Consider the following 144,179-nt stretch of genomic DNA (forward strand, 5'->3'; position numbering starts at 1 on the left):
TACAATATAGTGCTCCTATATAACGTCTATCACCAGTATTTGTCTATACCTACCGTCGGTAGTTAACATACAATATAGTCCTCCTATATAAAGTCTATCAACAGAATTTGTCTATATCTACCGTCGGTGGTTAACATACAATATAGTGCTCCTTTATATCGTCTATCAACAGTATTTGTCTATCATACCTACTGTCGGTAGTTAACATACAATATAGTGCTCCTATATACCGTCTATCAACAGTATTTGTCTAATACGTACTGTCGGTAGTTAACATACAATATAGTGCTCCTATATATCGTCTATCAACAGTATGTGTCTATACCTACCGTCGGTAGTTAACATACAGTATAGTGCTCCTATACACCGTATATTAACAGTTTTTGTCTGTACCTACCGTCGGTGGTTAACATACAGTACAGTGCTCCATTACACAGTCTATTGACAGTTGTCTATACCTACCGTCGGTGATTAATATGCAATATAGTGCTCCTATATACCGTCTATCAACAGAATTTATCTATACCTACCGTCGGTGATTAACATGCAATAAAATGCTCCTATATACCGTCTATTATTTTTTTTTTCTAAACCTACCGTCGGTAGTTAACATGCGATATATTGCTCCTATATACCGTCTACCAACAGTATTTATCTATACCTACCGTCGGTGGTTAACATGCAATACAGTACTCCTATTCACCGTATATCAATAGTATTTGTCTATACCTACCGTCGGTGGTTAACATACAATATAGTGCTCCTATATAACGTCTATCAACAGTATTTGTCTATACCTACTGTAGGTAGTTAACATACAATATAGTGCTCCTATATACCGTCTATCAACAGTATTTGTCTATACCTACTGTCGGTAGTTAACATACAATATAGTGCTCCTATATAACGTCTATCACCAGTATTTGTCTATACCTACCGTCGGTAGTTAACATACAATATAGTGCTCCTATATACAGTCTATCAACAGAATTTGTCTATATCTACCGTCGGTGGTTAACATACAATATAGTGCTCCTTTATATCGTCTATCAACAGTATTTGTCTATACCTACTGTCGGTAGTTAACATACAATATAGTGCTCCTATATACCGTCTATCAACAGTATTTGTCTAATACGTACTGTCGGTAGTTAACATACAATATAGTGCTCCTATATACCATCTATCAACAGTATGTGTCTATACCTACCGTCGGTAGTTAACATACAATATAGAGCTCATATATACCATCTATCAACAGTATTTGTCTATACCTACTGTCGGTAGTTAACATACAGTATAGTGCTCCTATACACCGTATATCAACAGTATTGGTCTGTACCTACCGTCGGTGGTTAACATACACTACAGTGCTCCATTACACAGTCTATTGACAGTTGTTTATACCTACCGTCGGTGATTAACATGCAATATAGTGCTCCTATATACTGTCTATCAACAGTATTTGTCTATACCTACCGTTGGTGGTTAACATGCCATACAGTACTCCTATATATCGTCTATCAACAGTATTTGTCTGTACCTACTGTCGGTAGTTAACATACAATGCATTGCTCCATTACACCGTCTATTGACAGTTGTCTATATCTACCGTCGGTAGTTAACATACAATATAGTGCTCCTATATACCGTCTATCACCAGTATATGTCTATACCTACTGTCGGTAGTTAACATACAATATAGTGCTCCTATATACTGTCCATCACCAGTATTTGTCTATACCTACCGTCGGTGATTAACATACGATATAGTGCTATTACATATACCGTCTATCAAGAGTTTTAGTCTTTACCTACTGTTGGTAGTTAACATACAATATAGTGCTCCTATATACCGTCTATCAACAGTATTTGTCTATACCTACTGTCGGTAGTTAACATACAATATAGTGCTCCTACATGTGTATATACCGTCTATCAACAGTATTTGTCTATACCTACCGTCGGTGATTAACATACAATATAGTACTCCTATATACCGTATATCAAGAGTTTTAGTCTATACCTACTGTTGGTAGTTAACATACAATATAGTGCTCCTATATACCGTCTATCAACAGTATTTGTCTTTACCTACCGTCGGTGGTTAACATGCAATATAGTCCTCCTATATACTGTCTATCAACAGTATTTGTCTGTACCTACCGTTGGTGGTTAACATGCCATACAGTACTCCTATATATCGTCTATCAACAGTATTTGTCTGTACCTACCGTCGGTGGTTAACATGCCATACAGTACTCCTATATACCGTATATCAACAGTACCTGTCTATACCTACCATCGGTGGTTAACAAGCATTACTGTACTCCTATATACCGTCTATCAATACTATTTTTCTCTACCTACCGTCGGTGTTTAACATATAATACAGTGCACCTATATACCGTCTATTATCAGTATTTTTCTAAACCTACCATCGTTGGTTAACATGCAATATAGTGCACCTATATACCGTCTATCAACACTATGTTTCTAACCTGTTTCTATACCCACCGTCGGTGGTTAACATGCAATACAGTGTACCTATATACCGTATATCAACAGTATTTGTCTATACCTATCGTCGGTGGTTAACATGCAATATAGTCCTCCTATATACTGTCTATCAACAGTATTTAGTCTATACCTACCGTCGGTGGTTAACATGACATATAGTACTCCTATATACCGTATATCAACAGTACCTGTTTATACCTACCATCGGTGGTTAACAAGCAATACAGTACTCATATATACCGTATATCAAAAGTATTTGTCTATACCTACCGTCGGTGGTTAACGTAAAATATAGTGCTGTCTATTAAAATTATGTGTCTATACATACTGTCGGTGGTTAACATACAATAAAGTGCTCCTATAAACCGTCTATCAACAGTTTTCATTGATACCTACCGTCGATGGTCAATATAACGTATTATATGGTCCGTATTATATAGTGCTCATATATACCGTCTGTCAAAAGTATCTGAATTTACCTACCGTCGGTGGTTAACATACAATATAGTGCTCCTATATACCGTCTATTAACAGTATTTCTTTATACCTACCGTCGGTGGTTAACGTAAAATATAGTGCTCCTTTATATACCGTCTTTCGATAGTATTTCTTTATACCTACTGTCGGTGTTAACATAGAATTTAGTGCTCCTATATACCGTCTATCAACCGTATTTGTCTATACGTACCGGCGGTTGTTATCAAAACAAACTATTTTCAATCGACAGTCCAAAGTTTCGTATCTATACTTCACTCCGAATGACCGATGACATTTATTTGACCAGTAACATTCCCTATTGTATTCATTATTTAGTTTTCTCCCTGAACTTGTCTGAAATATTTGCGGCTGTACTGATGGCAAACAACAATCAATCAATTTCTTAAAGTACTTCTTAATCTAAATAATATATTATTTTTTAATCTAACCAGTAATATGTGATCGCTGAATGTACGTATGACAATTACGCCAATTTTGAAAAAGCATATTTTTTTTCATTTGCGCACATTGACATTTTTTAATTTGCGCCAAATTGATTCGAAAGGTTAGGTCTGATAAATTTAGATGATAAAATTAAACTTGTTTAACCAAACGCAGCAATTCAATGAACACAAGCTACAATATACAATATAGATAAATGTGTATATAGACACATGTTGAGCTCATGGGTATCATCATTTAATCACACTTCTGGTACCCGAACATTTACTTTCATATATGGAACCGATGCCATAAAAAAATACGCTTTAACTTATAAAAATTTTAATAAAAAAGCTTTATTGTAGGGAAGATATCACAAGGTTGCAGTTCAACTCAGTTAAAAAAGATTTGTGCATATGCAAATGTGCTTTTTATGTCAAACTGTTACAATCTTATTTTATAAAGTGCTACTTCAAGTGTGATGTACACTTGCAATAAACTTATCCTGCTTTCAATCCCCCTCCTCCTCCCCGTCACGTGTGAGCAAGTGGCAGGTGGCGAAAGGCCAGAAGGAATATTTTTGTTATTATCTAAATAAATTATATACATCTTATATGCCTCATGACTTGTGTTTACCTGTTAATTTGTGCAAATGAAGACAATAAATTTGGCGCAAAGAAATAAAAAAAAATAGGCGCTAATTAAGTGCAGATTGGCGCAAATGGAAAAAGCCGAAGCAAATATAATCTTTTCTCGTATCAAGATTTCAAGATGTTATTCATAACCTCAGACACATACTTGTGTACAAGAGGACAATAATATATACAACCATATTAAGATAATACATAGCGAGACAGGAAAAACGAAACACAAATACATAGTATATTTTAAAAGACAATTGGTATAATTAGATTAAGTATTTTATGATTTTCTTCACGAAAATTGATAATTTCCTTTGAACTTATACGTTACATATAGACAACAAGCCAGTGAATTTCTTCTTGCTTGGATTCATTACATAGTAATTTGGTACAAACTTTGATCTAAGAGCAGAAACATCAGCATTTTTACAGGTAAACAATATATGAAACTCATCCCCTATTCCCTCATTACATAATGTACATATTCTATTTTCCCTCGCGATCCCCGCCCATCTACCCGTCTCAATAGGTAACTTCAAATTCGAGCTTCGAAGTATAGATATGTAATATCTGTCCTTGGGTAATAATCGCAATAGATACGGTTCCAAACCAAACTCGAGTTTGAATAAAGAATAGAATTCACCCCTAGCAGATCAAATTGGTGTTTTCTTTCTTTTTTTCGTTCAGTTTCATCTAGTCCATTTGTTCATTTGACTCTGTCTCCATCACGACTAGGATGCATTTTAATTTATAATGTAAAGTCGTTCAGGTTTTTGTTTTATTATATAAAAAAAGAAGATATGGCATGATTGCCAATGAGACAACTCTCTAAAAGAGACAAAGTGACACCGGAATTAACTATAAAAAAAAACTTTAACAGATCACGGTACGCTGACGGTACAGATGTCTGTAAATTCAGAAATTAATGCGAGGTTTTTATTATTGCGACAATAATTAAGACTCGCATTTTGAAGTATTGCGTTTGAATTAATCGGCATTTTTTCTTAATCGTTGTAATCAAAATCTCATTTCAGGCTATAATGACACTCATCGCATTAAATATCTAATAATTGCACGCAACAAATTTACATTCAAAGTCTATGAATTTGATGTATATTTGACAAGACCAGTTCGTTCAAATTGCCAAAGATTCTATAATTAGTGTATTATTCTCCCAAGTTTATTTGAAAAGGTATAATTCCTCTATACAAATGGCAAAATCTTTCATAAAATATCCAGTAAGTTGGATAAACGTTTACAAAATCATCCCAATACAGTTTGATTTATATATTCACTTTGCTATTCCGTTCTTGCACAGTGATATAGTTCATTTTGCGTCATCCCATATTTTAGCAAAGGGAGATTATCTCAGGATCACCGTTACATTAGTAATAGCTCTCGTACATAAAATAGTTAGCTCGAACTGTATGAGCCTGTGTGAATCTGATCTTTATATTAAAAGTGCATAAATGGTTCACATATAGGTCTTATTTAAACATTAAACAGTATCAAAACAATTAGTGCATTATAATATAACCAAATAGGCATGCAAAAAAGAATCAATAGGCAAAATATGCTTGTCTACCGTCTAATTCTAATTGCTAATATTTACTGTATTGTACATAGCTCAATTCCATTCCATTCCATTCAATTTTATTTATTTTTTAATTTTCAGCAGAAAACAGTATTTCTAACAATTAAATTGAATTAATTTGATACACGGTAATCACTCTCATGTTTTTATTTACATCGCTGTCAATCATCCGGTAAAGATGAATATTCATTACTACCCTCGGTAGTTAACGTCCCTCGATGGTTAACTTTAAGTGCCTACCATATATCAACCCGACGTCATATAATTTTTTCATCAGACATATCTGTTGTTTTTCTGGTACCGTTATTCTGTTATTAACGTAAAACAGTCGTCAGTCAGATAACCGAGGACATGTCAGTTAGCAAGCTTGACGTGTGAGTTGTAAAAACGTATAAAACAACAGGCATTCAAGCCCTGAATCGCCCACCTAAGGAATCGCCCACCTGGCAAACGATGTCCACTAAGATTGTCAATCAGTGCCAAATTTCTCCATGGGTAGATGTAAGGAGATTACCATTTGATATTCTTTTTTTTAGCGACATTATATATGTATTCATCAAATATGCTTGTTACATTGTTACTTCAAGAGTCCAAGCTTTTCTTAACGTATCTTGTAATATCCCACTGATTACCGAGATTAGTATATATATAATTAGCTGTTGATAAAATTTAAATGTATGTACAAATTGTACAAAACGTTTTTTGTTACTCGTCATTCATTTTTGCTATGTGCTTTGTCTATATGCCTTTTTATGTTTCTTCGTTATATATATGACAAAACTATGTACTTTTACATCCCGTCATTGTATTATTGTATTGTGGTAGATTTTTATATTATTGTTTTTAATTTAAAAAAAAGTACTTGGTCTGTATGCCATTTTTTGCTTCTTTGTTACATGTTTGTATGTTTTTAAGTGATAAGAATTATACCATAATGTTGACTGCCGTATTATTGACTTTTTACCTATTAAGTCTGTTTGCTTTGTTCATGCATCGTTGTCAATATAAATGAATTTGATGCGACTGTCGTACACGTTAGAGGTTTAGCTAGCTATAAAAGCAGGTCCAACCAACTATTTTCTACATAAGAAAATGCCTGTACCAAGTCAGTAATATATGACAGTTGTTATCCATTCGTTTGATGTGTTTGAGCTTTTGATTTTACCATTTGATTAGGGACTTCCAGTTTTGAATTTTCCTCGGAGTTCAGTATTTTTATGATTTTACTTTTTTCTTGAAATACAATAGCAAGAATGTTTTATGCATTTTCTTTTTATCTATTCAATATAGTGTATAAATCTTTAAAGTAACTTCGGTAATGGATTTAAATTCATTGTTCGGTTTCCGAAATTTCTTTTTATGTATCCTTGAACACAAATTTGAACTAAAGTTAAATTGTTTGTACTTGAAATGGTCCCAGTTTATTTTCATTTTTTTTTTTTTATCTATTTTAATAATCTCCCCTTCTCCTCTCTCGAATATCAATTGTTTCTATCCTAAACATGCATGCTGCCAACTTTTACCGTCTGAAAGATGATGGCTTAACCTAACAATTTTTAAGATTTCCATAAAAAAAACACAAGACTGAACGCTCTGTTTCATTTCAGTGAAAACGGCCAGGTTTGTATTCAGATCAAAATTCAACACAACAGTTTTCTGCAAGGAACAATAACACAAAGTTTGGTTTCAATCTGTCGTGTAGTTTCAGACGAGAAGATTTTTTTAAAAGTATTTGAATGAAATCTTCCATTGCAATAAAACACGATTAAAGGACAATAACTCCAACATCCATTTATGAATCGTCATGAAAATTTGACCATGCTTTTATCTCATCATGATTAACATTTTTTTATCAGGTCTTGACTATAACTGTTCCTCAAGACATTAAGTGGTAGATATCTTGGCAGTCGCATAAAGTGTCTGGTTTCAGTTTCTAGACTTATTGAAGACTGTTTTTTTATTTCTGTTCGTAGCATTCATGTACTATAATGATTTAACGACATAACGCTTGTTATGTATGCTACCAGTGTCAGAGTGAATATAAACTGATACCTAATATATATGGAAGTTTTTAACGACCTTGACTGGCTATACAGCCCTTGCACGGTCGGTTGATACCTAAAGGATGTTTGACTAGACTAAGTAGTTATAAAACCAGTATCTACGCACAATTTCTTTTCAAGTCTAAATGCCTTAACTAAGTGTGGAACGGGATGATTGTCCCTCAACTGTTTCATATTAATGAGTTAATGTATATAACGTTATATACTCTTACAGATTTATCTTTTTTTGTGAAGCTTCCCTCTTTGGTCGTGTTCTAAGCGTTGGTAGGACACTTATTATTCAATTTAGGCCGCTTCCTATAAAAGTTGTGCTCTAAATCGAATATATGTAAGTTTTTTCTATATTTCCAATATATTTCGACTTCAAGCACTACTGAAGAGAGCCTATAACTCGAAACGTTTATATGCATGTTAATTTATACATCAAAATGGGCATACATATATATACCGTCTGAATTGTTTCTTATATATAACTACCACTAGGTCAATTTTACTGGCACATTGTTAGATTTTTATTCCCCGAAGGAACCATCAGTACAGCAGCTTGTACAAAATAGTACATGATAAACATGATTCAAATCTATTTACGCAATTCGACAAATTACTCAAGTTGAAACTGATCTCAATTCAAGTTGAGAACTTGAGTACAATGACAGCATGATGTTTGTCTTCTTTTTTTAAAACAGGTGTTACAAATGCGTTATTCCAATTATCTTACATTGACAAACAATAAAGTGTGAACATATTTATATTGGTCTATAATGTCTAAAATCATGATAATAGAACAACATGGTAATTTTGAATTTTGGCGCTAACAACTTTTGAAGAGTTATCTTTCCCATTTGTTTACAGATGGCGTCGTGGTCGTTTCGGTACGTCAATGGCTGTTTATCATAGGAGCGATATCTTCGAAGATTCATGTTGTCGAAAAAACTATGCAAGCACGAAACATGTATATTCTGATTTGAAAAATGGTAAGCACATGATGTAAATATAAGGTTTTTCCTTTTATTTATAGGTATTTGAACGTTGCAAATTTGCTCAAATGACATTTATTTAATATTGATTGGCGATGTCAAGATATCGATCGCTAGAAAATTTATGTTTTACTGAACATTTATTTGCATCAGTATCTGTGGGTGAAAATGGAAAGTTGGACTACTTTTTCTGAATATGGGAGATTTTTAATTGTTCATTCAAGGTTAGTTTGTTTCATTCTTATATAATTACATGCAATGTGTATAAGGTAAGCCGGTTTTAGACAAATTATTTTTACATTGACATTGTGCATAATTTTGTATACATAATTTCATCGGCTTTACACTCTCCCACTTCATTTGCATTCAAGTCAAAAGGAAGCATACTAAAAACAAAAGTTGTGATTTATACAGGTTCAAAATCAGAACAGTGCAAGTTAAAACTGATTAAATCTGGAAGTCTTATTTTATTTACAATGACATACATGTACCTAGTGTAAGGTTTGTACATGTATGCAATGTGCAGTAGAGTCCCAGGGGTCTGAGCGACAGGTGATATACAACTAGAAATGTACAATACACCTTGACCTTATCACTATTTGTTTGCCATTACCATGATTACTGGACATCACTCAGGTTCCCGTAAAATTTTGACGTTAGAATTAATAACATTTGACACCACAATCAATCATGACAATTTTTTATTGTGAAACTGTATATACAGAAGATTTTATGAAATAAATTGTTTCACACCATATTACCTCATTACTGGTTTGATCATTTTATTAAGTGGGTACATATACATAAGTCTTGGTGAATTGTCTTGACAATATGTTTCAGAAATTCAAGATCATAAGTATAATTTATAGACGAATAGCAGTGTACAGAAAATATCAGCTCTATATGATTGCAGGGTCACAGTTAAGAATCAATTGATGTCCGAAAGAATGCATAATTTCCAAGTTTAGTATGACATCCGTTATCACTGATGAACTAGTATACATATTTGTGTAAAGGCCAGCTGAAGGACTCCTCTGGGTACGGGAGTTTCTCTTCATTGAAGACCAATTGGTGGCCTTGGGCTGATGTCTGCTCTATGGTCATGATGGTCAGGTTGTTGTCTCTTTGACACATTCCTTATTTTCATTCTTAATTTTATATATATTATATAAATATTAATATATACAAAATATTGTACATGTATACCTAATTCTAGGTGCAATGATGTGATCGTAGAAAGGTAAAAAAAAGTAAGAAGTCTTGAAAGGCAATTTTAATTTTTTGATGTGACATTTGTTTGTTTGTCTTTTGTCTGTCTTTCATTTGTCTGTCTATCACGCTTTAGCAGATTTGGTGAAGGTAGTTTTTGATGAAGTTGAAGTCATTTTAACTTGGAACTTAGTACACATGCATGGTTCCCTATGATATGATCTTTCAAACTTGAATGCTTAAACATGTTAAAGTTATTGTTTTGACTGCAATTTCACAGTCAACTGATCATGGAAAACGATAGTGCAAGTGGGGCAATAGTGTTCTATGGACACATACTTGTTTTTACACATTTATTAATCATGTTAATGGTCTGAGACCACCATTATTTCGTAGTGCATTTCTTTTGGAATATAAATTAAAATTAAAAAATCCCACCTGCGCTTTCTCAATGAAATTTTTACAGTGATAGTGTGTTGTACTACTTTTGGGACAAATTATATCAAAATTATAGAAAACTTCATAGACTCTAACTATAAAATTTTTACAGCCCCCCCCCCCCCCTACTTGCAATTTGAGACATTAAACATGGAGAAATAAATTTGGAAGGGGTATAAAAATTAATGGCAAGTAACTCACTGTGAACACTTTAGGGGCTACATGTTTATATGTGGAAAACGAAAATCAAAGGACGACAATTGTGGTCTCAGACCTAATGGCATACATTTTGTAACTTGAATTACTATAAAAAAAAAGATTTTGCCCAGTGGTTCCCAAGGCTTTGAGAAATCAACTGGACATTTGGTCCAGTAAAACATTCTTCTTATCTGGACTAGACTCTTCTTTTCAGGACCTTAACCATGTTAACACATATGATTTGGATAAAGTTAAAAAAATTACTGGTTATTTGGTCCAGTAATACATATCACTTAACTGGACCAAATCAATTTTTACCGGACTTTGCCCAATGTCTGACGACCTTCAGAATGACTAGTTGTGTGACATCATTCATGGTAAATAAGACATAATTTTTGTACATGTATGCATGCAGTAACAGTAAATAATCATGAATATTTGATATGAATTATTACTTGATATTCAGTTCTGATTGCAGAGCTCTGTACTGTAACTCTATTCCATATTTTCAGATGAACACTCTATACACTAAGACGGTAAAGTTGTCAGTTTTGAAGGAGAGGATATTAGGTAAAGGGTAATTACAAGTCTAGTTTGACCGTCACCATGTCAGATACAGCATCTACGCCACAAAGACTATTTTGTCCACGTCTAATAGATTACATTACAATCGTAAGCAGCCATCATCCAAATCAAAACAACAATGTGGCTCAAACACCAGAGTTACTAAGGAGATATCCTCTAGAAGATCACAAAGATTTTGCCTTACCATCCGATATTATTTTCTTTTGTCAGCCAGAAGGATGCATAAGTGTTGGTCCAAAACGAATGAGTCTTCGGGAGACCACGTCTTTTGTTTTTACATTAACAGAAAAAGATTCTGGAATAATCAGATATGGTATTTGTGTAAACTTTTTCCGACCTTTCGAAAAAAAGTGTCATGAAAAATGGAAAAGTGACAATAGGACTAGTACCGATGGTAATGGCAATTCATTAACTATTGACCATGAAAAAAGTAAACAAAAATCTCCGAAAAGTAGTCGTAAAATGAAAACTGCATCAATGGTGCGGAACAATGTTTTAACCTCACTATGCATAGTTAGTCATCATCCATTTTTTTCTACGTTTCGTGAATGTCTTTTCATATTACGTCGACTCATTGATGCATGCCATGAAAGAACATGTTCCAAAAGAATTGGTGTTTCATCTGCTAGAGATAAATCAAGGTAAGCCAGTTATAATGAAACAATCTTTGTCCTTTAACATCTTTTTATAAGAATTATCCTAGCAAAATAAACAATAAACTCAAGATTGAGATCATTTGACTTTTTGTTGAGGCAAAATTTACTCAATTCATGAAAGGACTTGTTTCATAAAAGTTTTTAGTACAATTGTTTATTATAAGCTTATAAAGCTTCCGTGCTGTTATAAGTACAATGTAATCAAGAACAACTTTATACATACCAATAAATTGATTGAATTTTGTTCATTCTAACAAGATTAAAATTGACATTTCATGTCATCTACTATTGATTAGAAATGTTGTCTTTGCAGCAAGTTCTAAATAAAAAAAATCCTTATTGAATTTCAAATACATACAGTATGATATAGTCTTTTAATTTTGTATAATTTACACTTTTTCATTGTACAATGTACTTAGAACAAAGTAATCCATTTATAAGGGAAGAAGTCCCCTATTTCATGTATTACGGTACAAAAAACAAAAAAAAACAATTGGGAAAAATTTTAGTTAGAACTGCTAACATGGCTAATGAACTCAAACTCGTTAACTTTTTTTTCACACTTTTTTATTTCCCACATTTGCACAGAAATCTACTTCCTTCTTCTGGTTGCGTTGTCATACATGTAAGACTTAATAAAATACATATTTATCAGTCTAGTTAAATATTTTTTCAGAAGGAACACAAAACCAATTTCATTTTTATGCCCCACCTACGATAGTAGAGGGGCATTATGTTTTCTGGTCTGTGCCTCCGTTCGTTCGTTTGTCCATTCGTTCGTTCGTCCAACTTCAGGTTAAAGTTTTTGGTCAAGGTAGTTTTTGATAAAGTTGAAGTCCAATCCACTTGAAACTTAGTACACATGTTCCCCATGATATGATCTTTCTAATTTCAATGCCAAATTAGAGTTTTGACCCCAATTTCATGGTCAACTGAACATAGAAAATGAAAGTGCGAAGTTCAGGTTAAAGTTTTTGATGAAGTTAAAGTCACAACTACTTGAAACTAAGTACACATGTTCCCTATGATATATGATCTTTCTAATTTTAATTCCAAATTAAAAAATTTGACCCCAATTTCACGGTCCACAAAACATGGAAAATTATAGTGCGAGTGGGGCATCCGTGTACTATGGACACATTCTTGTTAATAATTCTTTGATATGAAAAAATCATTACCTGAGGCCAAATAAAAAAAGTATGTGTGGTTCCAGTTACATCTGAAAAAAAGTTAGGGTAGGTACAACATGTAGGTAGGTAGGGATTTTTTTTTATGTTTTTTTTTTACATTGAGTCTATGGGAGCAACATTTTGACTTCAACAGTGCTTAATGAAAAAAGACAATAAAATCTTTAGGGTAGGCTATTTTTGAGGTGAAAAAGTAGGGAAGGTAGGGTTACTGGAACCACACATATTTTAATTTGGCCTGATGATTATGGATAGTGTTTCTATGTTTACATTAAAGTCATAAGAAACCTCAAATAAAAAAAAAATAATGCATATGTTTTTTATAACTCAATGGATAGTTTTCATTGTAAAACTTAGGTACATATACTTTTTTCTGAAGAAAATTCTTTAATTTATTCATATTTAGAAGAAGTTTACTTTATTTGAATTGCTTCCTTCCAGCAAGCAATTCCCCCGATATATTTTCCGTATGCAAGGTGACCTCAGTGTGACCCATCTCGTTAAAATCCGGTGACCACAATACGCATGGATGTCCTTAAAATAAACTTTTATCTGAATTTACATGTTAAACACGTGCTCAATTTCCATGCTTTTTTGTTTATTTTTCGTCAATTGTTGACAAACAGGTGACAATCGTTAAACTTCGGCTTCAAAACACGAACTTTAATTACCTGCCATATTTTCACAACAACAATGACCGATTGAAAAAATAATTGACGTTTATACGAAATTTACACGAAAAAAATGATAAATTTGAGCACAGAAGACTAAGTTTATGTTGTTTGTATGCATTGGTTTAAGAATTGGAAGAACATTATTTTTCACCGGTCACTCGTTTCTTATGACTTTAAATATGACGTCATAACATAAATAATGTCACAACTTAAATCCTTAAAAACAGAACCAAAATAAGAAACGTTACGGTATTTCCTTTTTAACACAATTTGAAGTTTAAATATGTTTGAAAAAAAAAAAAAATTCATACAGACTTTGCCCCCTTTCACAGGTAATGCCTGCTTCATATTACTCTTACATGTCTGCATGTACATTTTTGTATGCAGTATTATAATTACATGTATATAATTACATACATTTGTACATGCTCAACAAGTTCAACATGAACATTAACAAAATTATCCATCTTGGTGTTAAATACACCATTTTTTGTACCTGTTTTTCAGCATTGAAAATTATAAAATATTGTTGGAATTTTGACCAAATTTTTAAGCATGGCTTTTAGACTGAGGAATCCAAAACCCTTCATGTGTCCCTATATCATGTACAAATGTATAAGAATAAACTTTCCATGGCACATTTTTGCATAGAACTTTGAAATCTTTACTAATAGCATTTTATTTTTGTATAATACCATCCTCGGTGATCATGATCATATTAAATACATTACATTTAGTGTAGGTTGAACTTTTGACATTCTATGGTAATGACAGTTTCATTGTCTTTGAAACGCTCCAAAAGGAATTCTGATTACTTTTTTTTGACAAACTGACAATTTTGATTTAATTTCATTCTGGAATGTGTCTGAAGCATAAAAAGCTAAGGATGGTTTAGACTAGAAAAAACTGAACACTTGTTATTGGATTTGGTTAGACATTTGAAGCCTGTAGATAGTGTAAATTGCTATATAGAAGGAAAGTCTAATCTGCTTATTTACACTTCGCGTCTGAAATTGATTCAGTAAACAAACATGACAGTCAATATTCATATGATATTATTATATATGGCAACTCAAAAAATTAATTTGTGTGCATAACTGTCAGCAGGAGTTTGTAATACGCCCAGTGTAAATGATGTTTACACAGAAAATCATTAAACAGCATAAAATACATCTATGCATGTTTTTGTTTGTCCATTAGTTATGCTAGTTACTATTATAAACCAACTTATTTTCGTGAGCGATTAATTTTCGCGATCTTCGCGAGTAGAAAAATAACACGAATATAAGTCATTGCGAATATGTAAAACTTGGATCGTTCCTTATTAAACTTCATCAAGTAAATCACAAAATGGCGAAGTTAAATAGCCGCGAAGTGGTCAAGAAAGGGTAAAACGCGAAATAAAATATCCGCGAAAATAAGTTGGTTTACAGTATATGGATTTGGATATTGGCGTGACGATGTAGTGGACAGAGTTGTTGTCTTCCAATTGTCCAATTTAAATTTTTAAGACCACATCATTCATTCTGTGTCAGAAAATGAGAAACTTATGCTGCGTCAAATATTTAATCTCTGTTTAAAGTTGTGTCCATACTCCATATACATGTACAAATGTATACTTGCCCCAACTGCATTTAGAGTTCCACCTCTGCAGTTTTATCTTACTTGGTGCCCACTGTGGAGCATCTTTTTTTTATTGAAAATTTAAATGTATAACTCATTTTAAAGCATGCACATGTAAAATACTTGACTGCCATTTCAGGGACACAGTATGGGGAGTTTTAACAGGACAGGGAAGTGATAATCTGACAGGTTTGGTCATGCATGAAGTCAAGGAGATTGAGACATGGATCCTGAGACTGTTAAGTGCACCTGTACCAGTACCTGGCAAGACAAGAGTTGAGGTTATTATTACATGTATTGTGTTGCATTATTTGGATTTTATCAGTTGGACTAAAAATTAGATGGTTTAAAAAACCATAAAATAAATATATTTGAAGGTATAAATTAAAAACAAAGCCTATTTTGCTTGAAAATGTACTTTGTAAACTTTGTTTGCAATACATACATTGTACATTGGATTGTCTTAAGTTATTACCACATATATCTTTTATAACACTAGTACTGTAGCTGGAAAAATGAGTCTATGCACTGAACTTGATAATTTTGCTATCTAGAGCATAGTTAACTGGCAGACTTAAAAGCTAAATGCTTTCGAAATTGAAGGTGATTAAGAAATTTGTTCCATTAAAATGGTTTCTAAGATGTAACTTCTGCAAATGAAAATCGTCAAATTGACATCTAATGATCAGCTTCAAAGAAGTTAATAACATTGGAACGAGAGCAGACTCAAATTGTTTTTGATGAAATCTTTCACTTCAAGTTCTCTTATAAAGAAAGTGGGATGGACCTTTACTAAAAGTATTTTGCAGTAAATTGCCCTTGTTAAGTGTAATCTTCTCAGAAATGCTTCAGACTCGTTACAGTAATTGACATTTTGTAAAAGATTTTTCCTTGATTTGGAAATCAATCACTTGCTTGGGTAACTAGAATACTTTAGATCAGTAAAACATAGTATTGATATATGATTATGTCATGATAAGTTGAAATCAATGGTTATAAGGAAGAACTAAAGATTTTGTTAAGGTGCGTTTTTTCAAGTAATACTTGCAATTTTTTAGCATTTAATCATTGCTTAATACAGAATTAAATAAATTCATGTATCATAAAAGTCACATGTTTAAGTGATTTTGTGTCCAAATGATCCATTGTTATGTTGTTGTTCGTTATGTTTTTCTTACTTTCCATCTGACATTAGTCATGTAGTCATTTATGTAATGACTGTCCTCGATAAAATACAAAATATGCAATGCCGTAATTCTTTAGTAGATTGATTTTTTGTTTGTTTCATAAATTTAAGGTTGTTAAATTTATAGAGTAACTGTAGGACAAATGTAGGAAGGAAGGCAAGAAACTGATAAAAATATTTTTTTGGTCTATTTACATTTATTATATACTAACTGAAACTTTTAGATAACAGTCAATGTATTTTGAAGCTGCTCTATTGTTATTTGTTAACAGTAATACATTCATGGTTGATGTTGTGAACAAGCTCAGCATAACTTTCAAAAACTTAAAAAACTCAACAAAAAAATTGTTTTATATTAAACAGATAAATAAGCTTTTGCCATTGGGGAAACAAAACATCAATTGAAAGTGTGAATTCCTATATTATTTTTGCCGTACATGTGTTAAAATTTAACAAAGGAAACCCATAGGATGTTATAACTATTGCTTTCACAGCTGTTATAAAGGTAGTTTTATTCTAGTGCCCCTGGTACATACATAACTTACATGTTTAACACATTGTGCATTTTAAACAAAATCGTTATATCACAAAATCAAGTCACAAAATTTGTACTTGAAATGACTTTTCATGCTTTCAAAACATAATGATTAAAAAGATATTTTATACAATGTATTTGTAAATTAAAACTTTTATACCTTTATTTTTATTTTGAAAGATGTTACTTTTTTGTCACCATGAAACTTATGAATGAATCCAAATTTAAAGTGAAACGAAAGTTGTTATACATGCTTTGAGCTATAAATACAAATTTAGAACCATTTTCACATGATTTTAATTCCTTTCACTGGTATATAATTTTTCAGTTCCTTTTTCACCTTCCTGTTAAAAAAAGTAGTACTCCCACCTTCTCAAAATGTCATTTGATTTCTATTAAAACATAAAACTTTGATGAAATAAATAAAAAACTATAGGCTCCTTTAACCTTTTGTATAAATTGGCTATTTTAAAGATAAATCAAGTTGTGTAAAACACTTTTCTATGGAAAATATTTCAATTGAATATAGCAACGATGTGACTTTATTATCCTCCTACACAAATACCTATATAGCTACTAAATCTGAGAAGTTTGACATTTTCAATAGGGTATATATATATTGACCTATTTCAAGATGTGGATTTATAAATTTGTTTTTTAGTACATTGTACATGTACATTGATTCAACATAACTAAACTTAATAATTTATTTTACGAATTACTACTATTTAAGACTATAAGCATGATAAGATTGAAAGAGGGTAAATGAAGTGATGAACCTTGTATATTTATATGTACATAACAGTAACTTAAATTGCTCTGTACAAAAAAGTAAAGGTACAATTTTTTACATGAATATTATAATGGATAAAAAGCATTTTTTCTTTCTTTTATTAAAGCATTAATTTTTGTACTAATAATTTATAACGAGAAAAGTATTCAATAATCAAAATAAGGCATATGGTTCATAAAAATTCATTACACAAATTCTTTGCATGCACTTGACAAAGTGCCTTTATTTGCTATCCTCCATCTTGACATCATAGTGGGTCTTCAACAAGGAGCAAAAACTTGTACATCTGTCACTTGAAGGTCAAGACAGCCCCTAACACTGGTTTATGTGTAAATCTTTGCTCTATGGCACTCATTCCACAAATTAACATGTAATCTTATTTAAAATTTCACCTTTGCCATGTATTATAAATCGAATAGGTGTTTTACACTGAAATTTTTAAGTTGATATTGTCTTATTCATTATTTTTGATATCATATCATATTCATTGTTCATTTTACAGTGCAGTGCTGTCTCTATCTGTTTCTCTGGAAATTCATCTGACCTCTCTTTGTAAATCAAATAATAGTTTTGGATATAGTACTTGAATGAGTGAGATGCTTTATAAACTAACACATTTCACATACAACGAAAAAAAAATTAGAAAATGGGAAATCTGAAATTTGTGTTAGATAACAACAACTCTTCTTTTTCTTTTTACAGGTCCAGGTTTTACCAAAAGATTTACAGCCCCCATTGTTGTTTGCCTTGCCAGATCATACCCGGTTTTCACTTATAGACTTCCCCTTACATTTACCATTAGAGCTGTTAGGTGTTGATACATGTCTGAAAGTTCTCACCGCTATCATGTTAGAATATAAGGTAAGCACTAGTAAACAACATTTATATAGTAAAATAATCCTAAGTGTGTGAACAGGCCGTGAAGTCATAAAAATTTCAAGTCAGGTTTTTGTACTCATACATTATCACTGGACTAGTATATATTTGTTATGGGGCCAGCTGAAGGACGCCTCCGGGTGCGGGAATTTCTCGCTACATTGAAGACCTGTTGGTGACCCTCTGCTGTTGTTTTTTATTTGGTCGGGTTGTTGTCTCTTTGACACATTCCCCATTTCCATTCTCAATTTTATATACTCTGAAATCGAGATTTGATTTCATATTTCAAGCATGATTTTTGTGCTCCAATCACTAAGCAAAGTTTTTTGACTTCAACCCCAGATCTTTACTGGCAAATAGTATTTTGTTTCTTATTGGAAAAAATTGCTTATCCAGCTGTATGCCACAGAGGAGGAGTTGGTTATCTTGACCTTTGATAGTCATCATTGACCTTAGGAATAGCCAATAGCTAGATAAAAAAAAATAACATCAAAAGAAATATTGAATTTATTTTTATTTCTTTATTGTATTTTACTGGTAAACAGACTTCATTATTACACTTTTTCACTGAAAGCAGTAAAAACCTTAACTATTTTTAATATCTTTTAATTTATGTGCTTTCTCTACAAGGGTGTTTTATACTCTCTGTGATGTTGGTCTTGTTTACTTGTAGGTTGTGATGCAATCTCGTGATTACAATGCCCTGACAATGAGTGTGATGGCATTTGTCTACATGCTTTACCCATTAGAATATATGTTTCCTGTTATACCATTGTTGCCAACCTGCATGTCGTCAGGAGAACAGGTAAATGATACTGCCCATGTCTTTTTTATTTATATCTCTAATCAGCACACATGCTGACCATACATCATGATGTTTCTCTAAAAAGGAAAAGACCATGTATATTAGTTTTTAAACTTAAATAATTGTAAAACCTCCAGAAAGTCCGTTTCTCAAACAGGCCCTTTCTGTACAGTTTAGGAGAGGTACTTCAATTTATAACCAGTTTAATTTAAAAACAGTTCTGTATTTCACTCATCTTTGCTAAAAATGGATTGCAATGCAGTCCCACCTCTTTGTCCATGGCAGATTAAGACTGAATTTGTGTATACAGCTCTACAACCATCTAGCTTCTGAAAAGCAGTAGTGCCTACTCCAACTTCACCATTCTTGATCACCAATGAGAGCACAAGTTTGTACAATTTTTAGATGGTATGTGTAAAAAATGAGTGCATTCAATATTTACAAATTTCATGAAGCAGAAATTGCAAATGTAGTAATATACATTTTTGTACATTAATTACATTTACATTAAAACATTTGCATGAGAATAGTACTAAAGAACTTCAATTAGTTCTACAATTTTTCTGAAAACTGGATCTTCTATACCCGCAAATCCATAATAACATACCTTGTGAATAAAATTGAATCCACAATATATCGACATTTCATCTAGATTTTTTTTACATTTTTGTATCAATTAGCTGTTATGTTTTAACTCATCATTTGTATATGAATTACTTTTTTGCAGTGCACATTTGTTTACACCAACTTTATAATGGATTTCCCCTTTTCATACTAGATATTGATAAATTTGCAAAATAATTGATGACACTTTGTCACATTTGTTGCTGTATTGTCAGTATATCCAGATGTTCCACATACTTAACATACATAAAAAGTGAAAAGTAGAGGGTATTTACCTTCTGAACTGTACTTAAAAGTGAATTTATAAAAGGAACAAAGAACAGAAGAAATCGGTGATTGACCATGTAAAACAATTATTGTATAAAACTCATTACTTTAAATTCAAAATTTAAATGAATACACTTTGTGTACCCTGTAGTTCATCCTTGATAGTTTATTTGGGACAGTGACTACTAAAACTCTGCACAAGTACATATAATGAATGAGAGTATGCATGTCAATGCAAGATCAGAACTAAAAAAAAATAGAGCAGTCGAAATCCCATTTGTTTTCAAACCTAGATTGGCTCTTTTAACATGTAATCCTTACCTACAAAAGTAAGCCCACAAAAATTAAAAAAATGTTGATAATCTTTTATCTTGATTATCCTTTTCTAGAACAGTTCATGTTATGCAGACATGGATTCATTATTATTGGTTGGATACCAATTTTTTTCGTGGATTTCATGGTTACCCAGGAACCACGAATTCCAATATGCAACGAATTACAAATTTTCTATCAGAATGTAAGCAGACCTTGGCAAAACCACAAAATCAAATATCCACAAAAATGCAAGTTCTTCTCAAACCACGGAAATTGGTATCAACGAAAATAAATGAATCCACAGTACTTTCTATGTATCAATTTAGGTGCTTCTTTGCCACATGTGCCAGTTAAATAGTCTTACAAATGTTGGAAGTATGAATTAAGTAACAATGAAACACTTCAATAATTGCAAATTTCCTTTCTATTCAGCTACCAGTAGTTATATGAGATACACTGAAGTTTATATTCATAGACATTTGATTGCATATCTTATTGTATTTCATTTGTATTTACAGCTGCTGAGTGCCCCTACACCTTTTATAATTGGAGTTCCTGCCAGTTTTATACCATACAAGAAAGAATTTAAAATTCCAGATGATGTCTGGCTTGTAGATCTGGATTCTAACAAGGTATTGTATACATGTACTTGACTTCAATATTGTCTGCATGTGTAAATATTTGTTGTCTGGAGCTAGCGTCTACACCATGTATACAAGTAGCATTGAGTGAGGGTGTTTTGTGCTATTGGCTATGGGCCAAGATCATTGAAGATTGAAGGGGGAAATTTTTTTTTTTTAAATTGAATATCTATTATTTTTACGCTGAATTTAATGTAGGTATCACAAATGAAAAGAACAGTACATTGTTTAAGAATATAACTGAACAATAATGTATGTTCCAGTTTTCCAGCTCAGCAGCAACTTTGAAATTTCTAATATATTATTGCGACAAAACTACCGTATTTAGAGCTTTGATTTCCACTGTTTTCTGACAATCTTAATCAATAAAAGCATCACACTTGTGACATTTATTTCCCCCTTCATCCAATCCCTATCATTAGGAGAGATGATTACTTTATCAATCACAACATGGTGCTCTTGTTCCATTCAGTAATTTGTTACGTCAAAGTGTTTCATTAAGTCGTAATCCAGAAAATTCCATTCTTAGCTTTCCAACTAATGAGTGTTTTTTCCTGTTATTCTGGCATTGATGAAATAATTGAATTGTGTTGTTCTATATGTAGTCTGTATACTATGAATATTTAATGATGCACGACTGGTAAAATCATATGTATGAAGGTAAATCCTGAAAAAGTGCTTCTAATATCAGGATATTTATAACGTGTTGAATTCATCATTTTATAAAATTGAGAATGGCTAATATAGCTATTCTTAAGTATGATAACATTAAAAGTTCATATGTTTTGGCTGCTATCTCCAAGCAGAAGTATGTGTACATGCACATTTAATTTTGGGCATTACAAGAGTTCAAAATAGTTTGTTTAGGGGTCAGCTGAAGCCCTCCTTTGGGTACAGGTTACTCTCTGTGTTGAACACCCATTAGTGATTAGTGGCCTTGGGGCTGTTTTGTGCTCTTTGGTGCAGTTGTCTCTTTGACATATTCCCCTTTTACATTCTCAATTTTATGTTGAGGGTCTGTCAACATATAATTTTACACAAAATTAACAATAAAACAAATTCCTACCATTGTTATAGTACATTGTTTTGTCGATTTTTGTTGAAATTTATGTCATAAATGTAAGTCATAGCACTGCTTAATATGGTCAGGTACATTGTGTTACTGGTATATGTTAGCTCGAATGGTGTCAGTTCATGAAGGTGCTATATTTAAAGGTCATGTCGAACTTGTTAGTCCTGCTACATGTTAACTTTAGGATGGTCTTTTAATTATTTGTTTTTCTTGGTTTTTAACATGTCATTTTATTGGAATGTTTGAATGGAATGTGTACATGCTTTTCCCTGTGACATCACAACATTCATGCAATCACCACGCTATTGACGTCAGGCAAAAAAATCAGTAATCTAATCAATAATGCTAGAAAGTATAGAAATTGACAATATAACGTCAGCTGTGAAATTAAGAGAAAGTGTTCGGTATAAATTCTAATAGATATTTGTTATTTCTAGTCGAAATCAATACTTGGAATCAGAACTCAAAGCCATTGCTAGAGGGATAAATTATTTATTGTAAAAGATTCCCAGAGAGGATAAATGTGAAGTATATGTCTGAAGATGCTTTATCATCATGATTCTATTGATATTTTCTTGTTTGCTTTTGTTTGAAAGTATTTGCATTTACAGAATTGTCATAAATCATCAATAATTTTCCCACAACCTAAACTAGGCTAACATGATTAACATCAGGGTATGAATATAGGCATTGTCCTGTCTGTCTGTTTGTCTTCTTGTTCAGTTGTTGTGTCTAGTCTGGACAAGAACTTTTAAATGCCATGAAGGACATTTTAGGTTTATTGCACGACTAATAGTAAATGTTGTCCTAAAAAGATTTTTATAATAGATAAAGTTATGAGTGTTAACAGATTCTACAGGAGATTTCTTCATCATGCAATAACCATTTCTTTTACAATGTATAGCAAAGTAAGCAATCCTGCTCCAGTTGTTGTGTTCCTCAGTTATTAGAATAAAAGTGTATTTACATGGTATCAGAACCCAGACTCAGCTTTGCATAAAATTCATCAGAGGAAAAATGGTTAATACTAAGTCTAGGCTTTCAGAATAAAACAAAATTATTTCTTATCAGGTATTATTATATAACAGGCTGACCAATTCTTTATCATAGGGTATAAATGACACATTATCATGATTGTGATAAGAAATTTCCAATGCCCAATGTTATGGCGACAGTAAATTGAGATAAGTTTACAGATTAGATTTTTAATCTTGTCAAGTGGAACAAAGTCATACATGTATACTGTAAAATTCACAAATGTTTTTCATGCATTTATTGATGTGATTGTTGATTGTTGGACATTTGATAAAATACAAGATTTAGTATTATGATTTTAGGAAATGCTACAAATAATCATGTTATCAAAATTTGTCAATACAAGATTTTATTTTTTCAAAACATATAATGAAATGTTCGTAATAATAAAAACACTTTGTCATAGTTGTACATGGATTAGTTGATTTGAATTGACCATTTCTGGTAATGCCTATTCAGAGCGTATATTGATTACTATGTGCAAAAGACTTGAAAAGTGAGCAATCAATTCTGTCGGAATCATCCCAATTAGTATTCAGGCTCCACAAGTGTGGTAATTACTGGCAATATTGCAATGAATGATTTATCTCCCTGTATACTATGATTGATTTCTACCAAACCTTCTATCCTCCTAGGCCTTTACTTCTATCTATTGATTGAGGAGTTTTAATTAGGCCAAGACGTGCTGTAATCTATAAGCTTTCTTAATGTGGATTGTAGATGTCGATATTGAAGTCTAGTATTGTAAAAAACAGACATTTAATAGTTCTCAGTTTAAGAAAAATCTATTATATAATTATAGACTCCTTTTAGACAATTCATTCTAAGACATCTGAGCAGACATCAGAAGTTGCCAATGGATACCAATGTGGTGCAATTGCTGCAATAAGACTTTGATAAAGTAGACTTTATGAAAGAACAAATATATCTGTAACAGATTACTTATTAAAAAGACGTGCACAAGAACAAATACTTAAAGAATTTTCATCTCATAGAAAGTAAGAAATATTGGTCTGATCATGTATATGGTTAAAAAAAATCTTTTGTATAGGAATGGAAAGCAAGTTTGTGTGTTTAATTTCTTGTTAATTTGTACCGAATATATTATTTATTGATTATCAATTTATAAAAACACAATTTGGTCTTTCTGACAAAAAAATAAATTATTTCAAAGTTTAATTTGATCAGATTTTTTCAATTTTCCTAATATGTCATTTCAGCAACTTCTGATTGATGTAGGAATATAAACATTGTAATCCAAATTCAATACAAATTGTTCTAATGAAAAGATGACACTCTCAGCACAAAAATTAATTTACTTTTCTAATAGTGCATGTAGTGTTGGGACACAAAAGCATTGATACTGCCAACTGGGTATCAATTTATTCAGATAGAGAGATGAATTAAAAGTTTAAAGTAGTTTAATCCCTATAAATAAACCTGAGAATGAAATAATTGAATAAACAACTCTTTTATTGAAAAAGAGAATTGTATAGAATTAGTTTATTATTCTAACCTTGTAAATGTAATTATTTTGGTATTCCTCACATAATAAATAGAAAATTATGTCATATAAATACCACCATTATTCAAATTTAAATAACATTATGTCAGATAATATAATACTTCACTGTTTTAGTTTTTCTAAATAAAGACCTTGATTTTTTTCTCATTTAAACCTTGATAAAATAAGACTGACTTCTGTTGCACTAGAAGAATATGATTTTATCAAATAAACAATATTTTCTACACAAGAAGCACTTAAAGCGACATATTTTTTGATTAAATGGACTTTTTATATGACCGCAAAAATTGAAAAATTTTTGGTCGTATATTGGTATCACGCTGTCGTCGTCGCACTCTAACTTTAGTAAAAGTTAATAGAAATCTATGAAATTTTAACACAAGGTTTATGACCATATAAAGAAGGTCCAGCTTGATTTTGGGAGTTTCAGTCCCAACAGTTTAGTAATTAGGGGCCAAAAACAAGTCCCAAATAAGCATTTTTCTTGGTTTTTGCACAATAACTTTAGTATAAGTTAATAGAAATCTATGAAATTTTAACACAAGGTTTATGACCCGAAAGGAAGGTTTGGATTGATTTTTAGGAGCATCTGGTTAAAAAATATTTTTTATGAGGAAAGATGGCACATTTATTTATTTTATTTACCTCAAGTTTACCGAAACAGTTTAAGATTTATTATGCTTTATTACCAAGGATTCAGGCTGGCTACTTGTGTAAATGAAAGGATATGTATATACATCAATGAACTAGCAGCCCAATATAAAATGCAATAAATGTAGAAAAGCAATACTAGATATGTTAGATTTTCTTTATCACTAAAGGGGCCAAAGATGCTACATGCACAAATTGCAAGGACGGTCTGTAGCAAAAGATAGAAAAGACACCACAAGTTTCATAGAATACATTTTAATAGAGATTCATGTTTTTCTTCCATGTACCTCGAGCAACAAACTTTTTTATTCAAGGATTCATGCTTTCCTGATCTGTTGCAAATAGCAGTACACATGTACTCTTAAATATACTTGTTTCAAAATAGTACACATTATATTCTGAATTCAGCTATAATGAAAATAAACTTTTTAAAGGTATTATTTTACAATTTATACAGTATATACAATCAAACAAATCTTGTAAAATATTAAAGAAATGATACTTATCTTTAATTCAAATAAAGGGAAAAATTGTTATTAAAACTTTAATATTTAATGGAATAGATATCTAAACTACAGAACTTAATATTTTAAAACCCTATTGAAAAACCACCTACACTTTTTAAGTGTGTATTTGTTTAACTTGATGTACAATGCATTGTATTGTGTTCATATATAGATCATGTAGATTGAATTAATGAAACACATATGAACTTAATGTGTGCCTGTTTCCAAGTCAGGAGCCTGTAATTCAGTGGTTGTTGTTTGTTTATGTGTTACATATTTGTTTTTCATTCATTTTTGTCGAGCCTGCAACTTTTGTTGCAGAAAGCTCGACATAGGGATAGTGATCCGGCGGCGGCGGCTACGGCGGCGGCGGCGGTGTTAGCTCACTTCTTAAAAGCTTTATATTTTAGAAGGTGGAAGACCTGGATGCTTCATACTTTGTATATAGATGCTTCATGTTACGAAGTTTCCGTCAGTCACATGTCAAATAACCTTGACGTCATTTTCATGGTTCAGTGACTACTTGAAAAAAAAGTTCAAATTTTTTGTAATGTTGAATTCTCTCTAATTATAAGTAATAGGATAACTATATTTGATATGTGCGTACCTTGCAAGGTCCTCATGTCTGTCAGACAGTTTTCACTTGATCTCGACCTCATTTCATGGATCAGTGAACAAGGTTAAGTTTTGGTGGTCAAGTCCGTATCTCAGATACTATAAGCAATAGGGCTAGTATATTCAGTGTATGGAAGGACTGTAATGTGTACATGTCCAACTGGCAGGTGTCATCTGACCTTGACCTAATTTTCATGGTTCAGTGGTTATAGTTCAATTTTTGTGTTTTGGTGTGTTTTTCTCATACTATATGCAATAGGTCTACTATATTTGTTGTATGGAATGATTGTAAGGTGTACATGTCTAGCGGGCAGATGTCATGTGACCTTGACCTCATTTTCATGGTTCAGTGGTCAAAGTTAAGTTTGTGAGTTTTGGTCTTTTTACCTAATACTATATGCCATAGGTCAACTATATTTGGTGTATGGAAATATTTTATGATCTTTATGTCAGTCGCGAAGGTTTTATTTGACCGTGACCTCATTTTCACAGTTCATTGCACAGTGTTTAGTTTTTGTGTTTTGGTCTATTTTTCTTAAACTATAAGTAATGGGTCAACTATATATGTTGTATAGAAGCATTGTTAGCTGTACATGTCTGCCTGGCATGGTTCCTCTGACCTTGACCTTATTTTCAAGGTTCATTGGTCTTTGTTGAGTTATCTTGGTTAATGTTAAGTTTATGTGACAGTTGTAATAAAGCTTAGCTTTATACTCAGGACTATCAACATAATATCAATGATTAGTATAGAAGGCGAGACATTTCAGCGTGTGCACTCTTGTTTTACATAAATAAGGCTGTTAGTTTTCTCATTTGAATTGTTTTACATTGTCTAATCAGGGCCTTTTGTAGCTGACTATGCGGTATGGGCTTTGCTCATTGTTGAAGACCATACGGTGACCTATAGTTGTTAATGTCTGTGTCATTTTGGTCTTTTGTGGACAGTTGTCTCATTGGCAATCATACCACATCTTCTTTTTTATGTAAAAGAAAACAGATTTTTAAAAGATACAAAAAAACAGCAAATAATGTAAACATAGATATAAATCAGATCAGCAGAAGAAATGTTGCTTTTTAGTCTCCCATTGTGACAAAAATGGCAACCCATAACACATTAATAATTGGTCAAAGCAACTGATTATGTCTTTTGAGTGTTAATCTTTGTTTCGTTCTTATGTTGTACTGTTATACCACTGTCCCAGGTTAGGGGAGGGTTGGGATCCCGCTAACATGTTTAACCCCGCCACATAATTTATGTATGTACCTGTCCCTAGTCAGAAGCCTGTAATTCAGTGGTTGTCGTTTGTTTATGTGTTACATATTTGTTTTTTGTTCATTTTTTACATAAATAAGGCCGTTAGTTTTCTCGTTTAAATTGTTTTACATTGTCTTATCGGGGCCTTTTATAGCTGACTATGCGTAATGGGCTTTGCTCATTGTTGAAGGCCGTACGGTGACCTATAGTTGTTAATGTCTGTTTCATTTTGGTCTTTTGTGGATAGTTGTCTTATTGGCAATCTTACCACATCTTCTTTTTTATACCTTAAGAAAACCAATTCTGTTTTGAGACTAGTCCTTTGGTTGCTATTGGTTGTTTTCTACTCATTGGTCAGGTTGTTGCATGTCTCTCTGGCACTTTCCCATTATCAATTTTACTAAATAACTAAGATTTAAAAATTGAACTACTCCTGTGATTTCCAATGGTACTGTTAATAATTGATAAGTTGGTCGTCCAGGATTCTGTACCTATTTACGCAGTACTATCTTAAGTTACCTTATTGAGTTGATAACTGCATTATTATGACAGTTAATTTAGATCTAAAATGCTATCAAACAGTTGTCAATGATATGGAAATGAAACCTCATTGATCAAATCAATGATCATGTATCCAGTTATCTGTTATTTACATGGTAATTTAATCATAGTAATGATTTTTTTACTGTTAGTCAATTGAATTACAGATGCATATTTAGATTAATTCAAGGACAAAATAGATTTTATGATGAAATCCATTAGTCCTGTGAGATATGATTTACCATGTTAATACAGATCTCTAAATAATGTTGTGTTACTAATTGCATTATGGGAAATTCAATTACTGGATTGGTACTTTTTATGAACATTTAAGCTTTCATGAAAAATATGATCCTTTCATTCTCCATCACAACTTTTTCCAAAGGGTATGCATGGTATGTGCACTCCCAAAGGTATTTACAACCCACACATTCCCAATGTGTATTTACACTTAACACATTACATACATTATATTCTTATATGCCTCTAACTGTGCATGTAGTGATTATAATTCATGTCATTAGGAAATCAACAGTTGTTAGAACTTTTTCATGCCTACAGATATTCATATATTTAGTTTGCATTTGGTCATAATAAGTTTTCATTCAATGTTTGATATTAGCTTTAAATTGGCCTTTATCTTCCTGATATGGTTATTATTCTGATGTCTATATTGTAAGGGTTTTTGTCTTTTTCATAATGCAGTTAAGTACAGTATAGTTATTTACATTATACATCTCCATATGTTGATATTTTCAACAAGAACATAAGTCATATATAACATAACATCTTGAATATCTGTTTTACCTTATTTGGAAATGAAATAATGGGGATAGATAAAACATAATTGTTTTCCTCTGTTAAATACCTGTATCTGTTAATTGTACATTGTAATTGGGCCATTAAAACGATTTATTAACCAACTTACTACAATATGTATAGAAATGCCCATGCTTTATAAAAGGAAAATTTCGACATCTGGTCATTATGAACGGAGAAATTGCTACAGCCAGTCATTACGAGATCTCAGTCATGCATTACGAAATCTCAGTCATGCATTACGAAACCACACCCGTGCATTACGTAATCACAGTCATGCATTATGAACAGTTGAAACGGGACATCGATTAAAACAAAATGTCGTTTATTTCTGTAAATAAGTGTGACATTTTTTTATTCTTTTTTAAACTTAATATCATAAAAATAAGTTTAATAAATGATGTTCATTAACATTGTTTTGTAACGACTTGAAACGGAAATATTTCACAGCCTTTTTCGAGAACGATTTTCGATTATTATCACTGTTTCATTTCCGTTGTTCAATCCTCAGAATGCAGACTTTACTGTCTGATTAATTCTTCCCAGCTACTTTTTATTTGCTAGATGAAATGAATTTTAATAGCATAAAATTAAGTACTTGGATGAGAAATCAGAAATTACATCTGACAGTCACAATGTTGACTAAAATTCCATGCGAAATTGAATGCGAAAAGACAAGTTGAAGTTCAGCTATGAAATTCCTGTATCTTCTTCACGGTAAGTTTTTTACTCTTTGTTTAATCGAAGAATAATATAGTATTAATGTATGGACTTTTTCATATTGGCCCTGTAACATGCCCAAGGTGTTAATAATGGCCAAGGATGGTTGTAATGGCCCTGAGGCAACGCCGAGGGCCATTACAACTGTCCGAGGCCATTATTACTATCAAGGGCATGTTACAGGGCCAATATGAAAAAGTCCATATATTGATACTTTTATTAACCAACTATAAAGGCAACTTCATTCAAGAACAGTCTTCGAGTCTCGGATCCAAAATTATACAGCTATCCACAAACTACAACAGGACCAATACAGAAAAGCCCGTTTCATAAAAATTTTATTAAATGGTTTTATTCTTCGATTAAACAAAGAGTAAAAAACTTACCGTGAAGAAGATACAGGAATTTCATAGCTGAACTTCAACTTGTCTTTTCGCATTCAATTTCGCATGGAATTTTAGTCAACATTGTGACTGTCAGATGTAATTTCTGATTTCTCATCCAAGTACTTAATTTTATGCTATTAAAATTCATTTCATCTAGCAAATAAAAAGTAGCTGGGAAGAATTAATCAGACAGTAAAGTCTGCATTCTGAGGATTGAACAACGGAAATGAAACAGTGATAATAATCGAAAATCGTTCTCGAAAAAGGCTGTGAAATATTTCCGTTTCAAGTCGTTACAAAACAATGTTAATGAACATCATTTATTAAACTTATTTTTATGATATTAAGTTTAAAAAAGAATAAAAAAATGTCACACTTATTTACAGAAATAAACGACATTTTGTTTTAATCGATGTCCCGTTTCAACTGTTCATAATGCATGACTGTGATTACGTAATGCACGGGTGTGGTTTCGTAATGCATGACTGAGATTTCGTAATGCATGACTGAGATCTCGTAATGACTGGCTGTAGCAATTTCTCCGTTCATAATGACCAGATGTCGAAATTTTCCTTTTATAAAGCATGGGCATTTCTATACATATTGTAGTAAGTTGGTTAATAATATAGTATTAATGTATGGACTTTTTCATATTGGCCCTGTAACATGCCCAAGGTGTTAATAATGGCCAAGGATGGTTGTAATGGCCCTGAGGCAACGCCGAGGGCCATTACAACTGTCCGAGGCCATTATTACTATCAAGGGCATGTTACAGGGCCAATATGAAAAAGTCCATATATTGATACTTTTATTAACCAACTATAAAGGCAACTTCATTCAAGAACAGTCTTCGAGTCTCGGATCCAAAATTATACAGCTATCCACAAACTACAACAGGACCAATACAGAAAAGCCCGTTTCATAAAAATTTTATTAAATGGTTTTATTCTTCGATTAAACAAAGAGTAAAAAACTTACCGTGAAGAAGATACAGGAATTTCATAGCTGAACTTCAACTTGTCTTTTCGCATTCAATTTCGCATGGAATTTTAGTCAACATTGTGACTGTCAGATGTAATTTCTGATTTCTCATCCAAGTACTTAATTTTATGCTATTAAAATTCATTTCATCTAGCAAATAAAAAGTAGCTGGGAAGAATTAATCAGACAGTAAAGTCTGCATTCTGAGGATTGAACAACGGAAATGAAACAGTGATAATAATCGAAAATCGTTCTCGAAAAAGGCTGTGAAATATTTCCGTTTCAAGTCGTTACAAAACAATGTTAATGAACATCATTTATTAAACTTATTTTTATGATATTAAGTTTAAAAAAGAATAAAAAAATGTCACACTTATTTACAGAAATAAACGACATTTTGTTTTAATCGATGTCCCGTTTCAACTGTTCATAATGCATGACTGTGATTACGTAATGCACGGGTGTGGTTTCGTAATGCATGACTGAGATTTCGTAATGCATGACTGAGATCTCGTAATGACTGGCTGTAGCAATTTCTCCGTTCATAATGACCAGATGTCGAAATTTTCCTTTTATAAAGCATGGGCATTTCTATACATATTGTAGTAAGTTGGTTAATAAAACCATTTAATAAAATTTTTATGAAACGGGCTTTTCTGTATTGGTCCTGTTGTAGTTTGTGGATAGCTGTATAATTTTGGATCCGAGACTCGAAGACTGTTCTTGAATGAAGTTGCCTTTATAGTTGGTTAATAAAAGTATCAATATATGGACTTTTTCATATTGGCCCTGTAACATGCCCTTGATAGTAATAATGGCCTCGGACAGTTGTAATGGCCCTCGGCGTTGCCTCAGGGCCATTACAACCATCCTTGGCCATTATTAACACCTTGGGCATGTTACAGGGCCAATATGAAAAAGTCCATACATTAATACTATAGTAGTGCTGATTTTAAAGTCATTCTATTAATGATTGGTATTGATATGAGTGAACAAATAAATTGGTTATTGATACCAGGATGGAAATTTTGTATTCAGCATGTTTTGTCTACAATATTTATGTTTTGCCCTTTTAAAGACAGCAAATAATGATGTACAATAAAACAGATTTACTATATAGAGATCAATTTTAGGAAAAATAACGACAGAATTCATTTTACACATATTGACGTCATTTGCACCTCTTAAAGATTATTCAAATGCATGATTGGATCATTTAATTAACCTTTTTACTTTTCGAGACAACCAAACAAATCAGCACAAATGCTTTACACAACCGTAATAATTTAATTAAAATTCAAATGCTAACATTGACATGCCAAAATTCAAGTTTTAATCAAAATTGAAGTCTCGGGCTGAGAAAGGGGCATTTATTTCGTGTGGTCTGTGGGAATTTAATGGATTTCAGCATCGAAAAAGAGGCAAACATATAGCCATAACCCGATCTCATCAATAAAGTATGTTATGAATAATGCTCATATCTTTCTACTAACCATTAAAAGTAATAATAGTAGGATTTCGTGAGCTCAGAAACCTTAATCTGTTGAAAAATGGCGTCGATTTATGTGCTTCCTTTTCGCAGCCTCCGTTACAATTTGACAAGGAGTGATGGGTATTTATGCAAATATTTAGGGACTCCTATCATCATAGATACTATTTTTGGTCATTTTATATTTAAATAGCCAATAGGATGCGAATGTGTCAGTTATTTTCAGAAGCGGAAAACACCCGCCATATTTTTATCTTTCAAAATAACGTCTCTTGCCATTTTCAGATGTTTGTTTCATGTAAAATAAAATCTCCTAAGAAGAAAATATAGCATAGTCACCCGTAAAACTTACCTATATAACTAATTAATGATGAAATGACACAAGTTTAATTGTCTTTAATAGTAAATTTCTTGAAAAACCACACGTACACGATGTAAACAAATTACTGAGATGGCGCGATACTGTCGCCGTCTATGTAAAATTCGCGATTGTCACCCTTGATTTTTTGGACGTAACGTCATATGGAAGGAGGCGCAGAACTGATCCGTGGCTTTCCCACTGGATTACATACTTTACTTGCATCATGAAATCAGCTGATTTGAGGGATTAGTCTGATAATTGTCAACACCAATGAACATATACAACTTAAAGTACATTTATATTGTAAATTCAGAAATGTTTACGATGTATTTACTATCAGTATTGCAAAACTTCCGTGGAGTAGCATTTAAGATTCTAATAACTTGAATTGTATGCAATTGCGATGCTCAATCTGGATTTTTTGTCCATTTGTCAAATATCACAATAATGAATGGAAATAAAAAACATTCAGATTTTGCAGTACAAATGAAATGATAGAAATATGTGTGTTATTTATTTGATATTCCTTTATGTGGGACTTTCTATACATTAGTTGAGCATCTGTTGTTAAATCAATATTATCACTGTTAAAGTGTTACAATGCTCTTCACCAGATGTGGTTATTATTCATATTAATATTTTTATAAATTATAAATCTTAGGTTTTATGTGTTTGGAATAAAAGGATTAAACGCTTTATGTAAACATGATAAATACTAAATTATGCTACCCTATTGTTTGTTAATTTTATTCTGTTGCGATTGAGTAACTGCTTTGATGTTTGGTACATCACTAATTATTTGCTGTGTTTAAGCAGAAATGATGTTTCTATGAATAATATATACCAAATATGTCATTTAAATTATAAATTTCTTGCCTCTTGATTTGGTAATAATGTTTAATCATATAGTTCACAGCTTTGGAAGTATTGCATGATCAAATTTTAATGCTTGAAAGAATTCTTGTATAAGCTGCATGAGCAAATGCTAAATATAGTTTCAAATATAGTATTTTCAATTTCATATCAGTTATTTTCTATTCACTAGCTATATATATAGGTGTATTGAGTTATGTCACATATTTTTGATGACTTTATAAGTGGAATATGGTATAATTACTGATGTGTTTCTCAGTTTTGCTGCCAAATTCTTTCAGAATATTAGTTCTGTACTTCCCTTACAGAGTTACTTTTCTTGGTTTATGTAGGCAGTCTTATGGGCATTATGTTTTCTGGTCTGTGCATCCGTCCGTTTGTCTGTTTGTCTGTTTGTCCCGCTTCAGGTTAAAGTTTTTGGTCGAGGTAAATTTTTGATGAAGTTTAAGTCTAATCAACTTGAAACTTAGTGCACATGTTCCCTATGCTATGATCATCATGATCTTTCTAATTTGAATGCCAAATTAGAGATTTTCCCCCATTTTCAAGGTCCACTGAACATAGAAAATGATAGTGCGGATGGGGCATCCGTGTACTGGGGTCACACTCTTGTTAAACATATTTTACTGTATGGCAATTAATCTATAGTTTGATCTACAATGGCATTGCTTTTGTAATTTGTAGACACTAGGTTTCATGTTGTTGAAAAGTCAATAACAAGTTGTTAAATCTGAAATGTGTTGTTTCAACTTATCTTTAGAATAAATCTATTGTAAATTTGTAATTCATTGGCTATTAAATTCAAGTTTTAATCGAAAGGGAATTCATGAAATTGGTTTCTAGAAAATATGGACCATAGAATCAGTACAAATTGAGGGCGAAGATTTGAATGTATTAAAAACTGCATAACGAAAAAAATAGTAAAACAAATATAAAGCAAATGAAAAGAAAATGTTTTATAGTAATATCTGTGAAAAATGATGCAGAATGTGAGACATATGGATCCTAAAATACACGTAGAAAGTTTTATATTTTAGGAGGTAGCAGACTTGGGTTCTTCATTACCTAATTATAAGATGCCTCATGTTCTGAAGTTTCTGTTTGGCATATTTCTGTTGTCCTTAATTTGTATGATAAACTGTATTTAGAATTGAATGCTTCTTTTTGTAACTTTATTGGGGTTTAAAAGCCTTGACCAAAGTACATTTTGTATTCTAAAAATGTGTGCACGGTCAACGCTTTTACGACCAAATGAAGTTACAAAAAGAAGCTTTCAATACTTATAATTACATTTTTTTATCTATGATCATATGAAAACAATTTTATAATTTTTTTAGTTAATTCACCTTTGCACTTTTTTGTGGGACCGATCGTGTTATCATGAACGAAAAGTTTTATTGAGTAATGCAATTGCTTAAGGAATAACATGTGATGTGCAGTTAGCCAATCAGAATAAAGTATTATCATGAAACATACATCTAATGTAATTATTTAGAAATAAACTACATATAAAACTGTTTATATTTTAATCATTATGTGATATTCACTCTTATAATATATAATATAATAGTTGTTTTTATGCCCCACCTACGATAGTAGAGGGGCATTATGTTTTTTGGTAGTGCGTCCGTTCGTCCGTCTGTCTGTTTGTTCGTTCGTCCGTTTGTTCGTCTGTCCGTCTGTCCCGCTTCAGGTTAAAGTTTTTGGTCAGGGTAGTTTTTGATGAAGTTGAAGTCCAATCAACTTGAAAATTAGTATACATGTGCCCTATGATATGATCTTTCTAATTTAAATGCCAAATTATAGTTTTGACCCCAATTTTACGGTTCACTGAACATAGAAAATGAGATTGCAAATTTCAGGTTAAAGTTTTTGGTCAAGGTAGTTTTTGATAAAGTAGAAGTCCAATCAACTTGAAACTTAGTATACATGTTCCCTTTGATAAGATCATTCTAATTTTAATGCCAAATTAGAGAATTTATTCCAATTTCACGGTCCATTAAACATAGAAAATGATAGTGCGAGTGGGGCATCCGTGTACTGTGGACACATTCTTGTTAATTGATAGAATCATAAATATTGATGCATGTCCATCATACAGGGTTCACCTGACCTTGGCCAACCATACTCTGTGTATGGTTACATGTATGCCTTGTAGGACTTATATGTCCTTCAGCTGATTTTCATGGATCACAGATAATGTTTAGCCTATTTGATGTCTGTCATGCCTGTGTAGTAAAATCTGCATCTTAAAATCTTTCTCAAACATAAATCCCAATCATGATCAATAAAGCAGGGGATACATGCACTCTTATGTATTTTATAGTTCTGAATGTTTAATTTATTTTCTTTTTCAGATGACCATTGGAAAAAATGAAGAATTACCTCCCTTACCTGAACCAGAAGGAACACAACTAAAAAATCATCTTAAACAGGTAATGTTCAATCCCATAATGCATTTAAAATACTCTATTGATGTCATTATTCTGAATATGGAAAAGTAAACAAAATCATGGCATCATCATATAAGGTTCATGGACAGCATAACAATTACATTTTGATTTAATTTCAGATTGTCTTATAGCAATTCTTAAGATCAAAGCAAAATTTCATCGTTATAAATGTAATATGATTTATTTTAAACATTATGTCTCAAATTCAATCTCTCAGTTTGAGACAAGAGTCATTCCTCGGTCAAATTTCTGGGATACCGGAGAATCAATATTACTTGTTTCAGTCTGTCAAGTCATTTGTGTCCTTCTATAATTCAATGACTTGTCAAGTTCAAGGCCAAATTAAAAAAAAAAGGAATTCACCTTTGATTTAGACATTGTTTGAAATAATGATTTTTTTCGTAGTAAACTACAAAAATTTGGCCACAAAATTTAATTTCCTTAGGGCTCTTGTAGTAGTATAGGCTTTTTGCACTGATGTGAAGTCAATTTACGAATGATAAATCAATTATTTCCTCATGTGCACCATTTACTATCTTCCAAATCTTAATTTTTCACAAGATTTTGTTAATACTATTGTAAAGGCCATTAGTCGAAAAAAATCTCTATAGTCCTCTTAATCTAACTATACAATTGTGAAATGGTAACTTCTTAAAATAAATTTGCATGCATTTGTTTTAACAGTTAAAATACAGTGTAAGTATAATGGACATTTATAAACAGATTCATTCATCTGCATTAAATATATACTATCTAATCCTGCCATTGGCTTTCTTTAGGGTCAGCTATATACACTTAGAACATAACCTGTGCACATGCAGTACTATTATGGTTCTACTGATAATATTTAATATTTCTCATGAATACAAATGTACACGTAAAAGTCATTTACATAAACTATATATATGAATACGAACTTTTATTTATGTTTGACTCTTGAGCAGAACATTAACAGGATTAACAAGCTACTTAAAATAATCACTGTGTGTTTACATTTCTATAACAAATATTTCTTTCATATTTTTTTCCCTACTATAAAATAATGAGTTTAAGTATGGTTAATTTTTTATATAATTTGTATTGTTGTAAAAGGCATACAACCATTTTATCTTAACTTTGTGTTTACTTATTTTCATGCAACTTGAAAGACAAACTTTCACCAATGTTAACAAATTTACTAACAACTAACAGATCATCTATACACTTGTTCATATTCAAAAATGCAAACTTCAACTAATATTCCTGCCTCTAATCAACTTTATACAAATTTTATATAAATTTACAAAGATCCATTCAAACGTTTGTTTGGTATAGAAATCAACATTGCTCTAACAGTTGAAACTGCTTGCTTCAGGTGTCTTTTCCTAAGATAGATCCATGTTTCACCTAAGCAATTTTGGTTTCACACCTGACTAAATTTGAAACACCTTTTCATATAATTAAAATAGATTTGGCTCCTTGCAAGAAAATTGGTTGTAGGATTTTAGTTGTAAAATGAAAATTTTTCATTATCATATAAATTTGAACATGTTGAAAGTAATTCATGGCCTATTTAGTGCATGGGCAATAGGTAGTAGAATGGAGCAAAGTGGACATGGGGGAAATAACAGAATGGAAATGAGAAACATGAATACATGTAAAAGAAAAAAAACAACATGAATATTAGAAAAGAAGCATTATGGGCTATTTGTCAATTTTCCAGCATGTTAAAAGGAATTAGAAGAGCCAGAATATATAGTTTAGAGGACTGATATAGTTTATTATGTAGCTGTACTGCACATTTATCTGTTGGTCATTAAAAAATGTTCAATTCTTAATCATTCTATGCTAATTTCATGCTTTTGCTTTAGGCTTTGGCTAGTATGAGTATGACACCTCAACCAATCAAAAATCTTGATACAGTTGCACATAATCCTGAAACCTGGAAAAGACGTGAGAGTTTTTCGTCACAGACTGGCTTCAATCCACTTATCTATGGTAACGATGTTGATTCAGTTGATGTTGCCACAAGGGTAGCCATGGTAAGTTAGTTTGGAAGGCCTGTAAATTGAAACAAATTAATTACGGTCAAGGGTTGCCATCCTTTATACATATTTATGTTGAGAAATTATAATTTTGAAAATTAAAACATTTTTATAAAAGAAAAAAAGCATTGTGTACTGATAAAAGATGTCTCCCAGGATTTGTATCATTAAGACATATTATTATCTTCTTTAATGTATTGATATATTTTAAACAATTCTTCCTATAAACTCTTGCAGACCAAGTGTAGTAACCGTTTAATGTGTTTAATTGTTAAAATGATTGCAACCACATCTGAATCTTTTTTTTTTAAATGATCATTTACTTCTATAATTCATTTATATCAATTATATATTTCATCCATTTCAGATACGATTCTTCAACTCAGCAAATGTTTTGGGTAATTTCTCTGAACATACAAGAACACTAAGACTTTATCCTCGGCCAGTAGTAGCATTCCAAATGTACAGCTTTCTCAAATCTCGTCCAACAAGAAGCCATTTTATTGCCAGAATGGCAAGAACACAGGTATGACAATAGTTCTGATGATAGGATGTTTTATTGTCAGTGTTATATAAAGAATATGACAACAGAGAGGGACATAGAGAAATATTAAAAGGACACTTGTCATTATAACAATTTTCAGGAAAATTATTTTTTATTTGCAAGTTAAACAAACTTGCTTTTATATGTCTCATTTACCCAAGCATAATTTTCTTTTTATTGAAGGGTTGGATTTGATAAATATCAATACTGAAAAGATGAGAAAAATCTGTATGTTTCCATTCTTATCATGCTTATGTGATAGATATGGAATGTATGTCATGATCATGTTATTTAAGAAGTTCATCATTTATTTAAGAGCATCATCATTTATAAAGCTAAGGGAAAACCAAATGTCAAAATTCAATGTTTGCTTGAGGTCCATCCATCACTCCAATGATTGATTTGCAACTCTGCATATTAATTCGGTTTTAAAGTGCTTCAGAAATGGGAGGAGAAAATGAATGTATTCTTTACTTGTTCTTTATTTTTTTGTGACTTTGAAATGGCATGTGCAATATTCAATAGTTAAGATTTATTTGATCAATTACATAGAATCTATATTTGCTAACAATATTGACGATTCTATTGTTACCACATTCTAATATTAAATATCTAAAAGTGACCTCGGGTGTTTTATTTATTTATTAATTATTGAATATGGTTTCCAGTATAAGGTGTGATAAAATCTTACTTATGTAATGTTCATTTTAACCCCTTATTGATATCAAATTTATGGCCAGCAGTTGTTGATGATGGAATACCTTCTAGATTACATACAGATATCAGATATTGCGCTAAACAAAATATACCCATGAGTATTGGGATTGTAGGATTTTATTACCACCACGCATATTGTAATAGTAATTTGTCTGTATGTGTTAGTCTCTAAGGAATATTTGAAAATTACTTTTCACCTTATAATAAATTGGTTACTAAAGTTTAAAATCAAGTTGCCTTCAATTCTTCGATTGATAGAAACACAAATACCTATGACATATGTACTGCAATTGTTTTTCTAAATGATTTTTTTGAGAAATGTTGCTTTACCTTGCAGCTGTTTACTTTATCTTGGGTGTTTTTGATTTTAACATGAATACAACTGAAGGAGATCACTTTCAAAATAGAACCCCCTCCTCTACACAGTAAAATTTAAAAGTTCCCTGACATTTTTACTGTACTCTGACACCCACCCACTATTGAGATTTAAAAGTGCCTTCCCTGTGTCCAATGTATGATTTACTGGAACAGGGTTTAATTAGAATTTCTAAAGTTAAATCAGGAGTACAGACAAAAAGAACCACATTGACATGATTGAATTAAATTAAATATATATACACATCTACCAGCAAAGTTGTGTTCAAAATATTTTTTTCAACACCTATATATAATTTATGCAATGTGTGTCTTCAAATGAATATTTATTATGAGAACATCTATTATAATAAATATATATTCTTGCTGTTTTACAGGCAACAGAGTATTTTGGTGAGTGGTCACTATGTCCAAAGAATGTAGTATTCCTACGTGTGCAGACGTCTGTGTTTGACCCCCTGTTGATTGGAGACAAACCTAAGTGGTATGCCCATCAGCTACAGGCTATAGAGTTTAAGGTGTATGATGAATCGTCAACTCTCGGGTCTGCTCTGTCAACAACGACAGGGGAAACACTCAGTGATGAATACCCAACAGGTGAGTTTAAGGTGTATGATGAATTGTCAACTCTCGGGTCTGCTCTGTCAACAACAACTGGGGAAACACTCGGTGATGAATACCTAACAGGTATGGACGACTTTTGAATTCCTGTACTTACCTGTAAATTTCCTGTCATAATACATATGTTATTATGTCACAGTAAGAACTGATTATTCGATGACATCATTTACGCTTTTTGTTCTGTTTGACAAGAATTATACAAATTATTCCTGGCATAAACAGATTTATAGCCTTTTCTATGTAAAATGTGAACAATAAATGATAAATTGGATATCACCTTTTATAATATTCTGTAAAGTTTTTACTAGCACAAATCATCATTGGAATAATTTAGGGCTATTCTAGAAAAAATTGTATGGGGGGGGGGGGGAAGTGTGAAAAGTTGCTCTGATACCCATCACCCATGTATTATTAATAAATACAATGTAACCTCAACAAAGTAATCATTAAATTATTTCAAATCATTTGCTAACCTTTGATAAAGTATTGAGAGCAAAGCAAATTACACTATTAAAAAACTTTGAAGCATTTAATATCTAATTTGACCTGAGTCAGTCACAATGATGAAAAAACATTAACACTTTATAAATTTTGAACAATGGAAGTGCTTTAATGGATTTACCTACATCAAGAACCATTAAAGCCAAACAAAATAATTGAAAACCAGGGATGTATAAACATGTAGAACTATTTAAAGCTATTTGACCAAAAAGGAACTTAAAAGAATTAACCAAATTCATCCTAGGTTAAATTTGCCTGATGGAGTTGGAATACAGTTTCTTATTGAACTCATTGACTATTTTACAGATGAAAGTGGTAGTGACAGTGATGGAGCAGATAGTACCAGCTCATCTTATTCTTCTCTCAGCGATTTTGTCACAGATATGGTCAACAGTGAGATAGATGGTGATACACCAGGTAAATAAAAAACAAATGATTTGATACACTTTTCAGCTTTTTTTTCTCTCACAACCCTCCTTACCTGTGTATTTTGCTTATTTAGTCTACCAGTGGGGTTCAAATGGAAGTCTCCTAATTATTTTGAAATGTCAAGAATATAAAATAAGGAGATGTGGTATGGTTGCCAAGAAGAAAAGCATCCTTCAGAATTCAAATGACATGGATTAGGCAACTATAGGTCATCTTTCCCTAGAGTTGATTGATATTCATATTCTGTAAGGTAATAATAAATGCATACTTTATAGAGTTGAAAAGAATATTGTAAAACAGTTCCAAATGCAAAGGTATACATCCAACAGACCACAATCCTCTGATCTTTTTGTTTTCCTAAAATTTGGTTGATTTAGTTTAAGATGTTTTTTTGCATAATTTTGACATTTCAGCTTTAGTTCTAGAAAAGCAAGTTCTGTCAGTGGATGAATCAAAGTTCTATACACCACCAAACAAACTACAGCTTCCAGAAACACCTATAAATACCAGTGACTCAGCTAATTCTCTACCAGAAAGTGACGTCAGTAGTTCTGAATCAGAATCACGGTCAGGGAGTCCAACATTTGCTCAGGATATTCCTGATCAAAGCTCAGCGAAAAGTACTCCAAGTAAGGTAGACAAGGTATTTATGTTTATCAATTTTGAAGAACCATTTAAATGCCTCACCTGCAAAAGAATGTTGCAAAATGCAAGACAAAGGGATGTTAATCCAGCTGCTACTTTGTATCCATTTGTTATAAAGCTTTATGTTTTTGAAGTAAAAGACCATAGTAAATCAAATTTTGTATATCATAAATTTATAGTTTTTATCACATGATATGCTGTAGTTATTATGTATAATGAGTAATAAGACAAATAAAATTGAGAAAGGAAATGTGTCAAAGCGACAACAACCCGACCATAGAGCAGACAACATCTCTCAAGTACATAGAATCATTGCAAGGTATGCATGTCCATCAGACAGTGTTCATCTGACCTTTACCTCAATTTTTGGTTCACATTAAGTTTTCATGATTAGGTCCATTTCCCCGATACTGATCCTGATAAAAAAAGGCTGATTTATAATAACACTGACTTTATTTTGTATTTATAGAACTTAAACTGAATTTATTTTTATTTCAGAAGTCAGAATTTATATTTGATTCGGGAAATGTCTCAGCGACTAGCAGATCTTTAAACAGGTAATGTATGACTATACAATATATTACATTGATTCTACCGCAGGATCAGGTGTTACACAAAATTTCTCCCTCAAGAAGTTGAATTCTCATATCTAAAATGCAATGCTTGGCAGGCCTTTTAGATATTTAAGATTAAACTGTCGAGAGATTAGAAATCTCGAATCAATTGAGACATAGTGGTGGAATCTGTTTCTTTTATGGTTTTTAGATGAAGTGTCAAACTTTTTCTTTCTTTTTCAACAATCTATTCAAAGATTATGTTCTTTCCTGAGATATGACCAAACATGTTCTAAGCCCACTACGCTAGTCAAATGTAATGAAACTTATACACAATGCTTATTACCACCAAACACATCAAGTACAATTGGGGTGGGTTTCACTTTCATGGTTCTGGAGTTATGTCCCTTTATAAATGGAAAATTGCTAAATTTTCTTAGCAATTTTCCGTTTCAGCACTCTTAACTTTACTTTGCCAAAACCAAATGTTTAGAAACTGATACACAATGCTTATTACCACTAAACACAGATGAAGTTCAAATTTGGATGGTGTCATTTTCATCGCTATTGAGTTATGTCTCCATATAAATGGAAACACTGCTGAATTTACCATTAAGCACTCTAACTTTACTTTCCAAAACCAAATGTTAGAAAACTTATACACAATACACATTACCACCAAACACAAATAAAGTTTAAATTTGATGTTAACTGTTCTCCAGTATTATCTCCCTTTATAAATGGAAAAATTGGCAAATAAGTTTTGTGCAATCTATCACTTTGACTGTTCTTGAGTTTTACCTCTTTACAACTGGAAAAATTATTTTTATCCGCACTCTGCTGACCAAACGTTTCATTTCCACACTCAAAAGAATTAGTACATTGACTCTTGCAAATTTACAAGTGTGGGCATCTGTGTTTTATATTGTTATTCATCTTTTATTTTGGAAGGCAAAAAGGCAAATCAGGATAGCATATTTTTTTTACCTCATTATTGAATTTTGACCAATTTTGACCAATGAAGAACTGCGGGAATCAATTGAATAAAAATTGAGAATGGAAATGGGGAATATGTCAAAGAGGCAACAACAACCCAACCAAAGAGCAGATTACACATTAATAAAAAAAAAAAAAAAACTTTTTAAGGAAAGTATAAATCAGTTCAGAATTCAAGAAATATATAAACCTGTAAAAGTGTATTAGTTTAATATGTATATTATTCTAGTGCATTAATCTTTCTGAAGACATTTTTACAAGATCATTACAATTTAATGTTACTGGTTTCATGAATTCTGATATGCTGTACATTGTTCATAACATTTGACAAATAAGAATATTCTTCATCTTTGCTGCATATTCATAATCTGATTTGACCATCAATATTTGCTTCAGTGCTATTTCACTCTTCTCCAATTGTCTATACAAATTACAAGATTATAGTAATATTTGATCTTTTGCATGTGATTTCATTTTACACTTCAGGAAGAAAGTTATTGATGAAAAGTTTCAAAAGATCAAATAAGAAGGTCTCATCAGCAAAAATATCAGAAGACCATTTTTAAAAATCAACTCTTTCAAGTTTGTTTTTGCTTTTAAAAGTAGTTAAAAAGTTGAAATTTAAATCTCACCTTTATTTATTTTATTTCAGTTCAAATTTGACCCACTCTGACAGTATTGGATCAAACAACAGTACTCCAGAGTTACCAAAACGTCCTCCACCTTTAGCTCCATTAACCAGGAGCATTAACTCAGCATTTGAAGCCTATGAAAAACCATTGTCACCAACAATAAGAAAGGGAAGGAACTCACCAGGTTTAATGAGTCCACAGTCTCCAAGGATAAGGAGTAATAGTAGCACAGATCCAAGGATACGTAAAAACAGTAGTGGATCAAGGGTAATTGATACCCAAAGCAGATAGATGATTTTTTTTAGCACATACATTTTTTTACCAGCTTAACTGTATTTAGTATAAGAGTTAATAATAAAACAAAAACATATTACAAAACGAGGGTTTTATTTGGGGTTGGAATATTCATTAGAATATAATTTTTTAAAGTCATGGTCTCCATCATACCTCTTTTCTCTCGAATATTCATTTTGATTTTAATGAATTAAAAGATAAACCATGAAAAATGCATGCAGCATAACAAAAAATAAAGTAAAATATGCATTTCATAGAAAAGCGAAAAAATCCAAAAAGACAAGCATATGCATAAGAATGAGTTGGAAATGGAATATAAGTTGCATTTGTTCTAATAAATTTTTAAAAGGATGTTTTTTTTCTGCTGAACAAAATATTAAGTTTACAAATTAATTAAGATGCTATCCTTTCCAAATGAAACTGTTATTGATAAAAATGATGAATTCTCTTTTTAGTCAGTTCCTGGAGACAGAGAATTACCAGAAAGAGGCTCTACACCTTCATCATTGATATCAACAATCAGTAATGAACTCACAGACATGGCTCAATCAGCAAGCAGTACAATGTCAGAGTTATTTGGTAAGATTCACCCACTCATTCTTAATTTAAGCAATAGAAATTCATCATATATTTATTTCGTGTTATTAACTTTTAGTGACTTTGTGTTTAACTTTAGAAAATGTCTAGCTGTCAGAACAACCTTTTTAGTGTAATTAAAATTAACTAAATATCAATTTACATAATTGTAATAAAATTCAATTTTTTTCTAGCCTATTTTTATCAACCTGAAGTTATCACATTCATTCATCTTAATAATCATTCCTATCATTTACTTATACAGTAAACCAGCTGATTTTGGCCTTTGAATATAATTTTTTATGAATAAAACAAAAAAAAAAAAAAACAAGAAGGAAAATTTTGTGCAAAAAAAGATAGTTTTAGAATTAATAGAAATTTAAATTGTATTGAAAATGAACTGGTAACTAGCAAAATTCTGTATTGTAATTATTGATTGAAACTATTTTTTAACAGACAAATTTTCATTCTCACCGAAATGTGAGATTATTGAAGAGAAAACTGAACCAGGTATTATCACTTTAAAAAAAAGAGGTAGTGACTTACACATTTTTATGCACACAGCCTTGTTTGTACGATTAGAAATAAACTGTGTGATATATTAACCAATCATAGTCCACTAACACATTGCTGTAGTCCACTTACTCATTGCTGCCAAATTTAACATCTTACCTAACTGATCTTATTTGATCTAAGGTTCATAGCCTCTAGTGAATATGATAAATATTTTTCCAGCAGGAATTTCAACACAAGGGGGATCCACTAGAACCTTAAGGGGGCACATATGTTGAATCATAGTAAACAGTGTACAGTAATTAGTGGATCTGAGGCCAGGAGTAGTAATTTTAACTGAATACATACCTGCCAACCCTCTCGTTTTGAGCGGGAGAGTCCCGCTCAACTACAGAAATTCAGGAAATCTCCGCTTCCTGGTAACCTCCCGCGCAGGTGTATAGAATCTCCCGCTTTTGGATACTTTATCCTTGAATGACAAGTCAACATTAATTATGTTTTTGTGTCACTGCTGAGGGTTGTTGTAACCTGTAAACATGGTAAATCACAAACCATGATAAATTAAATGGCTTCACTTGTAAGCTTGGGTGTCTACTTATTATCGATCATTAACGACTTTTGCTTCAATCTTTGTGTTAATAAAAACATTTCAAAGAAATTTCGGATTACTTCCCCTGATTAACCTTGTTTTAAGTTATCCTTCTTTAAATAATTTGAATTGATAAAACAATATAAACTAAATACAAATTGAACAAAGGATACAAAAACATGGCAATTAAATGATTTTGTATGCTTTAAGACAAAAAAAAAAATTTATATATATAATTTGTCATATCTACGAGGGAGATCTCCCTCTTTGAAGGTTTCAGAGGTTGGCAGGTATGTGAATAGTTTCTTTAACAATCTCTCCTTCATCATACTCTCTTTCTAATGTCATAACTGACCAATAAGTAAGTGCATTTGGATAAAGTGATTAAGACACAAAACTGTCTCTGATCAGAATTTAAAATATTTCCAAATAAACACTTAACAGACACTTCCTTGGGATTGATAAACAATTCAATAGTTAGAATATGAAATTTTTTATCTAATTTATGTATTTTTAAGACCTGAAATGTACAAATTTGTTTCATAATATAGTTTTTGTTAACAAAAACTGTTCAGTGTTTAAAAAAATCATAATAATAAATGCAGAAAGCTCAAAAGAAATGTTCACAGGTGATTCTTATATTGTATTTGCTAGTTCAAATTGTAAAGTTATTTTGTTTATATAGAAACAATAGAATCAGACGATGAAATACTTGAACAGAGATCAGACCCGGGTAAATGAACTCTTGTGGTTTACAACCATTTTGGGATAAATTGTACTTGCATGTTTGAAAAATATATATGAAAGCAGCTTTATACTGGTAAATCCTTATTTTTATTTTCAAAGAGGTCAGGTTGTCAAGTGGTATTGTTTGCTTGCTTGGAATTATCATACAATATATATAAACTGAAGCATTCAATTTCCTTTTCCAATATCTTTTTTTCAGTTCCATTCTAAAGTTTTGTGTTTATTGTAAAAAGTTTAAATATTTTTTATGGTCATGGGATTATTTTCTTTTTTTAACCGTTACTTTTCTTATTTGTATATATGTCATGTAAAAACCGGCTAAAATCATAATGGAAAACTAAACTACAATTTTTGTTCAATAAAACAATGGCAGTTAATTTAGATTTATCTCCCTTTACTGGTAAATATTATACTCAAAGAAAAATCTTTTTCTATTTCTTTTAAAATTTTTAAAAGTTGTGGCCCTCATAATTGTCATACATTTATGTTTCATTAAGCAATGAATTTTTTAATCTGTTTTATTATAGGATTTAGAAAGCATGTTTGATAAATTTCGATAATGATTAAATAATACATTTTTGTTATGCTTTAGAATTTATCTTGTAGGATCAACAAGAAGCCCACAACATCATCATGCCAAACCAGTAAAGCCTTTTGCACCTTTAGGTAATTCAAATGATTTAGTTATTATAGCTGTTTAAAATGAAACCTACAGTGAACAAAGCATTGGACCGATAAATGTAGACACTTTACCATTGAAACTTATCTCCTTATTTGTTGAGAATCTTGGTACACTGGATATTACTATCCTTGCTCTGACAAATCATTCAGTATATGTAGAGTTATAAACATTGTATTAGGTAGTAATTTAAACATAGAAATATTTTGAACACTGTACAGTAAAATGAATTTCTTTCAAGTGATTTTACTGTTGCTATGAACAATTGACTTTTCGACAATATCCTGTCAACAGGAATATACTGACTGGTTTTGAAAGGATGTTCTGTGTATTTCATCATTATTTTATGTAAAAGGTGCAACTATTTTCTAGAATTAATCTACATCGTGTAATGCCAAGCATAAACTTCATGAATGAAATTTGAATTATTTTGTAAACATGTGAAGTCTAATATTAATGCATATGTAATTAAAATAAGTATAAATGAATATTTGAATGTTTCAGGAAACAGAAAAGCTTTGGTAGAGAAATCAGGCTTAGTTAAACATGCCACTAATCCAAGAAAAACAAAAGAATCTCAGAAAGCCAGTGGAAGTGATGGTAGATCTGCTTCTAATAGGTAATGTACATGACAAGGATAATTTGATAAAGTCAGCTCAAAATTATAAAAAGCATATCAACAAATGAATTATAAATTTTATGATTAAAAGCAAAATTTCAAAGAATGTTCTTATATAGATTTAAAACCCCATCTTTTTGGTTTGTGTAAACTACATTTTGAATTGTTCAATGCATGATTCTGAAACATTAAGGATTGTATCAATATAATATTTACAAATATGTTGCCTATAAAAGATATTTTTATCACCAGTGTATATGTGTTTCAAAGAAGATGACAAATTTTGTATACAACACTAAATTAAGAAATTATTAAGAGGTTTTGATTAATGCAAATAGTGTGACTGGGTGATTTTCACTATGATAAGAATTTGCATTCAAATATCTAATTAAAAAGTCTGTATGAAGATTTTCCTTAAATTGCAATAATTAATCTTGCATTTTCTTCCATTATACAAAAATTGCAATAATAAATCCATGCTATAACTTTTGAGTTTACAGTATAGTATGCAACATAACATAAAAAAAATGATTTTTGTTGCAGTGAAAATCAGCAGTTTTTGAAAGAGATTGTAACCAATGTTATGGAAGGACAAGGTGTCAGCTGGTTAAAACTAGGTCGTGTCCGAAGATTGATGGAGGACGAGAACTATCGTAACTTTGTTGTCAGCAGAATAAACAAAAACTTGGATAAGAAATTAAATGATGAAACACAACACATTGAAGATGTGGTATTGAAACTTTTTATATAATTATCTATTTTATTCATTTGGATTATATCTGTACAAGAGAAAAGTGACATACATCTTTATCAATTTAAATCCATTTTTTATTGTCATTAAACTAAAAAAGTTTTTAACAATTATAACACAGTAAAACAAGATAATTTTGTTTTGAAAAATATCTACAATCATTTGTGATTGTATGCTGTAAAGACGTGGGATAATCGGATTGTCAGTTGGCCAACAATCATAGAAACACAAGTCAAAAATAATATTTTACTAAAACAAAACTAAACAAAATCAAACAAAACTAAACAAAATCAAACAAAACTAAACATGATTATAACATGCAAATGAATACAAATAAACAAAATAAAAACAACTGAAATGTTAGTTAGTACAATTTTATAACATCTATAAAGAAAACAGGAAAAAAGCAGAAAGAAAAGAGTGTGAATCATATTTTACAGAAAAAAGGAGTTCAAAACCTACCATTCATCAGTCTTTCTACAGTTTACTTGTTTCAAAAGATTATGATTTAGCTGTATCATTTCAATTGCGTGTTTGTTTTGTGTATGTATGTATATTTTACAGTGAATGTATTGTGTATTTTTGTGGTTTTTGTTTTCTAGAGTTTGTCAAAGACAGTATTTAAAGGAATGCTAACCCTGATTAAAGCTTTGATTCATGGTCTAGAACATACCTACCAGAATCATGGGCTAGGAGGAATGGCCAGTGCTTTCATGTTATTAGAGATTAACCACACCCACTTCTGGATAAAGGACGCTACGGGGAAACTGCCATCAAGTAGTCGGAGTGACACTAGTGTTACACCCGATGTAGGTTATTTGTAATCATTGATAATGAAATTTTCTGCAGTTAATGGTAGGGGGTATATGAGATTTCAGAAATATGTGATTTTTTTTTAAACAAATCAAAAACAAAACATGAGCTATTTGATTTTTCAATGTAATTAGTTAAGCATGTACAAAATTTAGGAACTCCTCAGCATTGAATCTTGAGTCGTTTTGAGGCTGATACTTACCCACTTTTCTATGATTCAGTATAGATTCAAAATTAGATTTGTGAAATGATACAGTTAAATAACAATACATCTACAAAATAGGTGCAATTTGTGTTACCTAACATAAAGCTTAATGAAAAACAAAAAAACAAGAAAAATTGAATATTCAAATGTTTCTATGTTTGGTTTAATCCATCATTAATATGTAAATATATTTACTGTAAAGATATATGATGTTGAAGCAACTCAAAGTTGTTGTATAGTGTTGAGGATAGGTGGATCAAGGTCTATTGGACAAGGTATAAATCTGAAACATTGAAATTTAACACAATTTTGTTGTTCACTATGTGTTGGTGAAAGGGTCATCACTTTGTTAATCAACTTAAACATGGAATTGAATTTACAACTTCATATGTTGATACTAATAGACGTTTTAAGCAAAGGAATGGGTCCATTTGCATGTTAATAACTATTAATTTGATCTGTTGGCTTGATACAGGTACTGTATACAAAATAAACCTTGTGACAATTATAATTTATTTTCCTGTGCAGATATGAACAAGCATACAAATTGTACTGAAATGAAAATTTTTACTCATGTCATAAAAATCTTAGCATGTGCAGTATTAACCGTGTTCTCAACACATGACAAGATCCTTGTAATATAAGACCAGGCTTCGACAATAACGCTTGTCCGATTGTCCGGTACCAGAGGGAAAATAGGTCGGACAAGTAAAAGCTGTGTCAAGCTTGTCCGTCGGGACAAGTACAATAACTCTGCAGAAAATAAATTTCATCCAACTTTGATGAACAAAGTATAATTATAAACAAAAAACAAAAAAACAAATATTAATTTGACATGTTTCTGTATTCTGTTTATTCAATTGCAAAACCTTTTTCTTCAACATCATGAACATGTTTACTTGCAATCGATAATTTTTAACTGTTCTGGGTCTTTGTCAGGTACTTTTTAACAGGCTAAGGTATACTATTCTCGGAAACTAGTCTTACTGATCCGAATCAATGTTGCGCTTTGTAGATAAGGTAACTTTACAGGACAGTTCGTCACCTGGACAGGTTTAGCTCAAAGTTTAATAGACAGTTTGGCACCGTAGGAGACATATTTAGTAGACATGATTGATAGACAGTTTGGCAAGGCAGGAGACATTTCGGGACCAAGACACATCAGTACCTCATTTTCTTACCTATTCTGTTCTTTATAATAAATACCATACCAGTATTTTTTTCACAATATTTTTTTTTATTTACCAAAATATCATAAAAATCATATTTGATCATAAGTAGAAAAAACAATACTTGCAATATGGTGACCTACAAATGTATAGTTGTTAATTTCTCTGTCATTTGAGAGAGTTGTCTCATCGGCAATCAGACCTTATCTTCTTCTTTTTATTGATTGCATTTGAATAAACTTTTTTCAATTTAAACAAAAAAACAGGATACAAATCCAATGAGTGTACAGGCCTATCAGATGGTGCCTCATTTTTAGGAGTCTGATGAGACTGGCATTGATGAAAACTAGAACCTAAGTTCCGCGACATGACTAGATTCAGTTGTACTTGACTCATATTTTTGAAAAGTATTTCAAAAGAAGTACATCAAATTCTGTTCTATTGTTTAAATTCGTTTTGTTCCTTTAATCAACTTAAAATGTAAAACGGTTATTTTTAATTAAAAAAATTTGGACAAGTAACAATTTCATTCGGACAAGTAAGTTTTGATATGTACTTGTCCTACAGGACAAGTCCTACAGGACAAGTTGAAAAAAAAGTTATTGTAGAGGCCTGAAGACACCTTTAAATATATATATATAATCAATGCATGTATTCTTACCAAACAATACAAGAATTGAATGATATTAATCTTTATTAGATTTGAATTTACTAACCATAACCTACCATGTTCTAGAGGAATTCTCCATTTGGAAGTCACGAAAGTTTAGCTTCCCGGAATGATGACTCTCCACAAAAGCAGGAAACGTCTTGTTTGCATGATGAACACTCCATTGCATCAGTTGGTATGAAACCTTTTTACTAATATTCATATGCTTGGCACTAAATGTCCCTTATTGTGGTGGGTTAGCATGTATTGGGTTAATTTATTAAGGTGTGATTTTGAAACAACAAATAACTGAATATAGTATTTATCCATGATCAGTGACGTATAGTAGAAATTATTCATGTATATGTATGCAAACATTTGTATGTTCACTGTTCCAAATAAATATATGTAATGTCTTGTGATATGTGTCTTATCAACATTTAAATTTGAAGACAAGATTTCTATTTGAACTTCATTAACAATAAACATAATAGACATGCTGAAGAAATTATACTTTTAATGAATAAGCCCTCTTAAGGCTCTGATGTGTGCATTATTATTGCTAATCACTGAAGACTGGTTAAACTTATTTAGCGTTTTTAAGATGACATGCTCCTCCAGTGTAAACAAAGATAAATCTAAGAAGTGCAATATTGACTTTGTATAAATCCATCAATTCAGTTTATGCATGCCAATGAGACAGCTATTAATATATGACTAATGTACAAAGATGAGAATTACAAGTCACTGTACAGCCTTATTCATTGTTATTTTTGTAAACAATGAATTTTTATTTTGTGTCTTTTTTAAGTTAAAGGAAAATTTTGTCACTTAATTTAAGTTTTTCACAATAAAAATAAATTCTTCACAGTCTATTGAAACCGACTGAGCATTATTCAGACTTAATTATTTTGCTTATGTACTGTAATGTTACACATGTTGTGCTTTGTTTGTTTTAACCTGGAAAGAAAGCTTGATCCTTTTACAAATTTTAACCTTTATTGCTTTAAATATACAGGGTAAATATAATTAATGAACCCTAATCATAAATGATTTGTCCCCTACATCTGTAAATCTCCCCCACAACCAATACTATTCATATTTACCCCTGATATTTGAAGTGTTTACCAAATTCCTTGTCTAGATCCCACCATCGTATTTTGTTGATGGCATGAATTGCATACAAGCGAAGATTTGTTCTTTAAAAGATATTAAATGTTTTATACAATAATGCACAGTCATGAAGTGTATATGAATAGAAACTTTGACAAAAAATTAGAGTACTTTTCATTGGTTGACAGGGCGAGGTGAAGCTTATGGTAATAACAAGGGTTGGTGGGCAGACCACCACCCACTGTCCTCCCAACATTCTGATTTGTCCATCACTTCATGTAATAGCACTGATTCAGGCAAGTATTTGATGTGGTGGGTGTATGCACTGTGTCATCAACACTAAGGCAGATCCAGGATTGTGTCGTTGTAAATCATTAAAAGAATCACAATTTATCATATGATTGTCTTGATAAGTTGCTTGGTATATTATTCCTTGATAGTAATAAAAGCCCTGCAAAAGTAGTGTTTAACCCTTTTTAGTTGACAATTTATTTTTCTCAATATTTAACATATGAAAATAATTATTAAATAACCCCAGAATTGCATAAATCCATATTTTTCTACAGATATCTTTTGGTGCTGTCTTTTCATGATAGAAATGAATAATGAATGAGTCTATATTTGATATGATAACAATATGACCAGATCAGCCTGGATTTGCCATTTAGATAATAGAATGACAGTGTTATAGTCCAGACACACAAGAAATAGTGCATCTTATATACTCCATATGTTAGGTAGTTAGGAGTTATATATCTGTTAGTACTCATGCATGTTTTTCCAGTAATCTGGCCATAGCTGAATTTCACAACCCTGTGATATGATTATTTCACAAACCTGAAAAATAGTTCTTTCCCAAAAGCTTGATCAGTTTGCCATGAGTACTTAAATAGCTTTAACATAGACATATGAATTTTCATACTTTATTTTATAACACCATTACTATTTTTAGTTTGGGCAGTGTTAGAACTGCTTTGATCTATCTTCTTCAGATACATATTATCTCTGTCAATCTGAATGAAATACAGATCCTTGAGGTTTAGCTTACAAGACAATATTTTTAAAAAGATTTCAAGATCTTTGGGTTTTGTCATAATGATAAACACCTTCAGAAATTTGGAGGTAGATATTTCATTCAATGATTGACTGATGTAAGATTTTCTAAAACAGAAAATAGAACAGAGGGATGTCAAATTATTGTAAGCAAAGCTTGGACACAGGATCTGCATTTTATTCAGATTGGTCTTGTACATTCTACAACTTGTACTATCTTTCTGACTTTAGTTCTGCATTTTTTTTTCCTTGATTTTTTTTTCATATTTAGGCAAATGTTAAAACTAATTTGTGACTTGATTCGAGTAAGCATGATATATATTAATTAGCTTAATTTTATGAAGTGCTATTTAATTTTAATTAAGTGCATGAAAATGATATATCGAAACAGTATTGTTAGAATTAATAGTTTAGACATTAATCAAGTGCAAACAACAATAAGATTTTACAGAAGTAAAGCATTAGCTTCCTAGATGTGATTACATATGTTTTTAGTTTGTGATTGATATTAATAGGGAAATACATGTAGTTTATTCAACCATAAAAAGTTTTGGTGAAATGATGACAGATTTGATTAATTGTATTTTATTAGATTTAAATTTTTGCCATTGATCCTGTCATAGACTAGCATTAAAATGTATAATATAAAAAAAAGTATTGAAAAAAATACTACCTCAGAACTTTCTTAAGTAATCATACTATTTAGATATCCATCTACTAGAGAAAAGTTTAGCTTCTTGAAGTAAGTTATACTGCAGCAAAAACTCAGAGAGTAAAACATTAATGTCATTCTTGTAGGGGTGATTTAACCATTGTTCTGGTAAATGAAGAAAATTTGATGATTATTTGTTGATAGCATATTTAATAAAAGATGTTAAGCTACTATCACTTTCTGTTGAATTATAGGATATTCTAAAGCATATTGATTAATCTACCATTTTCTTTTTGTCATTTTTAGGGTCACCAGTTATTGTCAATGGTGAAGAATTTGAAAATATTGAAATTCGTAAAATCGATGAAGGCAGTTCATTGGATTCAAACAAACAATTTCTTGACCAAAACCGAAATACACCCAAATCATTATCTGTTAGACAACAGTGTGACATTATTGTGACAAAAACAGACACATCAGACTTAAAATCTCCAACTGACGTATTACATCATATCGTCAGAAATAAAGAAATTATAAACTCTTCACAAGGATTGGACAAGAGGTGTAGTATTGACTCTGAAGTGTCCGAAGCCAATACATTGATTAGTTCTAGTTCTGAAACCGACGGGACTGACAGTGGACGGAGAACGAAAAAGAGGATCAACCACCATTCTATCAGAGGGGCTATGTCTGACAGTGAAATGGAAATGTCTGGGGTTTGTATATTAATGCCTTTGGTACCTCAAGATAAAAGCTGTGAAATTGCTTATTGATAAGTTTCTGTAAAATCTGGATTATTGACATGAAAAATATTCCACTCTTGACCAAACAACACTGATAATTAACTCATGCACTACGCGCATTTGTGAATTAATGTGTTGTTCGGTCACTCGTTAAATATTTTTCTCTATTTGAATTCTTTGATTAGTTATTCTATAATTAAACTATGCATTAAACAATTTATTAAAAAAAAAACCACTTGAATTTATACTTATAAAAGCATACAAAAATACATACCACTCATCAGACAAAAGATTTTAGAACTCTTGTTATCTGTGCTACCTGATAAAAGTTGATAATTATAAAATTATATGAATTCCACAACCAAGATAGATGTTTAGATGAAATAGGCTGCATTTATAGATAAACTTTATTTTTTTCAGATTGTAAGTTATAATAAGAGAAGTAGATCACCCAGTGTATGGAGTAATAAAAGTTCTCTTAGTGCAGGGTTCCGATATCATGAGGGTAAAGTCATCAGTACCTCTCCTGTACCTCATAGTCCTGATACTGGTAGGATGTTCCTCTTTGAGGGTTTACTAGGTAAAGAAGTATATAATGTAGTCAAGAATTTATAGAAGTTATAGATACATATTAAGAAGATGTAATATGAGTGCCAATGAAACAACTCTACATTCAAGTCACAATTTCTAAAAGTAAACCATTTAAGGTCAAAGTACAGTCTTCAACATGGAGCCTTGGTTGACACCAAACAGCAAGCCATAAAGGACCCATAAAATTCATTCAGAAAAAAACAATCAAACGGAAAAAACAATGTTCTAATCCATATAAGATACAAAAACACTTATGAATCACATCAACAAACAACACATTGATGCATATTTATTTTTCTTCATGTTTGGAGATATGTATTTGTATCCATTTAAGTTAATTGATTTAAAATTTCTAATTTAGTAATCAACTAAGCCTACAAATTCTTATCCACATGTACCAACAAAGCTGGACAGAGGATTTTATTTTGTAATATGTATTTTATTAACAGCTAAAAACTGCTCAGTTTTGACTAATATGAAAGAAGACTTTATTATTTTTTTCTATTGCCTCAAATAATGAAAACGGTTGTTATTTTAGGTAAACTATAGAAATTCATTAGACACGATACAGATCCAAACATGTATAATTTGCAGTAACAAACTAAAAAATAATATTTTGACTGAATCAAAATACTAAAATAAGTTGAATGCTTTAATAAAACCTTGGTGTGGCAATGATGAGAATTATAAGATTAGGTTGATGATTAATAATAATAATGCTAGCTATTGTTTTACTAGAATGTAGTGAATAAATATTTTTGGGTATTATCTTGCAGGTAAAGACAGATCAAGATTATGGGATCAGATGCAGTTTTGGGAAGATGTATATTTAGATGCTGTAGCACAGGAGAGGGATATTATAGGCATGGACCAGGGACCAGGAGAAATGATGGAAAGGTTTGTTAAATCTTCATAGGTCACTTCTTTAGTAACCTTACATTCTAAAGTGGGTGGTATATTGGGATTGGGGAGTGTCCTTTTACCTTTTCAGACTTATGTTTTTTCATCTGGGGAATCTTAATTCCTTCTTTTGTTTTTACAGATGCTTTGAACAATACAACATAATTTTGTAAATGATTTATGGAATCTTACTGAAACATTATTTACTTTTGCACCTAATATTTTATTTCCTTATTTGAATGACTTTTGGACTCTATCCCTTATTAGACTAGGGCTTGTTCCTACACTTTACAAACTTACATACCAAAAGACAATTAATCATTAACGAAAGTATGTTCTGTTAGTGTTTACAGTGTTTCCATAATTAGTCAGTACACCTAATCTTATACAATTGTTTCCTTTCCTAAGGAAATCTTATTATATACAGTGCTCTTAAAATATTCTCAAACACAAGATTAATCAAAAACAGTTAACAGTAATTTTTCAGAGGTAAATTTCATCTGTTAAAAATAGAATTTACGAAATTGAATATTTTATCAGCTTTTGAAGTGATTGATTGATTGTTGATAACTTAATGTTAAGAACTGAAAATTGCTAATCAAATGAAATTTCTCTTATATGTTTTAAGAAATGTGTATTACATTTATTTATAAAATATGTATTTATAGGTATACCTCCCTGGGTCAGTCAGAAAGGAAACGATTGGAGCAAGATGAAGATAGATTAATGTCTGTGATACTTTATAATATTGTTGCATTTATGGTGATGATGCGGGTTCCTAAACAAGAAGTGCGCAAGAAAGTACGAAGGTTACTTGGCAAATCTCATATTGGATTGTCATACAGCTCAGAAATCAACTTCTTGTTAGATAATATACCAAATCTGGTAAGTTTATTTTACATTTGCGAATATAGTTTTAAAATGTAATTAAGGAAATTCATATCAGCTGCACATGAAACAGTTTAATCAGAGTTAACAAGGCCAAACATTCACAAGTACTAAAATGTTGGTAGAAGCATACATTCCATGATCATTGAGGCTAGTAGTATCTCTTATAGTTAAAAATATACTACACTTGTCTCATGACAGCAGAAAAGTAAAATTAAAGAAGAAAAACAAAAAATGTAACATGAGGGTAAAAACCTTGGACATATTGATATGATAAATACAATCTTTACCAACAAAATAGTTTATAATCAAAATTTTTCGTTTCAATTTAAAAAAGATTTGACTTCTTTACCATTTTGAATAGTTCATAGGGTTGGAGTTATATCATACAAGATACAAACATAGAATCGGATCTATAAACCAATGTTGACGTTATGTAAAATAACTTTGACATACGGTACTTTAAATGTGATGTGCACAATTTTCTCTTTGTATTAATATTGTGACTTTATGTTTCAGCATGGTAATGATATAGATCTAAAACCAGTTGGCAGTAGATTTATGCAGAAACAATCTTTTACTGTACACTGGGGTACAGATAACACGGGAGATATGTTATTTATGGAGGTTGGTTTACTTGTCATAAACAGCATTGAATAATTTGAGACAACAGAAATCTTGTTAAATAATGCAAATCCATCAATCGGGACAGACAATTTTTTTCTGAGATAAACACATCTGTATGTATTTTCTCTTTAACGCATGCACCAATGCTTGATATCAAGTCTCATAGATCATATGATTTGATTTCTTTATTACAACACAATATATATGTTGAATATACCTTTCCAAAGCAGAATAAGAAAAAAGTCTACCAGAATTTGACAATTGTTTGGAAAATAATTCTAAACATAATTTTGAGCCCAGTTTCTTATTATCCTATGTACTCAGTTATGAAAAAGGAAAACATAATTCAAATCTTTACTTAGATTTATGCAAAATTTCAAGCCATTTAAAAACTTTTTGACAAAACTGCAGTTCTATATTTATGATACATGTATATGAGTTTGTGTTTTTTTGTAGGTGTGTGATGATTGTATTATATTACGTAGTGTGACGAGTGCAATATGTGATCGATGGTGGTATGAGAAGCTAGTTAATATGACTTATTGTCCTAAAACTAAGGTGCTGTGTCTGTGGAGAAAACATGGAGAGAAAGTACAACTCAATCAGTTTTATACTAAAAAGGTAAGAAGGTTGTTCAATCACAATCATGTTTAACACTGCCATATATTTTTTTCAGTTCCTGCCCGAAGTCATGTGTTTGTCATTGGTTGCTGTATGTCATATTTGTTTGTCATTGGTTGCTATATGTCATATTTGTTTGTCATTGGTTGCTGTATGTCATATTTGTTTTTCTTTGGTTGCTGTATGTCATATTTGTTTTTCTTTGGTTGCTGTATGTCATATTTGTTTTTCTTTGGTTGCTGTATGTCATATTTGTTTGTCATTGGTTGCTGTATGTCATATTTGTTTGTCATTGGTGGCTGTATGTCATATTTGTTTTTCTTTGGTTGCTGTATGTCATATTTGTTTTTCATTGGTTACTGTATGTCATATTTGTTTGTCATTGGTTGCTGTATGTCATATTTGTTTGTCATTGGTTGCTGTATGTCATATTTGTTTGTCATTGGTTGCTGTATGTCATATTTGTTTGTCATTGGTTGCTGTATGTCATATTTGTTTGTCATTGGTTGCTGTATGTCATATTTGTTTGTCATTGGTTGCTGTATGTCATATTTGTTTGTCATTGGTTGCTGTATGTCATATTTGTTTGTCATTGGTTGCTGTATGTCATATTTGTTTGTCATTGGTTGCTGTATGTCATATTTGTTTGTCATTGGTTGCTGTATGTCATACTTGTTTGTCATTGGTTGCTGTATGTCATACTTGTTTGTCTTTGGTTGCTGTATGTCATACTTGTTTGTCATTGGTTGCTGTATGTCATACTTGTTTGTCATTGGTTGCTGTATGTCATATTTGTTTGTCATTGGTTGCTGTATGTCATACTTGTTTGTCATTGGTTGCTGTATGTCATATTTGTTTGTCATTGGTTGCTGTATGTCATATTTGTTTGTCATTGGTTGCTGTATGTCATATTTGTTTGTCTTTGGTTGCTGTATGTCATACTTGTTTGTCATTGGTTGCTGTATGTCATATTTGTTTTGTCATACTTGTTTGTCATTGGTTGCTGTATGTCATACTTGTTTGTCATTGGTTGCTGTATGTCATATTTGTTTGTCATTGGTTGCTGTATGTCATATTTGTTTGTCATTGGTTGCTGTATGTCATATTTGTTTGTCATTGGTTGCTGTATGTCATACTTGTTTTTCTTTGGTTGCTGTATGTCATATTTGTTTTTCTTTGGTTGCTGTATGTCATATTTGTTTGTCATTGGTTGCTGTATGTCATATTTGTTTTTCATTGGTTGCTGTATGTCATATTTGTTTTTCATTGGTTGCTGTATGTCATATTTGTTTGTCATTGGTTGCTGTATGTCATATTTGTTTGTCATTGGTTGCTGTATGTCATATTTGTTTGTCATTGGTTGCTGTATGTCATATTTGTTTGTCATTGGTTGCTGTATGTCATATTTGTTTTTCTTTGGTTGCTGTATGTCATATTTGTTTTTCATTGGTTGCTGTATGTCATATTTGTTTTTCTTTGGTTGCTGTATGTCATATTTGTTTTTCATTGGTTGCTGTATGTCATATTTGTTTTTCTTTGGTTGCTGTATGTCATATTTGTTTTTCATTGGTTGCTGTATGTCATATTTGTTTTTAAGTTCCTGCCCCAAGTCATGAGTTTGTCATTGGTTGCTGTATGTCATATTTGTTTTTCATTGGTTGCTGTATGTCATATTTGTTTTTCATTAATTTTTTTGTCCTTTAGTCAGTAGCTTTTCCAAAGTTTGAAAATAAGTTTATAAAATAATCGATAGTTTACAATATCAACTTAAAATCGTTTCCTATGAATAATATTGAATCAACAGATTTTTCTTTGAAACCAAAACCACAAATTTGATGAATACTTTCTTTCATAGTAATTCACATATTTTGAGATGTCATCAGCATTATTGAAAATGTTCCATTCTTGTGGAAGAAAAGTTCAGTTGAGGATGCTAATAGATAATTATTTTTCTCTCTAAGGAACAACATCAAAAGATCGATGTAGGATAAAAAAACTTAATTCACATAGTTTGGGGGTAGGGGGTATAAGAGGCTGCAAATTTTGTTATCCTACATTGATTTTCTGGTTGCAGAAACAGCTATCATACTGGATAATCGTTTTTTTTTTCAAATTAAGTTACCAAGTGGGTAGAGTGGTCTTTGAAAAAACTATGTGAATTAAATTTTCTATCCTACATTGATCTTTTGGTGTTGTTCCTAAGTTAATGTATATTGATAGCAATTTGCAGTGTATTAGTTGTGATATGTATCTTATAAAGCTCACTTTTAAAATGGAAGATATTTCAAACAAGTTCATACTTAAAAGTTCAACAGCTATAAAACATAGAGATGCTCTACCACAAAATGCATTACTGAAGAAAAACTTTCATATACATGATATGAATACATATTTTTTCAGTGTCGAGAACTATATTTCTGTGTGAAAGAAGCTATGGAAAAAGCTGCATCTAGGAACAATGGCAAAGTTCCAGGTAAGATTATAATTAAATAGAACAGGGAAATAGTTACCTCACACTGGTTTAAAAAGTGTGCCAAAATGTTTTTTTTTTACTGATGTCCAGAGATGGGGTGATTACATTAGACAACAATCGAAAAAAGATAGATTTTTATTTTCAATACTATGATATTTGTTATGTATTTTCAAATGAAAAATTCTGACTTTACTTAAACACTAAGACAGACTGTATTTTTAAAAAATGGACTAAACATTGAACACCAAAAACAACAAGAAAATTAAAAAAAAAGATACTACCATGTTGTTTACCCTCTAATATTGAAACAACTTTTCAGCCACTGAACTTGGTGGAGAATTCCCTGTACAAGATTTGAAGTCAGGACAAGGTGGACTCCTCCAAGTCTGTATGGAAGGGATTGGACTATTACTGGCCAATAGCAAGGTAGGAATCACAATAATGGACTCTTCCCATGAAGTCACCTAAACACCTCATAGAGTTATCTCCCTTACATTATGTTTGAGACTTCTCTTCTGAATTTTGCTTTAAAAAAAATATAATGCCACTATTTCAAAGATGTATATGAAAATGAAGGGAGATAACTCTCTTTGTGTGAATTGTCTATTTGTAGACTAGAGCCTTTTTGTGTGTTGATCTAGTGTGCACAGAGTAATGATATACATGTGTGACATATATATTTTTCAGTGCAATTCACTTATCACCTTGAATGATAATGATTTGTAAGACAAGCTTTCAATAAAGCATGCAATCTTTCTCATTTTTAAAAGTTTGAACACAAATAATTGTATTTCCTGGATTTGATAGTTAAAAGATGAACAGAATTTTGTTGAAAAAAAATGAAGAAAAATACTTGAAATTATAGCTCTGATTTTAATTCATGAATTAAAATCAAAATTGTCTTTATTTCTAGGACGGTCAACAATCATATGAAGAATTAAAGAAGGTTTTAATTTTTAACTCTAGCTGACTATAATTGGCAAATCTCATAATAGAGTAGTCTTTAAAGCATTTTTCAATTATTTGTAAATTTAACAACTGATTGGTCAGACTCATCCATCTATCAGATCTCAGCTAAATAACCTTTTCTCCTGATTTATATTACAGCCAAAACCTTATAACTGTCAATTTGAGCTTTTCAAGATAAGGACAACAATACATTCACAATTTCTCTGAAATTTTCATTATTTTATTGATCATATAAGATAAATGTCTTTTATACACCTTGTATACCATCTTTTTTTGTGGATAATATGGAACTTCAGTTTCCAAAATAGTTTTTTTTTTAAAGAGTACATTTGACTTTGTTAAAGGAAATCTGCTTTTGATTTCTTTTTTAATTCACAAGATTCAAAGAAAAAAATATCAACTTAAGATTTTGTTTGTTTTACTAAGTATAGCTTAGAAGCATGCACATAATGAGACTTGCAAGTTGAGTAATAATTGCATAAAGCAATATACCAATATGTTAGATTGAATGCTTTAGAAAGTAGGAGTATGTATATATTAACATGAATAGGTTTTATTGGCCACAGATATATTTTTTTGTGCAATGTCAGTCTTTAAATAGTTTATTGTATATTTTGAAATTTTAGCCTGAAAGAAAAATTTAAAACTTGCTAATTTGGTGTGGGCTTCTTTGAATCCATTCTATTAATAAACAAATCATTTAGAATATGGTACACAAAAGATTAAGTATATGTTATCCAAATATTTTCATTATAATGGTTATTACAGGAACATTTTTAACTAAGTTTTCTGTTTATATGAAACCTAAACGCCATTTGATGTCAGACTTAAAATAGTTTACATTATTTGGACATTCTTGTTGATGTGGAAGAAATCTGGTAAAAAAATAATACGTTGTTTTCTAAACTGTTACATCATCAATGTAAAAAAAAATTAGTAATTTAGCATGAAACAAAAAATTATATAGTGGCCTACATTTAACTGAGGTATACACTAATATCTTGTGTGCATTGCTTGAATTATATATTAAAGAGTGCAGTTTCTACACTTACATTCCACCAAATTTGAATACTGCTGGTTTTAAGCACACACTTGCATGAAATAGAAAACAAATGACTTAATACTTTATTAATAATTTTGGTTTAAGTTTATGTATTTTTTTATGGCGATGCCATTTGTTAAGAAATAATTTTAAAGCACAGTTTATTGGAAAATGGTCTGCACTGTACTGCATACATTTAAAAATACATAATTTATATACTTCAGTAGGTGCCTCTGTATGTTCAAATCATTTAAGATTGTACGTAAAATTGAAAGAGATTGCAAGTATAGAATAATGTGTAAACACATTATGAAAATGAGCATGGTTTCCAAAATAATGTTTGCTCATGTAAACAACCTTTATCAGGCAACACAAAAATCTTAACTGAAATTAAGAAACCTGCTACATGGCCCACTTGTATCTAATTTTGAAGAAAACGGAAATTTTAAGAAAATTACAAATTTTAAGACTAGTAAGGATTTTAGTTTTATTATTTATCTCTCTTATTTTTACCCCATGTGTACTTTTACATGCATGTTGGTGCTTTTGATGAATATGAGAATTAAGTTATTATGCCGCATGAATTTTTACCTATTTAGTTTATCATTATATTATTTGCATCGTTATTTATTTGTACAAATTGTTTCAAATTGAAAAGATATCATCATTATTAGTACCTGATTATATTTATGATTTCTTCTTAAATTCTCTTCAAAATCCCACAGATAAAATTTAATGCAATTTTAAAGAAAACAGATCAAGGGGTAACCATGGTAACATTAGATTTAAATGTTGTACTTTGTTGGGATTGGCTTTTAAGTGTTGAATGTTGCATGCTTGCTTTATGTCTTAGTATGAATCTTGCCGTATTTCCTCATCCCATATATAACACCACAGAAGCAAAACAAAACTATATTACAAATTTTGGAATGTTAGATATATATTCTGATGTATATATTTGCTAATTTTTAGGGACTGATTAAATCCAGTATTATCAAAACTGAAAGAAAACAGAGCATGCACTTTGGAGAAACATGAACTTCAGTTCCTCATACATTAAAGATAAGACCAGCACTGTGAATTTTTACATTTTTGTTTTAATTCATTTTTTTTCAAACACATATTCCATATGTTTTAATACAAAATAAGTCAAATTTTCTCACGCTTTGCAGTTTCAAATTTTATCTTTTTGTCTTTTTCTAAAAATTTTAAATACTGTGGATAAGAAAACCTGTTCATTTCATTTGTACAAGGCCAAGTCATAGTCATGGACAATATAAACTCATTTTACCAGAATCAAAATCCCTGTATTCAACACCCATAGGATGTTTCTAAAACCCTGTCCAGCATCAGCTTTTCTATCTTTACATAAATGATTTAGTACATGTACTTTCATGCCAACTTTTGACATTACATATTTCATTTCTAATATTTGATCTTCAGTGTTGGATTCAAAAAGGGGTTGCAGTGTACTGAAGGTGTATGAAACACCTCTCTTTTGATTGGAAAATATAAAGGTTTTTAGAACAAAATCATCCAACTTTTTTTTCCTTTTTCTGGAAATTGCACTTGGTTTAAATAATCTTAATCCGCAACTGCATATTACATAAATACTTGTCATTTAATAGATTGTCCTGCATGAAAATTGAATCAATTTTACTCAATATTCATGTGGTTGACCTACTAGAACTGTATACGAATTCTATCTTTTCCCCTTCATTTACCCATGCATACAACCCATATATTTTTCTCCTCTAGAAAGTAAATTGTGTCGTTCTTTACTTTTACCTTAATACTTTTAGTTCAATTTCATTTTTTTTAGCCAGGATGAAATTTGATTTTAAAAGAATAAGCTTGAAAGTTCGGTGAATTAAAAAAAAAAAACATGTAACAAATATTTTCCCTTGTGTGACAACTGCCGGTTATATATTATATCAATGGATTGAATTACAATTATTTTAAAAAGCCCTTGAAGCAGTTAATAAAGTTTTGTATATAAACGGTAAGATTTTGTCATTTCAGAATTGACTTATTAAAAATATTTTTTGACTATTTTCTATTTTGCTGCCTGGTGTTGCTGTATTTGTTGTGGTGATGGTGTTTAACATTTAACTTCTTTTTTCCTTTTGCTAACTCCTTTGGGAATTCAGGACTTCGAGGTAATTGTAGTGTGTAAATGTGTATATATAGATATAAAGTTTGTAGATCTTATTATTGCACAATTGACCTTTTTTGAAAATTTTACACAATTTTGATTTATGATTGATTAAGAGATTAGGTAGTCAAGATTTAATAAAACATCTTGGCTATGGTCATTTATTTTAATAAATGAAAACATTTCACAAATCGTATGAATTTTGATAAATGAGGCGATAAGAGATCTACAAACTTGTGCAAATGTTGTGTCTTTTTGTCTTTTATTTGCTGTTTACTGTTGTAATGTTGCAGTGTTGCTAGCTCTCCCTATTTTTCTCATGTAGCACGTTTTTATTTCTGTTTCATTTTTTGTGTATAGCCTATTTCTGACTCATGACTTTATTTTTCCTTACCAATTCCATACTATGAAATCAGCAGTGTTTCCAAATTCAAACTAAACTTAGTGGCGAGTGTAAAACAAATTTTTAGATTCTCAATTTCAAAAAACATCCGACACAGGAAGTATCATATCGTAACGGAATGAGAATCTAAAAATCATGTTTTTTTTGTGGATTTCTTCCAATTCCACCAACACAAGCTTAATGTGTCAATAACCAAACTCCATAGCTAAGTTGCTTTCAATATTTTTATTTCAGTTGTTTATTGAGCTAGGTCGTATCAAGAAATGTTTCACACAGAAAGGAGGCATATTTGTTCTTGAGGAATTTGGTAAGGTTTTTGGCTCAATTTATTTTTTACTTTTTTCTCTTCTTTTGTCGCTAATTGATGTTGTCATTAACTTTTGCACTCAAATCTGCGATTGATATTTCAGTCATACTCGAAATAAAGTGTATGACGATTTATCGATCTCAGATTTACGGCTGAAAATGAGATTTAAAAAAATGGCAATTGTGGCTTTTATCATAATTTCTTACTATTTTGTAGGTGAGCAGAAATACTGTGACAGTGTCGTTGCATTTAATGTTGTACTTAGAAAATATAGTTGTTGTAAATATAGCTTTTGTATGTAGTACATATTTATAATATATATACATGTTTAAAAACTAAGTCATATTTATTTGTCGTATGTGGGTGGGGGGGGGTTAGGGGGGATAGTGGATGATTGCATTTTTGCTTGAGTGTCAAATGTCTGGTGTTGTGCTATTGTTTTAAGTTTTGTAGCAGAAATATTTTTTTGAATTTGATTTTCAATCTAGTAAAAGGAATAAGGGAGTTTTCTGAAACCTTTTCATTGGTATTTTTTTGCCAAAGTAAGCGATTTTATATTTCATATTGATTCTTTAACATTTCAACATTTGATGTGCATTGTACATTTATGTTTTATTTGCTATCGATAACTTTAATGAAATATTTTAAGAAATATTTTAGCTGATTTCTTATTTTTAACGTAGCTTATTGTGACAACTTCTATGCAAGATATTTAAATCTATAATCACTTAAGGATAATGACACTATTAGTGACTGATTTTGGCAGGAGGGAAGTGATTTTTTTTAGGATTTTCATTCCTTTGAACTATTTGAACAAAGTAATAGGCAGTTGATCTCATTTACTTTTGTTCATTTTGCTGCGCTTTTTTTGTCTTGGCTTAATTGCTGCAGTTATTGTTTTGCCTCTACAAGTCTTAGATGTAAGATATGGTGTTCTGTTTTGCCTCTACAAGTCTTATATGTAAGATATGGTGTTTTGTTTTCAGTTTTATGATTAGATCAGTTTAAGGCAAACCACTAATAGTAAGTTAATGATATTTGGTATGCAGTTGTATAAGTATTAGCACATCTGCCCTTCAGTGAAGGTCTTTAATTTAAAATTTTTATCAATGTTCAAATGTTGAAGTTTAATTGGGATTGATTATTATGCAGTTATATTGGCATTAGTAAATCTCATATATTGGTATTATATGGCCCTTCCTCTTAGTGAGGGTTTTATTGATTTTAGAACATTGACATCTATTAGTTTTTGATTAGATCAGTTTTCAGTGAGAGGTTTAGCTAGCTTTAAAACCAGGTTTAATCCACTATTTAAGGAAGTGCATGTACCAAGTCAGGAGTATGACAGTTGTTTTCCAATTGTTAGATGTATTTGATTAAGGACTTTCTATTTTAAATTTTTATTGCAGTAGGGTAAATTTAAGCCTTCTTTGCCCTTAAAAAGTATTATAACAAATATGGCTTAATCTCATTTCGCCTTAGCTGTCAAAATTATTGTGTGAAATTAATCCCAGTTTGCCTTAGTACAAATTTTCAGGTTAAAAGAAATAACTAAGGCGAAATGGGAATTTGTGTAAACAATGGAATTAAGTTATTCTTTGTTTGTATTGCAATTATGTTTGATATGTTTTATTTTTATGTCAAAATCAGTTTTGAAATACTTTTTAAAAGATGTTTTTTTTGTGTCTTTCCAATGTCTCTCTTTTTGAATAATTCTTTTAAGAACGGGTCATCTTTTTTAAAATGTAATTTTAAATTAGCAAACTAATAATGTAATAATGTACATGTAATAAAGAATCACATGAGAGAAAAGCACTAATACATGAAGCACAAGAATTATTTACATAAACATAAATAAATATTACTATAATGATAGTATTTTACTTATAAATGGACTTAGTTTTTCTGCCAGGAAACATTACATTCCCTCTGTGGTTAAAGTTTTTAAAATAACTTTCTTAAACTATCCTGGATTTGTACCAAATTTGGACAGAAGCTTGTTTATGATCATAAGATAGCCTCATAGTATACAGAAGTAAATTTTGTAAGATGAAATATTCATTTTTTTCAGTATTTTACATATAAATGGACTTATTGTTTCTCAGTGCCAGGAAAAATTACATTCAGATAATTAGATTATTTAGATTTTTCTAACTGCATAAAATAAAAAAAAGTTTAAACTTTTATTAAATATGAAACAAACAATATTTCAATTAAGAGAAGCAACTTTCCTACTTAAAAAATGTTTTATTTTAGATTTTTCCTGATTTCACAACTTTTGAAATCATAAAAATGGTCACTTTAATTAAAAATAATGATTCAAGAGAAACAATTCCCTAATTGCATGTTGTTAAATCGCAATAAAAACACAGAGGTTTAATTTGTTTATTTAATATTTTTACCTAAATTCACATTTCGCCTTAATTCAATTCTCATCTGGCCTTAGTATATTTTTTACCTTTTTAACCTGGAATTTCCAGTTAAGGCGAAATGAGAACACACGTCAAAGACTGATGACAAGTCTGTAAAATTTTATATACGTGTATGCTGTTGTATTGTCCCATTTCAACATATCGTTTTTGCCCTGCAACTTCAGATATGGTTTATTAATTTTGAAATGTTTGCATAAGTTACATGTTAATGAACTGAAATTAAGCCAGTACACATCTTTTAAATGGTATAAACAGAACAATCATTTAAACACAAAAGTATTTTTAAAAAAGAGTCAATGTTGCTTTTGACCTATGAATGAATATATAGAAATTTGGATGACTTAAGTCTAGAAATTAGATATGAATCAAATGATTAAATGAATTTTAATATTGGGGTAGCATTAACAGAGAGTTTTCAAATGATAGAATGAGAATAATTATTGATATTCATAAAAGAGAGTTTTAATAGAATTTTATTTTTGTCTGAAATACTTATTTAAGCAGTTTGTATGTAATATTTTACTGTAATTCCTTTGCAATATTAACTTTTTGCTTCTATTTTCAGATCCCAAAAATCGGCAAGTAACCATGCACAAATTCAAGTCAAGAATGGTAAATATCTACTTATTTCATTTATGTGATATTTTTTCCTTTTTACTTTGGTTTTATATTTTCTTTCTCTTTGGTGTTCTAAGACAGATTTTGCTTTTTTTCAGTACATTGGATTCATTCATTTCATATTTATGTCATATAGAAATTAAACAGATTGCAAAGGACAACTTGCTGGCCTAATAAAAATTATATTCATATGATGAAACCAAGTCAAATGACCATTGATAGTCTGTGAATTTATATTTGACTTGTAAGTGATACTTGTTCAGAGTACCAAATGTCCTGTGAACTGTCCAGTACCTTTGAGAACTCTGTAAATAAAAACCAAAATTGTTAACTTCCAAGCTTGGTATTTTGACTTTTAGAAATAAAAAAAAAAACTTGTCTTGTCAATATGTGGGAGGTAAAATTTATAACTATTTATGTTGAAAGAACTTCTCTAAGTTCTATGATTTCCACTGTTTGCAAATAGTGCATGCAACAAAGCAATGAACCGGTACTTAACCTCATTATCTATCTATTGTAATTATGTTACCTTAAGTGTTTTTCAGTAACCTTGCATTTACTTATGTGGTCTTTTGGTAGCATGCTGACATACACTTTGGGGGGTCATAGTATTGATTCTCCTTTGGGCCTAACCAAAGACTTACAAATTGGTACTTTCTACTTTTCTCAAAGTAAAAGAATAGTATAATTAGGAATAAGCGCAAATTCTGGTATAAATAGATACGTCTCTTGCAGACTTGGACTTTAGAAACCTGATCTAGAGTATCCCAACAACTACAATGTAGAGAATATTTATATTCATGTCTCATTGAAAAGTTTTTAGGCTATTTAACAGCAGACAGTCCAGGGCATTCTATCTTTCCCCAAGTAATAAAAATTAAAAGTTATAACTTGTTAATGCTGATGTTTGCGCTCCTGTATAATATTACTGAGTGGATTTAGGTTAAATTAGGAAAAAATCTCAATCTTAGACAATATTAATGTGAATTTGGTATTAAAAGTCATGACATTTCATTGCTGTTCATTTTAAGATTTTACATTAATTATGCACCTTATTTTTCTTTAGTTGCTTTTGAATCGATAGAATGTTGCAGAGATATTAACATGTCAATAACTTTAAGCGAAAAACTTACTTGAAGCTTTTTCCTTAAAATGTTACAAGTTACTAATATTTTGGTCCTTGCTTTGCATGAATTGTTGTATTATTAGAATACCAGTCAAGAACACAATTTTATTTTATATTTTTTATCAGGCTCAGGGAATAGCTCTGATGTTACACAGAGTAATAGCGGTTCAGATTGCTAGACTGGAGTTGTTGTCAAATTAGTGTATGCAGTTTTAGTTCCTTTACATTTTGCTTTTCTAACCAGTTTATTTGTAGAACTAACATATGTATTAGTTTATCATACAATATCCTGTTTATCTATAGTGTGTAAAGGTGGTAGTATATTCAGATTAATATGTACAAGTAGTTAAATATATTTTCTTTCTAATAGTTTTGGTTTTATAAATATTCTTTCCTTTCGTAAACAAAAATTTCTGTTCATCAAGTTCTAAAGTCTCGTACATGTGCTAAAAACTTAAATATTTACACAATTTCAATGCATCAAATTTTCGCCCTGCGTTAAATTTATTACCAATGCCCATGCCAATACCAGTTTGCCCTTTATTCCAATATTACTGCTTTCTAAAAACTATTGCCAAGTCATAGTATTCTTGCATTTTAAGTTATCATGTAATTAACAGAGGAGTGTAAGATACCAGAGGGACATTCAAACTCATAATCGAAAATAAACTGGCCACTCCATGGCTAAAAAAAAAAAAGATAATCTAGACAAATAATAGTACGCAAGATACGACATAGAAAACTAAAAACTAAGCAACACCAACCAAACAAAAGCTGGAGTTGATCTCAGGTGGTCTGGACGGGTAAGCAGATCCTATTCACCATTTCGTACCCGTCATGTTGCTCATTTTATTACAAACCTGGTAAATAGTCTAATTCAGTGTGTCACATTTGTGAAAAGAAAATGTGATTGTAGCTACTACATAAGGAACATATCTCATATCATCTGTGAAGTAGATTTTCCATAATGGTCAAGCTACTCATGATGGCATCTGTAAATTTACTTAAAACAGAATTATCAAGCACAAAAATATCTACATATAATATACAAAAATATCTACATATATTATACAAAGATATATACTAATTTCTTTTTAATTTAATTAGACATTCACTACCTTTACAGACTATATATAAACAGTATTATACTCTATGATATTTCTGCTTGTAAATGTTAACCTCTAACATCTGTTCATTTTTTCTTGTTTTACTAACAGCTTATTAACCTTTTTGCACTAATGTTTTGTTTTGCTGATTTTTTAGTTATTGCTTTATTAGTCTAGACTTTCCATTCCTTTAAACCATTTTTTTTTTAGAAAATAATGCAAGGAAATTTTGCAAATTCTGTAATAGATATAATTTACTTAATTCTAAATACTTTTCATTAAAAGTGAAAAGATATATCATGATAAGCATGGCTTGTAAAAAAATAATTGTAAGCTTAATTTAAATATTTAAATGTTTTTGTGAAAATAAGTAATTACTGTACTAATAAAGTCATATAATAAAACCTTGTATGTAATCACAAAGAAATTTATGAGGTTATTTTAGTTGTAAGATTATTTCGTTCATATTTTTCAATTCATAACAAGTGTCAGGAGTTTTAAATTCCTTATAATTTCTATAGAGTACATATTCTGAATCTAAATTTTGGTTTGATAGCAGGCACAAGTATTTTTAGGCCTGAAAGAGGAAAAATTAAAGTAGAAATTTAAATGGATCTATTCAATACAAACAATCTGTATTCAAATTTTGCTGTATTTTCCTGCGATTGAAAATGATATGTAATGAAGTGCTTAATGTTTGCATAATATATGTATAAAATCCTTTTTGAAGATATACTTTTGTTCTTTGTAGGCAGACCAGATATGTTATGCAGTGTTATGTGTATTTTCCTATGTAGCTGCCGGAATGGAAAAGGAACAGCAAGATAAACAACATTTACTGTTAGATAAACAGCAAAACTTAGCTCAGCATCAAAGAAGACAAACATAGCAAATATATTCTACTTTCACTTTCATTTTGCTCAGATTTTTTTAACCAACGATACTTATTTACTTGTCAGCATCAAATGTGATCTTGTTAAAAATAGATTTTATTGTTTAAAGAATAGCTTATTTTCTTATCCCTTTAAGATGTTTTCTTTGAACATTTAAATAAAAATATATATATATAATTGGTTGTATATTTGTTCAGAGTTTGATAATGTTAATTTTTCAAATAACTATCCTGCCATTTTGTGAAAATGTTCAATGTTCATTTTTTTTGTCTTTACATTGTAAAATTGTGAAATTTTGAATCGCTTAAGGTCTATTTAAAATTTCAGTAAAATTTGAATACCTGGTACGCCATAACAAATGTCATTCAAGAACATATATAACCAAAAATGTTCAGAAACTTATTGCAGTATTTTAATTAATCTGCCAAAATCAAAAGTGTCAAAAAGATTAAAAGTACCAAAGAACTGCTGCAAGTAATTAAAAAATCAGTGCTTACATTATAAAGCATTTAATAATTATAATAGAAATTTCTATTTTTGAATTGAAAATGTATTTTTATAACTGTGTTTGTCTTCTTTGTTGGAGCTATAGATAGCTATATGGTATAATCATTGTAAAAGTTATATGTGTAGATCTAATAGTTTATGTACATTAAATTTGGTTGTATTTTGGGTTCTGCCTCATGTTAGAGAAAACATAGGATTAGTTCATGTTGCAATTAGAAAAAAATAATATATTTACACAAATTAAAAAAAATAGATATAATTTGCATTTGTCTAACATTTGTCATTGTTATTATATAAACTACAGGTGGATTATGTATGGAAATTTGTTGACTGTATTTGATCAGAATTTATGCTAGTCTTTAGAAACTTTTCTAGTCTATCTAATCTATATTTCTGGTCAGATTGATCTTATTGTTGTTGGGTTTTACTTCAATTTTTCTTATTTTATAAAGGGTCGGTTGTTATAGGCTCTCATTCAACGATCTGAAACAAAAGGGGATTTTGTGTTAAAAATGTTATGAAATTTTTCTAAACAAATTTAATATTATTTGATCTGAATATAGCATTTTAAGGTTTGAATATCTGCATTGTGTTTTATTACTAAAGTAGGTAGAGCCTATTGATTGGAAAAAAATAATAAATATCCAGATTATTTATAGAATTTATAAAAAAATCAATCGCCCAATATTCCTTTCTATATAAATATGTTAATAAACTTTATTCAAATTACTTTTCTCTGACTTACTTGTAAATCTCAGGCTATCCATGACCTATTGGATGCCGGTCAAGATCTATTTTAAGATTGTATTTGCTTTACAAAACAATGTGTACAACAATGCAAATGATGTCCTTTGTAATGTCATATAGTTGAATTATATATATATAAGGTTGTAATTAGATAATTTATTGACTGTGTTAATATGCGAAAGATGTTTTTGTGATAAATTTGTTGTTTGTAGAAAAACAATTTTAAAATTCTTGTTGTGTTTTAATAAATTCTAACTGTTACTTTCTGTGATGTAGATATACTTGTTTTTTATCTGACGTTTTTGTAAAAGAAAATGTGAGAACCTTGCATAGAAGTAGTTTTTTGTCTACCTCTTTTTCATTTAGATTCTTACATGAGTTCATCTGAATACCAAGCATTATAATTTGTATTATAGCCCATGCTGCAAAGTAACTGGTGTATATTACCTGTCCTTCATTTAGACAGTCTGTCAGTCATTTTAGATTTCCAATTATAAATCAAATATTTTACATGGTATTGTAACCTTACTTGGATATATGGTCACTTCACCCCTTTTGATAAGAAAGTCATTCGGTCTAAGTTTAAGGTCAAGGCTACTAAACATATAGATTTGTGTAAGATAATATTACTGTCTGAAAACAGAAAAAAATCTTAACTTAGATAAAATATGCCATGAAGTTACTATAATCTTTTCCTTTGTAGAAGTATGTTGAGGTATATAAGCTTGTTCAATTAAGGTTCTTTAATTTCGAATATTGATAAGAACCATAATATTTATATGAAAATTCAAACAGATTGTTGCCAACTTTTACAGGAAATTGGAAGTGAAAATGTAAGTGTTTTTATGAATTTTATATAACAAAATATTGTAAAAGGAGATATTTTGAAATTTGTAACCTTTTGAACAGATATGAATTTTCTCCCATCAAACAATTTTTTTGTCTTTAACACATACATTGTTGATTTTTATAATCAAATTTAAATGGTAGATATCTGCACATATTTCTTAATAGCAAAAGGAAAAAAATTGCAGGAAATTTATTTCTTTTATGGTATGTTTACATTATTACTAATATTTGGGGCATTATTCCAGTATTATTTACAAGGAAACTGAAGGCATTATTTTATTATTATTCAAAAACAAATTCAGATGCTAGAAAAATTTCTGTGTAATATAAATTTTGGGTTGTTCTGAAGAGAAAAATGAAAGTTTTCATTCAATAATTGGCAATATTTAATTATTCATAAACACATGTAGTGATTTAGTGCATTGAAAGTATTGAAATATAGTGGAAGCTTGGTGTTAATTATGATTTACTATAATTGAGTTTCTGACATAAAACAAAGCTGATAGAAATGGTTAAGCATCTCTAAATAAATAATGTTGTCTCTTTAACAATTTCCCCCTGTGATGAAGTAGCTGTAACCAGCACAGCTTCATATTATTTAAGAATACATTCTCTCTCTCTCTCTCTCTCTCTGATTGTCTCTCTCTCTCACTATATAATAAATATAAAGTATAAAAGAGGAATATAGAAAAACAAAGGTATTGCTTTTTTTAGACTCATTTCTTTAAATATCTGAAATTATGAAATGTAAGATGAATAAATTTTTTTGTTGAAAACCTTGCCTGTGCTCTAAAATTGATCTTGACATACATAATTAGTTAGCTTAACCTAAAGTTGTGATGTGATATGAGAGGCCAAGTTCTGATTGATTTGAAATCCATGACAATTTTCATTTAGCATGTTTAGTGCACTTAATTTTAAGTTCATTATAGTTTAAATTTATTGTGTATTACAGTACTAATGTATCATTTTCATTTTATCAATAAAAACATGGGATAATTATTTTTTTTAAACTAATTTCTATAGTACTATGTATAAGCTAAAGTGCTTCAGATCTATAAGAAAATATTTTTTATTATATGAGTTTATCACCAGTTGAATTGGTTGTCCTAATTAACTGCAATTTATAAGAAAGTAAATATAACAGTCAAAATGTAAGAATACTTGATTAATGGGGAAAAAATATTTGTTATAACAGCACAGTTTAGTTGGTAAAGTTACAAATATTAATATCTTGCTATTCTATGTCTCGTTTAGCAATGAATTTAAGAATATATAAGCATACAATTTTTTATGCAACCACTCATTCAATGAAATCCATTTGAAACTTTGTTTTTAGTTTTTAACTTTGTTGATATTATAGAAATCCTTATTTTACATATGTTTATGTTTTTGTGTACTATATATATACCTAACAGTGTATTAATTTGCTCTTTGTGATAAATATAGTTGTATATAGAAAGTAATGATGCACGTGCAATAATTAAATTGTTAATATTGAATATGTTATATATACAAACTTGTAATAAAGCCTGTTAGACATATTTTTTCATTGTTATATGTTATTCCTTGTTTTGAAATAGTTAAAAACGCATCCCTTAAAATCAAAATAAAGGATTGGTACAACATTTTTATGCCCCACCTACGATAGTAGAGGGGCATTATGTTTTCTGGTCTGTGCCTCCGTTCGTCCGTACGGTTAAAGTTTTTGGTCGAGGTAGTTTTTGATGAAGCTGAAGTCCAATCAACTTGAAACTTAATACACATGTTCCCCATGATATGATCTTTCTAATTTTAATGCCAAATTATAGTTTTGACCCCAATTTCATGGTCCACTGAACATAGAAAATGATAGTGCAAAGTTCAGGTTAAAGTTTTTGGTCAAGGTAGTTTTTGATGAAGTTAAAGTTACATCAACTTGAAACTTAGTACACATGTTCCCTATGATATGATCTTTCTAATTTTAATTCCAAATTAAAGTTTTGACCCCAATTTCATGGTCCACTGAACATAGAAAATGATAGTGGGAGTGTTGCATCCGTGTACTATGGACACATTCTTGTTTTCATCTCTAGCATGTTGTTGTGGTCTTTCATAAAGTCTAGGGGCTTGTCCCAGAAAAATATAGAAAGGGGCATGCTTTAACCCTAAAATACAAAATCAAACACACAACACAGATGCATCTGCCTTCTTGATATTTCAGAGGTACCATTTTCTGCAAAAGAATGATTGACACTTAGGGTGTTGATTTAGTTGAAGGGTTACCCCTGTCTAACTTAAGGCAGCACCAAACAAACTGAGAACAAAGCTTTGGACAAAGACTTGACTTCCTCTAGCATAAGATCTACTAGAACATTTTGTAGCAATACATCTATGCTAAGGCTAATAAACTTCTCTTTTGGGAAGCTTGTTAACGTTCACAATATGCAGAAGCATAAAAACTAACTTCTTGATGGCAGAGAAAAGTTTTCAAAACTGAGCCTAATTGTCACTGTCACTGGTTGACTAATTTATGATTGTATATTTATTTACGTTTAAAGGTGTTGACGTTAGTTGTCAAACTGATGGAGATCATAGTAAAACTTACCAAAGATACCACTTGTAAGATTGAAAGCACATCATTCAAGTTGTAGTCATCACCGGATAGCAAGCTTCAAATAATGAGTTAATAAGAAAGAGCAAAAGCTATCAGTGATTTTGAACACCATGAACATTATAAGATATTTATACTGCAGCGACTACACTTCCTGTTGTCCTTATCTACCAAATAATGTAACAAAAGGATATATTGTGCCACATCAAATTTTTGTCGAACTTGCAACTTTTGTTGTTGCAGAAAGCTCGACATAGGGATAGTGATGTGGCTACGGCGGCGGTGGTGTTAGCTAACTTCTTAAAAGCTTTATATTTTAGAGGGTGGAAATCCTGGATGCTTCATACTTTGTATATAGATGCCTTATGTTAGGAAGTTTCTGTCAGTCACATGTCCAATGGCCTTGACCTCATTTTCATGGTTCAGTGACCACTTGAAAAAAAAAGTTCAGATCTTTTGTTATGTTGAATTCTCTCTTATTATAAGTAATAGGACAACTATATTTGGTATGTGCGTACCTTGCAAGGTTTTCATGCCCGTCAGATAGTTTGCACTTGACCTCGACCTCATTTCATTTAAGTTTTGCTGGTCAAGTCCATATCTCAGATACTATAAGCAATAGGTATAGTATATTCGGTGTATGGAAGGACTGTAAGGTGTACATGTTCAACTGGCAGGTGTCATCTGACCTTGACCTCATTGTCATGGTTCAGTGGTTATAGTTAAGTTTTTGTGTTTTGGTCTGTTTTTTCTCATACTATATGCAATAGGTCTACTATATTTGTTGTATGGAATGATTGTAAGGTGTACATGTCTAGCGGGCAGATGTCATCTGATCTTAACCTCATTTTCATGGTTCAGTAATCAAAGTTAAGTTTTTGAGGTTTTGTCTTTTTATCTAATACTGTATGAAATAGGTCAACTATATTAGGTGTATGGAAATGGTTCATCTGACCTTGACCTTTCATGGTTCATTGATCTTTGATTAGTTATCTTGGTTAATGTCAAGTTTATGTGACAGTTGTAATAAAGCTTTATATTTAGGACTATCAACATAATATCAATAATTAGTAAAGAATGCGAGACATTTCAGCGTGTGCACTTGTTTTTCACAATTAGGGTTGGTTCGTTAAGAGATGAAATATAAGCCTTATTCATTTGTATAGTTTTTTGTAGCCACGTCTAGATGCAGGATACAAACAATATAGGGCCATGTCAGGAAAATAATAACTTTTTGGTATATGACAGGAAAGTGTAGACTAGCTCTGTTAACCTCGCCCTTCCCCAGTTTCTTAGCCTCATACCAACAAGTTGATATTTTTCTGACATTGAGATAATATTGTACCTTTATCTGCTTCATACAGTTTGTAATGTAAATATTATTTTACCTATATCGAAATCTAACCTCAGTTAAAGTATAACAATATTTATCCATGCAATCTAAAGGCACGACCAACACGAATTATTTATAAGCCCCGAGGAAACTGAATCTCATTCTAACCCATTTTAGTTGCTTCTGACGAGTAAGGCCCAAAACATTGAACAAAACTTCTCGCCGCACTGACTGTTCGAGACGGTCTCTTGTACGATGTGAACTGAGATCTCCGCCAGATCATCGAACAGATTGAGTAATTGCATTGTAGAACATCTGCAGGGTAATATATACGACATATCAATCGCACCTGGAATGGAAATCTAACAAATCGGTCATAAATAGCCAGACAAACTAGCTGTACAATACAGAAACAAAACAAACAAACATCTAGACTGTGCTTGGATTGCTTCCCTTGAAGCATAGATATTACTTTATACATTCTTAGCAAATCGTAAGCAGTTATTACTCAGCTGGTCAGAGTACCCGTAACCGAATAGTAATATAGAGGTTCTAGATGTAGTTTGTGTTTTATTTTGAATAATAAGCTCATCATGGATACCAGGATTAAAATGTTTTACGTCACAAATGGTTTCGTTTATCATATTTAGTTAATGTTTAACGATTCATTTTCTGCAATATAATTGGTAGACTATTATCTCCTTTGACCTGATTTGGAAATAGAACTGCCTGATACCATTTTAAAAAGAATTCCAAAAATGGTTTTACTTCATTTGGATCTTATTCGATGGACGTTACTATTTTCTTATTTGTGGCAATTTAATAGAATTGATGTATCACATACAGTTTGTATATTCAAGATCATCCGAGTTTAATTGAACCCATGAACTAATTCTTTAACTTTCTATAACCTTTCAACAGCACAAGACCCTTTCAGAATATGACAGAAACAAGTGTAACTGTATTTGACAATTTTGAAAGCTCCCCTCTGAGTAAGCATTTGGAGATTACACAACTTTTTACAATTGACAATTGATTTTAGTGATATTTTTCTCTACATTCACACTCTTTTAAAAAAAAATTAAAATACAAATATGTTCATGTTTGCCAATTATATAAATATGAATAAAATGAGATGAAACCCTTAATTAATTAAGGGAGCTTCAATTTGATTTGTTATGGGAGGCACTAGGATGTAAAATAAAATTCCTGCATTTTTATACCTGTCATCCTTTTTAATCAATTTTCATCCTAGCCCCCTCCTATGAAAACTATGTCATACAAGTTTATGTTTTACTTACGGGTTTAAATGTTCCTTTGATAACTTTAGCCTCTCTTTAAATGAGTCCGACAAAGTAATTCCATGTACATCGTCTAGAACTTGATACTGACTTTGACTTCTCTCTCCTATCACAAATATACTAAAATGTTTTATTTATAAAAGATTAAAAGACTGAAAAAAGGGAATGGATAAGTTTATTTGTTAAAAAAGACATTTTCCTTCTATCACCATGAAAGCTTAATTTTGAAAGTTGTCAAATCTTACACTTAAAACAACAATTTATAGTCATAATGACTTAAAGTAGAAGATAGGCGAAAGATACAAACTCATTATAAATCAAATATAAACTGATAGCACCATGACAGAAAACAAGACAAAGAGACAAACAATAGTACACATAAGTCAATTAAGAAAACTTAAAAAAAAAAAAAAAGAGCAGAGAACACGAATTCCACCAAAAACTGTAAGTAATCTCAGTTGTTCCGTAAGGGTTATCAAGATCCTGCTCCACATGTGGTTATCGTCGTAGTCATAAGTTGCTATCTTTTAAAGTTACCTGAAATATATGGTTTTCGAAGAGAGATTTCAATTTTCATAACTTTTGATAGATGACAAATATAGTTGATGATTGTTGATATAAAGTTAAAATTATCACAAGTCTCGGTTTCTTCTTATCAAAGATTGTGTTTGAGTGATAATAGAGTTAACAAAATACTTGGATTTTGGTGGTAATGTCTCCGATGAGCAACGACGATCTCTCGAATGAGCTGGAAAAAAAAAACTTTTAGATAATTTGTAAATATCATCATTTGGCTGCGAAAAAAAACGAAATTTGGAAAAGATAGGTACATAACCTTTGAACTACAAAATTGAAGAAAAACAATGATTCAGTTGAATATTTTGATCATGTTTGTGGGTTGTTTTATAAACATAACCACAAAAGAAAAAAGGAGATCATACCAGTCTTATAATTCGTAAAGTAAGACGCGCTTAACAACTTCAAAATTACATACAACCTAAAGACTTCGTGAACCTTGAGACAGAAACAAAACCCAATTTAAAATGGAAGAAAAGATTCATAAACATTTAAAATATCAAATCGAAGAACGTAACACAAGGTTGAAAATGAATATTTTGATACAGGTGTGTGTTTGTTTTAATATATCTAGACACAAAACAAAAGCAGCAAAACAAAAACAAAACGAAAAGTGAGAAATGATACATTGAAGGTTAGACAATGAACTACCGGTATTAAAACATAAAGAAATATATAGCAAAAGTTGAAGTTGAACATTTAGAACATGTGTGCGTTTGTGAAATCAGATTGTTTAAAAATAACTAACAATATTTTTTGAAAGGCAATACCATGTTTGATTAATATCTTTATTAAAACATGCCCTTTTCATATTGTCATATCACGCGTTAAATGACATTTTTGCAGGATTGGCACCCTGCCCTTTTGAAATCCTCGCTGGAACACTGCATTAAGCTAAAACGCGATTATAAACGCTTAATTGTATATGTCTACTGAAAGGTAGCAGCACATAGTTTTACTGATAATTTAGCATTTTATAAGTTATCTCCATCTACTGTAGTTTACACGATAAAACAAAACACAGAATTGCTAAAATTATATTTCAAGGCAATAATATCAATGCGAAAATCAACTGATAATTCGGCGATGTTAACTTAATAGATGATCGTGACTTGTTGGCCAATTTCGCTACATACAGTTTCTCTGCATCTTGTCATGCTTCTGATAAAACTGTTTTTCAAGGGCAATAACTCCTGAAAGAGGTGAACAAAAGAATTTTGGCCATGTTGACTGATTTGTATATTTTGTCCTATTGATTAAATTTTGCTCCTGATAGTTATCATTGAAGTAGTATTAATAATTACGCAAAAATACTAGTAAACGGTTAACAAATCGTCTTTCAAGAACAATATCTCCTAAAATGAGTCAAATTATAATGACCTCAATATTACTTATAGCGTATCTTGTCCTGTTGGTCATTGTTTGCCATATAAACAATCTCGCGATCAACTATAGTTTCCATTTAAAACAAGAAATTGGTAAACAGATTCTTCAATGGCATTAATCAACTGTAGATTTTGGTCATGTTTGATAATTTGTAGATCTGGTCTCGCTAATCAAATTTGCTGTTACAAGTTTCGTTTCCATCTGAATTCTAAAGTTTTTGTAAAAACACAAAAAAATGTTGAAAAATCGTCTGTCGATGGTAATAAATTCTACAATGTGTCATATTAAATTGTTTTGATACTTACTACAGATCATGAACGGTGGATCTTATCTGGCATTTGCCGTTTCAATCTTTACATCATAGTATATTCGATGATAGTCAACAGCACAATTGCAAGGTTTTTTGACTAACCATCACTTTAGTTATCTACCTATGTCTAAGAATTTATTTTCTGCTTCTTTTTTTCTTTTATTTTTATTCTAAGAATCCAATCAAGGGTATATAAAAATAAGCAAATATAGTATGAAAATAACGTATAACACATGTAAAATAAACACATTTACCTGATAGGAAATATAATAAATCAATTTTAAGAGCATTTAATATTAAAAACTACATTGATTTTATCAAAGTTAACATTCTACATCAAGTGTATGCCCGTAACCAATGTTATTCCACTTTACCGTAGTGTCGCACAACACAGATTTGGAAGCAATATTTTGGCCAGCTTATCATTTATCTTCTCCTTACATAAAACTCTCCGATCAGATTTAAAGATATCTTTTGTACTCTGTTGTTAGTAAATGCGTTATATGGAGTTTATGTATAAAGTCAATTAACTAGAAACATGAAATGTTTAATTTCCAAATCAGTATTATTTTCGTTCGATAATTGAAAGCCTTCATTGAAAATAAACTCATCATAGATAACAGGACTAAATTTAGTATATACGCCAGACGCGCGTTTCGTCTACAAAAGACTCATCAGTGACGCTCGAATCCAAAAAAGTTTAAAAGGCCAAATAAAGTACGAAGCTGAAGAGCATTGAGGACCAAAATTCCTAAAAGTTTTGCCAAATACAGCTAAGATAATCTATGCCTGAGGTAGAAAAGCCTTAGTATTTCAAAAAATTCAAAAATTTGTAAATAGTAAATATATAAATATAACAATATGAATGACAATTCATGTCTGCACAAATAGTGCTGACGACTGGGCTAATTTCTTCATATTAAATTGATATAACAACTACTGACGATTTAATCTTGTCCTTTCATTCATGTCTATTCTTCGTGACTGTACAATGACCTCCAAATGTATTTCTGTTTTTGAATGTCGTTGAAAAGGAAACTTATTAACAGATTTCACACATTTCTCCATTCATATGTAAAATTAATTTATTTGAATATTCTAATATACATATGAACTTTTGTTTCAATGTAACGCTTTTTCACCTATCGTTCATGCCGTTGTTTATTGCTGAAGACTATATCCCAACTTTCATATGTCTGACACTTTTGTTTTCTCTATTATTTGAAAAACAAATACCCACGTTCTTATCTATTTATATTCTATCATCAATTTTCAATATAAATAAATGATACCTAATATTTCAAATTTAATTTACATAATATGAAGTTTTATGATGACTTAATCTAGAAATTTCGTTGATTCTAGTGTATATTGTTAAATCATGTATATGATCAAATGTAAATGTCTTTTATTTTGTTTAATTGAGAATCTGTTTAATTAATTTTTAGGCTCGTCTTTACTAATGTCTTGATTTCTTGATAACTTAATATTTTAATAAACATATGAATTTATAATAAAAAGCAGTTTTTTTCATTCGATTGATGTGCATGAGCTTTTAATTTTGCCATTTGATATTAAAGGACTTTCTGTTTTGAATTTTTGTTGGTATGGTTGTTATTTTACTTTTCCCGTATACACACAGAACAAAAAGAGACTAAAGTAGTAAAGAGTAAAACTTATTCTATACAAAGACATTCAAATAAAAGAACAATATAATACGTAATTAAGATGATAAACAACGTCAAAGTGATTTTTTTTTATTACATGAAATTTGCTTAAATAAGATTGGGATATATATAATATCACGACTTAAATAATAACAATGAAAAATTCTACCATCTTTTAGAAAAAACTTGGTTAAGATCGCATTATTGTAACGAACGGATATACATATGGCTTATGAAAGAAATCAATAAGTTTCAAGAGTGTTTATCTTCTTATCTTTCTATAACTCACGTGTTCTTCCACAATGTAACAAGTATTAGTGTACTCGTTATAAAACAATCTCTTATAAATACAAGACATGATAGTACAACATCACATTTGGTCGAATCAAGAGATAGTCAAATTTATAAAATTAATTCTGAGCAATGAAAACGGTTGTTTATCTCTGTTTAGTAGGAGTTTGTAATGGCTTTCTTTTTAATCTGAATACACATGGTGGATCAAAGACAATTACTGCAAAAACAGGTAAAATGAGATTTTTAGGTTTATAAAAGCAAGCATAAAATAATGTTAAAACACGTTATGATCGTTTCTTAATTGACAATCTCTAGAAATTATATGTAATGAATTAAATGATGGAAGATGCGATATAATTGTTAAACAAAACGCCAGAATACTACGAAAATGACGCCTCTACGATACAACATGCAAGGTTTGTTTGACAGTATCAATCAAATGTAAAATCATCACTTTTAAACCATTTACAAAGTAATGACTTACATCAAAGGGAAGTTATTTTAGAGAATGCAAGGATGAAAACACATTACTTCTTGTCATTGACAGACGACATAGTACTTTGCAAAAATGCATGTAACATGTCCATGTTAACAAATGGTTTTCGTACCTAACTGCTTTAATTTAGACAAAGATTGGTAGGTTCTTTTAAGACAGAGTTAAAAACTGCCCGAGTTATTGAATCTTATAAAGTTGCACATGCTTTACCCTCCATTTCATGTCATTGGTGTGTCCAAAGATACTTTTGGTATTTTGAATATTTATCTCATCTAGCTGAAATAATCACATTCAAAATAAAAGACAAGAACACCCTTAATCAGACTATTACTTAATTTCACACTGTTGTACTGTTAACATTGTTACAATAAGATCTACAATAATACATCTAGATTTACTGATCACATTGTTTCTATAGATTAATCTTATCTTGTTTTAGCGGTCACATGGTAACAATGGACTAAGTTCACCCTAATAAAGTGATTACATAGTAACTGTAGAGAATACATCTTGTTGTTATTAACAAATGTTCATCAAAGTCAAAGCTCATTACATTGAACGAAGTTTATACTGTTGTAACGATACTGTAGGTTTAAAACATTGACGATTCTGTTGTAACGATAACACGGTACTTTTTTTTTTTTTTTGTTAAAACTGATCTGTATGTAGCGGTCTATGGTAAACATTAACTTAGTCAATTCTGTTTTACCGATTGCACTTATAACCGAACGGAGTTGACTATGTTTTATTAAAAAAATTCCATTGAAAGGTAGAGTTTTGCTTTACCATAACATTTCGAATATGCTGGGTTATTCACTTAATAGCGGTTCAATCTCTTAAAACAACGTATATTCCTGAGCTAATCCAGCTTTTTTGGGAAAACATGCATTTGCATTATTTTCTGTATTGAAGAATTTTGGATAGCAGGTTCCGTTGATTTAAGAAGTAAAAGTATTATTTCATCATATCCTGTTGCTGTCTTGATACATAGCACTTTGTTTGAATTATGATAATGATTTAAATTTCTCTAAATTCCTAATTTGTTTTACTTTTTGTTCAATAGATGTGCGATCTGAGTGTACTGACTGGGCACATAATGGTACATGTGATTTTTATGACTGTTTTGAACAAAGATTTCCATGTGGAAGTTCAGGTTATGCATTAGGATATGGTGGTAAATATTGCAGAAAATTTCAACAGCCTCAGTTCAGAAGTTTATTTAATGCTGCGGTAAGTTTTTTTTATTGATTTGATTATACCAATCATTTGTACCTGCTGACGTCAAAGATGACTGTCAAGTTTTTTAGTTGATTATTGCATATTTGTGTCAAGAGGAAAATGTTTCCCTCTATGTTTTTTGTTCCTTCTTATCATACAAACAACATCGAGATTTTAGAGTTGGAAAGAAAAAAATCAACCAACTATTTTTCCTATTACGTTTTGGGCACAAACATTTTTAATTTTTCGACAATGCAAGTATATAATTACTGCAATATGATGTTGCTGCTCAAACGTTGAGCTACTTTAATTCCAAACAGTTAGTCATATAATATAGAATAGTGATCTGCTTTGCTAAAAAACAGACCGCCAAAAGAACATGTAAACAAATGGTAACGTAAACAGCAATTTTGACCATTGATATTACTGTACGCGTTGTATACCAATAAAGAATTAACTAGCTGAATATACCTGTTATTTGAGTTATTGCAGAATGAAAGAAGTAAACTCTATTTTCAGATTTCTTTGCATGTGATTCTTTTTTACATTGCTGATTTGTAAAGAGTTTAAAAAAATATCATCGGTCCAATTGCATGATACAGGCTCTGATATCGTTTTCTAATGTCATCTTTTGGGTTATACATTCATGTACAAAATTATATACTTGCTTGATCTGAAACTAACAAGCCGTTTATAAACTGTATGGACAGAGTAGTATTCAACTTAAACAAACTCATTTGTTTGTTTTTTTGGCTGCTAAAGATAAAAAAAAATTTAAAAAGTTACAAAAAATGCCGATATAAATTTTAGCAAATTAGAGCGGTAACGAGTAACCCTTTTTTTTTTAAAAAGGGAGTTGCAAAATATACAAACTTACAGTTGAATTGAAAATTGAAAAGCATAAAGATTGTTAAATTGAATAAGAAGATGATAGAATTAAGCGGTTTATACAAAACATAGGCTTTCGAAAATAAAGTACTAGTATGTATAAATTTAAAAAGACTGGCTATAAAAAATCTTTTATTCAAAATCCTCAAGTCAATAATTGATTTTCATATATAACGAATATTTTGATTGTTATAGGGTCAAGTTTTTCTCGACAAGATGTCAAAATGTGAAATGGACGCAGTTTTACCATTTTACGAACAGCAATCCATTACCTGCTCTACAGATAAAAAAGAAGTCCAGTTGAAACAAACTTGAATATATGTCATAACAAACACACATATATATAAGGTAATAACGATTACTAATGAAACAACTGTCCACCATATACCAAAATATCATCTAAAACAAAGAAACACCTTCACATGACAAGGCTTTAACACTTGTTGTTTCGATTTTAGGTTGCTCGTCTGTAAATATAGACCATGCAATTTCCCGAGGAAACTCGTTTTACGGCTTAAACTGTACTACTTTTACTTTTACGTTTCGTAAAAAAATATATCCTGGTTGGAAAGTTCATCAGTACTACTATTTTGCAAAGGTCAAAATAAAGGCCTGTGCGGCATATTTTCAACATGTATATTCCCCGACCTCCGTAGAGTTTAAACTTCTACTTACTTAAACTTTACTACCTCTAATTTCACTTTTTGTCTTCCTCATTACTGCTAAGCATGTCGTTTTATAATGGTAACGTTCCCAAGTTATATCTTTACGAGATGAAACATTGATATCCTATCTGAGAACAAGTAGAAAAAAAAAACAAAAAAAAACTAGGAAACTAAAATATCTCGTGGTTTTCAAAAAATCTGTATTTACAAAGTGAAACCTGTACATGGTGAATGTTATCACAGAAAACATATCATATGTCTTTGCATTCATAATCAGAACTGCAAACATTTGAAACTACGTGAAAAATTAAATACAAATAGACAATCAATATATGAATTTTTCAGGAGGACTGTTACATTCAGAGTGGTTACTGTGATGTTGTTTTGGATAATTTTGATGGGTTTTTAAAGACCTTCGATAAAGTAGACTTTTTAAATTTTAAGTAAGTTGAATATTATTTGATAGATAAATCAATTACAGAAATCAAAATAAGGAACATATACCGAACGATTTTTGTATATATAGATGAGATATTGTAAAACAAAATGTTTAACAAAGTTTACATGGACAGGTTGCATGCCTAGGTTTAACATCTCTGTCGAGATCCAAATCCATTTTTAATGATGATCGATCACCAACAAAATGTATACAAACTCACACAATTAAAATCAGAAAAAAACTAGCATTAGTTTAAGGTGACGAAAGATAACAAACAAAACTAGACGAAACCATACACCGTTTTCGAATAATTCTCTTAGTAACTGATGGCAAGTTCAAAGTTTTAACATGCTTAAATCCAGTCATGCCTCGATACACTAAAACATCGATAATTTAAATTCAAACAAAATTTAATGCAGCAACATTTAATGTATAGTAAATTAATGTACATTATTTCTATTGCAGATTAATCAATCAGGTGTTGAATGCTGCTAAACGTTGCCATGTAGATATATCACAGGCAATCATTTCTAAATACCTCGGCAGATAGTAGTTTTGAAGGAGGAGTAAACAAAGACAAAAAAGTATTGAACTAAATTGAAATAATATAATTTTGGATTTAACGCGTCTTCCTTAAATGAATATACTTATACTTAAAATGTTTGGCCGTGTTATTATATAATTGTATCTATTTGTAGTAAATTGTTTTTGTTTGTTTGTTTAAATGACAATTTGAAAGTGCAGTGCTGTCATTATAATTTCCAATGAATTGCATTTTAATCCATATCATAATGAATCATTTCATTTCATTCTAAATTCACATACTTATATCAAAACGTATATATTTATTTATTATGAGTCACTACAGTTGTTATCCATTCGTTCGAGCTGTAGGTTTTTGTCATTCAATTATGTTCTTTCCTTGTTGAATTTTCCTCGGAGTTCAGTATTTTTGGGATTTTACTGCAAGCAAATATTATTCCTTCGTTGAACATAAAAATAACAGAACTAGTAGGCTAGTGTCAACAAATGTTTACGTTTTTTTTAAAGAAAATTTTAACAAGAAAAGAAATATTCTTTGAATTAAAATGCCTTTTCTAGTTTGTAATTGTATAAATACTCATCACATGAGGCTATTTAAAGTTGATAATGAAGCAAACCATCGAACACCTGCCTTTAACACTTTCATCTACATATTTAACAACAGTGCATGTTCGGATAACACACTGACTTTTGAATTTTCACGAACAAGCACATGGCTTGATAGAAATTGATATGTCAACTTTCACCTTTTAAATTATGATTAGTTAGATAACAAACGTTGTATAACAAAACCAGCACACAAAATAAGTACAGATTTTCTTTTATGTGATATGTTTCTTTCGTCTCCAATTTTGTAAACTGAATGTTTGCGACGCAAACAATAACACTTATGTCACACAATATAATAGTTTTACGAATGAAATATCGATTGTAAAAACTGTTTGGTCAAGACAAAACAATGAAATATTTGCAAATATTGCATCTTTTTTATGAGGCTGTTTAAATCAGCCCAACCAACAAAGCAAAATTTAAAAAAATGGAACAAACGAAATGTCACAAGCAAATTGATAAAACAAACAACTGAAAAACAAAAACAAAGTTAATATGGAATTTTGAAATTTTTATTTGCCACTTTTTATTTCAATGCCATCCATTTATTTATGCCTTTGCATAAATGTTAACTTACAGGATTGCAATATACAGCAAAATTTGCAGATCAAACGAAGAAACCTTGCATTAACAGTGCATTCCAGGATAAAGTATTATCATAGAATATTCTTAAAGGCCCTTTTATTATAAGGATTAAACAAAGACATCTGAATACAACTTAACGTTGTGAAAATAGACTAAGATTAGTAAAGAATGCAGTAATACTTTCTTCATGTATTCATTTTCTTGAGGCCATTCCACTAAAAGGCACTGTTGTACATTCATTTTTGTTTTAACAGTTAGATTAATATATGGTAATCCAATTCTTCTTAAGTTTAGTTAGCCAAAATACACACATAAGTGGTATGTTGTTTAAAAAATTAAAACGAAAAACTTGTTATCACGTTTCCAAGATAAAAATAACACAAAACAAGAACTTACAAAAATACTCTTCTAAATTATGAAATTGTCTCTACATTATGTCAATCTCAATATCAGCATGAGTGTAGAAAAGTTTTAAAGTTAAACACAAACTATATTACATCTGTTACCAAAATTCATTTCATAAAAATAAAAACGATGTGAACATAAAAGAACACAACCAACAATGACCAGGTTCTGTAATTGAGACCAGCAAGGCTTATATTATATATAATTGTTTCAGATCTCAGTCTTCATTTTCAATTTAAAATAAAGGACGTAGACCTAGGTTAAGGGAAATTACTCTTAAAATCATCAGTACGTTTGTGGCAACCATTTTCAAAAATATATTCTAAGCTTCTAGGTTACATAGACTATTTTCAATCTGTTTCAGGTAAATGCTTAAAATACATTAATGAACTTGACTTTTACAAACGCTTAATTGGTTTAAAGAGTTATCTCCCTGAACCAAAGTCTACCCCCTTAAATGAAAAGAAGTTCTATAGAAATCTTTTTAAATCATTTAAAAAAACACAACACTGTGCATGCTTGTACATATTGTATAACAGACAACATAGTACAAAGTAAAATCACAGTAATACTGAACTCAAAGGAAACTTCAAAACGCAAAGTCCCTAATCAAATGGCAAAATCAATAGTTCAAAATAACAAACTAATGGATAACAAATGTCATATCCCTGACCATATAGTAGCAGATAGCAGCGTATAAAAAATGTGCTACATCAAATAATACTTGCTGGTACTGTAAGTATTACAAAGTATAATACTAACCTGGAATTATTATTTTGTCGTAAAATAAAACTTCCTTTTATAAAACTATTTAAGCTATTGTTCGATTATTTAAAATATCAAGTTTATGTTAATATTAAAGATTGGGAATTCTGAAGAGATATTGTTTGAACATGCTTTTTAGTAACTAAGTTGTTGCCCATTCTGTACATAGTTGGCTCTGTATAAAGAAAATCCATTCAATATTTTAGAAAAATGAAGAAATAAAATCATTAAAAGTTATTTACTTCAAGGTACCTTGTTGATCTTGTTTCTCAATAACATTATTTGGCATCAGCATTGACAGTAACTTGTCGGTGGTATTTTTTCTATTTCTTTTGGAAGTACGCAAATGTATAGTCAGTCACTGTGTCATTTTATGCCGTACATTGTTTTTTTTGTTGCTTTCTTGTATACGTTTCTTATGTGTAATTTTGTCCTGTACTGTTTATAACTAAGTTATACGTTATCGTTAAAAAAAATCACAGCCAATACTATATCAGACGACGTCATGATTTTATATTAACTGTATCTGTGTGTTTGATTCTATTAATTGCGAGCATTCAGTGATACCAAATGAACAGTAATTCAAATATAGATAATAATTGTTCGTCCATTTTGAAATTTTATCAGCACACTGATCAAACATAAGTTGAGTGGCATAATTTAAAAATAAAAAGGCAAGGGCTGTTAGCCGCAGTTTAAATATCAATTAAGAGTATGCAAATCAAAGTAAAAAACAGATCCAGAAGCATTCTCTTAAACTAACGAAAGTAGCCAGACAAGATAAGCGTTTGCTGTCATGCATGTATCAACCGACATTCGAATCAACACTCAGTCTTAATGTCACAATTGAGGAAATGACACACTCAGTAAGTAAACAAGTCAGACAACTATTGTGCTAGTTCTGGAAACTATATCAGCTGCCCCAAAGTGGTTCTATTTATGTTTTAGTCACAATCCTTGTTTGTTGTTTTCTTTTCACCTTAGGTTTATTATATCTTGATGACATTGGTGTTGTTAACATACTTCATATATATAAATGGGAATGCATATTTTCACACTGTTCAGAAAATTGAAGCAATTGGAAGAATAAGTCTTCCGTTTATAAAAGACAATATTGTTAAAGATAGTATATCCAAATGCCCTTTTCAACTGTTGCGTGTCGTGAAAGAGCTGTCTTATGCACGGATTATCACGCCTGTATATATATTTATCAAAATAAATAGGACAAATATTTTCATAAACATGTTAATTTATTGAATATGGGTACATAAAAAAAAGTTAAAATTGAACAGCATACATACAATTTACATACAAAACTAGCAATCACATACGTATCAAATAAAGACTTCTATATTGCTATATCATTTTCCTATGTTTTATTGTATATACACAAAGTACATGTATATCGTGTCCTATAATATTTATTCACAACAGTTTCAAATATTTGTATAAAATTTTACTTGTGTTTAGATCATGTTATAATTCATTATTTTTATTCTACTTGACACTCGAAATAGTATGTTAAATTTATTTGCATTTGACCAACTTTCTGGAATATATGATAATTCTTTGGCTCGTGAAATGTGCATAAAAAATTATATGCGCTTTTATAATTATAATTTTTCCCAATTTTTAACGAAAGCCTGTAATGTTTTGCAGATGAAAACACCAATTCAATTTGAATAGACTTCAAGTTTACGAAAACTTTAATCATATATAAAATATATCTTATTTAAATAATTTTCCAAATAAACCCATTAGAAAAATATAATTAAAGATGTGAGGCGAAAAATATAAAAACAAATAGATGCTTAATATCATTTAATCGACTGTTTTACAACTAGTTATTTATATTTTTCTAATCTTCGGCAATTTATCGCTTTCTGCACCCATTGTATAAAAAAAAATAATCAACGTGTTGTTGCGTTTGATCTCAGTTCTTCATTGGTTAAAATCCGGTTATGACGTCGAATTTACTTGTTTTCCTCTGAATTTTCTATTTTGACGGCATAAAAAAGGCGACCATGCCTGATGACGTCACATAGAAAGAACACATCTTTTTGCAGATCAGTCGTAAAGAAGGAATAAGTTTACCTGCGTATTGTTTGAAAATCATTAGAGAAACAGATTCCACCACCAACTCTCGTGTAATACGATATGCATCCACTCTCGACAGTTTAATTTTAAATATTTAAAACGCTCGGCGAGCATCGCGTTTTAAATTTGAAAATTTAACTGTCTCGAGTGGATAAATTTCGTATCACACTCGATGCAGTGGTAGAATCTATATTTATACACAATTATTGTAAATTGATAAAAAAAAATATGGATAAAAGTTACACACAAACAATTTTAAAAAATATGATTTTAAGTCTATCAACTCAAGAGTTATTTTTCTTCTCGACTGAAATTGTCTTTATTCACTTATATTACTATGCCACAAGCATGACAAGAGAAATAAGTTCCTCCAGATTTTCATCCACAAGTTGTATTACTTTTTGAAGACTGTTTTGTTTTATGTAGTCACTAGCATCCATGCCGTGAATATCTTTTATATTAAGTTTAGCTCTCTGCTTCAAAAGAAATTTTATAAACTTTAGTCTATCTTCTTCATTGGAACTGGAATAGTTTTTACAAAGAACAGTTATTGGTGTTGCATGATCAATGTTCTTGCAATTGACGGACAGTTTTCCTAAAATTAAAATTTTCGCAAGTTTATATCTCCCATTGTCCATTGCTGTAAACAACATTTCCAAATCCTCTGAATATTGCTTTCGTTTTAGTGCCTTCACCTCCTTCCTTTTTCTAAAATATTTCTTAGGCATGTCGAAAGTCATCATTGATATGTGCGAATTGTGAAAGCAAGTTATCAATTTGTGTTCATCGTTCGACTTTTATCTATTTATCAGCAACCAATCAAAACCTGTAATTCAAGAACAATCAAGGTGTCAAAATAAGGTATGTTTACTTTGTAACACACTCACACCTTCTGGTCCAATAGTCAAGTTTAAAATTTGCATCAATTTAATCGAACCATTTTTCATTTAAAAAAGTCAGTTATTCATCGAAAAATAAAAACATTAAAGAAGCAATTTTGCTAACTTTCTATGCATTTAAATTTTTGCGTCCATTGGAAAGTGCCAAAAATAAAAATCAGAAATTGAATTTATGTTTCACTGTGATTCTATGTTTCTACAAAATTTATCACTTCATATTATTGAAATTCTCTAAAAAGGTATATTCGGCAAATTTCATGTTAATATTTGAGTAAAAAAGGATGTGTAATCACTTCTTTTCTGGTACAGTTCGAAAATACGGCTAATCATAAACTTTACCAACCTTCTGAACAAGAGTTTAGGAAATTTATTCCATTCATTAATAATTGCCTTTCTTAAATTGCCAAGATTTTGCAAAAGTTGATCTTTGTGATTTCGATTCCTGCCAATGGCATCACAAACATGTTCGATACGGTTCATGTCTGGAGACATGGAGGACCAAAAGAAAGTGTAACAATCCTTGCCCTGTGTAGTTAGTATAGTCATCTATGTACAAGAGTCTTGACACAGGTGGGTGATTATTGAAACGAAGGACTACAATGTTTATTAGCACCAAATCCCTGTATGTCTGTCTGTTCATGTTACACTGCAGAATATGCATATATAATGGAGCAAGAGTAAATAGATTGGCCTTATCACAAATAGCAACCGGTTCTTCCGGACCTTGTTCATCTTTTACAGTTTTGAGTGTCAATAGACGTTGTAAAAGTGTGACAATGACGGTGTGATTAACATTGAAATGGAAATCATCTTTTAGTGATCTTACCGGCATTTGACAAATCAATTGCTTGCCAACGTTCAGCTACACACACACACATATATATATATAGTTTGACCTGCTAGTCAGATGCGTTTTGTTAAGATACAATTTCTTATATTAAAAATTACTCTTTTAGAAAATGGTGTTTGTGTTGTATATAGACCCCTAAACAACGAAATTTGACATGCACACGTATATAAATTGCGGATTTGATCTTACGCAATCATTTTGTTAACGTTGTTTTCAATTTAGACCTGTTTATATTTTTTTTCGTTTCGTCTGTAATTATATTTTCCCTCCGGTATATATAATATGTTCATCCTATCTCGACTCTTTAAAATTCAAGAGTCTATCCTAAATTGAGGTAAATTTTCTCGTGGATGAACTTCGCGAAACATATATTTCTTAATTACAAAAATAAGATTTTACTAATTGTGTTCTATTTCGAGTGGGACATTTTCAATTAGTAATAAATTGCACTGCATGTGAAGGATTTGTTTCGATGTGTTTAAACATCTGTATTCTGCAGATGCCTTAATTCTTTACTTTATCGATGCATTTTGATATTTCATTGTATTTGATCATGATAGAAAAGTCTTTAATCGTTTTCTTCATAAATAGTGCGAATAGTGCAGTAAGCTCTCTATTTGATATGAAATATATTACCATATGTGATAGGTTCGCAAGAAAAATGCAGTGTAAATAACTTGAAAACATTATTTTTGCTGAATTAAATATTAATAAATTACAATAAAGTATCTTACTGTATAAGATTTAAATGAATGGATGTCTAAGAGTGGAATTTGGAGAAGACGTTACTAAGTTTTAAAACTTGTGTCTTATCCATTTTTCATTTTGAACAATAAAATATGTTTAAACTGAAATATCTCCTATCAACAAAATTTTGACTGTTTTTGTTTTATTTTAAGCTAAACGTAACAGAAATAAAATATGGCTGAAATCCACACCATCTATTTACTAGTCTTATGGCATGTTTCGTATTACCAGAATTAACTCCCCGTTTCTTATATTTCAACATTAACAATGATTGAGACTTATTTGATGTTTGGACCATCGGTCATATCATTTTGAAATGTTATTTTGTTATTTTGTCATAAAGTAATGTCTTTAATATGTACATGTAGATAATATATTCCAGACATGTCTGAAAACAAATGTCTTAAAATGTCATGAGACGGTGGTTACCATTTTCAATGTTATTCAACTTATATTAATAATTTGGTCAACATATCTATTATTTGGAATAAGAAACTAAATATACTTTAGGTTGTTTACATGGTAAATTTATCATTAAGAATTATAGAACGTTGAAACGAGAGAATACTCATTGTTTTGTTATTTGCAATCATTACTTTATATGATGCTCTAACTAATACTAACAAATATAGATTTAGGACAAACTGTCTTAAACTTAAAATAGTTAAAAGCAAATGTAATTTTTTTTACCAGAAAGATGACAGAAATTAATTAATGCACAATGTTTTCAGTGTTAATGGACTCCCATTTTATGTGTTTTTAAAAGTTATCACTAATCAATGCTTTTCTTTACACGCTTCCATCTTGATGAAAGGGAATGTGTTATCAAAGATCTACTGCTTAATCTGCGATCACAATCTTTGCAATTTTGCAGCAACATTAAGACTTTTGATTTTTTTACGCTATACACTACTATTCTTCATGCTCAGTTGAAAGATCGACTTCACAATCTCATAAAACAGAGCTTTTTCTATAAAAATGGGAATTGTAGATACAAATTTCTGGTTTTGGGTTACACTAATTCATATTTTGTCAAGAATCACACTGAATCCTCCAGAAAATATATTGAAGATGATATTATCAAAATGCTGGACTTTTTGATCGACAATATATTTGTTGAGTTTGGAGGATTTATATTTCAACAGACAGTCGGTATTCCAATGGGTACTAATTGTGCAACCCTACTGGCCGATTTGTTTTTGTACTCGTATGAAGCAGAATTCATTCAGAACCTTCTAAAAGACAAAAAGAAAAAGCACCTTGCGAAATTCTTTATTTTTACTTTCCGATATATTGATGATGTTCTATCATTGAATAACCCATATTTCCGCCAATACTGACATCTCATATATCCCAGCGAACTTGAAATTAAGGATACTACTGATACTAGAAGGATTGCTTCATACCTTGATCTTTTTCTCAATATTGACGCAGATGGACGATTTCACACGAAAATCTATGATAAACGGGACGATTTCAACATCCCAATTATCAATTTCCCATTTCTCAGCAGTAACATACCCTCTGCCCCTTCGTATGGTGTTTACATATCACAATTGATACGTTATTCTCGTTCATGTTCACACTATACGGACTTCATATACAGAAGTGTGCTCCTTACACAGAAACTGCTTCAATAAAGTTATGAGGAGGACAGATTAAAATTGACACTCCGTAAATTGTATGGATTCCATCACGAATTAGTTGATCCATATGAAGTGTCTTTTACCAAACTAGCTAAGGACATTTTTACCACATGGTAGATTGTAGTTTGTCATTACGTCGTCTAATCTTTTAATTACCGAAAGTGTCTAATTCCCGATTGTGACTGTTTTGCTGAGTATGAATTCGCATTACTATAAGACGTGCTACGGTACTTATCTATCCCAAATTCATGAATTTAGTTTGATTTGTAAATTTGTAATTTTCATCGGATTTTGTCAAATTGGTTGACGTCTTTTCTATTAAATTCATGTGTTATAGTAAAGTAATTAATCACCACCTTCATTTATTAGTTTTGATTTTTGTTCAACGTAATCTGTACGATTTTTATGTTTGTAGTTAGATTCAAAACAAACCGGAAATATATATAATATAGTTAATTGCTATTAATTAGTATTGCAATGTGCATTGTGTTTAAATTTAATATCAGTTTTTAGTTCTATCATAATCTTAAATCAATTCTATTTCTATCTTATTTTTTAGATATAAGTTTTCAAATATGACGTCATTTTTGTGCTGTTTCAGAAATTCAAATGTCTGCGTGACGTAATATTGCGTCTTTTCACTACTTCGTATGTGACGTCATTGTTATGACTTTTTGCGATCAGGCCTGCACTGAGTCGGGTTTGTCTATTTTCTGTGTTGGTCTTCAATGTATTATGTATTCGGGTTTTGTTTTCTGTAATTAGTTTTAAGACGTCAGTTTTATCATGTAAATCTTTTATATTCATTTGAAAAAATTTACTGTTTGCAATAGCATAAATTGTTCTATATAATAAGGATGTTCTTATCACAAGCAGAAAACCCTAGCCGTATTTGGCACAACCTTTTTCAACTTTTGATCCTCAGAGCTGTACAACTTTGTACCCCTTTTTTCGACTTTCGAACTTTTATATCTGGGCGTCACTGGTAAGTCTTGTGTGGACGAGGCGCGTTTTTGACATATTGAATTAAACCTGATGCCTTTTGTTATCTATTATTCGTGTGTTTCTTTGCCTAATACGTTCTCCTATTTATTTGTATTGTAGTCCTGTATTATTATGTTGTCATTTTAATTTTATATTTAACAATGCCATTAAAGTGCGAGGTTTGGCATGCCACAAAACCAGGTTCAACCCACCATTTTTTTCTTTAAAAATATCCTGTACCAAGTCAGGAAAATGGACATTGTTATATGATAGTTCGTGTCTCTGTGTGTAACATTTTTACGTTGTGTTTCTGTTGTGTCGTTTGTTTTCTCCTATATTTGAGTGTGAATTTACACTACTATAAGACATGTCACGGTCCGGTAAGGACCGACTTTGGCCTCAAATTTCAGGTTCATCTGACGAAAGATTTTGACCACTTTTTAAACACTTAAGTGTCTATTTTATTTGAATTAATTAGTTTATGTGAAAGATTTTAACAGATTTAGTCATTAAAAACGATCCGATTCAAGCTCAAATATGAAAAATCTACCTAATATGCCGAAAAATGTCACTTTTCAGATGGTTTTTGATAAAAATGAAAGTGGCCGCATCCATGTTCATCCTCAACCTTTATATATGTTATGTATTGTCATAAAATACAACTTACATTTCAATATTAAGGATGAACACGAATGCGGCCACTTTCGTTTTACACGAAAACCGTCTAAAATTTCACTAAAATGCTAGAATTATGAGGATTTCAGTAATTTAGCATGACTTAATGGTGCGAGTACCGGATATATGTTCATTGTATTGTCAAAAACAGCCCATTTTTATGTAGCAGAAGCATTCTACTGTCCAATAAATAACTAAAGGTTTACATTTTGACAATTTTGTAAAACTGCTATATTGTGGGGCCAAAAAGGGGTATTACTGAACCTTCTCCTTTATGTATTTGGTTTTAATGTTATATTGGTTATTCTCATCGGATTTTGTCTAATGCTTAGTCCCTTACTGTGTGTGCTACATTTTAATGTTGTGTCGTTGTTCTCCTCTAATATTTAATGCGTTTCCCTCAGTTTTAGTTTGTTACCCCGATTTTGTTTTTTGTCCATAGATTTATGAGTTTTGAATAGCGGTATACTACTGTTGCCTTTATTTAAACAGAAAACAACGTCATGCTATGTCCCCAAAATTGTCCTTTATCAAGACAGTTATTGTAAATCATTTATATAAGGGTCTTTACAATACAATATACTTCATTTAACTACCCTACTTACATGGTAATCATTACATACAAGCTGTATAAAAATATTTAGTGTAAATTTGATGTTAATGCAGATATAGTGTTTTATGATTTTTATTTTACATTTTGTAATTTGAATGGAGAGAATTCACCAAGAATATCTTGGACAATATTTTTGAAACAAAAAAAAAACTAAAAATAGATCAAATGAAGTTATAAAAAGGTGAAAAGGCAGGATAAAAAATCATATGGCTCAGGACATTTCTTTTTGAACACTAGTAATGGTTATATAAAACGAAAATGTTATGATGTCTTATGGATGAACAATGCGCGTCAAAATCATATACAAACAATCTAAAATTTTGATAAGAATTTCTGCCATATGAAAAAAGAACATAAAACACAAAATGTCATGACGATAATTTACTTGTACATTTCTCGTCCAAACAAATTTCAAATATCGATTCATATTTCCCTTATTATCAAGAGCGTTTCTTCTTTTAACATTTTAAACGATACTGTGAATATAAACAACTACTAAACTGTGAAGCCAAACTGTAAATCGTACTGCGTCTAAAAATACATTATAAACATGTCTGATGTATCAACAGAAAAGTCTAAACAAGTCGTCCCCAATCTTGATCAAATGTAAAAGTCAGATAGTTTCAATAATTCTTAAACAGTTTTAACCCATTTACCTTCTTTACCTCACCTGCTTTAATAGGTATAGGAAGATGTTGTATGAGTGCCAATAAGAGAACTCTCCATCAAAGTCACAATTTATGAAAGTAAACAATTATATGTCAAGGTACGACCTTCAATACGGTGCTTTGGCTCAAACCGAACAACAAGCTATAAAGGGACCCAAAATTACAGCATTCCAGCAGCACCAGCATACGGGGTATATATCTCCCAATTGATACGATATTCCCGTGCTTGTATTTCCTATCATGATTTTCTTGATAGAGGGTTACTGCTCACAAGGAAGCTAATAAACCAAGAGTTCCAAATGGTAAAGTTGAAATCATCCCTTCGTAAATTTTACGGACGCCATCACGAGTTGGTTGACCGTTATGGAATAACCGTTTCACAAATGATATCGGATATGTTCCTTACGTCGTAACTACAATCCCCTTCCCTTTCATGAATGTGACCTACCGAATTAGACTATTTACCGGATGTGTAATCACATAAGCAACACGACGGGTGCCACATGTGGAGCAGGATCTGCTTACCCCTAGTTTTTGGTGGGGTTCGTGTTGTTTATTCTTTAGTTTTCTATGTTGTGTCATATGTACTATTGTTTTTCTGTTTGTCTTTTTCATTTTTAGCCATGGCGTTGTCAGTTTATTTTAGATTTATGAGTTTGTCCCTTTGGTATCTTTCGTCCCTCTTTTACAAGTATAAAACCATTCAAACTAGAAAACCAACGGTCTAATCTATATAAAAACGAGAAACGAGTTAATGTCTGATAAAATACTCGACCAAATGTCTGAACTGTATCAAAACATATTTATTAAAAGTTTATGTAGTTCATTTTTTTCTATTCAATGCTTCAATGCTCTTCAACTTTTTACTTGTTTGGCTTTATAAATATTTTGATATGAGCGTCACTGATGAGTCTTATGTAGACGAAATGCACGTCTGGCGTACTAAATTATAATCCTGGTACCTTTTATAACTATTATAGGTTAATGATTTTATATCGGAAAATTTACTGACAGTATCTATGTCATGAATAAAAAAACCGAGAATAAATGTAACACTCCTGTGACAGAGAGTTTCCCCTAACGAAACAATTTACGTTAACAGTTGGCCGTTTTTTGTTTCCTAGTTTTAGACCAACCTTGAACATTAAATGTTTGCAAATTTGCACAAGAATTTTATCACACCTTTTCAAATGTCATTGACATCAGAAAGGGTTTTCTTTACATAGTTGAAAAATAGGCATTCAGCACCGAACGAGTGTCAATATAAAAAAGTGAAATTATGTCGTGAATAGATATGATAATGTTAGTAATGACTATCGAATATCCCACCTAATAAGCACTACCATTTGTATAGATTGCCTTTACAGCTCATTTCCTAATGCATGTAAATGAAGACTTTGGTTAGCTTGCTTGCTTTGTTCGTATATTGTTCAATTATATTGGGATAACGTCCAAAAAAATTTAAATATAATATATACGGGTTTAATCATGCCTATATACATTGTTTGAAGACGTCAATCTGAATTACAAAGCTTGAATTAACATTTATACAAACAAAGCAAACAAGCCAACCAAATTTTAACTGTACAAGCATTAGGAAATTAGCTGTAACCAGCTTTATGACATCTTAAACAGTCACATATTTCAGTTAAGTATAACTTCACATTTTGAAGAACCAAGTCATCTTTTGAGTGCTGGTTTATTGTTCAGGAAGATAGCTGTATTAAAATAGATATCAAAATCAGAATTTTCTCAAGAGGCTAAAGCTACCATATGGAAATTCAAACTAAGATGTCGAAAATAAACTGATATCCGCATTGTAAATAAAAAGACAAAGATAAAAAGATAGAAAGACAAAAAATGTGTACAAAATAAAACATTTAACTGATTACCGAGAAACACTAACCCCCCAAAAAAACTAGGGATTATCGCAGGTGCTCGGGATGGGTAGTCAGATTCTGCTCCACATGTGGAAACCGTTGTCATAATTATAATGTTCTACTAGGGAATATGATAATAATTGGCCATTTCTTGACTTATTAAACTTTAGATCCCGTTATGTGGGTACTCATGTAGGTATGAAACAGACGCTTATTGAATTATCAAATTTGAATGAAAAGTTACATGATCATTTAAAAAGGTCTCACTTCAGATTATATTCATAGGCTTTCGAAAGAGTTACAGAAATACAAGTTACTTTTTATTTTCCCTACTAAGAAAAAAAAACAGAATTTGTCTAACATTGGATCAACAATATATATTTCAAACTTTAAATTACTAGTTTGATCATTCAACATGTTTCACCAGAATTTTTACAAATTTTAACTATTTAATATACTTTGTAGCGACCATGTACATGATAGGTAAAGGTACGAGACTCTTAAACAGTAAAGTCCCTTTCTAGAAACCTCTAGACTACATGAATCTGTATATATCACCATTAAACTGACACTAGCAGTGGCGGATCCAGAGGGGGGGTTCCGGGGGTGCGCACCCCCCTTTATTTTGGCCGATCAATGCATTTGAATCGGGACATATGTTTTGCACCCCCCCCCTTTGCCCTGGGCTAGCACCCCCCCTTTCGAAAATTCCTGCATCCGCCACTGACTAGTATGCAATATACAAATAAGTCTCAGCTTATTTAAATATCAGCTTTCTAAAAAAAATTAGAGATTTGGATCGATTATAGTGAAATTATGAATATTTTAATAGATCGCAGTGCACTGAAATATTTGGCAGTTATAAATAGTTGAATGCAATTATGAAATATACAAAGTTAAAATGACTATATACATATGTTTAGATATTATTAAATAACAACGAAATAACAGAGAAGGGACACATTAGAAAAAAGTGTATATTTTACAAATTACACTTGTAGCCTTCGACAATTAAAAATATAAAATATGCAGGATAATGAATAAAAAAAGTATAGTTTACTGATAAACATAAAGACCGAAATATAAAACATATGCAGTTTTATGTGCTATGTTTGGTTCAACCCTAATGATGACAACACAGCATGCAAATATATCATGACGTTACACAACGATACAACAAGCTAGGATTTTTTTCCAATTCGAACTATTTTGCAATGTTTGCATTAATAATACACCATCTATTCTTGAAAGTAAAAGAAAACATGCCATACAACATTTGTCAGAATGGTATGTATCCATAAACAAGCATGTGTTATGCTCGAACCTCATTATATCATATGTCTGCCATTCAAAGAATTTCCTCAATTGTTTTTTGCATGAAGTCAAATTTGAGGGACCATGAAGTAGGGAACATTTAGTGTTTGTATAAAAGAAAATATACTTATATAAAACTGGATATCACAAAAATCCTAATTTTCACAAGTTTAATTATTTACCTTTTAGATGAAACTTATAAAGAAATTAACGTTCTCCAAATAAAAACCATAAACGCAGGTATCTTTATACCCAAATAGAAACGATACAGGCACATGTTAGATAATCGAAACTTTATTGAATTGTACCTGGTATTTGATAAAGTCTCACTTCAAAATACATTTATGCGCCACAAACCATTTCAAAGTAACATAAACACACGATGACATATAATAGCTATCAAACAGAAATGAAAGTAGAAAAAATGTAAACTTTTCGTTTTGCTTTCAATAATAAGGAAAGTAATACCTTAAAGTGAATATTGGGACCGTAGTTCACCAATGTTTAAATCACGTAAATCTATGTAAAAGAGAAATATCAAGGTACATAACAAACAAAACAAAAATTAGAGACAAGTATACTGGTTTTTTTTAGTGCACTGATAACCTTCATGATGTCTTTTCTTTCTAGCCGTCAACGAGCGCATGTTTTCTTGTTCACAGTTGTGTCAAATTTCAAACTATTTGGCCTAAATTTATGATTTCTGCAGGTTTTTTCCTGATTGTTTAGACTCATTTAATGTACAAAATTATATGAAACACATTCCCTCATTTATCCATCGTGAGTATAATTTCCATTAAGAAAGTTAGGCGTAAACTGATTATGATGGAACAGATGATATTTCACAGTTGCTGAAAAATGGAAAATTGACAATTCGAAAGTTAAAAATTATCACTTCGGTCATATATTCGAGTTCAAAGGTGGTGTTTATCTTTGACAATACCGCGGAATGAATCAAGATACTAAGCGAACCATCTATCTTCGGTAGTATTCTTTATTTTACTTTCACTGGGACATGAAATGCAATTACTGATCAAAATGTGACATATGAGTGACAGCACATCGTTTCTCTAATTTTTGTGCTATTTTCATATTTCTCGATCGGTGTGAGAAAAATATTTCTCCTCACTAGGGAAAAATCTGATCTCGGCAAATGATTAGTCGAAATTTGATTAACAAGAATAAAAAGTATTAGAGAAACAGATTTCGGCACTATAACGCGTGTATTACGATATTTCTCCACTCTCGCGCTTTAAATAATAAAATTTAACTGTCTCGAGTGGAGAAATATCGTAATACACTTGTTGCAGTGTAGGAATCTATATCAATATATCTAAATGTCAATTTAAACAACATTCTCCGTTTGTCTTTGCAAAGGTTCTGCATTTCCTTCATATAAATACAAAACACCGACCAGACAGTAATGATGTACAATAGGTTTCTATTGGAATACCGACTGTCTGCTGAAATATTCATTTTAATAAATATGTTGATAATGAAAGTCTAACATGTTGCTGAAATCATCTTGGAATCAGGATGGTTCGTCCTAAACCAAACAAATAGTATCTACATATTACATTTTTGTTGAAAAGGCTCTATTAATTGAAATAATGAAATCGATCTTTCACATGAATTATGAATAGAAGTGAACAAAGAAAAATCAAAGATAAATAAAATGGACGTCAGACGGATCTCAAATATTACGATCGGCAAACGGTGCAAGCTGGCTGACTATTACCATTTGTTTAAAGACAGCGGATGAGATCCGATCTGTTGTTTAGTCTGATTAGTGTTCCAATGAAATAACGTGTATTAAAACGTACTTCCCTTTGTAACATAAAGTTTTATTCAATTCCACAATCCATGAATTGTTATCACAAATCAGAATGAATATTCATTTTTTATACCAACAATTTTATAGAACATTTTTTTCATAGGCTAAAATGTATTGTCAAATTTACAGTTGACATGTCGAAGTATAGCTTCCAATGCAAGCAATGATCGAAGCTCATAAACCAATCCATTTTAATTAGTATGACGTCAGATTTGACCATCTTGTTGATGTGCTAAAATCATTCATAAAGTTTAGCAGAATTTTGTTTTATTGCAAATTGATACCTTTTCCAACATTGTTTTCTTTATGTATTGCAAAAACTTAGGATAGGAACTTATTTTACGCATAAATTTTATGTTTTTTATGCTTCAGGAAACACACAGTTCTGTTTGTTTACATGTTCTGATATTTTTCGCTGCTATGTAAAAAAGCATTGTACAATCTCTTTAAAATCTCAAGGGCAGATTTGTAAAATCTGATTGTAACTAAAATGAAACGGTTGGATACTAAAACCCACGCTCATTAGCTTGTGCTTTTCAGAATAAAGCACGCGTTGTTGTTTTCAGTCTAATCATAAAAAGTGGTGTAGGCATGTGTTAAAGGTTTTGCTGATAAACACATTTTTGAAATACATCCAAACATTTGTCTATCATTTAAGACAACACATTAACATTGATTTGACGTATGTCTGTCTGTATTGTTTTATAACAGTGCCCTTGACTTATAACTCAACTTTTACTTTATTGATACATGTATTTAAAACCTGCTTCCTATTGATACGTATATCATAAGTTAACAGTAAAACAGGCTATACGTATCTCAAAATATGAATTATTAACCATACTTAATTAGATATTTACAGATTGAAACTAAAGTCCGGGGAAAAGGTTGATATTTGAGTTGGAATAAGCTTTGAACTTGGTTTCACAAATATATAAAGGTGGACGGGGTAACTTAAATAGCTACCTCTGATTTATGTCCTTGACAAACTGTTTTTGATGGTTTATTTTCTAAACTGTTAAAGATGTTATCATATCTATGACGTTTACAGATTGTACTTTTAGTATATGGTATTATTTTTTAGTTGGAATTAGTTCTTTTGGTAGTTGTTTTTATTCTTAGTTTTAATATTTTACTGAATCAATCCTTGACTACCTGTTTTGTTTACAGTTTGCACTATTGTTGTGTAATACAAACACTTTTCAAGATTATTGGGAGCGTTCAGAACTCAGTAAGGTCAGTTCTTGTTGAATGTTGTGTACATATCTTCATGTTCAAGTTTACTGTTCACTTTTAAACAAGCCTAGTTTGTCTTTTAAACTGTAGAAGATGTTGTCATTCATGTGATTTTTATAGATTGTACTTTTAGTATATGGTATTATTTTTCTCATTGTTGAAGGTTGTAAGGAATTATAACTTTAAGCGTTATGCACAAATATGCATAGGCAATGAAACACAGTGCTTGGTAATTCCTTTAAATTTTATCTGCACAGGCCCACTGGTGTTAACTGATAATGGTAACTGGAATTATGACGATCCAAATATGGCAAAGGTAGAAATTGTTAAAATATTTTCAGTCATTTTTCTCAAATATTGCCTGTTGTTGTCAAGAGTTACTCAGCTGTAAAAAGTTTTTCTACACCGTTACCACCATATTTGAATCGTGACGATGCACTTTAATTGTGTAAGCGCTTAGAAAATTGCCGTCGAAGATTTCGGGAGGATAATCATAATTCGAAAAAAAGATAATCGTAATTCCGGTTGTAAAAATGAGAGGAAAATCGTATTTGGATAGTGTTTGGTTGATATTGACACTTAAAACGGTTATCATATGATAAAATTATGGTGATGAATTAATCACGCAAAACATTCATTATGACATTTCTTTTCGCGCATATATGATCAATGGTTCTAGTGTAAATAGCTGCATAGAATATTATAACATTTGAAAGGGAACAAAATTTCGGAAAATTTGGAAACGGGAAACACTTACTATGTTAAAATACAAAAACAAAAAACTCCAGTAACAAGGAATGTCCCAAAATATAAGAACGACAAAAAAGGCAACTTTAAAGGAAGGTGTGAGACATGACAGTAATCGTCGGTCGAAACGCGCGTCTCAGATTAGTGTTTAATTATAAAAACGAAGATGTATGACTGCAAATGAGAAAACTCCCCAAAAGAAACCCCACGACAAAGAAACTAACAACGATTGGTCACCGTACGGCTTTCATCAATGAGCAAAACCCATATTGCATTGTTAGCTTTAAAAGACCCCAAAATGACACAGGTAAAAAAAATCAAGACTGGTGAAATAGAAAAGTTTGTTCATTTCGCGCAAAATTTTAGTATAAACGTTCAGCAATGGAGTTCATGGAATTAAGAAGGAGCTGTCTTACATCGTTGTACTTAGGGCAAATAAAAAAGAAAGTTTGTTATCCTCAACAGAATGATTACAGTTTGCACAAAAAGTGTTCTCGGATAAGAACAATACTCTAATCCATGTTTTGACTTAAATATCTATATATATGAAGTAACCCACAGCCATCCCCGTGGTGTATGTTTTATTGGGAAAGGGGAGGTTAATTTGTCCTTTTTGGATTATGTTGATTGGCTATATATAACATTTGAGGAAAAACATACAGCATATTAAAATGTGGTAAACGGGATTTTCATTTGGAATAATGAATTTAAAGAATTAAACTTTTGGGATATGGGATATAGGTAATACTCCCAATTCCCAACCCAAAACATTGAAACTTTGAAAGAAATTAAAATATCTATTTACCACAATAACTGACTCGACAGCTGATTCATTTTTCATATCTTTAATAGGTTCATGTATATATTAACAGGTTATGCATATTGCTGTCAGTAATACATCAAAATATATTATCAAATGTATCCAAGATATTAACCTATAAATTGCTTCATTTATTCCAATTTTGCGTTAATGTCATCGTTTTACTGGACATTGCCGTCTGTACACCCAAAATCCCTTTTAAAAGCTGGGAAACACATTTATTATGATTGAGTAACTATTATCTGATAACGAAATCCCAATTATCAAAAAAGAAAAATGTCATCGAATGACGATTATCAATCCGAATTTTTCAACGGCAATTTTTTTAATCGCATAGACAATTATAGTGCACGGTAACGATTCAAATATGATAGTAATGGTAAAGAAAAAACTTGCAGCTGAGTAACTTTTGACAACAACAGGCGATATCTGAGAAAAATGACTGAAAAAGATTTTACCAAGTTCTGCAGTCGCCATATTAGGATCGTCGTAATTCCAGTTACGATTATCAGTTTAACACCAGTGATACCAGAAGAAATAACAAAAAACAAAGAACATAAATGATAGTGAAAAAGTTGAAGTCCTTCAATCAGTTAACAGTCTATAATCTAAGTCGCATTCCATTGATGAAAAACAATAACAGGACAAATGGTTTTCAAAGTGTTGACTTACAAAGAGGGATAACTCAAATGCTACTGTTGTTTCATAACAGTACAAATAAAACTGAGAAAGGAAATGAGGAATGTGTCACAGCGACAACAACCTGCCTATAGAGCAGACGTCTATATATCTTAAGCTGCATTTGACTAAAAATACTATATCGACTACGTTTGAGCTCCTTATGTTTCATAAATATCTGAATTCTCATGAACGGAAATTGATAATACCGTATTGAAATCAATTTCTTCAATCTAAATAAACTAATCATATACCAGGCTTAAAACGCGTTTTGTCGGCAACTAACCAATCATAAGTGAAAGTAAAAAAACCCCAAAACAATGCTAAAAAACAAATGTAAATACGAAGTTGAAGATGATTTAAGTCCCCAAAGTCCGAAAGGTTTTGGAAAAATTCAGCTAAAGTAATATACTCCTAGAGTAAAAAATCCAAAGTATTCTATGAAAAGATATTGTGGATGTTTTTCAGCCAAACATTGACAATGCATCAGCTTAACCTCGCGTCAGTCCATCATTTGTCTTTCACTGAATACCAGCTAATCGGAGATAATAGTATCCTCATTTACATTTCCTACAATAAAGTCAAACAATCGTGGCTGACTATTGGAAAACAATTTATCAGACACCTGATATGTAGATTCCTTAAGTTCGAGTAAATGATAGTATTTTTTGCAATGAATGTTTTTTTAATGTTTCTTACAAGTTAGTCTTACTAGAATCTATTTAGACCACCTAATTATTATTATTACTATGCATTTTTATAGCGCATTATATAATACCAAATTATTCTAAGCGCTTTTCATGTTAAAACAAAAGTACACAAGTTCGTACATACACGAAACTATAGAGTTAAAAATAGACCAAATATGTTTAAAAAGCATACAACATATTAAATCAACTATAAAAGTAAAGACTCTTTAAAGTTGTTTAAAAAGCAATTTAAGAATAATTTTAATGAATAAGTTAACATTTGAATACATGTTATCTTAACAAACTATTTCTAAAACTGCTGAATGTCACTACTGTTTTGTATTTTAAAATAAATTACTAAAATACAGCGGCTATAAAAAAAAGGTTACATCAAATTATACAGAAACAGATCAAATCAGACTAAAATGTACAAAATATCAAAACTCAACATCATTTAAACACAACCAATCACGGTTCCAGGTCTTAACTATGAGCGATCCACAAATGTAACTTTGAATAAATGCGTCATTAGTCCTTTCTCGAATACTTCTAGCGATTTTTCATTTCGAAGATGTGTTGAAGGCTATTCCACAGAGCCCTGGCCACCAAATTCACCACCTCCATTCCCCATGCATTTTGGTCAGTTCTTTTCTGATTTAATAGATTCAAACTAACTTCGTTGTTATGCATTTCATCAAACAAAATATATAATTATCTATTTGACATTAAACGTTTTCCACATATATTTGAAATGAATACAAATCCTTGTTTGATTTGGCGTCAATTGAATGGTACAATTAATGTTTGGTAATGTTCATGTCGAACAAATATTTTCTATGAATTTGGTACCTTTTTGCATGTAGTAGAAATACTTAGTTGTTGTCGTTTGAATGAATATATATTAAAAAGATTGAAATAGTCCACATTGGATGAATAGCTAACAGCACTATTTAATAAAACATATTTTGATGAAAAAACTGCCTTGGATTCTTGCGCAATGTTAGACAAGAAGCAGATATCGGTCCAGGTTCTTAGGCTGACACACTTTACAGCGAAAAACACCTTTATAGACATATCTGCGATACAGAATGAATGGTAAACACTTTTTTGGTCCTCAATTCAACACTCTTCAACTTGATACTTGAAATGGGCTTTTAATCTCATTTGATTCGAGCGTCATTGTGGAAACTTTTCTAGACGAAAAGCGCGTCTGGCTCAAATAATTAAATTCACTCCTGGTATCTTTCATGAGTTTTCATGAGTTTATTTACAACAACTGGATCAATACCACTGCTGGTGGAGGTTTTATTCCCCAAAGGTATCACCAGTCCATTTACCGACCGTGCAAGGGCTGTTTACCCAGTAAAGGTCGTTAAAAGCTTCCATTTGTTACAGTCCAGTAAAACACCCTTCTGTGGTGAAATAAATAATCATTGATAAGGTCATAATTATAGATTACTGTTTACAGAACTTTGAATTTTTGAAATACTAAGGCTTTCCTACCTTAGGAATAGATTACCTAATCTGTATTTGATAAAATGGTTAGGATATATTGGTCCTCAATGCTCTACTACATTTGTACTTTATTTGGTCTTTATATTCCTGCGTCACTAATGAGTCGTTTGTAGAGAAGACGCGCGTCTGGCGCAAACACAAAATTGTAATGCTGGTATCTATGATGAGGTTATTTACAACCATTGATAGATGACACTGCCGTTGGAGTTTTTATTCTCCGAGGGTATCACCAGCCAAGTAATTAGCACTTCTGTGTTGATATGAATTATCAACGATATGGTCATAATTATAAATGAATAGTTAACAAAACTTAGAATCTTTGAAATACTAAGGATTTTCTACCAATAATGGATTACTTTAGCTGTATTTGGCATAACTTTAAGAAATGTGTGGTCCTCAGTGGTACTCAACTTCGTACTTTAGTTGGCCTTTAACTTTAGAATCGAGCGTCATTGAAGAGTCTTTTGCAGACAAAACGCGCGTCTGACTCAAGTACAAAATTTCAATCCTGGTATATACGAAAACTTTTTTTCTATGCGCTACACGTTTTCGGTTACTTAATAGAGAAGTAAAGATTGGAAACTTGTACTTGTAGGGTTACTTGTAGCCACACCTACACGTACATGAAGAAACGTCTAGATTTTTTGGTGAGATTATGTTGTCACACATGTACTGGTACGTGTACTTAGACGTACACGAAAAAAATATCTAGTGCTTGCTTGAGATCTTTTTTACGTGTACGGACACTTGTATGACTGAATTGCAGTTTTTGAAAACAACAATTTCATTGGCTGGCTTATTCCCGCTTTATTCTAGCTCAATATGTCCTCTGCATGGATTCTCTTGTTGTCTGCTATAAAAGATGACGTAGGATTGGTCCTTATTTCAACTGAAATGAACCAGTCTCACGGAAATGTATACAATGAAGAAAAATTAATTTCGAGGTTCTCACTAATGAAAATTGCAGATTTATGTTCCAATTTTAGAAACAGGACATTGATAGACTGCGTGGTGCTTTGGGAATCCCACCAAAATGTTTTAGTAACAATGGAACAGTGGCAAGTGGCATAGAAATGCTTTGTATAGTATTGATAAGACTTGCATCACTAATGAACAATGCAGATTTATGTTTCGATTTCAGAAACAGGACATTGATATACTGCGTGTTGCTTTGGTAATCCCACCAAAAAATTGTATGTAACAATGGAACAGTGGCAAGTGGCATAGAAGGGCTTTGTATAGTATTGATAAGACTTTCATCACTAATGAACAATGCAGATTTATGTTTCGATTTCAGAAACAGGACATTGATAGACTGCGTGTTGCTTTGGGAATCCCACCAAAAAATTGTATGTAACAATGGAACAGTGGCAAGTGGCATAGAAGGGCTTTGTATAATATTGATAAGACTTTCATATCCTAATAGACTTGAAAATATCTCTCCAATTTTTCAAAGGCTTGTATCAATTATCTTACATTTTATCCAAGACACTAGACATAATTTATGACAATACCAGTCAAAAACTAACTTCACTCGATCAAGAGTGGCTGTCGGAAGAGTACCTTCGTACATTTCCAGAGGTTATTAATCGCAGAGGATCACCTCTTCTTAACTGTTGGGGATTTATTGATGGCACAGTAATGCCAATATGGAGACCAACCAGACATCAACGAATTCTGTATAGCGATCTCACCGTGTGCATGGATTGAAGTTCCATTCAGTTGCACGAAATGAACCTGTGGCAAATTTATTTGGGTCAATAGAAGGCAGCAGACATGACTCGGGTATGCTGCGGGAGAGCGGTCTCATGAATCAGCTGGAAGGTACAATGAGCAAGGTAGATGGAACGCCATATTCCCTTTATGGTGACCCAGCTTATCCTCTGAGGCCCAATTTGATTGCAACATACAGCGGAGCAGCACTTACTGCAGAAGAATAAGAATTTAATAAACTCATGTCAGCAGTCCCTGTTTCTGTTGAATGGACATCTGGCAAAGTCCTTTCCTTATTTGCATTTTTTGATTTCAATAAAAACTTCAAGATGTACTTGCAGCCAGTTGGCAAATATTACGTTGTAGCAACTATTTTCACCAACTGTCATACTTGTTTATATGGCAGCGAGATAAGAATATTCTTTGGGTTAAATCCTCCACCCCTAGAAGAGTACCTACAATAGGCATTAATGTATATCGACATTTGCGCTTTTTCATTTGACCAGTAGAATGGATTTCATTATTTTAATAAATAGCTTTTGTAAATGATGTCTCCTTAAAAGTTTTTTTTTATCTTAATACAATTTCAGAATGAGAGTTCTTATTAATTTGATAGTAATCTGGTCCCTATAGAATTTAAACTTAAATTTAGAAATTTTTATTTCGTGGTCAAATTAGGAGGGTTAAATACTCACAAGCAAATTAAACCCTTTATGTGCCTATCCCAAGATGTGACCTTGTAATTCGGAGGTTGTCATATGCTGCTGCCTGCCTTACATGATTGTATTTAGTTTTTTGTTTGTTGCAGTTTTAGATTAAATCAGGCTGTTAGTTTTCTCTTTTGAATTGTTTCACATTCTGTCATGGCTGGGTCTTTGATATATAGTATGTTTTTTGTTTATTGTTGAAGGTAGTATATTACCATATAGTTGTTTACATCCTCGTTCTCTGGTATATAATTTTCTCATTGGCAATCCTGCAACATATAACTTTAATAAAAATAAAGATTGGCCATCTTGAGTTTTTTATATCAATTATACCAGACGTAAAGTGATGACTGTCTGTGGTTGAAATATAGGCAATTAAATTAATCTCAATATCGTAGCAATATAGTAATTTTTCTTCAAATATAACATTTTCAACAATTTCCAATTTATATCATCACATAGACTACTAAATCAAAAGTACAATTAAAATGCAGTTGCTTTTAATTTATCTCAGATTTTTGTTACAGTTTTGATAAGTTCTATCAATAAAAGCTGTTTGTTCTTTTTTTTTTATCTTCTGTTTCCTCTCTTCCCTTTCCATCTCAAACCTCTCCCTTTCCAGCTTCAATTCCTCTTTCCTTAAGTTCACTTCTGCCATTTTGATGTCTTTTCCAACATCACATTTTTCAAGGTACGACATAATAGATTCATTACCCTTTGTTTTTGGTGATCTTACTGAGTGTTACTGTTACATCTTCACTGTCTACAAGAAGAAATTAATGTAACAATTTTACTTTTCAACATTATATCCTAAAAGCGTATGCCGTTTTGTTTTTAAATTATGTATAATTACATAACCTGTTAGTATATATATATTTTTTTTAATAAAAAAAAAAGGTTTATATATTGTAGCCAGATATTCTCCTGCTTCAATTCTGTTTCGTAGACCTAAATATGATAGAAATCCACTTTCTTGCAAGTCTTTTTTATCAACTTGATATTTGTTTTATCTTCATACTTTAGACTTTTAAAAATTTTCGGATCAAATATGGCCCTTACCAAACTTACTCATTTGCAAGTAGCCTTTGATATTATTATATTAATATTGTGTTCTATTGTTTAACTGTTTGTCGTCTTTCATTTATAGCTAGTCATTGTCAGTTTACTTTCGATTTATGAGTTTGACTGTCCCTTTGGTATCTTTCGTCCCCCTTTTTTGTCTTGTGAACACTATATAAATACATGTATGAACTCTATGTGACAAAACATATTAGCATTGGACAAATGATGGAGCACCTACAAACTGAATCGTTACTGTATCCTTGTTATGGCGAGGGATAATATTTTTGATAGTACTGAACATACCATATGTGCCTGTCCTCCGTCAGGAGCCTGTAGCTCAGTTGTTGTCCTTAGTTATGTCGGGACCTTTTTAGCCGACTTTACGCTATGGGATTTTCTATTGTTGAAGGCCATACATACAGTTACCTATAATTGCTAACATCAACTTTTTCATTTTAACTTTGGTGGGTAGTCTCATTGGAAATCATACCACATTATCTTATTTTTATATTTATATCTTCTATTATTTCAGGCTACTATATATACCTACTAAAAATTCATGAGTTCTTTTTATTTTACATGTTTTTTTTTTCTAAATACACCATTACAGAAAATGAATGCAGCCTACTATTTGAGATCTTAACTGTGTAAGGGCTTCCATTGCGCTTTTTCTGATAAGTTTTGCAGAGTGTTCACCTTTGTCCTTCTGTTCTTTGTCTTCTTCTTCAGCTAATGACTGAATTTTTTGAAGAAGTTTTTGTTTTACGTGTATTCTTCTTCTGTTCCAGATCTACATTGTATTGAGAATCTGCATGAATAACTCTGTATTAACTATTTATTTAAAGCTGCAATCAAATAAAGAAAATAATTAAGAAAATGGTTATTCAAGAATAAAATGCAGGGTAGGGGAGGAGCATGGAAAGCTCTTTGTTAAGACCACAGCCATACATAATATGAGAAGAAATTTGCCTAATCTCTTGACTGGTATTTTTTTGCAAAAACACCTCCAGAACATGACAAAATGTTGGTTAGTTTTATACAAACATGTTTAAGGTCGTATGGTGACCTATAGATGTTAATTGTTGTGTCATGTTGGTCTCTTGTGGAGAGTTGACTCATTGGCAATCATACCACATCTTCTTTTTTTTGTCTGATTTAAACTGAATTTCAACTTGTTTTCTTGTGAAACATGTTTTTAAATGTACCTGTTTAAAAATCTATAAACAAAGTCAAATAATATTTTATTTACCTTTTTAGTGCTTCATAGTTTTCTTTCTGAAACTACTACAACAGTAACTGTGTCCTTTCTCTAACTCCTCTAGATGCTACATTGAATATTTAATCAACACTTTCCGTCACTTTTTGGGCAACAGCTTCCCAATTTGCTTTGTCCTTGTATGGATTTTCAGCCAACACCTCCTTTAGAAGGTTCAAATCATCCTTTGCTGAGAATCTCACATGTGTTTTCCGAAAGAGTTTGGGTAATGCCATGCCTTTGCTACAATAAAAACATGTATGCAAAATTAATAATGTAAAATTCGATAAAAAAAAAGTAAACAGGTTCTAATTTTTGCTACATTTTGACAATACAGTCTAAACTTAGCACGGATTTAAAAAAAATCAAAACGACAAAATTCTCTGTTCTGTGTTATATGTCATTTTCTTATGCTGAAAAGGCCCTGTACAGGTTATGAAATATTATATAACAATAGAAAATGGCAAATAATGAAGGAAAACAATGTCCGGGAAAAGGCCTTGTAGAACAGTACATAAAAGTGTGGATGTACTGGCAAAATGTCAATGGTAAAAAAATAATCAAATGAAGATGGTAAACATTTTTGTTTTAAATTTACAAGACCGCTGCAACATCCTACATGTTATGTAGGTACTATTATTATAATGTTCAGTATACTTGAAAAGGTCAATTCTGTACATAAAAGCAACCAGTGTTTCAAAGTTTGATAGAGGATATAGATGATTGATAATTGGTTGCTTAATGTCCAGTGGCAAATATTCCATGAATATTCAGGAAGAGAAGAAATAAAAACAACAAGTACAATAGGTAGGTCCTGTAAGTTTAATAGAGGCCGTTCAGGGAAATTTAGACTGCAAAATGAGGGAAAATTGGATAGGGACAGATATTTTGCCTTGCAACAGGCCGCCTAGTCCAAAAAATTATGACGTCTTGAAAGCCAATATATTTATTTTTCTTTGACGCCTTACATCGACGTCATAACGCCGAACTCATATTTTCAGTTGGACTTTGAGAGGGAATTTACTGCTTTATACAAAACGTTTAACTGATTTCTCCTCAAAATTTTTCATCTTAGGAGTATAAAATATATTTAAATCAAACTCGGTACAATTTGACGGACCTGAATTTCCGGATAATGTAAACCAAAGGTTCCGGAAATTCGGATCTGTCAACTTTTACTGAGTTTGGTGCAAAAATTATTTTGTAATCTCCTAACTAGGAATTAGATAAAAGTTTTAAAAAAAAACCAGTCGACATGTTTCCGCTTCGGATGGAAATGTAACTTTTGTTATTATTACTGTAAAGATTAATTAGAAATATTTTGCACAAACAAACACATAAAAGATAGGAATTTATATATATATGGAAAATGTTTTAGCCTTTAATGACAATTTAATGACTAAATTGAGTCTCAAAGTTGAGAGTAAAATATGTCTCAAAGTCCAACCAAAAATAGTGGCTTCAGAATAATGACGTCAAAGACAAAAAATATAATAGACTTTGAAGAAATCATAATTATTTGTACTACATGCCGCCTACGGAACCCTCCAAGAGTTGTTGTAAGAAACTCTTACGAGCAGAGAGCGTGGCACGTTCTATACACGAGGCATCAGTTTTAAAAGAAATTGGTTAGACGATTTTTAAAGTTTTGTTTTTTTAGCGTCGTCGGCCACCTGTTTACTATAAGTATTATCAGTATCACCAACACTTATGGCAATGTCCGCATGGAATAGTTTGAAAGGCGCCCTTATTTGAACAATAACTTGAATAAAAAGTCATTTTTAAAAGTCAAGTTTCAGTTAAATTGGTGTGAAAATAAATCTGAGTGATATTTTATGTCACAAACTCAAAGGCCACTGGAAATGTGATACAATATATGCCTAAAATTTCAAGATTTATAATTTTCTTCGTATACACAGTCAAAAGGCTTCGTTAAACCAAACGGGTAACACTTACTTGTAGCAGATTCTGCACTCGTTTTGATCAACTTGTAACGTTGACGTAAATCACGTGACACTCCAATTCTAGTAACGTAATACGAAAATATACAAGTTTCACGTACCGGTACCGGTACAAGTTTTCGATCTCAACCTTTCTAGGTTCAAAACCTTTTTGACAAATTTCATCCTCTGATCAACAATGCCGACCATGCTTACACATGCAATTACATCAACTGAGTAAATGACTAGAAGAGTGTTAATAATAATACATCGGATACATAGCAGAGGGACGAAAGATACCAGAGGGACAATCAAACTCATAAATTGAAAATAAACTGACAACGACATGGCTAAAAATGAAAAAGACAAAATAACAAACAATAGTACAAATGACACAACATATAAGACTACAGAATAAACAACACGAACCCCACCAAAAACTAGGGGTGATCTCAGGTGCGCAGGAAGGGTAAGCAGATCCTTCTCCACACGTGGCACTCGTCGTGTTGCTTATGATATACCAAATCCGGTAAATAGTATATTTCGGTAGATCACATTTATTAAAGGGAAGGGGATTGTAGTTACGACGTAAGGAACATATCCGATATAATTTGTGAAACGGTTATTTCATAACGGTCAACCAACTCGTGATGGCGTCAGTAAAATTTACGAAGAGATGATTTCAGTTTCATCATTTGGAACTCTTGATTGAATAGCATCCTTTTGAGCAACAACCCTCTATCAAGAAAATCATGATAGGAAATGCAAGCACGGGAATATCGTATCAATTAGGAGATATATACACCGTATGCAGGTGCTGCTGTAATGTTGCTACTTAGAAATGGAAAGTTCACAATTGGAAAGCTGGAATCATCTCTTTTGTCGTAAAGTTTGGTCATTGTCAATTTCTAGATGTAAGTCAAGATATGAGGCCGAGAATATCTGTTGTATCCTTTTTCTCTAGTTCAATGGGATAGATGCGTTCGACACAGTCACCAAATTTTTAAATATTTATTGAAAGAACATCATCTATATAGCGGAAAGTAGAAGTAAAGGATATTGTCAACTTCTTATCTTTCTTCACTAAGAAGTTCCTGTATGAAGTCAGCCTCATAATAATAAAGAAACAAGTCGGCAAGAAGAGGGGCACAATTCTGAACGTTGTCTATGTAGAAATCAACCATTTTGATAATGTCAGTTTCAGAGAATGTTTTGTTTGAATCAGATGGATTCTTTACAAAATAGGATTTATCCCTTCCTAAGACAAGGTACTTGTATCTTAGTTGGCCATTCTTATTTTTGAAACATAATCGCAGTAATTTAAACTTGCATTTTGAAATATTTATATGAATTAATTAAACAGGACATTTCTCCAGATGGCAAACATTAAATAAATTCGAATTTTAGTCTAAAATTACAATTACAAAATCGCAATGATAAATGGACTCACATTCAATCAAGGAACACCTATTGGAATTCCCAAAAAACGTTTATTATCAGGTCATTCTTACCTAATTTTTACTAAAGTGACACTAGATACAAGTATAGTAATTAAACATGTAGTATAGCAATGATATTTGACCAGTGGATATGTTTGGGTAAAGCAATAGGGTTAGTGATAACAATTAGGTCACATTGACCTACATTTTCCAAATGAGTGACATGGTTAAGTTTTTTTGGTATTCAGGTCAATATCTCGGGTAAAGAATTGTATAGCTTTGTTACTTAACCAGTGGATATATTTTGGATAGTCCAACATGATTCAGCAAAGTGCACAGGACAAATAAAAGTCATAAAGCATTGTTCTCATTTATTTACAAAAATAATAGATTTTCATATTGTTTACAATGTAGTTTTAATTTATTTGTCATGTATATTACATTGGCAGTAAACGGTATCAAATTTATCTTCAATCTTTTTTTCTTATTGCACTTCATTTCAATTTCTTTTCTATATGTTTTCCATCTTCTTAATTGTTGAATGACACATTATCATTATATGTATAGGAATGCAGAAACAAGATAGCGAGTACTACAGAGTTTAAAAGGGCCCATTTCATAGTTCTGATAGTACATTAAAACAAAATCACATAAATACCGCTGAGGAAAATTCAAATCGGAAAGCCCCTAATCAAATGTCACAATCAAAACTTCAAACAAATCAAACGACTGAAAAACAACTGTCAAACTCCTGACTTGGTAGAGGCATTTATTAATGTAGAAAATGGTGGGTAAAACCTGGTTTTAAAGCTAGCTAAACCTCTCACTTGTATAACAGTCGCATAAAATTCCTATAGAATTCCGCTGTTCAAAAGTCTTAAATTGATTAAGAGAAAAACAAATCCGGCCTGACAAAAACTGAAAATCTCACAAAACCTGAGGATAATTTAGTCAGAAAGGGGAGGAGGGGTGGTTGAATCTTAGTTCCTTGATAATAAATCATTAGTATAAGTTTTGAATTACATGCCTTTATAACTGATTTTCGTGTTTCAGTTATGGTATATTTTGTTGATGAGGTACAATGAAATATAATATATTATTTATTATTTAAGTTGTTAGAAATGAAAATGCTTCAGCTTTTGTCGTTTCATGTTTTAAAAAATTTAGAATTAAAAAAAAGTAATTTACAAACAGTTCAGGAACATGGTTGGTACGAAATATATTTTTTTCAGAATCTGGAATAAATCAATAAAACTGGGGCGAAAGATACCAGAGGGACATTCAAACTCTTCAATCGAAAACAAACTGACAACCCCATGGCTTAAAAAAGAAAAAGACAAACAGGCAAATAAAAGTACACAAAACACAGCATGAAAAACTAAAGACTAAGCAACACGAACCCAACGTAAAACTGGGTGGGGGGTTTCAGGTGTTCCGAAATAGTAAGCAGATCCTGCTCAACATGTTACACCGATAGTGTCGCTTGTATAATTACAAACCGGTAAATAGTTTAATTTGGTAGGTTCCATTAGGGAAAAGGTAACGGGATTGCAGTTACGACATAAGTAACCTATCCGATATCATCTGTGAAACAGATATTTCATAACGGTCAACCAACTCCGTATGGCGTCCGTACAATTTACGAATGGATGATTTTAACTTCATTATTTGGAACTCTTGGTTTAAAAGCTTTTAATAACTGCCTAAACGTTAATCAACTTTAATAAGGGAACAATTTTTATATGTATTTTTTATCAACAATTAATGGTTAATATAACCACACAGTGATATTTTACCTAATTGTACGACAGTATTCAATCAAACGTTATTATTCCGAATTGAGCATCCGATAAAAATTATGTATTGTTACTGAAATTATGTTTTATCTATTTGATGTTTGCTTTATTATTTTATTGTTTTAAATGGTTATTACCGAAAAGGGAAGTAATGACTATATTACACAAAATGATACAAGAAATATAGGATCCTTCCAAAAATAAAAGTAATATCATATTTACTTCGAAATATGCATGATCAAATTACAGTATGATAAAATTGACTGACACACGCTATATAAATATAATTTTTTATGAATATATATATATTGATACATTTACTTTGAATACACCAAACTCGTTATCTTTTGAAGATCAAGGTAAGAAAATGTAGTATTTTATTTCGATTTACTGTTAATATGTGAACACAAATATGCCACGAAGTTTATTGTTATGCAGTTTGAATAAAAAATCAACATGCATGTGTGATATCATAGTCTTTAAATACTTATGTTGTGTAAGTCCATGCATCGAATTGGTATATTTAATAAAGCGTCAGTTTTCCAGTTTGAATTGATTATGCTAATAGCCGTTTATTGAATTGTTATTAATTATCATTTTCGTATGATTGATAGATAAAGCTACGCAATTATATCAAAGGAAGGTTCACACAAAATGGATACATGATTTTTTTTAATTTAACAATAAGCAATGCAAAACATTCACCCCATGGCGTTTCATCAAAAGTTTGAAATCTTGTTGAATGAATTGATCCATCTAATTTCTTTGTACTTATAATCCATCGTAACATTGTTTAACAAAGTCAATGCTACAAATAACGTTGTTGAATATTGCTTGACTGGACGTATTGTCGTCCTTCACTGTCACACTTTTTACTTAAAAAATAAAAAAATGAAATTTAGCACTTATATATTTAATATTTACAGAAATCTATAACAAATTTGCAACAATAACAGTGATAAAGAAAGATCCTTTTCTTTTTGCAGTAAATACAGAAAACGTTAATACTATTCCACTGATCTGCCATTGGCAAGAAATAAATAACAAAATATATTAAAAAAAAATTACCTATAAGGCATTTCCATTTATAAAACATTATTTGAATTACGTTTCTATACATTTCTAGAATGATTGCTCTTTTGGTTGTTCTGGTTGCTACGTATGTTCAGGTCGGTGGACAAAATGTATGCCTTGAAACCAAAGAAAAAGGTCATTTGAATCAATTAAGAAACACGTTAAAAGGTTTTATCTCTGACTTGGAAAAGGGCCTTAAAGGTTAGTTCTAGTCAATTTATTTCGTTATCCTTGTCTGGAGATAATTCCTATTTGTCTAGAGAAAATAAATACTTCAGTACGAATTGAATAATGTTTATAAAGAGTAAACAAATAACTTTTTATAGTAATCATTATTTCTGAAAAAAAAGAGAAGCGAAAGATATAAAAGGGATATTTAAACTCACAAAATGACAAACAATATAACAATGAGAAACATATAGAAAGGGAAGTCTGTCATTCACGTTAGTAAAACTGCAAATTAACTACTGAAACTGGAATAAATACATTGTTAACCAACATTCGATCTTCAACTATATGAAAGTGTTAAAAAATATATCTTGTTCTCTATTTGTCACAACATCGAAAGGTTTTGAATTACCTGAGTAAGAGATTAGTTTACATCACACAAGTTTGAGAACATCCATTACATAAAATTGTCTGAGGATTTAAGTGCTTTCTTACATTAAAGAATATTGAACTGACTAACACTACATTTTTATAACTCAAATTGTCTTATTTTCTTATCAATTTTTGTTCATGTATGTATTTTACTTTATATAGAACCACTCATTCGGGCTACTTTTCAAGCAAACTTCAAACAAGACAATGGAATTTATTTCAAACAAAATAGTGTATTGCATACATGTAGTTGTAAATTTATTCAAATAAAATCCCAAAGGCTTGTGACCTCTGTTAAACCATATTGAACATTTATTCAATATAATAATATAACATAAACAAAACAAAAAAGGCAATATATTTTTTTTTTAAATGAAAAAGTTTCTTTACTGCCAAACTTCGTAGAACAAGCTAGAATGAAAATTAGTTTGGACAAACACAAATAATACTTTATTTGACAACCGCCACGTCCAAAATGTGCACAATATCAATTATCATAATTTTTTTTAACTTTTGTTCATGAATAAAAAGTAAAATCACAAAAATACTGAAATCCGAGGAAAATTAAAAACGAAAAGGCCCTAATCAAATGTCAAAACCAAATGATAAAATAGATTAAATATAACATGATTGGTTTTGATTTAATTGATAAACATTTACAATTTTCGGTTAAATGTCTAGTCTTAATGTCCAATTAGCCAAAAAAAAAAAAAAAAAAAGAGATTTGTTATCAAGTTTTGAAAAAGTGAAAAAGGTATTAATTAAATTTGTACATGTTATCTTGTATTTTAGCAATTTTTTTTCCACAATGGGATTTCTAACAATAAACAAATAATAACAACAACAAAAAACCCGACAAGATACAAATTTATCAACGTGAGTTGTGAAAAACGTTCAGTAACATATCAATTGAACATCTAAATATCTGATTACGATGGAAGGATAATGGATAAATACATTAAGAACATTATCATTAATGATATAAGGTGACGATATATGTCTCTATTTTCTTCCTTCGGATGTTTTTTAAAATTTTCAAAACACATTTTTCTATGAACTTTTGGAGATATTGAATAAAATATATTCTCTGAATATTGAAGAAAAACACATTGTGGGAAATGATGGTTGTAGTAAAGACTGGGACCGTTTTAGAGATCATTGCTACTTTGTTAGCAAACACAAGAAAAGTTGGTTTGAAGCTGAGGTAAGAAAACATATTATATTAATTTGTTGGTTAGATAGATTTAATACTGTTTCCTTCGTAATTTTGTAAGAGTTGTGTTTTGTGTTTGATACCGTTCTGAAGAGCAAACACCTTATCAATAGTTATTTTATTCAGTGTGTTCTGATTTTCTGCTACCACTGTCTCAAACCCTATGATTATGTTTCAAGTTGCTATCTGTCATAATTAGACAGTTAAATTTTAACTAGGCCATTTGTTTTCACTCTTCGTTTGTTATACACAAGTTTATTTAATAGGGTAGAAGTTGTTTTAGTTATCATAATTTCATGGTTATGCTGTAAAATATTCTTAATAACAAATATGAAAAATAGTGTCTTGTTTATTTTAGCGTTTTTGCCGATCAAAAGGTTCATCTCTCGTCAACATTAAGGATGACAATGAAAACAACTGGGTAATGTCGAAATTTAAAGGTAAATAATATGACTTCCAAAATACTGTTTTAACCAAATACACAGTAAATACTTTTACTTTCTTGAACATCTCAAAGGTAGTGTGTCTAGTTACGTTTTATTTAGATAATATTGTTTAATATCCATTACAATATATGTTTTAGAAGCTAAAGTAAACAATGCATGGTTGGGAGCTACTGACTGTGATTCAGACAAGTGGATATGGGTGTTAGACTTTCAACCTGTTAAATATTTTAAATGGCATGGAAATGAACCGAATGGTGGAACTGGTGAAAACTGTTTACAGATGTACCCATATTCCGGAGGGGGATGGAACGACACACCTTGCAAGATCACACTTGATTTCATATGCAAGAAACATGTTGTAAGTGCATATTGAAAAGAATAATAATGAAATACTTAATCGTCATGTTTTGAATGCGTTTAATAATAATTCCTATACCTAATATTGGCTTAAATCAAATAACTTCGAAATAACTCATGACAGTTTATAATGAAAAAATACATATTAGAAATCTTTTGAACATCCTTCAACAAGAGATTTTAAAAAAAAAGCAGTAACACAAGGAAAATATGTCAATAAAAACATAGATATAGTTGCATAATAAAAATAAATACGTACATTTTAAAACTGAAGCTATAATGATTTAGCAACGAATATGTCAGTTAAAAAAGAAATCAAACAACCCTATCTTTTAAAATAGCAATTTTAATTTTCTTTTTCGTTTTTCAGATAAATGGCTGCTCACCAAAACAGATAAAACAGTGAACGAAATAAAATATTCCAAAGGTACAAGGGGTGTCTTTATTTATAAAATGTACACAGGCGAAGGATATCTGGGTTGATCAGTGCGAGTCATTTACCTGTGTTACTGGAATTAATTTCCAATTTTTTATCGATTAAATCTAATATAAGAACATGAAATACCATGACAACCTTGCCATAGTCAAAAATAGAGAACAGCATTATTATGCATTATACGGATTTTGATTATCCGTTTATTGTTGTGTTTATCCTCCCAAATGTTTTTTATGTGCGCTTTAATCTTGAATATTTTCTTGAGGGTATCCGATTAAAGTAAATTTAAGAACATAAGAATTTGAATCAATCTTTTCCATTTCTACTTACCTGTAGACTGCTGATCATCTTTATGATGCAAATTATTACATATGACACCATAGTTGAGAGAACATCACACATACATTGAATTTTAATAAATAAGATCTCACTAAATCTTTTTGCTAGGATAAGCAGTTCTTCTTTTAAATGTGGCATATGTTGTGTTGTTTATGTCAAATTCGGGAATAAAATAATATTAAGTACAATTCGTAACAATGCAAAAACAAAACATAACTGAACAAAAAACTGAACTCCAAGGAAAATTGAAAGCGGAAAGTCCCTCATCGAATGGCAAATTTAAAAGCGCAAACACAAAACAAATGCAAAACAACTGTCATATTCCTGACAACTACTTCCTCATTTAGAAATGGTGGATTAAACATGGCGTAATAGCTAGCTTAACTTCACAGTTGTATGACAGTCGCGTAAAATTCCATTATATTGACAACTGTGTTAACAAACAAACAGACATTATAGTTATAAAATAAGGATACAGCAGTAATCGAGATAACTATCCACCAGAGACCAAATTACGTAGAAATTAACAATATGACATCATACAATAATGGACTGAACCCGTATTGCAAAGTAAGATATTAGGGACCCGAAATGACATATGACATTTACATCAAACGCACTGCCTTTCTGTACAAAATATATATAAAAAAAAAGGTAATCGAATATGGCATACAGCAACAAAAAACAACAACTAAATTGCAAGTTCTGGGTTAACGATAAAAATCCTCTGCTAAAAAAGTAAAATCACAAAAAGACTGAACTCCGAGGGAAATTCATAACTCTTTGTCAAATGTATCTTCGATGATGTTCGACGCAAAATCATTTAAAAAATTCTAAACTTTTAAAAATAAGTACAGCTTATGAAATAAAGAGGACAAATTGTATAGCCAAAGCAAGACAAGGATTAAGAGCTTTGCGTTACGAAAAAAACGCCTATTGTATTGTATTGACAGTATGCGTTTTTGATAATACTCAGAACAAGAGTGCTCCCCAAAAACATCGGTTTTATTAAGTTAATATTTATATCCTCTGTAGTAACGGTGCTTTCTTATTGAATTCCGTTACTTCATGTGCTTCTCATGAATTGAGTTATGAGGAGGAAAGATTAAAAATGACAGTCGTAAACTTTATAGACCCCATCACTAATTGGTTGATATATACGATGTGTCTAGACTGATTAACGTCATTTTTACCACGTCTTTGATTTTGGTTTAACATCTTTTTCGTTTGTCTGCTAAATACCGAGCTTGACCTATTCCCGAATATGACTGTTTGTCGAGCGGGAATTTGATTGTTATACGACGTGTCTCGGTACAGCCAACAATCATTTATTTAGTCTCTAGTATCATGTTTCTTTTGTGGTACAGTTTGATGTTGTGTTACATCTTATCGTTTGTGGTTTGTATTCTATATGTTTGGTACATTTCATAATTGTCTTATTTGTGAGTCTAGTTAATTTCAATTTTCCTTGGATATTACAGTATTAATTTAAAGTAGTCTTTCAAGACCGTCATAATCATAGTAAATAAATTGACCAGTATTGTGAAAATGATTGTAAATATTTGTTCCATATAATTGTATGAATTTTAAAAGATTATATATACGTCACTAAAACATGTCACTGTTTGTGGTGTCCTCTGAAATCGTTAAAGGAATATGTCCTTTATTATTCTGCGGTTTACATGTTGAAATGTACTACCCCGCCACATTATTTATGTATGTGCCTGTCCCAAGTCAGGAGCCTGAAATTCAGTGGTTGTCGTTTGTTTATGTGTTACATATTTGTTTTTCGTTCTTTTTTACATAAATAAGGCCGTTAGTTTTCTCGTTTGAATTGTTTTACATTGTCTTATCGGGGCCTTTTATAGCTGACTATGCGGTATGGGCTTTGCTCATTGTTGAAGGCCGTACGGTGACCTATAGTTGTTAATGTCTGTGTCATTTTAGTCTTTTGTGGATAGTTGTCTCATTGGCAATAATACCACATCTTCTTTTTTTATAATATCTAAATATTTATTTATGCGTGTCTAGAAATCTGAACTGAGTGCTCTTGCATTTGTCTGTTTTGTAGTCCTGTCACGTATTGTTGTTATTTCAGCGATATATTTCAGAATTGCCATATAAGCAGACGGTTTGGCTAAACATAAAACTTAATGTTCTGTAAAAAAGGCCACCAATTTGCTCAGGCACACTCCATTGTTGCTGATTTTTAATGTAGTTTTTATAAAAATACGAATACCAAAACAACAATCATTCATATGTAAAGCCAAAGTCAAATATGTCTACAACTACTGGCCCTTGAATGTCCTTTGATGTGTTAATATCATCTCTACGCACAAAGTCTATAACTCATTAAATTAAGTCATTTAAAAAAATCATAACAGTGCACATTGCTGAGACCCAGTGAAGCTAGTGAATTACGCCCTATTCTATTTTTTGGCGAACACCATATTCATATGAAACAGTTGATGAAAATTACCAGGTATGCATTAAGTAAACGTTAGTAACATCGTAGTCGTAGTTCATACATTTTGTACTTAAATGCCTTACGTTTGTAGTAGTGTTTTTCAAAATAGTATTTTATATAGAATATAGGAGATATTATAAGTGTATCAGTGTTCTGTCCATAGGAATTTTAACACCAATCCTGCAATATTTATTATGAAAAACTCAGTATCGGTGTTAATTATGTAATTGGTGCGAGTCGCAAGATATAAAAAATATTGTATATAAAAATAAAAAAATCATGCAAACAAATGTCTTAAGATAAAACTGAGATGTTGTCTATCGATATCACAAACGATGATACATACGTTTCATACAATCAGTTAAGCCGGCTTAACTCACCGTTTCAGAATCTAATACACTCTGGATAATATTTTCAAAAGCGTACACCAAAACGTTGTGATTGGTTTATCACGTTCTAAACAATGGAAATTGGACCAATGACGTAACGATATTTTTATTTTGGTGTTCGAACAATGAGATTACCCATAGTTCTTTAGATTCTGAAAAGGCTAATTGTCATATAAACAACGTCTTTACTTGAAATTGTTTCTGGTTGAAAATGAAATATGTGTATTGATTGTTCAATGTTCCACCGCCTATGAGTAGCAATTTCACACAATGTGACTTTGAATCATTACAAAAACAATTTGAAAGTATCTTTGTATACATTTTAAAGGTAACAAAAAACTACAATAAATGTTCAGGCCTATAAAATGTCAGTTAACTCTTTGACCTAACAAAAAAGTAATTGATTACTGTCATGTATAGTTTTGTATTGAACTCAAATGATTTTGATATGTAAAAATGCTCCAAAAAATCAAACATTCATGATACGTCCGTTTCTTTGATTCGTATATGTTTTTTTTTAAAGTGAACTTATAATATTTAATACATGAGCAACACGAAGGGTGTCACGTGTGGAGAAGGATCGGTCTATCCTCCCGGAGCACCTGAGATTACCTCCGTTTTAGTTCGATTTGTGCTGCTCAGTTTTTAGTCTTATATATTGTGTTTTGTATGCTTGTGTTTGTTTTTTAATCGTTTATCATTTTTTCAATGGTATTGTCAGTTTGTTTTCAACTTCGAATATTTATTTAATATCTGTTGCCTCTCTTTTAACGAAATACATAGTGTTAAATCTACTAATAAAGACATACTAAATAAGCAATTGACAGCTCAAGATTAAGGGGTGGGTTAGAATCGGTTACTGAAAACCCCCTGCAATAAACTGGAACCCTACATGGATGGAATCATCCCTCCTCAAGCCCTACAACTTATGTTGGTTGTTAACTTAACAGTTTAATACAGAAAAACAATATCTGAGTTTACTGTTTATATTAACACTGTTAGATAGATGTTGAATTATATTTACGGGCAAACTAAAACCGGAATAAAAAATGATTGTGACAAGTCTTAAGACAAACACAGTTACATTTAATATTACTAGTACCCTCACAACTTTGATCATTAAGCAGTTGTTGTTTAACTATATTATTTCATTTTCTAATAAAATATTGTACAAAGTTCCAAGATTCAATACAGCAGTTTGTATCTTGTGTAAGAGTTTAGGAGTGCAAAGAGAATAAATGCAATCTGGATAAATAATTCCATAGCGCATTAGTTGAAAATTATATTTTTGGAAATGCAGACGGTTTTAATATTACGAGACAAAACATCTCATCGTAAGATTGCAGCTAAATTCAGAAGAAGGGCAGAAAATATGGATATTCAAGTATAAAAATTGTTTAACTGATTTTCGACAAGGAGTTTGAAGTAAAATCATAAACAAAACTTAACTCCGAGGAAAATTCAAATCAGAAAGTCCCTAATCAAATGGTCAAATGGAGTAAATAAGTAAGGGAGAGTGAAGTGAGAAAAGGGAAGTGAAAGTCAGGGAACCTTTTGTCCAACCCTTGATTCGTATAAATTACTGTATATATTTCAAGTGAGCTATGGTAACATCTATAGAAAGAAGGTTTTCAGTTACAGATATGTTATGGATATTTTGGAACTAGAGTTGATGTTGATTTAAAGGTTCCTTGTTCAGATAGCAGGTGGTATATATTTTCAAAAGAGTTTTCTCACATTAAAGAGGAATTTTCTTCATATAAAAAAAGAAGATGGGGTATGATTGTCAATGCGAAAACTCTCCACAAGAGACCAAATTAACACAAAAATTAACAATTATAGGTCACCATACGGCCTTCAACAACGAGCAAAGCCTAGTCAGCTATAAAAGGTCCCGAAATGACAATGTAAAACAATTCAAATGAGAAAACTAACGGCCTAATTTAGGTAAATATTTAACAATAAACAAATATGCATCATTTAAACAAACGACAACCACTGAATTACAAGCTCCTGACTTTGGACAAGCACATACATACAGAATGTGACGGGGTTGAACATTGTTTTATTTTCTAAGGTGTATTTGTAATGCTGCATGTTAGTAATATGATAATAATTTAATTTTGGATGTAACGCGTCTTCTGAATGGCTGACGTTGTTTTGTGTATCAGCTTGTAGACATAATTGTGTCATGTGACCGTGACGTCATCAACGTTTTTTAATGGTTTAAAAAGGAATTTAACATTAAATTATAAGAAATGACTGTAGCATTTGTTCTGTCTGTTCGAAATAACATAAAAATGTGGTGCATACTTTAAAATAACCTACTTCGCGGGTTATTCAGTGTGCACCACATTTTTTATATTATTTCTTCATAGACAGAAAAAAACAGTTATTCCTTAATAAATATGCCATTTTTGTACATTCCATATAATTTGGAATGAATTAACACATAAAAATGTACCTAAACAATTTTTTTTTATACCAGAAATGCAAAAAAGGGAACAATTTCTTATATCACGGCAAAACTGGTAATATGATGGTCATTTTGAAGTTAATGTCAAAATTAGAAACAAGAATTAAACAGTTAACATGCATTTCCTGTAGGCTAAACGATTTTGTTGTGTTTACGTCATCATTGATATGTTTATACAATCCAGAAGTTCGCTATTTAAAAAATGTCGATATTGTGTCAATAAAATGATTATCTATTGCCTGAAATAAGCATCTTTCACGTTCAAATGATAAGCGGATTGTCTTCAACGTACATGTATTAGTCGCGGTTTTAAAGTGGCAGTAATGATACTTTACTTTCAAAAAATTTATTATGGGTTATTTTGGCTAGAAATAAGCCTCTTTCAAAATCTGTGAATTCAGATAGACTATATGATCAAATTGAGAAAATTGAAGGCTTACCTACAAAGTAAAAACCAATTAACAGATGATTTTCTTTATTGATTTTGCATTACAAAAAATAAATGTATTACACTTGGTTATAGTGTTGTTATCATTTAGATTGTGTGAGGTTTTAACTCGTAAAACAAAACTAACAATTTGTTTGCAAATTTTAGACATAAAAGATGACTAAACATTTAATGATAATAATTACCCCGTGTATTGAATTCCGTGTCTTTTTTGCTGCAATGAAATAGAGTTGACAATTGGAATGTAATAATCTTTTCTTTTATAATCTCAAAGATGATAGAAGACCACTTGTATAGTTATCGAGGAAAGATCAAGCTATGAAACATACTTTCTTCTTTCGTTAGTATGCTTAATTAACGTTCACTGGGATATATGAGATGTAAGCATTCCTTGTTATGTGGGTTATGTATGACAGAATATCTCAATATATCTGAAAGTGAATTGAGAGAACTTACCAAGATGTTTTTCTTCGAGAAGGTTTGATGCGAATATTGTTTCATATAAGAACAAAACAGGAAGACCAGTAGTCGTGCAAATTAAGTGCCCATTTCAAAACTGACTGCATGCTAAACCATCAATCCACCAAACTCATCAAATAAGTTATCAACCACTAAGTACGGCATATTGATGATATTATATTACCGGTTGTGGTCATCAATATGATTCTTCACAAAGTAAGATTTTTATCATATGAAACAAGGAATTTGTATCTACGTTTTTAATTATATTAGAATTTTATTGTGATGAAGTGGAAAGATACATTATACCGTGAAATATAAAAAAAATATAATAATAATTAGTGAACAAAAAGCACCCAACGCATTGACTTATCACTTTAGAAAGACATAGATTACTTGCACTAGCTAAATCTGAGTTGAAATCATAAAAACAAACCATTATAGATTTAACATTTAGACAAACACACTTATTGAACACAGCACGTTTGTCTTTCTTGCTTTAGAAACTCATCATTATTTTTACAATTAGCTTAAGGGATCTACTGATATGATAAGTTTTGAAAAGTACAATGAAAATATTTAATAAGCTGGTTTTATTTTACGTCTGAATAAAACGTCACTGATTCCAAAACCCAATAACAAAAAGACCAATTTGTATTTAGAGAGAAGCATACTTTTAGTTTGTAACCGTTGACCGACTTGATTTTTTTCCAATCTTTACTGCGCATAACAAGGTTAGTGTCAATTTATAAATCCGAATGTAAATATGTAAATGTTTTAATATTAAGAAAAACACTGACCTTATTAAAAAAAAGGTTTCAGAAAAAAAACCAATTGTATTCTTTGTTTGTTTCGGCAATGAATTTATTTGAAAGATGTTTTTTCAAAAAGACAATATATTTCTTATTTGTACAGTACAATATCGTTTCGCCGATGAATGTCTTATAAAAGTTAAACTAGCTGAAATGTTAATGACAAATATTTTCTGCATGTCGATTTTTTCCTGATGAAAATTACTCTTTTGTTCAAGGTGAATAATATTCAATAACTAATAGAACCCTATAAGTTCGTTCCTCTTACACAGGAAGTTCCGATATCCAAATCAGCGATTTTTTGACTGGTTCTTTTCGTATCTAGAATTTCGCCTTCTGTGATGATGATGGCTATCAACTGTTGGAAGCTTTTAATGTATGAAATCTAAAAATAATACAGAGAAGTTTATCTTTTGATTTATATGTTTATAAAATTGCTTAGTCATAACATATACTAGTACTCGAATGTTTGCTTCTTTATGTTTATCTTTAATGCACTTCAATTTATCCAACAGGACCTTTTCTTGTATATAGATAGTGAATTAAGAAGATTTTAAGCCTTCATGAAACAATTTACTCCTGAAGAAAAGGACAATAAGGAAGATAACCTAATCTTCAAATAACAAGTTTTACTAATTCAAATGACGTCATTTTTTCGTCATTTTTCAGTTTCAAATAGGACGTCACTTGGCGTAGAGGTTTAAACGTATTCGGATGTGTCTACTTTTGTGTTTCAAATGTCTGGTTATGTAAATGTATTTCAGTTGTTTCCTGTAATTAGTTAATACTTCAGCTTTATCCTGTACATCTTTTGAATATTCATTTTGTTAAATTTACTGTTTGCATAAGTATAAATTACTCTAAATTATAGGGATTTTCTGGTAACTTAACAGAAAACCCTTGCCGTTTTTGGCACAACCTTTTTGATCTTTTGGTCCTCGATGCTGTTCAACTTTGTACTCGTTTCGGCTTTCAGACTTTTGTATCTGTGCGTCACACATAGGTCTTGTGTGGACAAAATACCCTTCTGGCGTATTAAAATTTTGAACTTGTTCCCCTTTTTTTGGCTGTTGTTCGTGTGATTCTTTGTCAATTGTGTTCTCCAATTTATTTATATTGTAGTCCTGTGTTGTCATTTTGATGTTATATTTCACATGGCCATAAAAGTGCGAGGTTTGGCATGCCACAAAACCAGGTTCAACCCACCATTTTTTCCTTTAAAAATGCCCTGTACCAAGTCAGGAATATGGTCATTGTTATATTATAGTTCGTTTCTGTGTGTATTACATTATAACGTTGTGTCGTTTGTTTTCTCTTATTTTTGAGTGTAAATTCACATTGCGATAAGACGTGTCACGGTACTTGTCTATCCCAAATTCATGTATTTGGTTTTGTTGTTATATATATTATTCTCGTGGGATTTTGTCTATGTGTGTTACATTTTAGTGTTATGCCGTTGTTCTCCTCTTATATTTAATGCGTTTCCCTCGGTTTTAGTTTGTTATCCCGATTTTGTTTTTTGTCCATGGATTTATGAGTTTTGAACAGCGGTATACTACTGTTGCCTTATTTTACAGTAATAAAATTAACGGTACCAATTTTCCTGCACCAGATGCGTATTTCGACAAAACATGTCTCTTCATTGATGCTCGTGGCCAAAATATTTGAAATCCAAAGCTCATTTAAAAGATGAAGAGCAATGCTCCAAAAGGTCCCAAAAGTAAAGCCTACTCCGTGAAAGGAATCAGAGCTTTGCATGATGGAGATACAGTAACTTCACGAGTATTTTGACCAGTACGAAACATATCTGTGTCTCAAGTTACGAAATACATGTAGACTAGATATAATATCGTAAAATACTGTAATAGTCCTCCGAATATCAATATTTACATTATTGCTTGAATAATCTAATCTATTATCCTGTCTTATGATCGAAATCTGTGAATTTAACAAGATAGATATAATGAACTATTGAAGAGTGCCATACATTATCATTATAAACAACACAATATTATATTTCATTTTAAAACTATACATAGTTCAAATGTACTGGAGTCGGTTTAAAAAAAATTGTGCGATTTTATAAGATTCAAATATTTCTTTACGAAGTTAGCTTCGTTCCAAGATAAATAACTTTATTTCTAATGCAGCAATAATACTGTAATCTGATTGGTTAATTACCCCGGTGTAAATAACACCCCACCATTGGTCACCCAGGGAAAAATAATTTTGCCATAATAAAGGGAAAAAAATGTTTAAAAAAAAAATTTAAATTTAAAATTAAAAAAAATAAATTCGAGGACAAAAATTTGTAAAATAAAATATTTCAATTTCAAAAATTCAAAAAAACACAAAAAATTTCTGAATTTCCACAAAATTAGAAAAAAAAGTATTTCATAGTGCGAAGCAACATCGACGTTGAAAAAATGTTACACTGAAAGATTTTCGTTAGCATTTTCAAATTTTACATCCCAGTTTAAAAATGAGTAAAGGAATTGTTCATAAGAAATAAATTTGTTATCTTGGTGTAATCAGGGGTGTACGGATTTTTACACCGTTGTTGAAAATTAATACAACAATTCGGCTGCGCCTCAGGGTGTATGAATTTTCAGCAACGGTGTAAAATTCTGTACATCCCTGATTACACCAAGATAACTAATACTCATACTGAGAAAGTACTTTAATTCGTGGGTATCAATTTTCGTGGTTTGGGCTATATTTACATGTTCGTGGGTTTTTAAATTCGTGGATTTTAGTTTCTAAAAAAAAATTAATTGAAATTTTTTTTAAACAAAGGTAACAAATAGTCTTGTTGAAGGAAATTGCAAAGTAAACATGACCCGTGTAAGTCGTGGTGATAACACAAATTAACCCATGATAAAGTGATCAACTGATTTAAGACCATCAAATGTGTTAATTAGGCCATAAACATGCCACCTTAAGAAAACAGTAACATAAACAAATGCTTTAAACGTATCTTGAATTGTCAAATAATTCTTATCAAAACTAAGCCCAGCATGAAATAATTATTTCCCATATGTACGAGAACTATGAGGATATAAAATGAACACTTTATCATACTAGCATATCAATACCGGAAATCTGACTTTCATCGATGAAAAATATTTTTCATGAGAATTAAAAGATCAAAAGTTGTACAGTTTAGATTATTAAAGGTTAAATTGGTATAATCCTGCATGCGGTTGTAGTTATATGACTGCTATTTAAGTATTCTCAGATTTGGCGTTATTCAATATATTCTCTTGATCATATCAGTAGTCAAATCTACCGATGGGGATCTTTCCATGATCTTCCATGTCTTGATTTGAACAATGGTTGTTTTATTTCTTTGGACACTTAAATGTGTGGATAAGTGGATAAAGTCATCCACGAAAACCACGAAAATTGGTACCCCACGAATAAAAGTATTTTCACAGTATATCTAAATACGACATTGGCTGTAGTAACGTATGATACGGTAAACATTGTAAAGGAAGGAAAAGTTGAAACAATAATGATAACAGCGATCGTATTGATAATATTGTATTTTTCAATAATTACATTTGAATATATTGCCGATGGGTAGATAACTTATAACCTATCAAAGTCATTTGACATACGGGGAAAAAACTCTAAACATACAATGGTGACACAATCAATTGTCTTTCATAAGATAAACGAACATTATCTGGTATTATAGGTATCTCTTTCTTAATTTTAGATTTGAAATATATGAAACAAAGTTTTCAACGTACAGCAGTCAGGTAGAAAGCTAACTTATTAGGCACCTTTTTCCATTTTCAAACATAAATTACTTCATATCAATATACGTTATTTATTTCATTAAACGTCGTCTTAACCTAAAATTGATTTTGTTTGTTTTGTTAAATAACAGCAAAAAACGGAGATTGTTTCTCAAATGTCTATAGTGCCGCCTACGCCTTGGATATTAATAGACGAAATCCACGGTTAAATTATTATCTACTTGGATCTTGTTTATGTTCTTATTATGCTAACCCATTATTTCAAGAATGATGTTTAAATGTTCAACGGAGAAGATATTGATATGCTTAATTAAATACAAAATTACACTTGATAACTTGGTGTGATCATGCTTTACCTCCATAAGGAACTATAAAACCTAAATATTTAAAGGACAAGAAAGTATAATTACTTGAATGTGGTAGGCACAATATAAGCAAAAGGGTCATACAAAGAACATCAAAACGATCACTGGTCAGTTTTGCTTTAGGAAGTCAAATTCCTATTTCTTAATGAGTTCTCCATTTATCGAAGAATTCGTCAACGGTATACGTATCTTATAAATCAAGAATATAATGGAATAATAGGCAACCGTCATACAAGTGAGAGGTTTAGACACCTATTAAACGGGCATGAGTCCTTTATTTTCTGCATATGGAAATGCCTGTACCAAGTTAGGAATATGATATTGTTTTTCAATTCGTTTAATATGTTTCAGCTTTTGACTTTGCAATTTAAGAAGGTATCTTCCGTTTGGACAGATTTGGAAACCTGAAATTTAAGCGTTGATCAGTAGTTTTGAAAATAAGTGAAAAACTGTATAAACAAGAGGGTGCAAAAACGAATAGCCTTCACCATTTCGTGTTTTATGCTATGTTCCTTATCCAAAAGTACCAGATTTCTAGAAAAAGCCACTATTTGAAGGGATTTTAATTAAATCATTTCTAACTAAATCAGACATGAAGAGAAAAACATAATATTACTTTTATTCAGCTTTTTGTACATTTTCAGGTGATTAATTAGGAAATTATAAAAAAAACAACTCAAGTAGGATCTGTCTTCGCCAAAGTTGACCTTTAATGGACGAATTTGGCTTTTTTTGTTTGTTTCGGTCGTACTACTCTTTACATGTTTAGGTTACATCAATAAATCATTGGCTTTTAAATGTTGTTGTTTGAGCGATTCAGATGATTGATAATAAAAGCGCTTCGAACAATCGAGATTAATAATTGGTTTGTTTTGAGCCTCGGTGGCCGTGTTTTCTAAGTATTCAACTACTGTATCACCAGCCAGTCAACACTTAGGTTGTCAGTTCAAATCTCGTACAAGGCAGTGCGTTTGACTCCAATCCTAACCGACTATGATTCTCAGTTTTCCTATCGAAGGCTGTTCTCATCGGGAACTCTGGGTTTCTTCATCAATAAAATCTTACCACCACCAAATAGCACATTAGTATTGAAAAAGGCGTTTAACACCAATCAATTAATCAATCAATTACGTTAATAAAAGTCATCAAGTCTTCTTTAATGTGTACTTAACTAAGATACATTTTTTATACGTAGCACTTACTAAATTCTTAGCATGTAATTGGTTCATAGCGAATAAAACTAGAAAACAGAAGGTTTCTTGGCAAACTATTTCTTACGTGTGAAGAAATGTCATTTTTTGTCATTTTTTTCTTCTTTTGTATATTGCTTGTTCAATTCCTTTTATTCCACAGAATGAACTTATGAATAATTAAACTAATACAGCGTAAAAAATTGCGTGTTAAATTATGATGTATTCTGAAATTCATTCAAAAGACCATGGATGCCTAGAACGTCCTTTATGTAATATCGGAAATATTAGAAAAACAAAATTAGACTTTTCTGTTCAATTTTGTAAAACACGCTATTTTGTTAATTTCGCACATTGATTTCTATATATTATAAAAACGTGTCATTTAACAACCTAGAGAACACAGACGCAGGAGAAAATATCGAAATGAAGTTCAATTGTGAAAAAGGTAAAGTTGAGGATTCTAGAAAAGTTAGATATCAGTTATTGCCCATGAAATATTTTGTAATAAATAATGAATCTAAACATAATGAACATTGCAATGTATTTATTTAAGAACATGTATGATATGTATGAATGTTGCAATAACAAACTTCATCATCGGTTCATTAAATGCCTCTCATGATATTCACATTATAAAAAAGAGTCTTTCGTTGGAAAAATCATTAACTAACATATATAACATGTATAATGTTAACTTAACGACAACTACTGTGTCGCGTCATGAAAGGATGTTTCCATTAATTCAAATGTTTCCTTTTACAAACGTCCAGTCAGATATATATCCATCAAGTAAAATATTTGTTTTAGATATAGGAAGATGTGGTATACGTGCCAATGAGACAACTCGACATCCAAGTAACAATTTGCTTGTATACTTGGATAAGTGCTTTCAAATAAACCAGCGAAAACAAACATTGATAGTTTTGATATTCTACTGAATCGGCAATTCCTAAATATAAAAAAAGAAAGAAACAGTTGCACTGGATGTAAAGCAAACAAAAATCAATCAAATATAAATTTGAGAAAAAATTGGTGATTACAGACTTATTGACCAGAAGCTGATTTAAGGTGGTATGGGTGTCTTCCTCCATCCTGGATTGTAAAAAACAGAGAACCAAAGGTCCAGATTTTTTATCAAGTTAGCAAAATTTGGTGCGGGAATGCAGATATTTAATGTGAATTTTTATTTAAAAGAACCAATTTATAAGAATATAACTTATAAATATTGATTTTTTTGCAAATGATGATTATTTTTAGTTGTTTTTAAAAATAAATTAAATTGGCATTTTAAGGGGAGGTAACTCTAAAGCAGTGCATTTTCTGAAGGATTCTACATGAATTTTCCTATTTTGTATTTTAGCTGGAAAAAACGAACAGTGACCCTATCTTTCCTTTTGATATTCTCAAAGCATTGTCTGAAAGCTATCTTTCCCTAAAGTATTTAACAATTCTATCATTTTGTTTAGTTTCTAATCACAAAATTGTGTTTTTTCCTGTATAATCCATACAAAATTTGTCATTTTGTCACGCCCTGTAGCTTGATAAAATGCGCGGTGACCTATCATTTTTATAACATTTTTCAACATATATCAATAGATACTACATTTTGGCAAAGTATGAACACATTCTATCATTTTTATTTTAGACTCCCATACCACCTTAATCGATTTATTAGGAATACACTTGTTTTAGGTATGTGTCATAGTATGGACTAAGCATATAATGATCGAGACAATAGCACTCAAACCACCTTATTCCCAATCAACTAAATATCGGGCTAGAAGTGGCTGGAGGCCAGATAATGTAATCTTACAGACATATGTTATTACTTATAGACAATTAATATGTCTGCTATTCTTTTGCATTCCAATTAGTGCTTAACTAGAGTAATACTATTTTTTAAAGCATTCCTCGTATTCTTATACATATACATGTGTATTTGTTAACAGTATTCTCGGTGTTGGCGACATTCGATTATAGCAATATACTTATACCTAATTTTCAAAAACAATTTGATTATAAACAAATTCTTTAGTCTTCAAACATTTTTTCCATACACTCAACATAACCATTCTTATCTTTTGAATACCATGAAAAAAACAGCTTTTAATCTGTATGCAAATAAATTAAGAATTATAGGGAAACTTTGTTACAGCAATCCATGAACATAACTAGAGGATTCCCAATATTTAATAAAAAGTCATATATAGGGCTCAGAAAAAAATATATACTCGACTGAATGAATGACAAAAATATTAGTAATGGATAAACATATAAGAACGAATATGATGATCTATTTATTTTCAAATATATTTTATTTGCTGAATTAAAGCAAAATGGAAAAGACACAAGTAAATCATACTTATGAAGTCTTCTCCATAATACAATATACAATTACAATAATAGTATAATATAATGGACATGCATATTAAGCAAAGAGTTTATAGATTATAATACTAGCTATCATAGGTAAAAGGATGATGATGATCTATAACCTTGTAATGCGACATTTGTTTAACAAGGGATAACAAGTCGTTGAAAAAAGATTACATTCACACAGAGCTTCTGTAAAGCTGACCCCCTTTCCTTTTAAATGGATAATCAAATTTATTTTTTTTGAAATAAATCATACAATCTTTTTTTTTGATCTTTTGTCAGATAATTCAAGTGTTACTTATTTTTAACATTTTTGACAATTTTTTTGAATTTGACGATCTGCATGTATTGGAGTTAACTTGATTAAAAAAAAACTAAAATTCATGGTATATGATACACAATACAGACTTCAGACAACTCTGCACCAGAGGTTAAAATGAAAACAACCGTTTAATAATGTCATGCATCCGAAGCGCTTTTCTGGATTTGCCCTGATCGGGAACGCTAAAAGCTAATATAGGAAAGCCGAGTTTGTACAAGTAATGTGTAAACAGATCGCGATAAATATGTTGCATTAGTTCAATGCTCAGCTGTTCACATCGGTAATGTAGGGATGTGTGACCACGACCAACATGCAACAGGAAAACATCCATCGTCATATATGAAACCGGTATTCCGAAACGGTTAACAATATCGGGATGGCGTCCCTTAAATTTTTGTCAAGATTAATTCAACTTCACTACATAAAACCCTTTGTTTAATAGCCTCCTTGTAAGCAACACCCCTATATCAAAGAAATCGAGATAAAGAATGCAGGCTCCGAAATACCATATCAACTGGGATACATACCCGCTATGTTGCAACACGGATAGCTGTTATCATCTCTTTTGTTCTCAACCAACCTTCTTTCTCAATTTTTAAAGTTTCAGTCAAGAAAATCATTTAAACTTGAAGGGGTCAATATTGAGATCCTGCAATACGTAAATTATCTTCCTATGACTAAGATGTTCACTCGTATGACTACATATAATCCAAGTACTCAAGAGTAGTGTGATGTTGAGACAAAAGAGAGAATATGTCAAAATAATCGCAATTAAGTTTCATTCTTAGTGCGAGACGATTGTTCTCGTGGTATTGAAAAGAAATTTCATCTTAAAAAAGTTGTTTCCAGCTACTGCGCCATGAAATTATTTATCAGGATGGTATTTCATTCTTAAGAATTCCCTCAACTCTCTTACTAAATGAAACCTTTGTATTAAACCTTAGGGTATTAATTGATATTTACTGTATAGTTCCAATTACATTATTTCTATCGTGGTCACGTGATCAAATGCTTTGAAGATGTAATAGAATAGTTCTAAAACCATTGGAGAGTGACATTTAGTATAAATTCGTACAAAGAAGTCTCTACATACTAGATGAAACTATGTGCATTGGCATTTTTGTACTGAATAGATTCATTGCTCCGTAACACAATAATCCTAAGTAGAATAATTATTTTCAAAGAACAAATGCTTACCTTCCATTGTATGGACGCAATCCGTTTTTGTGGAAATCTGTTTTGTCTTTTCACATGTTCATTGTTATAACCATGTACTAACTTATCACATTTATTTTCTTAATGTGGAAATTGGTTTCCCTTTGCATATAGATACATGCATGAAGTTAAAAAAAAAAACCGAATTGACTGTGTTTTAATAATGAGTTAATAATTGTTTAATGCATATGTTTAAAGAGTAAACATGATGTGTTTTTAATTTTTCAGTATGTTATAACAAATCGTTATTGATGTAAGGGGACCCTGCTGATAGAAATGTAGTGTTAAATAGTTATAGTAAGATGTGGTATGAGTGCCAATGAGACAACTCTCTATCCAAAAAACAATTTATAAAAGTAAACCATTATATGTCAATATACGGCCTTCAACACGGAGCCTTGGCTTACACTGAACAACAAGCTATGAAGGGCCCCAAAATTACTAGTGCAAAACCATTCAAACGAGAAAACAAACGGTCTAATCTAAATAAAAAAAACGAGAAACACGTATAAATTACATAAATAAACGACAACTGCTGTACATCAGATTCCTGACTTAGAACAGGTGCAAACATTTGCAGCGGGATTAAACGTTTTAATAGTACCAAACCTTCTCCCTTTTACAGAAACAATAGTATAACATCACAACATAGAAAAACTCACGATAAAATATCAGTTGGAAGGCTTACCTCAATCCAAAAACGCACTATGAACGAATAAATTTGATCTGCGATACCTGAATGCAAATAAATAGTTACTAAAATTATTAGGGGCTAACAAACATTCAAGGCCAAAACAAACGAAATGATCGCTTCTAACACTGCTCTAATTCTAGATTGGAAAGAAATTGTTATTAAGGATGGGTAATGCATGCCTTGAATCTTGAATATGTTCAGTTATTTAGAACGATAGAGTGTGCAAATTACCAATAGTAAACCAAGGGCGCTACCATAAAAAACATTCGGAGTAAAAGTAATCATGATTTAATTTTTGTAAATCTATGACATGAAATCAAACAGACCCGGAAAAATCGTAATCTTACAACTCCATGTGCTTCTCAACCTATTTATATATGTGTTTATGATTATATCGGGACTATAATAACTATCCTTTTTTTTAAAAAAAACTAAAAAATGGTTGATACAATATAATGAGTCCATACATTGCTAATTGTTTTTTTGGACTTATTTTATGGTTTTGTTTGTTATTCTAATAAGACGTGCTTCTTTGAATACACCCATGCTCTAAATCCAATAAAATTTGTTTGCACATGCGTATATTGAGTACTGCAGAACAATGAATTTTATCAATTTGGCATGCATTTAATATATTTCATTATTAACTTAGAACACTTCCAAACTCTTAAATGATGCACATGTTGTTACTAATTAATTTATCATAACTGTAATGTGTTGCAATTCGAAATTGACATATTTGACCTAAATACGACAACCGTTCATGATGGCTGTTCAAAACTCCTCCCTCTAAAAAATCACAATGTCAGTTGTTTGCTTGTTTACAAACAAATAATGAGATTCATGGAAGAGCCTACACAAACTCTCTACACTATAAATGAACATCGGACATAGAAATTACCTCAATTGTCCTAATCAAAAACGAAATAATTGATGCAATCTATAATTTATTGTAGTTTTAACATCAGTAGTCATTATATTTGTGTTATTTTAGCCCCCACTGTCGCTCGGGTAAACATAATACGAATAAAATAGATATCCATGTTAAAACTACAATAAAGTATAGCTTGCATCAATTATGTATTAAGTATATTAGTAATCAAATATGAGAATTTAACTCAAATCGGTGATCCTGAAATTGACAGAAATTGTTCTTTCAATGTGAATAGTGCCAAATGCAAAGAAGTCTTGTAAACAACACTGATTGGAAATTCTCATCTTGCTGATAGTTCAAACAACACATGACAACAGGAAAATGCACTGAGTGCACGCCGTTTGTTACAAATTTATAAGAATTAAAAATTCAAATAGTTTGCTCTTTGTCTTTTCAATCATTGTATCCACTTGCTTTCTTAGGTCTGAATCAACTCATGATCATTTCAAAGTCACAGCATCAACTAGTTGCGTGTTCAATTTAATACTGATAAATGCATTCAAATGTCTATGGTTCCCTATAACGTCTTTTATGCAGTATTGGAAATATTAGAAATACATAAATTAGACTTTTCTCTTCAATTTTGTAAAACACACTATCTTGTTAATTTCCAACATTAATTACTATATATAAATAAAAGAATAACTTGTCATTGAACAATCTAGAGAACACAAAAGCAGAGAAAATAAAACGAAATAAATCTCAATACGAAAAAAGAGTAAAGTTGAAATTACAAGAAAAGTTTAATATCGGTTACTGCCCTTTAGGTTTTATTGAAATAAGAATTGAACCAAATAAAATGTCCATTGCAGTTTATTTGTGGAATTATCATTTATATAGTTATCAAGGGTACCAGGATT

At 31.0% G+C, this 144,179-nt stretch overlaps 3 protein-coding genes across 34 annotated transcripts; all 3 read left to right on the forward strand.

Moving 5' to 3' along the window:
- Positions 1–8,576: 8,576 nt before the first annotated feature.
- On the forward strand, positions 8,577–76,607 carry LOC139482678 (MAP kinase-activating death domain protein-like). 32 transcript variants are annotated; one of them, XM_071266700.1, is made up of 35 exons: positions 8,581–8,710; positions 11,071–11,784; positions 15,423–15,564; positions 18,500–18,658; positions 19,347–19,478; positions 21,203–21,316; positions 36,511–36,588; positions 37,291–37,302; positions 38,457–38,627; positions 38,998–39,156; positions 40,644–40,863; positions 41,695–41,805; positions 42,231–42,460; positions 42,961–43,019; positions 44,665–44,911; positions 45,394–45,517; positions 45,971–46,024; positions 47,970–48,029; positions 48,547–48,661; positions 49,205–49,391; positions 50,015–50,221; positions 52,336–52,444; positions 53,550–53,657; positions 55,373–55,782; positions 56,230–56,389; positions 57,177–57,297; positions 57,969–58,185; positions 58,708–58,815; positions 59,272–59,436; positions 61,837–61,909; positions 62,229–62,335; positions 66,713–66,785; positions 69,783–69,829; positions 71,088–71,163; positions 72,819–76,607. In XM_071266700.1, exons 2-34 carry the CDS (start codon positions 11,165–11,167, stop codon positions 71,160–71,162), a joined length of 4,974 nt encoding a protein of 1,657 aa, XP_071122801.1. In that variant the 5' UTR covers positions 8,581–8,710; positions 11,071–11,164; the 3' UTR covers position 71,163; positions 72,819–76,607. The 32 variants fall into 32 exon arrangements, 31 of the variants coding, with proteins under 31 accessions (XP_071122808.1, XP_071122800.1, XP_071122818.1 ...); XM_071266707.1 differs by lacking the exon at positions 45,971–46,024 and having other exon boundaries at positions 8,577–8,710; XR_011654910.1 differs by lacking the exon at positions 66,713–66,785.
- A 7,972-nt stretch (positions 76,608–84,579) lies between these two features.
- LOC139483116 (uncharacterized) lies at positions 84,580–87,440 on the forward strand. Its single transcript, XM_071267149.1, has 3 exons — positions 84,580–84,752; positions 86,083–86,249; positions 87,321–87,440. The coding sequence occupies exons 1-3, from the start codon at positions 84,653–84,655 to the stop codon at positions 87,438–87,440; spliced, it is 387 nt and encodes a 128-aa protein (XP_071123250.1). The 5' UTR covers positions 84,580–84,652.
- A 33,833-nt stretch (positions 87,441–121,273) lies between these two features.
- On the forward strand, positions 121,274–124,646 carry LOC139483117 (perlucin-like protein). Its single transcript, XM_071267150.1, has 5 exons — positions 121,274–121,299; positions 122,067–122,215; positions 123,715–123,818; positions 124,186–124,267; positions 124,411–124,646. The coding sequence occupies exons 2-5, from the start codon at positions 122,068–122,070 to the stop codon at positions 124,644–124,646; spliced, it is 570 nt and encodes a 189-aa protein (XP_071123251.1). The 5' UTR covers positions 121,274–121,299; position 122,067.
- Positions 124,647–144,179: the final 19,533 nt, after the last annotated feature.

This window comes from Mytilus edulis, chromosome 7 (assembly GCF_963676685.1).
Source record: "Mytilus edulis chromosome 7, xbMytEdul2.2, whole genome shotgun sequence".
NCBI lineage: Eukaryota > Metazoa > Mollusca > Bivalvia > Mytilida > Mytilidae > Mytilus > Mytilus edulis.

Bases quoted from the DNA above. Each gene is read 5' to 3' on its own strand.
- LOC139483117 (XM_071267150.1), top strand. From the start codon at position 122,068: ATGATTGCTCTTTTGGTTGTTCTGGTTGCTACGTATGTTCAGGTCGGT. The intron at 123,819-124,185 runs GTAAGAAAACAT...TGTTTATTTTAG, and splicing joins AAAGTTGGTTTGAAGCTGAG to CGTTTTTGCCGATCAAAAGG. The intron at 124,268-124,410 runs GTAAATAATATG...TATATGTTTTAG, and splicing joins GGTAATGTCGAAATTTAAAG to AAGCTAAAGTAAACAATGCA.
- LOC139482678 (XM_071266690.1), top strand. From the start codon at position 11,165: ATGTCAGATACAGCATCTACGCCACAAAGACTATTTTGTCCACGTCTA. The intron at 21,317-36,510 runs GTATTGTATACA...TTTCTTTTTCAG, and splicing joins TAGATCTGGATTCTAACAAG to ATGACCATTGGAAAAAATGA. The intron at 58,186-58,707 runs GTAAGTTTATTT...TTTATGTTTCAG, and splicing joins TAGATAATATACCAAATCTG to CATGGTAATGATATAGATCT.
- LOC139483116 (XM_071267149.1), top strand. From the start codon at position 84,653: ATGAAAACGGTTGTTTATCTCTGTTTAGTAGGAGTTTGTAATGGCTTT. The intron at 84,753-86,082 runs GTAAAATGAGAT...TTTGTTCAATAG, and splicing joins GACAATTACTGCAAAAACAG to ATGTGCGATCTGAGTGTACT. The intron at 86,250-87,320 runs GTAAGTTTTTTT...TGATTGTTATAG, and splicing joins GAAGTTTATTTAATGCTGCG to GGTCAAGTTTTTCTCGACAA.